General features: G+C 36.0%; 2 protein-coding genes across 2 annotated transcripts; both read left to right on the top strand.

The window, feature by feature from the left end:
• The first annotated feature begins 14,534 nt into the window (after positions 1-14,534).
• On the top strand, positions 14,535-89,177 carry Mob1b (MOB kinase activator 1B). The gene is made up of 6 exons (XM_026402580.2): positions 14,535-14,816; positions 55,514-55,680; positions 70,687-70,780; positions 77,152-77,285; positions 79,474-79,637; positions 83,446-89,177. Exons 1-6 carry the CDS (start codon positions 14,803-14,805, stop codon positions 83,521-83,523), a joined length of 651 nt encoding a protein of 216 aa, XP_026258365.1. The 5' UTR covers positions 14,535-14,802; the 3' UTR covers positions 83,524-89,177.
• Positions 89,178-93,148: 3,971 nt separating this feature from the next.
• Dck (deoxycytidine kinase) lies at positions 93,149-115,581 on the top strand. Its single transcript, XM_026402595.2, has 7 exons — positions 93,149-93,239; positions 98,463-98,578; positions 108,111-108,304; positions 109,309-109,456; positions 111,699-111,814; positions 113,797-113,887; positions 115,510-115,581. Exons 1-7 carry the CDS (start codon positions 93,149-93,151, stop codon positions 115,534-115,536), a joined length of 783 nt encoding a protein of 260 aa, XP_026258380.1. The 3' UTR covers positions 115,537-115,581.
• The last annotated feature ends 399 nt before the right edge of the window (positions 115,582-115,980 follow it).

Here is a 115,980-nt window from a genome sequence, read left to right as displayed (position 1 = left end):
GAATATCCTTGAAGAGCTTCATGGGACTCATAAGATCAGCAGGGGATCTGAGAGTAAGACTAGGAAAATAGAAAAAAAGAAACAAAAAGAACTTCTTCTAGTCAAAACCCACAAAGTATAATAAACATTGTTTAGTTAGAGCAGAATGGTCTCCCCATTTTAGGGATGCTTCTGTATGTTCCTATGAATAGATCTAAGTGCTCTCTGTTTTCAGGGGAACTGCCTCCAGAGTCAATGCCCTGGGCAGTAGGATCCAGTTTCTTCCCTCTTGAATTTCCACAGTAAAAAATGGATCATGCTGAATCCTACCAAAATCATACATAATATCAGATGTCCTTCCCCAAAATAGGAAAGGGGAGTTGGATAATTGATAGTTTAAAAAACTAAAACAAAACGAAATGATTTATACAGAATATTAAAGAGGCAGTGACAAGATTAGATTCAGACTTCAATAGATGAAACTGGTAATCTCAGTTACCCTATCTACAACATGGAGATAAATCAGGGGCTGGGGTTGTGGCTCGGTGGTAGAGCACTCATCTCACACGTGTGACACCCTGGGTTCAATCCTCAAGACCACATAAAAATAAATAAGTGAAATAAAGGTATTGTGTCCAACTACAACTAAAAAGTAAATATTTCAAAAAAATGGAGATGAATCATACTACTTAGCACAAACTGGAAAGGACAAAATTAGATACAGCTAACTATTTTAATGTATAGGAGATGGATATGAAATGACTTAAATGATACCAAAGGGGATACACTGGAAAATAATTATCCTGTGTACTTTTTCTTTAACTTAAAGAAGTTTTATTTTTCATAAATGACATCCTAAAATTCCAACAAAATCAATGAGGTATTAAAATGAAATGTACAGGGGCTGGGGGGTTGTGGCTCAGTGGTAGAATGCTTGCCTAGCATGTGTGAGGCATTGGGTTTGATTTTCAGCACCACACATAAGTAAATAAAAAAATAAAGGTCCATCAACAACTAAAAAAAAATTTTTTTTAAATGAAAATGAAATGCACAGTAACCTCTATCACCTGGTGGATGACTGAAAAATGGGATGCCAATACAGAGAGCCACAGGGCTTTCTTATGCCAATGTGAGGTACCCTGTGCACTTCTGATCTTCAGATTGCTATTTTGCCTTCCCCAAAATGTTTTCCTGTTTTCTTGCATAAGCAATAACAGTTTATTATTATTATTTATAGTAGTTTATCATTTTGGTTGCTTAATGATTAGTTTATTGCTTTTTTGTGTGCTCATTTTATACCCAGCAACTCTTAACAAATTATCCCATTGCTTTCAGTAGTTTTTAAGTTGATTCTGTTTGGTTCATCAGCTTGTCTGGTGTGACAGGTATAATAATGGTCCCCCAAAGGTGTTCATATCCTGCTCTTTGGAACCTGTCACTATTATTATTACTTTATATAGCAAAAGCAATTTTGTGAATGTTATCAAATTAAGGCTTTTAAGATGGTGAAATTATCCTGGATTGTCTGGGTAGGTCCAGTGTAATTACAAGAGTTCTTAAAACACAGAAGAAAGAGACAGAAGAGTTGGAGAAGGAGGTGTGATTACAGAAACAAAGTTATGATTGTTAGAATGATGTGGGACCATAAACCAAGGATTTCAGACAGCCTGTAGAAGCTACAAAAAGCCAGGAAATGAATTCTCCCCTAGAGCCTCCAAAATGCATCCCTAATAACACCTTGATTGTAGCCCAATGAAATCCATTTCAGATTTCTAGTCTCCAGAACCATAGGAAAATAAATTTGTGTTGTTTTAATCCAGTAAATTTGTGGTAATTTGTTGTTGCAGCAATAGGAAACTAATATACATGGTCTTTCAAATACTACCCCTTCCTTATTTTTTGACAAGTAATAGACTGCTATATTATTTTTCTATTTTGCTTTTTTCTTACTCATGTACCTGAAAGATAATTTATAATCAATTTACATAGATCTGTCTCATTTATTTTATAGCTACAGACTATTTTCTTTATTTACTTTTCCTTAAAATTGTGTTGCAATCTTTTGTCTTACTGAATTACAAGAGCTGTTTATATAGTAAAGAAATTAACACTACATATGCAACATATTGCAAATATTTTTTCCAATTTGTAGACAAAATTTTTGTTATTTTTTTTAATTATCAACCATATTGTTTTCATGTATAACACTTATTAGTATCTGGTGTACATATGTGCATGGATTTCAGATTTTGGAGTTAGTTTAAGCTTGGAAAGCCTTTCTAATAAGATTAAAAATTCTTCTAGCTGAGCCTGGTGGCAAATGCCTATAATCCCAGTGACTAGGAGGCTAAGGCAGGAAAATCTCAAGTTCCAGACAAGCCTGGGCAATTTAGCAAGATCCTGTTTCAAAATGAAAAGGGCTAGAGGTGTAGTTCAGTGGTAGAGCATCCCTAGGTTCAGTCTCCAGTAACACAAAACAACAACAAAAATTCTTCTGGGGCTGGGGATGTAGCTCAGTGGTATGATGCTTGCCTTGAATATAAAAGGCCCTAGGTTCAACCCCAGAACCAGCAAAAGAAAAAAGCAGAAAAACAAAACAAACAAACAAAAAACAACCTTTGCTTTTCCATAGTTCCATATAGAATTCTATTTTTTATGTTTAAATCTTTGATCATTTGAGGTTTCATGTTCTAGAAGAAATTAAAGAAGGACTAAAATTTTTCAGGTAGCTATCCAGTTGTCCTAGTACCATTTATTTAATAATCTATTTTCCTGCATTAACTATTTTTCTATTTCTCTCCTTTGTATGCTTTCCATTGATCTTGCTTTCTTTTCAACCTTTTAAACATTGTAACTAAGTAATGTTTTGTATCTGGTATCTTCTTTTCTCCCTTTATCCCCTTATTTTTTAGAATTTTCCTAGCTGAATTTGTATATTTCACCTTTTCTGGAAATTTGGTCAATTGTTTTTTGAAATTCCCATCCTGTGGGTTAGGGGATTGCATTAAATTTATAGTTTAACTAGGCAACACAGATATTTACATATAATAGTAATATATTTCCATTTATTTAAAATATCAACTTTGATTTCAAGAACACTGTATAGCATGAAATGATATTCATTTAGGCCATGAAAGACATTATTAATGAAGATCAGAAGCAGTCTCCTCACAAACTGACCACTAGCCTCTGATGTGGCCTGGGTAAAGGATTCATCCCTTTAGATGAGGATTCATTAGTTAGGTCACTGAGCTTATCCACCCAGGCAATTTAGATTACAAATGCAAAAATAATTTTGTGGTTGGGGGCAGAACAGAAGAAAGTAGGAACACCTCTTCTAACTAGATCAATGCAGAGTACAACTCTGTGTCTGAGTGTTCTAGAACAGCCTGGAGTCTAGAATCACCCACCAGACCTTTTAAAGACATTTTTGGGCCTATTAAGACACCAGATTTTGCTGGTCTGGAACTCATGATCCACCTGCTTCAGCCTCCCAACTCAGTGGGATTACAAGCATGCACCACTGTGCCTGGTCCTGGCTCCTTTTTAAGTTGTTAGAATACTTTTAGTTTTAATAGGAAACTTAGGGTGTATTCATAAACCAACAAGTACAAACAGTAAATTCTTACTTTTAGCATTAATTTTAGAATAGCATTGACTTAGAGCAGTGTTTTCCAAACTGCAGGTATTTCCCATAATACCTTTGGATGTTTGTCATCTTGAAATACAACATGTGCCTGCCCCCGCCTTACTGGGATTGAACCCAGAGGTACTTTCCATTGAGCTACATATCTTTTTTATTTTTTATTTTGAGACAGGGTCTTGCTAAATTGTGATCCTCCTGCCTTAGCCTCCTGTTTCTGTGGGATTATAGGTGCACACCACCACACCTGGCTCTAAGTACAATATAAACATAACATTTTCCTTTAAATCAGAAATTCTCAATCTCGGATGACATTGTTTCCTAGGAACATTTGGCAATATTAGGATCTGTGTTTGTTATAACTGGGAAAGGGAGCAAGATAACCATGTATTGGATAGAGATTAGAGATGTTAAACATAACTGATAAACAGCACAGCCTCTACAACAAGGAGTTATCTGGTTCATAATATCAGCAGTGCCAAGGCTAAGAAATCCTGATTGAAGACGATTCATTTTCTTTCTTTCTTTTTTTTTTTTTTTTTGGTGGGGATGTTCTGGGGATTGAATTCAGGGGCACTCAAACACCAAGCCACATCCTCCACTTATTTTGTATTTTATTTAGTGATAGGTTTTCACTGAGTTACTTAGTGCCTCACTTTTGTTGAGGCTGGCTTTGAACTTGTGATCTTCCTGCCTCAGCCTCCTGAGTCACTTCATTTTCTTGTAAACTTCATAATAACTAACACTGAACAAACACATATTTTAAATATTGTTCTAAGTGCTTGAAATAAAATGCAATATTTCTTGGAATCTACATATTTAATAGATAACTGCCATCAAATCTATCTTACAAGTGTGGAAAACAAGGGTTAATTAACTGTTCAATTTCAAGTAGCTAGTAAATAGCTGAACCTGGATAACAGGACGCTAGAAATTGGAGCTTGACTTCTCTGTTATACTTTATATCACTACTATAAGTGGAAACTATAATTATCACATGTGTTATGTAGCAGGAAAACATAGGAGTAAATTCAATAAGAGTAAATAGTAATATTTACTACAAGAGCTGAGTTGCTTAGGGCCTTGCTAAATTGCTGAGGCTGGCTTTGAACTAACGATCCTCTAGACTCAGCCTCTTAACTGCTGGGATTACAGTTGTGTGCCACTGCACCTGGCTTATCAGGATTTAAAGACATACTAGCATCAAACCAAGACCTTCTCCATCATGTTAAGGAAATTAAGCCAGAAAGACTCACTCTTATGTGAAAACTAAAAAATCAATCTCCTAAAAGAACAGAGTGGTGTAGTAGTCAGTAAAGACTGGAAGAAGAGAGCATGGGGGAACAGAAAGCAGTTAGATAAAAGGCACCAGACAGAGGAAGTTCAGGTTTTCTACAACTTGGTAGGATAACTATAAGTTATAATGATTCAAGACAATATATTTCAAAATAGCTACAAGAGTATGAAAATTCTCAACACAAACAAATGATCAATGTTGGAAGAGATGATATTATTTATTACCCTGATTTGTTTATTACACATTAAATACATGCACCAAATTATTGTACTGTACCCAGCAAAGATGGGTACAGTACAATAATAAAATATTATGTTTCAATGAAAAAAATCACCTTTCTTCTTGATATGATCAGAAGAAATGAAAATAAATTTTAAAGGAAAGAACTTACCTAACTTATGATTTAGTATTATACTGCTTTTTTAAAATATTTTTTTAGTTGTCAATGGACCTTTATTTTATTTTATTTGTTTTTAATATTTATTTTTTAGTTTTGGGTGGACACAATATCTTTATTTTATATTTATGTGGTGCTGAGGATCGAACCCAGTGCCTCATGCATGCTAGGTGAGCACTTTACCACTGAGCCACAACCCCAGCCCCCGGACCTTTATTTTATTTATTTATAAGTGATGCTGAGAATCAAACCCAGTGCCTTACACATGCTAGGCAAGCGCTCTTCCACAGCCCCAGCCCTACATCTGTTTTTGTACCACTTAAAAATCCAAATTCTTGGTTCCACTGTTTAGCAATTGTGAATTGTGCTGCTATAAACACTGATGTGGCTGTGTCCCTGTAGTATGCTGTTTTTTAAGTCCTTTGGGTATAGAACAAGGTGTGGAATAGCTGGGTCAAATGGTTTCCAGGTTTCCAAGGAATCTCCTCCACCCTGTTTTCCATATTGGCTGCACCAATTTGCAGTCCCACCAGCAATGTATGTATAGCAGCACAATTCACAATAGCTGAACTGTGGGACCAAACTAGATGACTGGATAAAGAAAATGTGGTATATATACACAATGAAATATTACTTAGCAATAAAAGAGAATAAAATCATGGCATTTGCAGGTAAATGGATGGAGTTGGAAAATATAATGCTAAGTAAAGTTAGCCAAACCCACAAAAACCAAATGCCAAATGTTTTCTCTGACATAAGGAGGCTGATTCATAGTGGGGTTGGGAGGGGGAACATGGGAGGATTAAAGGAACTCTAAATAGGGCAAAGGGGTAGGAGGGAATGGGAGGGGGCATGGGGTAGAAAAGATGGTGGAATGAGATGGACATCATTATCCTAATGATGGACATCATTATCCTAAAAATTGTGCTCTATGTGTGTAATATGAATTGTAATACATTCTGCTGTCATATATAACAAATTAGAATAAAAAATTAAAAACTCCAAATTCTTCAATAATAAAATACTCTAAGATAGTTTGATTCTACATTAATTAGATAGACCCAGATCTACTATTTACTATTGGTCTCAGTATTAGATGTAATTAAATTTCCTCATCCATAGAACTGGGACAATAATATGTGTGTCACAAGGTTGTGGTGAAAATTAAATGAGGCATAAAGAGTCTTGCAAGATTACTGGCAGAAAATTATATACACAGCAGAAAATAAATATTAGTTCCTTTCATTTCCTGAAGATTCTGTGGTCTCTTTCCAGAATTGGCTTAGCTTCTCATGTGCTTCCATGATTATGTAAGCTGTCCATGAGCCCTGGCAGGACAGGCAGCCACAATTGGCCCCAGGATATCACAGCAAACAAAGAGCTGCTTTCAGTCCTATCCAGAGTAACCACATAAGGTCTCCTGGGAGGAACTGGCCTTTTGAGCCATGTTGTGGTCCTGTGAGAGATGTTGATGATCCAGGGAAGATTTATGGAAATTACAAGCATGACAGCCCTGTGACAGTGACTCTGATAGATGATACCAGGTCCCTGGAAGTTGCCAGAGGGAGGCAGGAGGCAAGGGAGAAGGGGAAGAAGGCTTTTTTCTTAGAAACAGAGTTATGGGTCCATCTTTACCCCCACATACAAATACACATATACCTGCTTTAATTTTAGACCTGCTAATTTCCATGCAGTCTTCAGTTCACAGCTAAAGGTTGTATTTTAGCTGTATTTAGAGTACCTCCCATAGGATTGGATTTGTGATTTTTTGTTTTCAGCAAAAGCAAGTTCAAATGAACATTGAAATTATCATCTACATGGTGGTTAGAAGGTCTTTTATCTTTACTTCCTCCACTTTGTTTCTAATACTTACACACACACACACACACACACACACGTGTGTGTGTGTGTGTGTGTGTGTGTATGTGTGTGTATATTCCCCCTACACTGCTAGACAAGTAGGTAAGTGCTCTACCACTGAGCTATACCCTCTATCCTTTTTTTTTTTTTTTTGAGACAGGATCTCACTAAGTTGCTCAGGCCTTGAACTTGTGATCCTCCTGCTTCAACCTCAAGTGTAACTGATATTATAGGTGTGCACCACTGTACCCAGCTTCATATTTAAAAACATTCCTTTAATAAGGCTTGGCATTTTCATGCCATAATTACTGATAATTAAAATGTAAATACAACTAGTGAGTTTATACACTGACTTAAATTCAGAAAATCTTCTCCCCACTAGAATGTAAACTTCTTAGGGCTAGAGATGTTTCTATTAAATATCCCCAGTGGGGCTGGGGATGTGGCTCAAGCGGTAGCGCGCTCACCTAGCATGCGTGAGGCCCGGGTTTGATCCTTAGCACCACATACAAACAAAGACGTTGTATCTGCCGAGAACTAAAAAATAAATATTAAAATTCTCTCTCTCTCTCTCCCTCTCTCTCTCTTAAAAAAAAAATATCCCCAGTGTTTACCCAAGTAATTGGTATATAGTTAGCACTTAGAAATATTTGTTGAATGAATGAAGGTGTATGTGATTCTGGCAGTCAACATTTTTTTTTTTTTTTTTACTGTACTTGTTTTGTGGGGTGGGTGGGTACTGGGGATTGAACCTAGGGGCAATTGACCATCAAGTTTTTTTTCCCCAACCTTTTTAAGTTTTAATTTGGGTCAGTATCACTAATTTGCTGAGGCTGGTCTTGAACTTATGATTCTCCTGCTTCAGCCTCCTGGGTATGTGGTTACAGGAATGTACTACTAATCTTGGTTTATATATGTATTTTTATGCCCCTGAGCTTTACATTGTTACATTCTTTCTGCAGTGCCTTCTCTCTGCCTTTACTTTCCATCACCCCTTCTTTACTTGCCGAAGATCTAATAACCTCTTATGACAGCTTTATTGGTAAAACTCTCCTTGATCCTTATCTTTCTCAAAGTAACCTCTTTTCACTAGTTAGTGTCCTGTAGCCCTTTGCATATAATCCTATTATAAGAGGGATTATTTTTTCTGTAAGATTTCTATTCCAGTTTCTGCTGCTAGAAATGAATTCCTTGAGGTTATGATGTGTATTTCTTTTGAATTCTCACTCTTAGCATGGAAACTGATTTGTGGTAGGTGTTTATTAAATGTTACTGACTGATGGACTGACTGAATCTCTGGGAAGGTGTCAGAAATTTCTCTTATAAGAAGTGCACTACAAGAGCCAGGCATGGTAGTGCATGCTTGTAATCCCTGTGGTTTGTGAGGCAGAGGCAAGTGGATCATGAGTTCAAAGCAAGGTTCTAAGTAACTCAGTGAGACTCTGTCTCAAAATAAAATACAAAAAAAGGCTGGGGATGTGGTTCAATGGTTAAGTGCCCCTGGGTTCTATCCCCAGTATTGTGTGTGTGTGTGTGTGTGTGTGTGTGTGTGAAAGAGAGAGAGAGAGAGAGAGAGAGAGAGAGAGAGAGAGAGAGAGAGAGAGAGAGAGAGATGCACTACAAGATCCCTTCCTTTAAAAAAGTTCAATTTTGGATAAGAAATCTTCTTTTCTATTACAATTTTCATTTACATTTTATTCTGTATTCAAATAAATGATTTATGTGAAACCAGGGTTCAGTCTATAAATAAGGGATTTGGAAGTTGGTTAAATTTCAAGGTGGTACTAAGTACTTAGTTTTTTGCCCTGTGGGTGCTTCCTGGTTGCTTTGATGCCTTATCAAGGATAGTGATATTTAGGTAGGGTTAGACTATTTCTCCTGAGGCAAAACAAATGGTTTGACTATCTGGGACCAGATTCTTGTTGGTGCAGGACAGCGTAATTATGATGTATAAAGCAGTATTTTGTGTCTCCAGCTATAAGAGGATTGTGGCCTGCTCAGGTTGCTATGGTTATGACTATGACAACTATGGAAAACAAGAAAGAGATGCCAAGAAGTGGGTGTGGTAATGGCTACAGGCAAGAGAGAACAAATGGCTAAGACTAGAGATGGCTAAGGGACCTTGAATTCCAGCAGTCTTATAAGCAGGAATTCAAAACCATGTACAGAGATCTGACTTCCACATTTCATTATTTACATTGATGCCAACACTGCAGTGTTTTTGACTGATCTTTTTCATTCCTCCACTCTGCCTTTTGTTTCTGAGGAAGGCAATGGAGTAGGGGATGCAGCATAAGTACCTAGGGTAAAACTTAAAAGGGCTACAGCTCTTAAGAAATATTTAATTAAGCCAACTGAGAATCTGTGTGGGTGAAAATAACAGCTGCTGATTCCTAGGATATTTTTAAGTTGCACCCAGTTGGGATACTCTTTATGTCTATATATGGTCCTTCAAGTTAAAGGACCTTGTGGAGATGGGTGGACTCAAAAAAAAAAAAAAAAAGGCTCCCTAAAACAACATCATCATCATCTCTTGATCTTTGACAGCACATCAGCAGCCTGCTCTCTGGGAAACTTCAGCAAGGTTAAAAGTTAAGCTGCTCATCTGACAAACTCAGCAATGACTCCTTCATCCCCCTACATTGTTGCTAGACTTTTATGAGATTCAAGGACAGACTTATTTGTTTAGTTTCCATATACTTTCAAGCTGCTTAGTTACCGTGTCTTGTGCACAACAAGCACTCCAAGCAAACAAACTTTTTAAGAGCACAGAGGTTTGAAGCAGCAAGCAAGCCCAGCAGATTGAGCCCCCTGAGCCCATGAACTATATGAAGCAAACCAAAACACAGCTGGTAGAGTTAATTTTAGACTTTCTGACCTTGGCAATGTCCTATCAATTTGAGAAAAGCAGCTTTGAATAGGCTCAAAAAGGACCCTCTTTCCTTCTCCCATGCAACTTACTAGCTACTATACAAGTTGCTATGTGGTTTTAAATTAGCAGAGAAAACAATTCATTGTGGGCAATATAAAACTTGAAAGATCAAAAAATGTAATTCAATATTTAGTGAATAAGTGCAAGGTCCATGCAAGAACCCTTTTATAACTTTTGCCCTATGGACTAAGATCCTCACAATTATACAGAAAGTAGAACTTTCTAAAAAGTTCTTAAAGTGTGGCTCCCCCCACTAAAAGAAAAAAAATCAATGTCTATGCTATTCTTATCCCCAAAATAGGTGAAGTCCCTATAATATATACTAACATACAACGTGGACCTTTTCCTCAATGATACTTAGACAATTTCGAATTTTGCTTTTATTTATTTGATTACCTGTATTTCCCAATGATATACATAGGATTTATGAGACAAGGACTATGCCCCCCACATCCCAGCCCCCCCCTTTTTTCCACAGAGACCCATAGTAAACACTTAACAAATGCACATTGAGTGGATAAACAAATGGTCTGTGTCTTTATCATTCCCTAAAATCTAGCCTTTCTATTGCACAAAACCCATCTTCGAAGAACAAATAGCTAGAATGGAGAGGGTATTCATTTAGCTTTGTGGTCAATGGAAGATTCTTTCTTCCATTTTAAACAAAGAATTACTTTAAGAAGTTTTGTGTTTTGATGGTTTATGGGTTTTAGTGACAATGAAATGCACTGATAGACCAAGTTTCATGAACCAAACTTTTGTGATTTCATTATTTTCTGAGACAAATCAATCCATCCTTGAGAAGCATACTCCCCTTCTCCTGTCCTAAGAATTGAACCCAAGAATCCCTGCACAGAGCTACATTCCCAGCCATTTTTAAAATTTTATTTTGAGACAGAGTCTTGCTTAAGTTGCTCAGGTTGGCCTCAAACTTGTGATTCTCCTGCTTCATTCTCCCTAGTAGCTAGGATTACAGGTATGTACCACTGTGCCCAGTTTGAGAAGCATTTTTAATTGACATTGGTTTGTCTTTGATGAAACAAGATAAAGAAGTAAATCTAAACAGCATTGATAGGGATCAGGTTGAATTTCTTATTTATATGAAGTGAGATTAGGTAGCATTCCAAAAATCATTTCAAATATATTCATTATAATATATAATAGGGAGACAGAAGGGAAATGGTGTTCACTAAATTCAGATTGTACTTATTAGTAACTTTATTGATCTTGAACAAGTTATATAATCTCTCAGCACCACTTTCCTTATCTATAAAACAGGCAAAACAACACTTAATATCAACCTCATAGGATAATATAAGAAATAAAAAATTGAGACAAAATATACAAGTTCTAAAGGTTATTGGCCCATAGAAATAGTCCATAAATGGTAGCTGGAAAAAACAGTCTTATGTAATGAACTCAGATGAAATAATTACCACATCAATCTAAATTATGCAATCAAAACATTCCTGTATAGTATAATGCATTTCATCAGGTTACCCAGGATTTGCCACCCAGGTATAACTTTTCCAGTATTGTTGTTCAGGTGTCTGTTCTACCAGGGTCAGATCACATTTCCAAATCAGAAGAGAACAGCTTCTCAAGAACTTCTGAGGTAGATTTATTTGCAGGATTGGAATGAGAATTTCTTCCCTCTGACATTAATAGTATTTGCTTTTGGTTTATTTATTTATTTATTTGGTTATCCATGGGTACTCTGCCTCTGAGCTACATCCCTAGACTCCACCCTGCCCACATTTTTGCAGGGAAGGGAGGTACTGGGGATTGAACTTAGGGGCACTCAAATACTGAGCCACTTCTCCAGCCCGCTTTTGTATTTTATTTAGAGAAGAGTCTCACTGAGTTGCTTAGCACCTTACTTTTATTGAAGCTGGCTTTGAACCTCCTCCTGCCTCAGCCTTCTGAGCTGCTGGGATCTCATGCTGCGCCACCGTATCCAGCCCCTGCCCACTTTTAAAAATAATTTTTGAGACAGGGTTTTGCTAAGTTGTAGAGGCTAGCCTCAAACTTGCAATCCTCCTGCCTCAGGTTTGTGCCACCAGGCCTGGCTGCTTTTAGTTCTATGGGTGAATGACTATCTTTACCTATAAACAGAAAAAAAGCTGGGTAATGTGAGAGCAAAGAAAGTCTAGTGTATAAAAATTTTTCTTCATTTTCAACACATTTTAAATTTCCAATAATTAACAAACTTTTTTTTCCCCAGAAAAGGGCCTATTGTTTTTCTTTTTGAAAATTTAAAAACTAAACAAAAGTATACAACATCACATAATGATGCCAATTACTGATTATTTGCCTTCAACAGTTATCAACCCATCTTATTTCATCTATATTCTCATTTTCCCATTTCATATTATTCTGTAGTAAATTCTTGCCATTTTACTTCATCGGTAAATATTTCAGTACATATTTCTAAAAGACAAGGACTCAAAAATCATAACTACAGCATCATTACCACAAAAATATCCAGTCAGTGTCCACATTTCAAACGTCTCATAAATGACAAACAAACATTTGTTAATGCTGTTTTTCACATTGCTTATTTGAATCAGGATGCAAATGAGTCTACATGTATCAATTTGCTGATTTTTTTTCCTTACATTTGTTTTGATCTCTAAGGTTTCTGCTATAGTTTGGATCTGGAATATCTCCCAAAGGCCCACGTGTTAAAGGCTTGGCCCTCAGCTTCGTGCTACTGGGAGGTGGTGGAACCTTCAGGAGGCCCAGTGGGAGGGAGTTAGGTCTTCAGGAGCATGCTCTTGAAGGGTATGATAGGACTCCAGTTTCTTCCTGTTTCTCTCTTTGATTTCTGGCTGCCATGAGGTAAGCATGCTCTATCACATGCTTCCTATGATGTACTATTTGCCACAGACCCAAAGGCATTCCAGCCAAGTGACCTTGGACTGAAACCTCTGAAATCCTGAGTCAAAATAATCCTTACTTCTTTTTTAGTTGATTATCAGTTATTGTCAAAGTAATGGAAAGCTGAATAACAGTTATTCCTTCAGCTCCATTTTTCTTTTTGCAATTTATTTGTTGAAGGAATTAGGTTCTGTATAATATCCCTACAGTTTAGATTTTGCTGACTGCATCCGAGAGGCATAATTGCAATACGTTCTTTACTGTATTCTTTGTCCCCTGTATTTCCTGTAAATTGATAAATGGGATCTAGAGGCTTGATGGGATTTAAATTCTATTCTAGGAAAAGAAATAAATATGAAACAGACGTTTGCTTCATCTATTTTTTGAGAAGGGTGGGGGTGTACCGGGGTTTGAACTCAGGAGCACTTGACCACTGAGCCACATCCCCGAATCTATTTTGTATTTTATTTAAAAGCTGCTGGGCGTACAGGTGTGTGCCACCGTGCTCGACCTCCTGTTTTATTTTGAGCCTATAAATCTTCTCGAATTATCCCAGTGAATAGCAGGCTGTTCCAGAAATAGGAGTAGATTCCAACATTTTTTTGTTTAATAAAATAACATAACTTATCATACCAATAGCATATAAATCCTTGTTCTGGGCCCCTTAATTATGTGAGACTGAAAGTCCCTCTATAAGTAGGACTGAATCATTTCTACCTTCCAGGACGTTTTGTGTATCACTGCTTATAATGGGCTCCATTAATTAATCAGTGTGGCCACTGATGACTAGGCTACCGGGCTGGAGTTAAAGATGGACTGACCTCAGCTCTCCTTGGCTAAGTCAGTTTCCCCAGCTGCTCATGACAGCCTACCTTGCCTGGTAAGTGACTTACCCTAATTTCCTCCTGGTTCAGGGTTTTAAAATGTGCCTATAAAAATAACAGATACCGGGGCTGGGTTGTAGCTCAGTAGTAGAGCACTTGCCTAGCAAGTGTGAGGCACTGGGTTCAATTCTCAGCACTGCATATAAATAAATGAATAAAATAAAGGTCCATCAATATCTAAAGAACAAAACAAAACAGATACCTTGAAAATCCACTTAGTCCCTTTCTTCTATTTTGGCAGGACCACACCCAAACCATTCCAACCTGGCGAAACTTCCTCCTATTTTTAAACACCAGCTCAAGCAATTCCATTACTTTTTGTCTTTTGTTGGGCACTCACTTTGGAAAAAAAAATCTCTGGTGGTAATCTCATCACTCACTACAGGACCCTGACATCCTGGAGTTGAAGCCCACTTCCTCCCTGACTGCTGAAGGGCAGCTGAGAGGCTCCGAGCATTATGCCCCGACCCTTAACCCAGCTGACAGGAGAACCCAGGGGCCGCAAGTAGCCTGGGCTGTAAAGGTGACCAGAAGGTGAGCGACCGCGGGCAGCAGCTCCCGCGGGGAGGTGGGCGCTGCCGCTCTCGCGAGAGCTCGCGGGGTTGGGGCTGCGGGGGGCTGGGGAGGACTTGGGGCAGCTGCTCCGCTAGGGTTTTCCGAGGAGCCGGCTGGCGGCCCTTTCCCCGCCTCCCTTTTCTTCCCCTCCCATTAAGTGATTCAAGCCGTGCGCTTCCCACTTCCGCCCCCTCTGCCTGCCGTTGGAACTAGCAAAGCTGAGCAAGTTGCGACCGCCGAACTGCCGGCACTCCCCTTCTTTTTCTCGCCTCGTCTTCCTCTCGCCTTTTTCTTTTCTTTTTTTTCCCCTTTTTGTGGCCGCCACCGCCGCGAGGCCTCGCGACCGCCGAGCCCGAAGCTCACCCCGCCGCCAACATGAGCTTCTTGTTGTAAGTAGCCAGGCCCTGTGCGCTCGCTTTGTTCCGGCGCGACCTGGGCCGCGGGCCCCCAGCCGCCACCCGCGCTCGGCCCAGCCGGGTTGGGTCTGCCTGGCCCAGCGCCGGCCCGGCCCGGGCGTCCCCGCCGAGCCGGGCTCCGCGGACTGCCTGACTGCCGCCACTCCGCAGCCTCCGGCGTGCCGGGGCCCTCTTGCCCTAAGGAGCCTCTTTCTCCAGTGTCTGCGTCCGGATTTCCCTGTCATCCCAATCTCTGCCTTCGCTGTTATTCCTCGGTTGCTTTGCACTCTCTTCCTAGATGCCTCCTACTTTCCCGCATGACCGGTGTCCCACGCATGCTGGGTTGCCTCTCCCGGTTTCTGCTGCCCACGGCTCTTTTCTGGGTCTCAAGCATAGAAGATGGATCGTTCTTTTCCCCTTCACCAGGACCCTTTTAACTTTTCTCTTAGATCTTAGGGGTGGGAAGTCGGGATGACAAGTCCTGTGGTGGTAACACCGAAACAAGGCTGCTTGCTGACGGCTTGGGGACGTGGGGAAGGCCATCTGGAATAGCCCCTTGTTTCCCTGAGGCACCTCTCCTCCTTCCCTAACGAGTACAGGTTTTGTCGTTTAGGCCACCACCAAATAGGGCCTCGAGAGTGTGCCCTGGGTTGATTAGGTCCAATAGGGTGTTGTTTTGCACATCATTTGTTAATGCCAGTTTTAGCGTTACATTAGTGCTGGTCACTGTATCACTTATCTTTTATTCCAGACGAGTTTTGGGCGAGGATGGGGGATCCGGGGTGGGGAGGGAGAAGCAGAAAGATGAGATGGTCAGATATGGTTATGGAGGCAGCAGACAAACCTCAGGTCCTCGAAAATCAAGGGTTATACCCTGAAGAATAACTCCTTTGAAGACTATTGTGATTCACCCACGTGTTTAAAAAACTAATAAAAAACTTGGAAGCTGTAAACCCACCATATACGGTCCTTTACTGCTGTGGCAAAATAGCTTTTAAAGAATATTTTCTGTTCAGGTTACTCTTTTCTCCTCACTTCTCATAATTTTTAGTCATTGGTATCTGAATCCTAAGTACTTAATTCACCCTTATTTTCATATGATTACATTTAGAAAATTAATTCTGTTTTAGGGTGTTTAAGCAAAAATGAGCTACCATAGAAAGCTAAGTGCCCAGCAGACTTAGTCTTATTTCCAGTAGGCACAAGGGGCATGTTTTGCATTATTCTGCCTGATACATTTGAACTAGTGATCTGAGGTTCATCCTAGAAGTTGATTCTGATTTTGTCAGATTGAGGTAGTGCTAGATCAGAGTACTGGATGACTTTTATTCTTTGTTTTGTATTTTAATTCTAATCAGTATATCCAGACATCTCAGTTTGAAGATTCTCATCTTGAATGAAATTTTAAATTGCCTATATTCTATTCTCAAAAATTCAAAATAGCAATGTAGATAATGTTCATGTATGCTGCTTATGGGAACTTATAGACTAAATTTGTCCAAGCAGGCAAGAGCCATATTTGGCTGAAACTGGGGAATGGAGAAGGTTGTGGTGCTATTTTCTGAATATAAATACAATAATGTTGTACTTATATACATGACTTGGTATTGAATAGATTCAGAAACGTGTTGGGTTCATTAATTTCTCCTGAAAGATATTAGCTACTTAAGAAAATCTTGCGGGCTGGGGATGTGGCTCAAGCGGTGGCGCGCTCCCCTGGCATGCGTGCGGCCAGGGTTCGATCCTCAGCACCACACACAAACAAAGATGTTGTGTCCACCGAAAACTAAAAAATAGATATTAAAAATTCTCTCTCTTAAAAAAAAAGAAAATCTTGCTATAACTGATATATATATATATATAACACCATAGAGGGTTTGCTCTATTTGGGATACAAATTTTCAGACAGGTCACATGTAGCAGCTAATGTAATTTCAATGTATTTAACGCATGTGCTTGACAATAAAAAATAAAACAACATAATCTGTTATGCTTTTGACTACCAGTAGTTTTAAATCCAAAGTGAACTCATTGGAAGTGAAAGACCAAAGTTTTGTTTGTTTGTTTATTATTTGGTATAGTTTCCTGAACATTATTTCTGTACCAACAGATAGCAAAGAAAGTTAAGTACAAAATTTTTCCTTCAGGGGGGCTGGGGTTGGGGCTCAGCCATAGAGTACTTGCTTCCCACGGTGAGACCATGGGTTTGATCCTCAGCACCACATAAAAATAAATAAGTGAAATAAAGGTATTGTGTCCAACTACAACTAAAAAATAAATATTAAAAAAAATTTCCTTCAGTTCTTAGAAGCTTATTGGGAAGGCTACTATAAAAGGCTAGAGCAGAGGAAATAGGTCAGTGAGAGATAGGGTTATAGAGGAGATGAGTCATGACTCTTGAAGGCTGTAAGATAAGAGAATTATTGATTAAAAAAAAAGCTTTCACTGTGTCAGGTACTGATGCCAACACTGGTTATTGTGACAAGACAGACAAAAATTCCTGTTTTATTGGAGCTTGTATTCTGGTAAGTGACCAATAGTAATTATAGTTGGAAGAAAATTATAAAGATTATGAAATAGAGTTTAGCAGGGTGAAGAGGTTTTAAGGTAGGGAGTTACGGTAGCTTAAGATAATAATTTTTCTCAGGGGTGCCCATATATCTGCAAGACTAATACCTTTGTGTAGCTTTTGTACAAATGCTCAAGATAAGTTTACACTGCGTATGTGTATGTGCACTGCAAAGCTTTGGTTTTGCTGCACACTGGCCTCTGTATGTCTTCAAATTAAGCTAAAATACCAGATGGTGGATACAAAAACATCACAGGAATTTAACTTAACTTTGTATATTTAAATCTTTAAACACATCCTCAGCATTTGCTGTAAGCCAGACATTGTGCAAGATGAGGGGACTACAGAGACAGTAGATATCAAAGTCATCACCTATATTGATGTAATATAATCAGGGGGCCCAAAGTGTTGGGAGCAGTTTTGTTCTGTTTAGATTGTAGAAAGGTTTTATGGAAGAAATGGGTGGTATTTAGTGGAAGGTGAATAAGTTCTCTAAGAGAGCAAGGGGAAATGGGACGTTTCTGTCAAAGAAAACATAGTTGAGGTATGAAATTGCCTGTGAATTGTCCATTTTCCAGTTTGTACAAGAAGCTGTAGAATTTTGAAGTTAGATAGGGTCTACCAGTAGCATAGCCTATTTACCTTTTTTTCCTAAAGAGACAAAATGATCAATTTAAGATTGCTAACCTAATCATTGATTTGGAACCCAGTCTCTTAAAAAAAAGTTTTCCTCTCTTGACATGTTATGCATATACAATATAGGGAAATTTAAGATCAAAGTAATTTTTTAGCAATCAGAAAGTATTCTCTTTTTTTCTGGCATTGCCTTTTCTGAATGATGGGATTCCACAAAAACGGTTGACATGGAAGAGACCAAGGTGTGCTTTCCTAGTGAATACTACTTGGTTAGAATACAGTTAAAATTAATACTTGTAAGTGGAAGTTTTAAAAAAGGTGATCTAGGGGTGAGAATAAATGTAAACCAGGTCTATTTCTTCTTTTTTTCTTTTTAAAGAAATTTTTAAATATATATATTTTAGTTGTTGATAGACCTTTATTTAATTTATTTACATGTGGTGCTGAGAATTGAACCCAGTGCCTCACACATGCCAGGCAAGTACGCTACCACTGAGTGACAGCCTCACCCCTAAACCAGGCCTATTTCTCTACAGGAAGAAATACAAATGTGTTGGGGAAGGAAGGAAGGAAGGAAATATTTATTGAGCACTTCCATTTGTCTTTTATCACACTAGCAACTTAGGAAAAGAGACCCAGGATTTCATCCTAGTTTATATGTGTCTGTTTCCCTTTCTTCCCTCTACTCCCTTTTCTTTCTCCCCCAGCCCCACCTGCAGACAACAACAGCAAAAACCAAAGCAATATCTTATGAATGATTTAACTGATTTTAGTGCTTCAGGGTCCTCACTTGTAAAATAAGTTGATAATAAATAATAATACCTTGCTGAATGCCAGGCACTAAGTGCTTTACATAAATAATGAACTCAGTTCAATAACTAGCAGGAATCCCATTTTATAAATGGGGGAAACTGATACAGAGAAATTGCCTTATGATAATGCAAATAGGCCTTTTTCCCTTCATCTCTCCTAGGCCTTGTTTTTAAGAGCATTCTATGTTTCAGTGCTACCAGGTGTCATTGTCACACTACTGGGATCTTTTTTCTGAGATTCACCAATTCAGTAGTAGAAGAGAAAGTAGAAACTTATGTAATACTTTAAAATTATTTTAAAAATGTTTCCTTTATTCCTTTTTTTTAAAAATGTTTTTAGTGATGGGGACTGAACTTGGGCCTTATGTATGCTGAGAAAGCACTCTATCACTGAGTCTCAACCCAGCCCTTACCTTCTATTTTTAATGTAAAAAAGTAAACTGTTGAAGAAATCACAAAATACTGATAGAAAAGAAGGAAATACAAATAATTCATAATCGCACTTTCAGAGTAACTATAGTTCATATTTTAGGATATAACTTTTCTTAATCTTTTGTCACATTATACATATGGATAATTTGTCACAAATATACAAATGTGGGCTGGGGATGTGGCTCAAGTGGTAGCACGCTCGCCTGGCATGCATGCGGCCTGGGTTCGATCCTCAGCACCACATACAAACAAAGATGTTGTGTCCGCCGAAAACTAAAAAATAAATATTAAAAATTCTCTCTCTCTCTCTTTAAAAAAAAAACAAATATACAAATGCATCTCTACTATATCTAGAACATGTTTTTCACTTGTAAATTTCTTATAGCAGTACATATACTTTGACAACATCATTTTGAGTGTCTTGACCAAGTGTTATCCTTCTGTTTTCTTATCTGACAAAATTATTTAATATGTTTTTTTGGGGAGGGGGTAGTATAAGTAAGTATAGTCACCTTTTCAGATGGTAGTTTGGGGAATTGCAGATACCTGATTTACTTTTCTCATCTAACATAAAATTGTTTCTGCTTGATATTCCTGAGTATAAAGTCAACATGTAATTACTACTACCATTATTGACTTTTTCCCCTAACTGCAGTTGCAGGGTTTTTTGGGGGTGAGGGTGGGTACCGGGGATTGAGCTTAGGGACACTTGACCACTGAGCCACACCTCTAGCCCTATTTTGTATTTTATTTAGAGACAGGGTCTCAGTGAATTGCTTAGCGACTTGACTCACTTTTTGCTGACAATGATTTTGAACTCACGATCCTCCTGCCTCAGCCTCCTGAGCCACTGGGATTACAGGCATATGCCAGTGCACTCAGCAGTTGCAGAATTTTTGTATTTTATATTTTCCAATTTATAAAAGCACATGTAGTATTGCTCTTCAATTGTATATTTGATTAGGAGGTAGTGAGGCAAAATGGCTATATGTTACTTCTTTTTTATTTTTTTGGTACTGGCGATTGAACCCAGCGGTGTTCTACAACTGAGCTACGTTCGTAGCCCATTTTAATTTTTGAGACAGGATCTTGCTAGTTTACTTATGGCCTTGCTAAGTTGCTTAGGCTGGCTTTGAACTTAATTTTCCTGCCCCAGCCTCCCTAGTAGCTGAGATTGTAGGTGTATACCACCTGGCTTATATGTTACTTCTTGAAAAATATAAAATAATGGAACCAGTTAACATAATGCCAAATCAAATCCTGTAGAGAGCTTTTAAAAACTCCTTTTTGTCTCACATTTCCATTTTTGTGTTTACTAAATGTATTAGCTTTGTCTTACTATAAGGAAATACCTGAGGAAACTTACTTATAAAGAGAAGAGTTTATTAGTTTACAGTTTTGGAGGTTCGAAGGCATGGCACCTGCATAGGCTTAGTTTGGTGAGGGCAGCAGGTGGCAGTGGTGGGGCACACATGCAGGAGCAAAAATTCACATCTCAGGACAGGAAGCACAGAGAAGGAAGGAGCAGGTGGGGTCCACCTTTTAAAGGCACACCCCCAGTGATGTAAGGACTTCCCAATTGCTCCTTTTCCAAAGGTCCTACTGCCTCCCAATAGTGCCACTGAGAGGATCAGTCCTTTAGCATGTGTACGTTTGAGGGACACTACCCATGTTCAGACTATAGCACTCACCTAAGACTATTTCTTTACAGTACATATAATTAAATATAAAGTGTAGATATAAAATCTGTTTATTGCAGAAATGATTAAAATTTTACTTTGAAAGTTTTCCAAATTCAGAAGAGAATAACACAAAGAATTTCCATATATTCCTTTTTCAGAGACCCCATCTGTTGCACTAACAATGTTATCCTCAACAAAAGGATCCAATTTGAATCATTTTTTTTACTCATTTACATGTCTTTTGCAAATTCCTCTCCATCCCTTTCAGTTCTGGGAGTGAAATGAAGGTCCTTACACATACTAGGCTAGTGCCCTACCACTGAGCTACAGCCTTAGTCCTGTAGTATTCTTCAGCTGAAATATTTCCTCAGTCTTTCCTTGACTTTAATGACCTTTACTGCTTTGAAGAATACTGGTCAGTTGTTTTGTAGATTGTCAGCTCAATTTGAGTTTGTCTGATGTTTCCTTGTGCATTTAGGTATTTGGGGCAGGAATATTATGGAAGTGATGCATATTTTTCTTATTTCATCTTATCAGGTACACATAGTGCCTACTTGTCCGCTATTATTAACTTTGACAGTTTGATAAGGTATCAGGATTCTGCCCTTTAAAGTTATTTTAGCTTTTTTTCTCTCTGTAATTAATATTTTATGAGATATTTTGATACTATGTGTAATAATCCTTATTTCATTTTCACCACTGGTTTTTATTTCCAGTGAGACTTCTTGTTTGAAATTATTACTATGATGATCACTAATTTTGTAGTTGCTTCTGAATTTATTTAGCAAGTACTTTTATTGTAAGGAAGAACTTATTCTTCTTCCCATGAATTTATTTACAATATCATTTTGTTTTATGATCTTAATGTTTTTGTTCCTCTAAAATTGATTCATTAAATTTTTTTTTACCATTCATTTCTTAATTCTTTTTTCCCTTTTAAAATTATTTATTCTAATTTGTTATACACGATGGCAGAATGCAACTCATTTCATATTACACATATTGAGCACAATTTTTCAAGTCACTGATTATACACAAAGTATTTTAACACCATTTGTGTCTTCATATATGTAATGATGTCTGACTCATTCCACCATCATTTCTACTCCCTTACCCTCCGTCTTTGCCCTACCTAAAGTTTCTCCATTCGTCCCATGCTCCCCCTCCATCACCATTATGAGTCAGCATCCTCATATCAAAGAAAACATTTGGCCTTTGGTTTTTGGGGATTGGCTTACTTCACTTAGCATTATATTCTCCAACTCTATTCATTTACCTGCAAATGCCATGATTTTATTCTCTTTTAAGGCTGAGTAATGTTCCATTGTGAGTATACATACCAAAGTTTCCCTATCCATTCATCTACTGAAGGGCATCTGGGTTGGTTCCACAATTTAGCTATTGTGAATTGTGCTTCCATGATATTCCTGCCCCAAATACATTGATAGGCTGTGTCCATGTAGTATGCTGGTTTTAAGTCCTTTGGGTATAAGCTGAGGAGTTGGATAGCTGTGTCTGATTCATTAACATTTAATCACCAGTGTGTGTATAAAATTAGAAGGTAGGGCCTTTGGAGGTGATTAGTGCCCTTATAAAAGAGGTCTGGGAGCTTGTTAACCCCTTTGCCCTTCTGATACTTGAGTACACATAGAAATGTACCACATTTAAGAAATGGGCACTTACCAGACACTAAATCTGCTGATACCTTAATCTTGTATTGCTCCGCCTCCAGAACTGTGAGCAATAAGTTTTGGATTTGGTAAATTACCCAGCCCAAACTGAATAAGAAAATGTGGACACATAATTCCTGTTATTCAATGAATTAGACTCTTAACTACCTTTTATGTTATTTTGATGCTCAAAATTGTTAAAGTTCTGGCTAGTGGAAACTCTATTCATACTGAGTCTGTGTCCTTTTGACTTGTTTCCTTCCTTTTCTTTCCCTTTTTCAGTATTAGAAATCAAACTTTACTACTGAGCTACATCTCCAGTCCCCCTGCCTGTACCCTTTTTAAAATTCCACTTTAATTTTTTAAAAAATTTTTTAGTTGTTCATAGACCTTTATTGTATTTATTTATATGTGGTGCCGAGAATTCAACTCAGTGCCTTACATATGCTAGGCAAGCATTCTACCACTGAGCTATAATCCCAACCCTTCCCCTCTAATTTTTATTTTAAGACAGTGTCTCACTAAGTTACTGAGGCTGACCTCAAACTTGGAATCCTCCTACCTTAGCCTCCTGAGTAGCTAGGATTACAGGCATGCCCTACTGTGCCCACCTGGTTTCCCTTTTTCTAAGGGTACATTCTTACTTTGTGGCACAAGATATTCCATTTTAACTGATACTTTCTCTGCCTTATTCTAGGATATGACAGTTTTAAGAACCTGTTCAGTGGAGAATAGTATTTAGAAGCCAAAATCTAGGTGATAGATATGCTCATTACTATAGATACGTTGCTATTCCTACGCCTTCTTATTGGACACTGCTAGAGAATACATACCCATATGCATTTATTTCCACATTTTAAAAATCTTTATCAATATCTATTAAATGAGTTCAAACCACTCTTACCTATTTCAAACCAATAGCATAGGGTTCATTCTACCTTTGCCATTTCCATGTTTTTTTACTTCCTCCTTTATTATTTGGGAAATGTAATACTTAGGCACGTGTATATGCTATTGCTTGCACACTCTCTGTACACACACACACACACACACACTCTCTTGACCTTGCCTGGCCATACTCCTTATAACCTTACCTCCAGCTGTTGTCCAAACACTATTACTGCCCAGCTCCTCTCCTTGGGGCATGAGTGGGCCCCTGCTGCAGCAATTTTAGGATGAAAGCAGTTTGAGACTTAGTTATGTATGTACTTGTGTGACAGAGGTCAGTTTTTTATTTTCTTAATATAATCTTGTGTTTAGGGCCAATACTCTAGAAATTTTGGAAGCATTAGAGATACTAAATATAAAAGGCCTCAGTTCAATAAATTGTAGTTATATACAATAGTGATACCAAATTTAAACAGTGTGATGATTAATGACAACCTTTTTTAAACAGTCACCATTTCTGATTACTTAAATTATAGCCAATTTCTGTAGGCTTAGTATGGTACATACCAAGGGTACTCTGATTTTCTGAGGTTAGAACTTAGAAGCAAGACTTGAAAGGGAAGCAAATATTATGTGGGTACTATTCCTAATTATGTCACAGCCAAGTAGCCTTATTGCTGTTATTTGTAATGGAAAGGTTAAATGTTCTTTTATTACTACTCTTGTTTTACCTTTCTGCCTAAGTCCTTTTGTTGCTCTCAAATTAAAATTTGATGAGAATAGTTCAGTAGTTGTACTATTATAGTATCGCGTATTAGGAGTATTTTTTTTTTTGTATGTGTTCCTTTGTTGAACTAAGTAATGGTATAACATGAAGAATAAATAGAAATAGTAGGGGAGAAAGTATTTTAAAGCAATTTTTCTGGTATCTCTGTTGCAGCTCAAGTTCCAGACTGATAGGGCACTATGACTCTCTTGCTCTTTAGAGAACCCATTTGTGTTTGCTAGAGCCCTGTGACATTAAATTTAACTATTGAAATCGTTCTTTGTAAAAAATTCCCCTGGTTTTCACTCATATACATGTGGTTCCATTTCTACCATCACTTCCCCACACCCTACCAAATATTCAATTGGCTCTTATTTTAAACTCTTAGAAATGGAAATTTTGAGTTAATGAATATGAGGAGGCTTGCTGCTTGTATCATTAACTTATTCTTATGGACTCCCTTTTTGGGTTTTATCAGTCAAGACTTTTCAGCCCTTTAATCAGTCCTTTCAACCTTATTATGTGTGTGTGTGCGCGCAGACACACACACACACACACACACACACACACACACACACACACACCATACACACATGCATTTTTGAGCCTGAGTCTTGTTTTGTTGCCTTGGTTGGCCCTGATCTCCTGGGCCCAAGTGATCCTCTTGCCTCAAGTCTCCCAAGTAGCTGGAATTAACAGGTGTGTGCCACTGTGCCTAGCTAACCTTTTCAGTTTATTTAAAAAGTGGTAAGCCATCAAGAATGAAATTTAAAAAAAATTTCTAATTGTAGTTAAAACCAGTCTTTACCAAAATATATATTTCTAAATGGCTAGACATTTGGAACCAAAATGTGTCTTAATTGAGTTCTGTCAATTTTTAGCTTTCTCTCAAGTGGGAACATAATTATAAGGTGTTGAGACTAAATTGTCTAGTGATAACTATAATTAGAGATATCTTTACCTTTTTTTATGTCATTTGACATTTAGGAAAAAAAAAGTACTTTCATTTTATGTGGCAGAAAACTGTTCTTGGCCCCCTGATGACAGAAGGCACCCCCAGACTAAGGGTATCGACATTTCTATATAACTATAATCCTTGAGAAGTGTGCTTTAGACCCTTCAAATGTGGAGTTTCAGCACCACCTACAAGTATGTTAGAAATGTAAGATTTTAGGCCTCCAACCCTGGATTAGAATGTGTTTTAATGTGATCTTAGATGATTTGAAAGATCTTCCAATTACTCAGCAGTAAATGGTGGGTACCTGTATATTGATTTAAATGATTCATTAACATTTATGTAGAAATTATTTAAAAACTTTTTTTTGTAGTTATCTATGGACATAATACCTTTGTTTCACTTGTTTATTTTTATGCAGTACTGAGGATCGAACTCAGTGCCTTACACGTGCTAGGCAAATGCTCTGCCACTAAGCTATAGCCCCAGCCCCCTATGTAGAAATTCTTCTTCTTTTTTTTTTTTTCAAATATGCTTCTTATAGTTGTTGATGGAACTTTATTTTTATTTATTTATAGGCATTGCTGAGAATCGAATCCAGTGCCTCACACATGCCAGTCAAGCACTCTATCACTGAGCTACAACCCCAGCCCCTGTAGAAATTCTTTAAAAATGTTTTTTTGTTAACTATTATTGCTAATTTCTAATTCTGTTGATATATGTTCAGGGTATGTAGCCTTAATGTTTCCTGCTTTTCAGAATTTATTGACTATTTTGTAATTTCATGCACAATTATAGTCAAAGTCTAGACATCCTTTATGTTTGCTTGTTGGATACAATCATATACAAACCTATTGTATACAACTCACTGTGTTATCTAAGTTCTCTAACTTTTCCTCAAAATAAAGAAGAAAAATCCTTGGAATTGAAATTCTTTTTTTTTTTTTTTTTTTTCTTTTTTTGGTACTGGAAACTGAACTTAAGGGTGCTTAACCACTGAGCCACATCCTCCATCCTTTTAAATTTTTTTTTTATTTAAGGCAGGGTTCATTAAGTTGTGTAGGGCTTCCCTAAGTTGCTGAGGTTGGCTTTGAACTTGTGATCCTCCTGCCTCCATGTCCCTAGTCACTGAGCCACCATCCTTGGCAAATCTTTGGGATTCAATATAAACTTACCTTTGTCCTTGACAGGAGTCTTTTGAGGCCCCTTAGTGGGCCAGTCTAGGTCCCCTGTTGCCTTTGCATACTTGTAATTATAATTTCACCTTCTGGACTGTTTTGTGAGAGTTTTTTTCACCATTTTATTTTATAGCATGTGAGGATATTTCTTGGCAAATTTACTTATTTACTTTTTTTTTTTTTTAAAGAGAGAGAGAAAGAGAGATAATATCTTTTTTTGTAGATGGACACAACACAATGCCTTCATTTTTATGTGGTGCTGAGAATCGAACCCGGGTCCCGCCCATGCTAAGCTAGCGCTCTACCACTGAGCCACAATCTGAGCCCTATTTATTTACTTTTTGATTTAATATTAATTTTGGGGATTGAACTCAGGGGCACTTAACCATTGAGCTCCATCCCCAGGACCCCCCTCTCCTTTAAAAAAATTTTTTTTTGTTTTTAGTTGTAGATGGACACAATACCTTTATTTTTATTTCGTTTTTATTTTTATGTGGTGCCCGGGGATCAAATCCAGTGCCTCACGCATGCTAGGCAAACGCTCAACCACTGAGTCACAACCTAACTCCCCAGCCCTTTTTTAATTTTTTATTTTGACATGGGCCTTGCTAAGTTGGTAAAGCTGGCCTTGAACTTGGATTCTCCTGCCTTAGGCTCCTGAGTCCCTGGGTAACACACATGTGCCACTGTGCCCAGCTTATTTATGTACTTTTTAATTAACTGAAGATTGTCATAGAAGAGTGACCTATCTATGAGTGAGACCTGGATTTCAGAGTCGTTGGTTTGTCTCTGATATGGGACCTTGGGCATATGACATAATTCCTTAGTTTCAGTTTCCTCTGTATACTGGAGAAAGGAATGCTTACTCTGTTAGGTCAATGTGTGCATTGAATGACAATAATGTTTTATTAAATGAAAGCATTTAATAAAACAAAGAGTCCTGTGTAAACACTGTCATCATCCTTGCTTGTGAAATTCCCAAGCCTACTTCTGAACTTTTTCACACTTCAAATTTTGTTTAGCTATCTTATGAACACTTAGCATTATTGCATAATGCATGAAACATTTTTGGACACCTCCAATGTGTAAAGTCAAGGGCCAGGTACTAGTGGAGGTGGGGGTGGGGAGAAAGTAGGGCTTCAGAAATAAGTAAGATGTGATCTCTGTCTTTGAGAATCTTAAAATGAAGACCAGCATGTTATGTGGATGAACTTTTTTTTTTTAATTTTTAAAAACTTTTGTAGTTGTAGGTGGACAGCATGCCTTTGTTTTATTTGTTTATTTTTATGCAGTGCTAAGTATCGAACCAAGTAGCTCTGCTACTGAGCTATAGCCTCAACCCCTGAACAAACTGTTTTGAATAGTTGTTTTAAATCACTAGTTTCAAGCTCACCTTTGGTGGCTAAAGATCCTTGATGTTTCACACAAATGTACAAACTTCTGAATTAGATGTATATGTTCAGTAGTTGCAGCCAGTATTGATAATAGTCATAAAAATGTGTATAGTATATTAATTTATTCAAAACAGGAGGAATTTTGCAGATTTGTGCTTCTGTATTTTTAGGTAGAGACAGTTTTTATTGGGTGGATTCAAGGGCCTATTTTGCTTGTTCTTGGTGCTGCTGCCACTGCTGCTTATCTCTAGCACTGAGTTGTTTTTTTTTTTTTCCTCCTTAAATAAGGATAGGAGGTGGCTGAATCCTTTGAACCACCCCCTTCCTTCAGTTCATTTGGGCTTTTCAGGTAGAGACTGGAATGGGCTGAAAATGTTTGGCCAAACTCCAGGCAGAGGACTTCCATATTGTTTGCTTACCACTCACTCCAGCCTCATCTGTGCCTTTGTACAATGACTTACCTCTTTAACTGTACTCAGCTATTTTTTCAACTTGAATTTCTCCAAAGACAGCCTGCCTTTGTAATGCTATTCCTATTATTCTAGCTAGACTGCTTTTCTCCTCATACCCATTTTTTTAGTTTAGGATCCAACTCTTTTCCTGGCCTGTATCCCCTTCAGTTTTGTTAGTCACCATTTCCATGCTCTTCATAGTCCTTATTATATCCTTTTTTGAAAAGATAACTGTGATCCCTGTTCTGTGGTTCCCTTGAAGTTGCAAAAACTATTTGTTTTTTACTTAAAAAATTTTGTTGTTGTGCTGGGGATGGGACCTAGGGCCTCACACATGCTAGGCAGATGCTGTACCACTAAGCTACCTCCCCAACCCTTAATACTGTTTGTTTTTAATTGTTACCTTGTAGCATAGTGGCTAGTATAATTTATATAGCACCAAAAAAACAGTTTTTTAAACAAATCAATAATTTCATTTTTTTCATGGCAGAAGGTGGGGATGTGACTGATTTGTTGTTGTTGTTCTGATTAATTTTCCCTCATAAAGATTTTAGGGAAAATATAAAAAGGTGGCTACTGTGCAGAGAAAGATTTGGAACATCTGTTTATTGGGCCACTATCACACATTTTTCTTAATACCTTTATTTATTTATTTTTATGTGGTGCTGAGGATCCAACCCAATGCCTCACACACATTCTAGGCAAGCGCTCTGCCACTGAGCCACAATTCTAGCTCCTATTACACAGTTTTATAGAGACCTTATAGAGACTTTTGTTTCCTTCCTTATTTCCTATAGTATGTACTAGGGATGGAGTGCAGGAGTATGTTAGGTAGAGTTCAGGGACACCAGGATAGTGGAGGCAGGGTATAAGAAGGATGCCACTGGAGGATAGGACAGGGGAGACAGTCATATAGTCATGTTCCTGTTTAGGATAAGTCCCATTACCATGATGGCTCCCACCACTGAGAACTTATCACCATAACAACTCTTGCCTACAGCTTCAGTATTTTAAAATGACTAACAGAGGTAAATTGGACATTCTAATTAGGTTTTCTAAAGTAACCAATAGGAGAAAATTGCAAATAATCTAATCAGGTATCCTAAGGTAACCAATGGGGGCAAATGGAGTAAGGCTTTAATCAGGTCAGTATAAGGAAGAAACTGCTTCACAGCTCAACATATAAGACATTTTATTTCCAGACATCAGAGCCTTGAACCCCTCATCTCTTGCTCAGCCCACTCCACTCTACCTTACGGAGTGCTATTTCTACTTTTACCTTCAATAAATCTGTACTTTGCCTGTTACTTGTGTGTGCCTTGCCCAATTCTTTGGGCCACCAAGGACTTGGGATCCCAACTAGACACCCTGATGATAACAGGGTACTTTACCACTTAGCTATATCCATAGCCATTTTTATTTTTCATTTTGAGATAGTGTCATGCCTGGCATAGAGACCTTTTAAGAATTAGCATGTGTCAGGTGTATCATTACTCTCTATCCCATAAATTGTGTTCCCGATACTAGTGAAGTAGTGCTCATTTCCCTGCATCCCTACCAGCATTGTACCACTAAGAAAATAATCATAAAACTTCTTGGATTTTTTTTTTTTTAAAGAGAGAGTGAGAGAGGAGAGAGAGAGAGAGAGAATTTTTTTAATATTTATTTTTTTTAGTTCTCGGCGGACACAACATCTTTGTTGGTATGTGGTGCTGAGGATCGAACCCGGGCCGCACGCATGCCAGGCGAGCGTGCTACCGCTGAGCCACATCTCCAGCCCTTGGATTTTTTTTTTGTAATATTTTTTTAGTTGTAGATGGACACAATATCTTTATTTATTTATTTTTTTGTGGTGCTGAGGATTGAACCCAGTGCCTCACATGTGCAAGGCAGGTGCTCTATCATTAAGCTCCAGCCCATTGGACTTTTTTTTTCTTTTTCTTTTTTGTGGTGCTAATGATTAAACCCTGGATCTTGCACATACAAGGCAAGTGCCCTACCACTGAGCTATATCCTGAGCCCTGGACAATTTAATACAAGCTTTTCCAAGGATATCCCCCCGCCCCTGCGACTCCGTACCAGGGATGGAATACAGGGTGCTCTCCCACTGAGTTATACCCCCCAGCTCTTTTTATTTTTTATTTTGAGACAGGGTCTCCCTAGGTTGCTGAGGTGTTTGCTGAGTTACTGAGACTGGCCTTATACTTATGATCCTCCTGCCTCAGCCTCCCTGATTGATCATTGGGATTATAGGCCTGTGCCACCATTCCCAGCTTGTTCGCCTATATTTCTAATGGCATAGTAAGGGAAATTGCAGCCTTTGTCATTACTCCTTCCTTGATTCCTTCCCTCTCCCTTTTATGCATGCTAATCATTCTATCACTGAACTTCATTCCCAGTCCCTTCTTCTATTTTAAAAGGAGAAAAATATATGCTAACATTTGGAATGAAGCTCTTTAATAAATGAAATTAACAATTTCATTTAAAAATGAAGTCATGTGACAGGTAGAGGGTAGAATATAATTTGAAAATCCTTTGTCTATAAATGTATTTTACAGTTAAAAAAAGAAGTTTAAAATAACTTACTCGGAAAATGTTTCTCTCTTTTTTTTTTTTCTAAGATCGGCAAGTAATATAAGTTAGTAAAGCAGACTATTTTTTTACAAAGTGAGATATTTGATTCAAATTGTATTTCTTTTTTTTTTTTTTTTGCATGGGCATGGGGGGGCAGGATGCTGGGGGTTGAACCTAGGCCCTTGAGCATACTATGCATGTGATTCACCACTGAGCTATTTCCCCTGCAGCCTTATATTGGATTTCTTTTTTAAAAAAAATTTATTTATTCTAATTTGTTACATATGATAGCAGAATGTATTACAATTCATATTACACTTATAGAACACAATTTTTCCTGTCTCTGGTTGTACACAAAGTATAGTTACACCATTTGTGTCTTTATTCATGTACTTAAGATCATGATGTCCATCTCATTCCACTGTCTTTCCTACCCCCATGCCCTCTCCCTTCCCCTCCCACCCCTTTGCCCTATCTAGTGTTCCTCTGATCCTCCAGTGCTCTGCCTCCAAACCTCATCATGAATCAGTTATATTGGATTTCTTATTATCTTTCTGATATTTAATTCAGGAAATAAACTGATAATTTAATGCAAATAATAAACATGTTTGGGAGGCAGATGACATTTGTAGCTATAATAATTATGTATAGATTCTGTTTGTCTTTTTTTCCCCCTCTGTATTCTAGTGTGTGTGTGTGTATGTGTATGTGTGTGGGTGGGTGGGTGGGTGTGGTAGTGAGGGGATTGGGTGGGTCAGATTGAACCCAGAGCCTCACACATGCTAGGCAACCTGTCTATCACTGAGCTATACCCAGCCTTGGCGTAGGAGTTAAAGCTCTTTTTCACTTATTGTCTTGTATTTATTGCTTTTCTCATAGGGTCTGATTAGAAAGCTATGCCACGTTTTTTCTTTCTGGATTATTATTATTTTTTAAAATATTTATTTTTTAGTTGTAGTTGGACACAACACCTTTATTTCACTTGTTTATTTTTGTACATGGTGCTGAGGATTGAACCCAGGGTCTCGCATGTGGGATGCGAGCGCTCTACTGCTGAGCCACAACTCCAGCCCCTCTGGATTATTTTAAGGTGGAAAATTCTTTTCCCAGTCACTCCTAAAGTATGAGTAAACTGTGATGTTCAATTGCTTTTGCTTGTGAAGAGTATGTATGTATGGTATGTTCATTGTTTTTGAGCATTTATAAATGGAACTATTATAAGCATAAGTTTATGTTAGGGCAACCTAGAATATTCTTTATCAGTAAATATATGCAAACCCCTGCTAGCCTCATGAACTTATGCCTTTAAAATTAAAAAATATATATAAAGGTGTGTGTGTGTGTGTGTGTATATATATATATATATATATATATATATTTTGAACCCAGGACCTTGAGTATATAAGCACACTTTCACTGAGCTACACCTCCAGCCCCTGTTCCTTTACAGCATTAAAAAAAAAAAAAAGATTATTTATTTATTTTTTGCAGTACTGGGGGTTAAACCCTTGAGTGCTCTATAACTAAATGCTTTTTATTTTTTATTTTGAGACAGGATCTCCCTAAATTGTGATCGAACTTGTGATCCTCCTGACTTGGCCTCATGAGTTGCTGGAATTACAGGTGTGAGTCACCATGCCCAGCTCAAGTATTCTGATGATTTGCAGTTGTTCACATGTCTGGATTCTGGGTAGGCTCTTATAAGTCAGGCTTAAAAAAATAGAGCTTAGAATTTAGGTAGTTTCAGTATAGATTTTATTGCAAAGTCATTGTACTTTTTGTCCTTGTTTTTCTTATTCGTAAAATAAGGGTTATAATTTGGCAACCTAGAGTCTTTCTGATATTTAGGTGTTAAGATTTATGGTGACTTGTGGAATTGGTAAGAATATGATCAAACTTCTGGAAAAATTGTTTACTTTTAGTCATTTTTGGAGTTTCAAAAGATTGTATTCCAACCTTTTTGTTTTTAGGTCAATCATTTGAAGCTCTGGGGTCCTGTGATTTTTTTTTTTTTTAGGTATTTTCTATTATTTTGCAGTTGCTTATTTAAAATGTAAACTGCTTAGATGTAACTTAGCTTGCCTGTGGAACAAGTTGCTAGTTACCGAAAGATATGGTACAAATATATTTGCCTGATATTAGTTATTGAGAACTGTCAGTGTACCTTTGGTATTCTGTATATCTCTACATACTATTTAATTTCCAGAACCATCTGCATGGTAAATGATATTTCTTGGCAATTAGAACAACTAAATAGCTTACCTAAAGTCACATAACTTCTACCAGACAGATCTAACCCAGGTTATCAAACTACAAAAATCAACCTTTTTTGAGAAGGTGGGGGGATTCATATGAAATAAATAATGCTTGAATTAAATAATAACAATGCATGGAATCCCCCCCCCCCCCCCCCCGCCCACACACACCGTACTGGGATTAAACTCAGGGTGATGCATCCAGCCCTTTTTATTTTTATTTTGAGACAGGTTTTCTCTAAGTTGCCCAGGCTGGGTATTGAACTTTTGATTCTCTTGCTTCAGCCTACTGAATAGCTGGAAGTTTAGGTGTGTGCCACCATGCCTGGTACCATCTTTTGATTAAGCATTCAATTTTTTTTTTAAAGTTAAATTTTCAAATTTTAAAAATTATTCTTATTTTGTCAGAATTACACATTACATGGTTTTATTTAGGATCAAATAGTTCTGTAAGGCTTTTGATAAAAGCAACCTCCTTTTTCTATTTCCTAGATTCAGCCTCTTTGAATCCTTTTACTTGATTGTTTCGATATTTAATTTCATATGTTAAAAATAACATGTTTATATTGTTACTTCTTGATTTCCTCATTTTGGGGCATTAACTATTGAATTTTGTGAAAGAAAAGTATATTTTACCTCATCCTTACTACCAAATCTCATGTTCATAATATGTCCCATCCTACTACCTTCTCAATATACTTAGTACTAAATAAACACTGTGGATAGTTGAGCTTCGTACTATGTTGTAATTTTGTTTTTCTTTTTCAGAACAACTTTATGTTATTTTTGGAATGGTTTTATTTAATTTTTTATGTAGTCATTCCCCAAAACTTGCCCCAGTTAACCTTCAAATACATTGAGATTATTTTACTTTATCTTTTTTTTTTTTTTTTTTTTTTGGTACCAGGGATTGATCCCAGGACCACTTAACCAATGACCAACATACCCAGCACCATTTATTTTTTATTTAGAGATAGGGCCTCACTTGAGTTGCTTAAGGCCTTGCTAAATTGCTGAGACTGGTTTTGAAATTGCAGTCCTCCTGCCTTAGCCTCTAAGCTGCGCTGGGATTACACTGTGTGCCACCACACTGAGCTCACTTTATTTTCTGGAACATGTTTCTGTGGAGCTTTCTGGTTTTCTCTGGTCTATATTGGTTGATATTATCTAGTCCTGCTGCATTGCTGTCAGTTTTGAAATTTCCCTTTACCTTCATCCTAGAATTCTTCTTGCATAGTTCTTGAGTTAGATTTCTTATCTTTTGGATTCATGTCTTCTTTTTTGATTTACTCCTTTTTTTGTGGCAGATCAAGAAATGTTTTGAACCTTTATATATTTATAAGTTTATTCTGTGTCCATACTTGATTGGTATCAGCAAAGGCCATTAGAATTCTAGATTGGAACTAATTTTCCCATACAATTTAGTTTTCTTTTGTCTGAAGTTCAAGTTCTCTTTTTTGTTGAGAATTCTAAATGCCTTTCTGGTTCCTGATACTGTATGAAACTTTTTTAAAATTTAATTTTAAGATCTTTACATTCATTTCTTAAAATTTCATAATGGCATTTTCTGGTATGGATCTATTTTCATCCACTGTGTTTGGTGGGTTCTCCTTGAGGCTATAGGATATTTTTAGTTCTTGGAAAATTCCTGATTTGTTTCTTTGATTCAAAAATATTTTCTGTTTTCTCTGTTATATCTTTGTGAATTCCCTATAACCTACTTATTGATTGGATCTCTTGGATTGGTTCTTCATTTTCTTTTCTATCTTTTTGACCACCAGTATTCTGGTAGACTACTTCAGTTTTATTTCCTATTCCTTTTATTTTATTTCTGCTACCTTTTAAAAATTTTGAGAGTCCTATTTAAATTCTCTTTCACATAATATCATATTATTTCTTGAAGCAAAAATAATTTTTATTGCTGAGGATATTATTATTATTATTTAATATTTTTTAGTTGTAGTTGGACACAATGTCTTTATTTCATTTATTTATTTTTATGTGGTGCTGAGGATCGAACCCAGGGTCCTGCACATGCCAGACAAGTGCTCTACCGCTGAGCCATAACCCCAGCCCCTGCTGAGGATATTATTGATTTTTTTTTTTTTTTTTGTATAGTTTGTCCTCCAGTTGCTTTGTTCTGTCAATTTTGGTGTGATCTCATGTAGAAGCTTCCTTCATGTGTCTGGCAATCTTTTTGCGTTTCTGCTTTTATTTATAAGCAGGATAACTAAAAAACCAATTGGATCTCTGCATTGAAGTGTATGGAAGGCATAGGCATGTCAGTGTCAGCTTTGCTGAAGGGCAGTATGGCTAGGCTGTTTCCTTGCGGAACTCCTGGTATTTCTTTCCAGGATTTTAATTTTACATCTGGTATGGTTACATTTGCCAGAAAAAGCTTTTCTGCTCTTTGTTTGGAGGTTGTTATCCTGGCTGCAAAGTTTTTGGGGTCCTGATTGCGGGGAAAAGACAGGGGTCTCAACATTGATTATTCAAACTTGCTTTTCAGTATTATGTGTGATGTGTGTGCCTTGCCTGCAAGTTTACCTGTGTCTCCCAAGCCAGAGACACTATGTTTGACCTCTCCACAGAATAAATCTTGAGTTTCTAGTCTTAGGGTAAGGTTAGTATAGAACCCTTTTGTGTGGGTATCAAGTGTGTCTGGGGATGTAACTGTTTCTGCTGCTTTTTCTGGGCGGATGGGCAGTACTGGGGTTTGAATTCAGGATCTTTGCATATGCAAATGCTTTATCACTGAGCTACACGTGAGATAGAGTCTTGCTAAGTTGCCCAAAATGGCCCCAAACTTGTGATTCTCCTGCTTTAGCCTCCTATGTAGCTGGAATTACAGGCATGTACCACCTCACCTAGTTTTTACTGCATCTTAAACAGGCTGTTGAAAGTCTTATTTCATCTTGACTCTCATTTCTGGAGTATTCTACTTCTATAGGTACTACTAATTCCTGAACATTTTATGGGAGTTATGATATAAAGTAAGTTGTTTCTAACTTTAGCATTAGAATTAGGTTTTCTTAGATACATTATGCAATTATTCATCTTTATAATTTCCAAAACTTTATTATTGTCTCCTCTTTTATTCTTTATTTTTAGGGTAAAAAAAAATTTTTTTTTTAATGTACTGAGGATTGAACCCAGGGTGCTTAACCACTGAGCTATATCCCTATTCCTTTTTTCTTTTTAAAATTTTTTTCTTTTTAGTCATATAGGATAGTAGAATCTATTTTGATATGTTTATACAAACATTGAATATATCCTATTCTAATTTGTTTTCTAGTCTTGTGAATGTACATGATGGGGCGATTCACTGTGGTGTATTCATAAACATACATAGTAAAGTTATGTCAGATTCATTCCACTGTCTTTTATTTCTATGTTCCCTCCTTTCCCTTCATTCCCCTTTGTCTACTCCACCAAACTTCTGTTCTTCCCCTTCCTTCCTCCTTGTTGTGGGTTAGCATCCACTTACATCAGGAAGAATATTTGACCTTTGGTCTTTTGGGATTGACTTATTTTCACTTAGCATGATAGTCTCCAGATTCATACATTTAGTGGCAAATCCATAATTTCATTTTTCTATATGGCTGAGTAATATTCCATTTGTGACACGAACCATATTTTTTTTCTTCATCCATTCATCTGTTGAAGGGCATCTTGGTTGGTTCCATAGGTTAGCTATTGTGAATTAAGATGTTATAAACATTGATGTGGCTGCATTATTGTAGTATGCTCATTTTAACTCGTTTGGGTACATACAAAGGAGTGGGATAACTGGGTAAAATGGTGGTTCCATTCCAGGTTTTCTGAGGAATTTAGATACTGCTTTCCAGGGAGGTTACACCAATTTGCAGTCCCTCCAGAATGTATGAATGTATTCTTTTCTCCACATCCTTGCCAACATTTATTGATACTTGTATTCTTGGTAATTGCCCCTATTAGCTGTTGTAGTCGTCATCGTGTATAGTGTCATCCTTCGTGCCCCCCTGCCACCCCCACTTTTTTAAGTTGCTGAGGCTGGCTTTGAATTTGCAATCCTTCTGCCTCAGCCTCCCAAATTCTTGGGATTACAGGTGTGCACTACTGCACCAGGCAGATTATGATTTCTTTTTAAATTTTTCTTTTTTAGTTGTGGTTGGACACAATACCTTTATTTTATTTATTTATTTTTATGTGGTGCTGAGGATTGAACCCAGCGCCTTGCACGTGCTAGGCATGTACTCCACTGCTGAGCCACAACCCCGGCCCCAGATTATGGTTTTTTAAAAATTCACTTTATTGGCTACTTTTAGTAAGGAGTGAGAGGCTAATATATATTTCAGCTCACCATCTTTAACTTTTTAGCCGTTGTTCTCAAAAGTTTTCTTATAAGTACTAATCTATTTTTATTTTATTACCATGTTCTGTTAAGCATTCACAACTGTGTCATGTCTAAATGCAAAGAAATTATATCGTTGTGTTAACCTACTTTGTTTTTTGAATTGTCTTTGCTTTGAATTTGTCTGCTGTGTGTTAAGAGTGAGTCTAAAAATCTTTTTTTTTTCAACTAACATTTCCACAGTTCAAGAATTTTTTACAAGAAAACGGAATATCTTTTATGCATCTTCACAGTTTGCCAGTGTTTAACATGGCAATATTAGATAGCCTAGAGGATTAAAGATCTTTGTGTCATCATTGTTATCAGTTAAATGTCAGTTAAAAGTCTGATTTTAGGTAGGTGAATAATTTTCCTTTTGTTTTATTTCCAGATTAATAATAAAAAGTATTAGGCCTAAGGTTGGGGATGTGGCTCAAGCGGTAATGCGCTCGCCTGGCGTGTGCAGTGCGCTGGGTTCGATCCTCAGCACCACATAAAATAAAGATGTTGTGTCCATAGAAAACTAAAAAATAAATATTAAAAAAATTCTCTCAATCTCTCTCTCTCTCTCTCTCTCTCTCTCTCTCTCTCTTTCTCTCTCAAAAAAAAAAGTATTAGGCCATTAAAATGTTAACGAACCTTTAAAAGTATCTGAGCTTTGCATTTGGAATTTGGTTAACTAAATTGTATAGTATTTTGTTTGAAGTTTAACTGCAGTAGTAGATATTTATTGCTACATGTATGTTATCTAGTTTTCTCTTAATTTGTTCTTGGTTATCAGATCTCTCCCTGAGTATTTTGTTTCTTAACAGACTATTTTGATATTCCACATGCCCTTTTAGATATGAAATGTTTCAGTACTGTGGTTTAATAGATATGAAATGTCTCAGTACTATGGTTTAATTTCTAGTTACCTCTCATGGAATTTCTCCCTGTCCCCTTTTTATTCCCTTCTGTCCTTTTTAAGATTATAGCATTTCTCTTTAGTGTGTCTTTCTTTTGTTCAGAAGATAGTTTAGTTCCTTTCATGCAAAACTAACTGTTGAAATCACAGACTGCTTGGTATTTTCCATTTTATCATATGTTTAAGTTAGATTGATATACTTAATCTGTCAGAAGAATGGATAATTTTAAATTAGTCCTATAATAAGAATTTTGTTCCTGAATTTCTTAAAGCTCTTGATTAGAATATTTTAATAGTTGTATAAAGCATTGGTAAATTTTAGAACTTAATTATTACTTATCAGTATTCAATGATGTTTTATACTAATCTGATTTTACTTCAGAAGATTTGCTGTATAGCAAATTTAAGTCTTTAATGTCTTTGACTTTTATTAATCGGTTAAACTTTAACGCCAAATCAGGAATGACCCCTATTTTTTTTTAACTCTTAAAAAAAAAAAAAAGTCAGGCTGGAGATGTGGCTCAAGCGGTAGCGCGCTCACCTGGCATGCGTGCGGCCTGGGTTCGATCCTCAGCACCACATACCAACAAAGATGTTGTGTCCGCCGAGAACTAAAAAATAAATATTAAAATTCTCTCTCTCTCTCTCTCTCTCTCTCTCTTTTAAAAAAAAAAGTTTAAAAAAAAAGTCAGTTGCATTTGAAATCTAATCAGCTGCTTTTGAATTGGATTTGTAAGAGAATGGTTTTTAAAAAATGTTTAAATTCTAATTAATCATACATGATAGTAGAATGTATTTTGACACATCATACATATATGGAGTATAACTTCTCATTGTCTGGTTGTACATGATGTAGAGTTATATAGGTCATGTAATCATGTATGCATGAAAAGACCCCCGTTTCCCTGTCCAAGGAGAATCACACGAAACACTGGCTGCAAAAAGCAAGAGGGATTTATTGGGGGACACAGGCGCCTGCGGGTGCCCAGCAGAACCTCAGCCGGAGCTTTGGTGAGCTGGCACACCGGGCTTGGGGATACAGAGATTTTTATAGGGTAAAGGGGCAGTTTTCGCGCGGGGGAAACAATAGGTTTCTTATTGGTTAATTTTAAACCCAGCATATAGATTACCTAAAGGGCAAAGTTGTTTTTCACTGTATGTTACTAAAAAGAACCACATAAAAGCTACATATTTGCACTCTGGTCCTCCTGTTCCTGCTCATTCAGGCATGCCTAGGGACCCGGTCCTTTGTCCTTTCCCAACCGGTTACACCTAACTAATTATCTGAAAAATACCTCTGGTGCCTGTGTAGGTTTGTGACATGCCTCGGTGGTTTTGCAACTAGGCCTGACGTTGTTGGGCTGGGGTCTTTCATTCCCCCCTTTTTCTTGATCATGGATAGAATCTTATATCCATTGTCCTGTGTTTTTCCTGAGTCATTCCCAGCATGGCCTCCATTTTAGATTTCACTCGGTATTAGACCCAATTTACCTAACTACACTGACTGCCTAACTTTAAATCTGGCTTTGTTCCCCCCTCTAATTTGGGAACTCCTTACTGCTGTAAGGAAAGGGGGCGAAGATCTTTCTGACTTCTTCAGGCTGACAAAAGGGGCGATGTTGGGGCAAGCAGTTTGGAGTCCCCCCTTTTTTTTAAAAATCGGGTCAATCGAGTGGTCCATGATAGGCTGGAGGGCCATTTGAGTGATGGGTGGTCTATAAGAGAAACAAGAATTTATTAGTACTGGAACCATATTGATGCAGCAATAAATGCCATAGCACAGGAATATGCCAATGAGTATGATGGCAAAGACAAAGACTAACAATGTTTTCCGCCAGGAAGTACCAAGAACCAAAAGCTAAGATATTGTTTCCATGATAAAGTTGCTGAGGACATGGCTTCCATCTGAGCATGTAAATCTTTAAGGATATTTGTCACATTGCCAGAATTTTCAGGGATGTAAACACAACATTTAACTTTTAGGGTTACAGTTATCCTTCCCTTAAGATATAGTTTAATAATTTAATGTCATCTGATCTTGCAAAATCTTTTTACTAGTATGACCTGTGTCTAATAGAGAAATCTAATTCTGTTACTTAGGGCTGGATACTCACACTAGCAAACACCAAGCCTACCTGTGTAGGTTAGAAATAAAGGCCTTAGATTAACATTACTCTAGCAGTCCCTTTGACAGTTATCAGGCATTTTTACCTAAGAATTTCTTTTGCAGCCTCCAGTTTACTTATTTATGGAAGTTACATTTAACTATTATTATTATTTAAGATGTCCAGGAACAGCTGTGCTTTGGCTTTCACTGTCTTTGCTAAGTGTTTAAGATGAAGTAAGTCAAACTGACTTCTGTTTCTATAACAGTCATCTGAGTCTACTGGGAGTCCTCGGGAACTTCACAGCAGCTTCTTAGTTCTGCTAGTGTCATTTGCGCTAGGATGGGTCCAGGCCTTGCTTGACCACGTGGCTTCCCTCGGAAGCATCAGGGATGTCTCCCTCTTCTGATGACCCTCCTCTTCACAGCAAATGCACTGATTGGCTTCTGTCCTCCACTGGTCTCATTAATCTCCCTGATCAGGAGGTTATGTGGCCTAGAGTTGCAGAGCTCTTTGGAGAAGTCCCCTATCCCCTGATTCAGACTGACTCAGAGGGCAAGAGCCAAATATTGGTTTTCTTGGCCCTTTTTAATTTAACTTTAATTTTAAAACTTAATCTTAAACATCCAGCAAATAAGTTTCAACAGCCTTATACTAAGTACTGGGCTTTAGTACCTATCTCTCTATCCTGTAGGTGATAACTCCTTATCTTAGGTTAACCCAGGTTGTGAGTTCTCAAAGCAGTACCTCTTTAAAACATTAACAGGCAATCTTTAGACCATCTAAAAGCAAACTACAAAACAAAACTAACTAAGATAAAAACATATTTAGTTTATGTAATAGCTACCTTGAATTCTGGCAGAGTTATACATTATAATCCCCTGTTTGAGGTCCTGGCAATCGTGACAAAAACCGACTTTTGGACACAACCTTAAATGCACTGAAATCTGGCCTACTTCTTTCATAGTCACTTTCACATGAGATGGGACATAGAGCCTTATCTCAAGTAAGGTGGGGCTCTTTATAAATCTTAAATACTATAGTTCTGAAGCTGATCTTTGCTTTTTAGACATCATTTTACAAAGCCTACATAAATTGTTGCTCAAATTTACATGAACATTAGCTAACACAACATAGTATCACATCTAAAACATGAATTAAAGAAAGGCTGAAAGCTTTTAACTTTTTGTAGAGAAGTAGCAAAGTACTTTTGTGTTTTGCAATAAAACTTTTACATAGATTAAGCTCTCATTAACTTAAAAATACATTTAAACTGTATCTCAGTGTAAAAAGTAACATAGAACTTTACATATTTTACTGATATCAAGTCTAGTTATAGAACACAAATAATAAAGCTTTTACCTCACAAACTTGTGTACCTGGAAGACATGAACACATTAAAATTACCATAATTACGTTGATGATTTTATGTTAACCATGTTTGGCTTTTAAAGAAATGACTAAGGGGGATATGGCAGGGCTTAGATAAATGGCAGGCAACCTGTCTATTGGCAAGTTCTTTCAGATATCATCACCAGCACCTGAAGAAGATCAGAGCGAATAAAAAACAGAATAAAGATAAAAATTAGAGCAAAAATCAATTTCTGGCAGAAGTTCGTGCCTGGTAGTGAGCTTCAGCACTGAGTGAACTGTTCTCTTGAAGATGTTGGGGGTTCATCGGTCATCAGAGGCTGGTAGTGCCTAAGCAGAAGCTGGTTGGAAGTTTAATTTGAGACTTTCTGCAATCAGATTTGAAGGAACTTCATTATGCAGAGCAAAAGAGTACAAGAAAAGTATTGAAAAATAACAGTTGTTGTTTAACCATAGTTGTGTAACTTAAATTTACATAAACCTCCTTTTGTTCACATTTTGAAACAATACCTGTAAACCTTTGAATCTAAGCAGATTATTTCATAGACATCAACATTTTATTAGGGCCTTTTTGAACACCTAGGAAAACTTATAAGCTTAATTTTAAAGACATCTTTACTTTTATCTGTTTACCCAATTTAAATTGAACCATTTGAATCACGTGAATCAAAGATATTTGGATCCATTTTTAAATTTTTCATGAGCGCTCCTCATCTGTCAATTTGTCATATCACTGCAGGATATATGGACATACACACATACAGACATACCGACATACAACACATAACAAGAGTGTGCACACATAATAGTGAAGGCCTTGTAGCTTTTCGCAGATGAAATCTCCATTGCAATGTTTCAAAAAACTCCAGTTGATCAAAAATAGAACTTATCAGAAAAACATTAACTTGTCTGTAGGAACAAAATCATGAGCTCAAAAAAATATAGAATCTAAGAAAAGGCAAAAAAGTCCTAGAAAAATTGACCGGCCAGTAATTAGTAAATGTCATACAATTTACTTTTTGGTTTAATCTAGTTTGAGTTTGGGTAAAAGGACACTTTTACTCTTTTTTTTTCTTTGGGCCTGAGCTCCAAGCTGCTTCTGTTTGCATATCAGCTTAAGCCCTGGCTGAGGTCTGGAGGGAACTGGGAAAACCGGAATTCTTGAGCAGAAACTTTATGCCTAAGGCATTTTAACCATAAGTCACAATTTATCTTCCTACACTAGAAAAATTTGCTCCCACAAAACTGAAAATAGGATCTTTCTTGATAATATAGAGGCTACCACAGAAGAAATTTCTTCAGGATCATTAAGCCACTTTCTTTGTTCTGAAGTTTCTAAAGTAATATTAAGTTACATTAAATCGCCTGAAAAATTTTAAAAGAGAACCACACACCACCACATATATCAAAATTAAGCTTTGAAAAATTCCAAGACTGTTGCTAATTAATGTCATTTCAATAAGCCAGACCAACGTTTTAATTTAACACTTTTTAAAATTTTACATAGAGAGAAACAGATACCAAATCATAATTTACTATCTTTACCCAAATCAATGCACTGAATAACTGAATGATTGGGAGTCACTTGCCAGCTTGGAAGTAGAGTTTTTTTAATTTTCTATTCTAAGTATTTAAGTTCTCTGGCATGAATTATCTGAAATCACAAACTAAACAATTACCTAACCCTAACTTTTAACTGCAAGATAGTGCAATACTTTAGAAACCCATTCAGATACCAGATTGTTACAATAAAAAATTAATTTTTGTTAGACACACATTTAACTTAGATTATCCCCAAGAAACAATCTATAATAACTTTAAAACAGACCAGATAAGGAAAAAAATCTCTCCTAGGTTTTGAACTTCCATTTAATCATGACTTTTATCAGTGGCTAAAACAGACTATTGAAAGTTACCTATGTACCTTAGAGAACCTGGGCAGATTTTACTAATTATCTCATGTCTTTCTTAGTCCTACAACCTGAATTGCTAACATTTCTGACCTGCGAAGGAAGGGAAGCATCCAGGAGGAATGGATGCGGGGTTGGGAGTGTTGCATGGCCCATACGGAGGCAAATGTGATTGGGGCTTTCCCTCAGTGCCATTCATCTACCGATCACCCTAGATACCCCTGGGGGCTGTCGGAAGGGGGCTCAAGAGAAAGGAACCTTAAGAATTCGTCTGAGAGTAGCCCAGACCGGAATTCCTCAGTTGTTCCAAACTCTTTCCTCCACCTCCACGCATCCAAGGCAGATCAGGATTCCGGACACTGTGTACTCACGCCAATTGCTCTCCAGGCCCAGACAGAAAAGTTGGAAACGGCTTTGGCAGAACCCAACATGCCTGCTCTTTACTGAACAGGTGATTGAGAGCTGCTTAGGCCGAGAAACCTCTCACCCGAGTCTTGAAGAGTGGCGGCTGCACTAATTGCATTTAAGTAGCCGACGGGTGCCCACCTTATCCTCCAGAAAGAAAGAGAGAGAAAGATGCACTTTAAACAGACATGGGGTGCATGCACTTACCTCGGTGTAGAATCTCAGTCTGGGACAGAATTTATGACTGAAAGTTTGGCTCCCATCCCCGAAGCCAATTAATGCTAATTTAATAATGAGGACAGGGTTTTGAGAAAAGTTAAAGCGAGATATCAAAGTTCTTTGATCCCCAGCAGGCATTTCTTAATTGCGGCGGGTGCACTCAGGCCAACTACAGGAAGAAAAGAAAACACTGCTTCCCTAATCTTGCTCACAATTTAGGTTAAAATCTAGCTAAAGTTATCTCCACACCTCTAAGGCAGATTGGAATTTGGGACTCTGCATCGGTCAAACTAAAACAATGCCATCACACTTAACAGACACAGACAAAAAGACACACAGAGACACACACAAAGACATAGATTCCCTTTTCAGATTGTCAAAAAAATGAAAGTGGGTGCTGGCCCCAAGCCGACTGGGGCCTTCCCTTCAGACAAGCGAATTGGGGGAGCATCCCCCTCAGATTGGGTCTGACAATACCAGATTGGGAGATTCTCTTGCCAATGGTCGAGGGTGAGACCCAAAGGGATCCTAATTGATTGCCCCATGTTAGTTTCAGATGAAGGGATTGAATACAGAGACAGAAACAATAACACAATAACCACAATAACACTGAAATCAGACCAAAGAGAAAGAGCGCTGCGCAAATTCAAAACAAATGGCTTAGGCGGAGCAGAAGCCCCGCCGCTGCCTACAAAACCAAATGGCTTAGGCGAAGCACAAGCTTCGCCGCTGCCTACAAAGACCAAATGGCTTAGGTGAAGCACAAGCTTCGCCGCTGCCTACAAAGTGATCCCTGGGACGTCTCCCAGGGTGGCAGGGGAGAAGTCTGAGTTCGTCAACTCCTTCTCAAGCTGCCCAAAATACAAAGCGACTACGCGTAATCGTACAAATGCAGCGCATAGAAACAAAGTATCAGCCAAAAGTTGCAAACATTACAGACATAAAAGTGACACCAGACGACACAACAGACACGACATGAGCTGGCCAGCTTACCTCCCAGTGATGCCAGGTCCTTGGGCAGGGATCCGGACGGGATGGGGGAGGGGCTGGCTTATCTCGGTGGGACCTCCAAATGAAAAGACCCCCGTTTCCCTGTCCAAGGAGAATCACACGAAACACTGGCTGCAAAAAGCAAGAGGGATTTATTGGGGGACACAGGCGCCTGCGGGTGCCCAGCAGAACCTCAGCCGGAGCTTTGGTGAGCTGGCACACCGGGCTTGGGGATACAGAGATTTTTATAGGGTAAAGGGGCAGTTTTCGCGCGGGGGAAACAATAGGTTTCTTATTGGTTAATTTTAAACCCAGCATATAGATTACCTAAAGGGCAAAGTTGTTTTTCACTGTATGTTACTAAAAAGAACCACATAAAAGCTACATATTTGCACTCTGGTCCTCCTGTTCCTGCTCATTCAGGCATGCCTAGGGACCCGGTCCTTTGTCCTTTCCCAACCGGTTACACCTAACTAATTATCTGAAAAATACCTCTGGTGCCTGTGTAGGTTTGTGACATGCCTCGGTGGTTTTGCAACTAGGCCTGACGTTGTTGGGCTGGGGTCTTTTATGCATGTTAGGGTAATAATATCCGATTCATTCTGCTATCATTCCTATCCCCATGCCCCCTCCCCCCACTTTGCTCTGTCTAGTCCAAAACCCCACCCCCCATTGTGAATTAGCATGGAGTATCAGAGAAAACATTCTCTGCCTTTGGTTCTTTGGGATTGGCTTATTTTGCTTTAGCATAATATTGTAGAAGAAAATGATTTCAACTTTTATATTCACATTGCCAATATTTTTTATGTAACTGCCATTTAATAAAAGAAATAAGAATATCTTCTGGGGGGGCTGGGGTTGTGGTTCAGTGGTCGAGCGCTTACCTAACGTGGCACCACATAAAAATAAACAAAATAAAGGTATTGTGTACAATTAAAAAATAAATATTAACAAAATATATTATGGGATAGTATATTTTTATTGGCATCAGCATTATTTCTTTGTTTTTAAAAAAATATTAATCCAGTGAATTTATTATAAATAAAGATAGTACAGATTATTTATTGAATATGATCAAAACTTTCTGCTATCACTGTTTAATAGAAAAATTAATAGAAAATTTTTAAAAAAGAATAAACTATATAACCTACTGTGAGTGTTTTCATTGAATAAAAAAATCTGAGGGCTGGGGTTGTGGCTCAGTGGCAGAGCGCTTGCCTAGCGTTTGAGGTACTGGGTTTGATTCTCAGCACAATAAATAAATGAATGAATAAATGAGTGAATGTCCATCAACAACTAAAAAAAATATTAAAATAAAAGCAAAAATATCTGAACTTATTTGTCATGAATTTAAGAGTATGATTTTATCTGAAACATACGTCTATAGGATTAGAAAATAAATGTGGAGCTCAGAATATTTAGGGAGAAAATTAATGTTTTCATGATAGCTTTAGAGAGGGAAGATCTTCTTTGGCTACATTTATGAATTAGGTTTCAGCACCTGCCTGAATTCTTGTATGCAAAATATTGTTTTTTATGTCTCTAAAGAGCAAGTCCATACTGTCTTTCATATTATCAAAGGCTCAAATACACTAAGAATTTGAAACCAAGAGTTTAGTAATGAAAAAAAATATTGTATAAATGTTTGAGCATTGTGGGACTTCCATATTATGTAGCTTAGAGGTGTGTCTAAGGAGTTTACTGCTGTAAGTTATTTTTAATTTTAAAGTATTCAGATATGATCTACGTATAATGAAATGCTCAAGTCTTAAATATATAGTTTGATTGGTTGAAACAAACATACACTTGTGTAACCCACACATGTTTTAAGGTCTAGAATATTTCATTCACCTCAGAAAGTACTTTTAACTTAAAAATAAAACCAAGAGGAATTCCTTTTGGGTCTTTGTATAATATAAGCGTACATTTATACTTCACAAAATTCTAAACATTCCATTAACTAAATTAGTAGTTTAGCTTTTATGGAGGAGGAACAAGTAGTCCTAGCTCCTGCTGCTTGCACTTGTTGCTAGTTTTTTTCTTTTTTTCTTTTTGCTACTGGCAACAAAGCTGTTTTAATGATGATTTTTTATTTTATTTTATTATTTTGGTACTTCAGATTGAACCCAGGGCTTTCTACTTCTGAGTTATATCCCTAGCTTTTAAAATTTTTTATTTTGAGACAGTCTCTCACTAAGTTTCAGAGACTGACTTAGAACTTGTGGTCTTCTTCCCTTAGTCTCTCTGGTAGCTGGGATTATAGGCTTGCACCACTGTGACCAGCTACAGTGATCATTTAGATGAGCAAGGAGTTGGGATGGCACTTACTTACTCAACTCTTAGGTCCTTTAAGAGAATAGCTCACATCAGTTTCATGTCATTTCTTTCTTTTTCTTTTCTTTTTTTTTTTGGCCTTATTCAAGATTGAACACAGGGCTTTGTGCATGCCAGGGAAGCCTCTTACCACTGAGGTACATCCCCAGCTTTTTAATTTTTATTTTAAGACAAGATCTTGCTGATTTTCCCAGGCTGCCCTTAAACTTGTGATCTTCTTAGTCTCCTAAATGACTGGAATTACAGGAGTGTGCCTCTGTGCTTGGCTCCTATCCATTATTATATTATAGTTAACTCTGTTCTCCACTTAAAGAGGTTAATAAACATCTGCTATAAGATGGTGAAACAGCTTTAATAAACTTTCTTAAAGCTAGATTAGTTCAAGGTAACTTTTTAAAATCAACAATTATTGATCATTTATTACATTCCAAAGTAGCTTCTGAAAAAAATACACAAATAGATTGATAAGACCTGCCCCTAAATAATACATAGTGGTAGGAGAGACAGTTGAGGCTACCATACAATTTTCATTGCTAGATAAATATAGTAATAGAAGATTCTTTAGAATATAATAGTGCCTAATAGAGGAAGATTGTTATTTTTTTTAGGGGATCCAAAGGTATTTTTCTCTGAGAATGTATCAAAGCAGGTTTATGTGATGAAAATTGAGAGAATCAGTTATATCACGCTCTACATTCCAATTTTCCTTCTTGTAGTACCAGTAGTGAGCCTTCAAATTCATAGAGACTAATCCAGATTCTAGGGACCCTCTTTGAGAAAAATGAATAAAAATTAAAGTAGAAATTAGATAGAAAGTGAACATTTATAATGAGAAAAATCACAAGTTTCAAATTTAATAAAGCCAACGAAGTTACTACATTGCAGCTTGAATGATCTTTCCCCACTGTTGTTATCATTTTTTTTTTTTTTTTTTTTTTTGCGGACACAACATCTTTGTTTGTATATGGTGCTGAGGATCGAACTCGGGCCGCACGCCTGCCAGGCGAGCACACTACTGCTTGAGCCATATCCCCAGCCCCAATTATTGTTTATTTTAATTTTTAGTTTTGTTTTGCAGAATTGGGGATTGAACCCAAGGGTGCTGTACTACCAAGCTCATGCCCAGGCTTTTTTTTTTTTTTTTTTTTTTAATTTTGAGACAGGGTCTTGCTAAGTTGCTCAGCTGGCCTTGAACTGAGATCTTCCTGCTTCAGCCTCCCAAGTTGTTGGGGTTACAGGTTTGCGCCAACATGCCTGGCTATAAACCACTTTTTATTTACCCATTTATCAGTTGATGAACACTTGAGTTGTTTCTACATTTTGTTTATTCTGAATAAACAAAACATTGTTTTTTAGTTGCCATGAACATTAATGAATAAGTTTGTTTTTTTTAAATATTTATTTTTTTAGTTATAGGTGGGCAGAATATCTTTGTTTTATTTTTATGTGGTGCTGAGGATCGAACCCAGTGCCTCATGCATGCTAGGCGAGTTTTCTACCTCTGAGCCACAACACCAGCCCCAAGTAAATTTTTTTTAAATGTGAACATTTAAAAAATTTTTTTGGGGGGGGAATATACCCAGTAATTGCTCATCCTCCTGTCTGAACCCCTGTACATTTACTGTCTCTTATTTTTGCTAGAATATTTGGATTTCTAGTATGTCGACTTTTTAAACTAACTCATTCACTTAGCAATATTAAGTGAAGTATTCAGGTCTTTTCGTGACTTGCTCATTTCTTTTTATTACTGAACAGAACCATTGTATGGGCGTGCTGCAGTTTAACTCTTCTTGTATAAGGGTATTTGAGTTGCTTACAGTTTTGGTGATTATGATTAAAGCTGCTGTAAATATCCGTGTGCAAATTTTTGCATGGATTTAGGTTTTCAAATGAAATGCTTACTAGATTGAATGGAAAGATTATGTGTAATTTTGTAATATACTGCCAAAGTGTTTTCTAGCGTTGCATCCTTATTGAAAGGAAAGTGACCACAACCCTCAAGCAACTAAGAGATTTTTATTGCAGCAGTGTAAAAGAGGAGAAAAAGAAAGAGTGGGAGAGAGAGAAGAAGGAGGGAGAGCAAAGAGAGAGAGAAGAGGAGAGGAGAGAGTGAGAGGGAGAGCGAAAGCAAAAGGAAGACCAAGAGCAAGAGAGAGAGAGAGCAAGAGCAAGAAAGAGGGGCCTGGTAGGAGGGTGTTTTTTATAGTCCAAATTTAATGGGGTCTCTGGGTCTGCAAGCTGCCTTGTTGGTGTACAGTGATTGGATCATACAGTAGTGTGACAGGACTTCAGGCAGACAGGACAGGCAGGGGCTAGATGTGGGTTTCCGTTGCACCAGACAGGTGGGGGTCGAGTAGTCAGTCTTGAGTGGGGTTGAGTGTTCAGACTTGACACAAACAGGTTTTAAAGGACCAGACAGAGAGGGGTTTGAGTGCGTGGGTTAGCCTCATTCGTTCAGCCTGCCCTGCACCTAACACTTGTCAGCATTGGTATAGTCAGTTTTGGATTATAGCCATTTTAATAGGTGTGTTGTAATAAATATGTCATTGTTTTAATTTGTAATTCCCGATGACAAATGATGGGGTGAGCATTTTTTCATGTTCTTATTTACGATCTGTATATCTTTGAGGGAGTTTATCTTTTTTGCCCATTTTTTCATTGGGTTGTTTTCTTTTTCTTTTTTTTTATATAGGTTCTTTTTAATTATACATGACAATAGAACATTTTAACATAATTATAAAAGTATGGAATGTATCTTGTCTAATTCAGTCTCCAGTATCTCCCTCTTCCCTTCTCCCACTCCTTGCTCCCTTTCTTTTACTCTCTTGTTCTTTCTGCCATTTACTGGTAAGATTTTTTTTTTTTTAAATTAATTTCTGTGGATGTACACAAGATGAGATTCTTTGGGATGTATTCATATACATACATAGGAAAGTTATGTCAGATTCATTGTACTATCTTCTTTCTCTTTTCCCATCCCCCCTCCCTTCTCTTCATTCCCCTTTGTCTATTCCACTGAACAACTACTTTTTTTTTCTTGCCCCCTTCTGCCTTATAGTGGATTAGCTTCCACATATCAGAAAAAACATTTTATCTTTAGTTTTTTTTAATATTTGTATTTTAGTTGTATTGGATACAATACCTTTATTTTATTTATTTGTTTTTATGTGGTGCTGAGGATCGAATTCAGGGCCTCACACATGCTAAGCGAGTCGTCTACCGCTGAGCCACAATCCCAGCCCCTTGACATTTAGTTTTTTGAGATTGTGTTATTTCACTTAGCATGATAGTCTCCAGATCCATCTATTTAATGGCAAAAGTCATAAAGTCATTCTTCTTTATGGCTAATTAATACTCTATTGTGTGTATAAATACCACATTTTCTTTTCATATTTTTGGAGCAGGGATTGAACCCAGGGGCACTTGACCACTGAGCCACATTTTCAGACCTATTTTGTATTTTATTTAGAGATAGGGTCTCACTGAGTTGCTTAGCACCTCACAATTGCTGAGGCTGGCTTTGAACTTGCAATCCTGCTTTAGCCTCTAACCTGCTGGGATTACAGGTGTGCACTATTGTGCCTGGCAGGACCGAGATCTTTACTAGATAAACCACCCTGTCTTAATCCCCCCAATTTTTTTGCCTTCAAATAGGCGTAAGTGGATCAGGGAAAACAAACCTGAGTATATAGCATGTTTATTTAGAAAGTGATTGCTTCAGGATAATTCCAAAAACTATTAACCTGGCACTCCTTATATATATAGTGATTGCATTCTTCATATTTCATTCAGAAAGTTCTAAATTCTTTTGATTCTGTGTTGGGGGCTAAAAAGAGAAATTAGCAATCTAATTCCTGTCCCCCTAAATAAGCTGCTCTAGGACTTGTTATTGGAATTTTAAAAGGGTGTAATTTACTTGGGGGAAGAATAAGCATGATACAAAGTTTAAAAGTATACATGCCCTTTAGCACCCCAAGTCTAGGAATTTATCCTGCATCTGCAGAATTGTTTGCAGTAGCAAATGACTAGAAACAACATAGATGTTTATTATTAGAGGACTAATTAAACCATGATATATCCATGTAAGAAATAGTTATAAAATCTGAAGGAATTTAGAAGGAATATGGTAGATTTACTTATATCTTAGTATACAACAATCTTCTAGATATATTAAATAAAAAACACTATTTAGTATATATACTACAGTATGGCTACAATAGTGTAATAGCCAATGAACATTCTTGTGCTTGGATAGGCATGGACTCTACAGAGATACACAGGATACTGGAAACTGTGATTTCTTCTGAGAGTGGAGTGAAAGGGCAACTTTTTTGAAAATTTACTTGAAGGTTTGCATTTATATATCTTAAAATGCTATGTGAGATACATGTGTTTTGCCATACATTGTTACTATAAGAACTTGCATTTATTGATGGACTTTTGTGTCCATACTTTGCTGTTTGTGCTTTTGAATTTAAGGGCTTTTATCATTGGTCTTTAGAGGTGGGAATGAGGAGCAATATTGATCACCCCTTCCAGTGTAGGGTAGATTCTGGTAGGAGAAGCTGCCGATAAGAATTGAGTAAAATGTCTAATAATAGTTTTTAAAAAGAATATCTTAAAAATATTGAAGTTAGGATATTTTGCCTGAATTAATCATAAAAGTCAGATTTCCCCTCTAGATGGGAGGGAATTAGGTAGAGGACTTATTTTGGAGGTATGAATGTATGTAGAAACAGGACAGAAAAGAAAGAATTAGGAGGCTGCAAGGAACTAAAAACATTTTATAAAACATCTCTAAATTATACTATTTTGTACAAAGTCATTTTCCAGACTTTTAAAAAACAAAACAAAACAAAAATTGAAGAGCAGGTGATAATTTTTGGTTTCCTATGTAACAGAGGAAGAAAATAGCAAAATGAAGAAATAGACCTTCATTTTCTTGATTTCCAATATAGCCCTGAGCTTATTCTGAGGTCACTTGAATCTTGATGCAAGTGAGCGTAAGGAAGAGTACACACACATATACATAAAACAGAATTTTTTTTAAAAAAATCTGCTTGAACTTGATATATGAAAAGCTATTTGTTTTCATATTATGATTATATTTTTCCCCATCTATTCTTAGTGGATAGGGGTGGGATTGGGTGCTGAATCTAGCTTTGTATATTGCCTTATTATTTCTTTTCTTTCTTTTTTTTTGAGTTATTTTGATTTCAGAAAAGGGAAGGTAATGAAAATACTAATAGTTGCATAGTATTTTACAGTTTTAAAAGCTTTTCATGGGGCTGGATTTGTGGCTCAGTGGTAGAGTGCTTGCCTAGCACATGAGAGGCACTGGGTTCGATCCTCAGCACCACATAAAAATAAATAAATAAAATAAAGGTATTGTGACCAACTATAATTTTTTTTTTTAAAGAGAAAAAGAGAGAGAGAGAGAGAGAGAGAGAGAGAGAGAGAGAGAGAGAATTTATTTATTTATTTTTAGTTCTTGACGGACACAACATCTTTGTTGGTATGTGGTGCTGAGGATCGAACCCGGGCTGCACGCATGCCAGGTGAGCGAGCTACCGCTTGAGCCACATCCCCAGCCAATGACCAACTATAATTAAAAAAGAAAAAATATTTTTAAAGAAGCTTTTCACATGTTATTTTTTCACTTTTGCTACTTTTCTATTATATAGGTTTTGGCGATGTTTTGTTATTTTTATTAGGCTTTCACTGTTAAAGATAGGTAATTTGCCAGAGATAATATAGCCTTATATGTGTTAATGCTGGGCTTCATAAAATCAGTCTCAGATTATTTTCTTCCTTTCTTTCTACCAAAATATAAAATCTTATGAGGTAGACTGGTAAAAGATTTACTCCAAGAGAGGGGCATTGATCAAAAAAACATTCTGAAACCTAAAACTTGAGGACAGAGAGATTTGATTAGTAGAGGGTTTGGGGGGCAGATGAGCCTCTGACCTGCCTGAGTACTAGCATAGCTGATGTCTTTGAGGTTCTTGGGTACTATTTATAATAACCCTTTTCAGAGTTGCTTGTCACATCTTTAGTTGCTGGATCCAAGCCATCCAAGTGGTGAGTTAATTAAAGGGAGTACAGTTAAGGTTTATATCACATTAGTCATAGGAAAGATATTTTTTGTAATTGATCACACATAAATTAGTAAAGTATCTTTTATAAAATGGACTGGTGAAGTACATTTGTTTACATAAATTAACTAACTAAATTTAGGGTTTTTCATACTAGATTTGATGAAAGGAGAGAACGAGGAGGAAGATGAAATAAGCCTCAAGCTTGGAAGGCTTAATTATATTTATATATCCCTTGGTATCCATTAGGGATTGGGCCCAGGATCCCTCTCAGATACAAAATTGCAGATGGTTAAGTTTCTTTTATTAAAATGGTGTAATATTTGCATATAACCTGTCTACATCCACATATATACTTAAAAAAAATAATATTAGTTTTTATTTATTTTGTGTGTGTGGTGCTGAGGAGTGAACCCAGTGCCTCACACATGCACTCTACCAGGCAAGCACTCTACCAGGCAAGCACTCTACCACTGAGCCACAACCCCAGCCTAATATACTTTAATCTCTAGAGTATTTATAATATCTGATACAATGTAAGTGCTGTGTAAATAACTGTTATGCTGTGTTGTTTAGATAATAATGGCAAAAAAATGTGTCTTTACATGTTCAGTACAGATGGAATTTTTCTCACGTATTTTCTTTTTTCTTTTCTTTCTTTTAATACCTTTATTTCACTTATTTATTTTTATGTGGTGCTGAGGCTCGAACCCAGGGTCTCACACGTGAGAGACGAGCGCTCTACCACTGAGCCACAATCCCAGCCCCTCAAGTATTTTCAATTGTTTGGTTAAATTCACAGATGCAGAAACCATGGATATGATGTGCCGATTCTATGTATATGTATACATACATGCACTATGTGTGTGTCTAGATACACATTCAGAAATTCGAGCAAACAAGCCATACTGATATTTAGTTACTTAACCCTTTAGCCAGAGTTCTGCATTAATATGGTGGCTGATGCTTTCTATAGTTGGGTAGAAAAATATTTAGCTTTTTTCCTTGCTCTAGAATTTTTGTGTTTTATTGATATAAAATTGCATATTTATGCTTCTTATAAGAAGGAAACAAATTTGTATAAGAATGAGAGAATTGGAGATGAAAAAGGAATAAAACGAGTACAGATTATCATGGAAGTACTTTTTCTGTTTTTATAGATTGCAGTCTGTAATCCTGAGTCACTAATTTATGTGAGTAGCTGAGTTGTAGTTAAAAGGTCTTTTCCTCCTTGGGAGTTAGATTAGGGAATGTAGAGAAAATTTGTTGCTATTTTAAGTAGAGAACATATTATTTATAGCAGTTTTATTGCCATTATTTAATGTGGCTGATATAAGTTTAGGTCTAATGCTGAGTGGGGAGGGAAGCTAAGGGTATATTTGCTGTTAATTTATGGATGTGGATGTTTAAGATCACTTTCTTTTTGGTACCAGGGATTGAACTCAGGGGCACTCAGCCACTGAGCCATATCCCCAGCCCTGTATTATATTTTATTTAGAGACAGGGTCTCACTGAGTTGATTAGCTCCTTGCTTTTGCTGAGGCTAGTTTGAACTTTCGATCCTCCTATCTCAGCCTCCCAAGTTGGTGGGATTATAGATGTGCGCCACTGTGCCCGGCAACCTCTATTATTTTTGTCCAGTAATACAGGGTACTAGACTGTATTGAAGGTCTTGCCTTGAATATTGAAGTGTCTTTTTTTCTTTCTTTTTTTCTTTTCATAGTGGTAGTCGCTCTTCCAAAACTTTTAAACCAAAGAAGAACATCCCAGAGGGGTCTCACCAGTATGAGCTCTTAAAGCATGCAGAAGCCACACTTGGCAGTGGCAACCTCAGAATGGCTGTCATGCTTCCTGAGGGGGAAGATCTAAATGAATGGGTTGCAGTTAACAGTAAGTAGCTTCTCTATTTCTCAGTAGACTCTGAATTAGGTTTTAAGCCTCACTGCAGGTGAATATTGAAGTACTATCTATTCTAAGCTCTAGTTAGCAATCTGTTAAATGGTAGAGTTAAAATATGTATCTCTAGAATTTCATAGCCTACACTTTAATCATTATGGTAAATTTCTTCCCTCAGTAGCATACTGTTGTCTTGACTAAATTCTACTTATTTTTTTTCCTCCCCGACCTTTTTTTGGTATGTTTGTGTTATTGGGGATTAACCCAGGTTGCTCTACCCCCAGCCCTTTCCCTTTTTTTAAGATATGTTTATTTTAGTTGTAAATGTACCTTTATTTTATTTATTTATATGTGGTACTAAGATCTGAACCTAGGGCCTCATACATCTAGGCAAGCATTCTACCACTGAGCAACAACCCCAGCCCCATTTACCCCTAGTCTTTTAAAAATTATTTATTGATTTTTGGTATCAGGGATTAAACCCAGGGATGCTTAACTACTGAGCTACATCCCAGCCCTTTTTATTTTTTATTTTGAGACAAGGTCTTGCTAAGTCACTTAGGGCCTTGCTAAGTTACTGAGGATATCCTCAAACTTATGATCCTCCTGCTGCAGCCTCCTGAGCCACTGGGATTACAGGTGTGTGCAACTATGCCAGGCACCTTTTTTATTTTTTATTTTGAGACAGAATTGCTAAGTTGCTGAGACTAGTGTTGAATTTGCAATTTTTTCACCTCATCCTCTGGAGTTGTTGGAATTATAGGCATGTGGCCTGTACTTATTTTGATTATAGTCCAGTAGTGATATTGTAAAATTAGTATAAGATATTCTTAAGTTCTAGGAAGAAAAAAACTTGTAAATAAAAAGTAAATATACTCTTGGGAATTAAACCAGAGAGAATTGGGGATTAAAAGGTCCAGGGTTTTTCAGCATTAGTGAAATAGTTTTTATAATTGAAGAAAATTTATGTGAATTGAGTAAAAATAAAATGAGATTTAGTTAAAAGCATACACTGAATGTTTAGGCCTTATTTATTTTATTTATTTACTTTTTTTTGGGGGGGGGGTTTGGTGCTGGGGTATTAAATTCAGTACTAGTGCTGTACCCTGAGCCACTCCCCTAGCCAATGTCCAGGCTTTAATTAAGGAAAAGTAAAACACTATTTTTCTTATAATAATTAATGGTATCTTAATATAATTTAAAATGTCATGTTATTTATATATTATGCTGCCACTAATTAATAACATAGGAAACAGAGGTATTTTATTGGCATGTCTTAAAACCTTATTGCAACAACATTTGGATAAGAACTATATTATTATAATGTGATCACAGATGATATTCAGAATAAATTTCCAATATGTGTACATTCTTTTTTGTACATTGGGGCCTTTGTACCATTTATTTGAGAGTTCACTTACTAATTTTTAAAATGCAAGGATGGGTACGTAGAACTTCTGTATAAAAGATTCCCACTTTTAAGGATAAAAGCAAATAATCATTTTCTGTCTGTATTGTCTCTTTGTCTCAGTTGTCACAATTATCTATAGTATTGAAATGTCTAGAACTTTGATTCAAACTTTTAAAATTTCACAGATATTCCACACTTATGTTCTAGCTCGACAAAAATTACTTTGGACTAATACATTAGAACATCTGCTTAGAACACAATTCTGTTTTGTAAATACAGTATTTGATTGAAATATTGGACTCTAACATTTTCCTTATTAATACTAATCCTCTGAAATTATGCTTGATGGGATTACCAGGGTTTGAGACTGAAGAGGTATTTCCACTCATTGACAGTGATTAAGTAAACATTTTGAGTGCATAGTAAAGGGAATTGTTGATAAGATTGACATCTTAATGGCCTTTTGACTTCAGTACATTTGTCAAATGAAGATAAATGATAAGAGATGGGAAATTTTTACAAATTTAATGGCTAGTCTAAGAACCAGAAACCAGAGCCTGATTTGAAAATTCTGCTCCTAGAAAGAAAAGGGAATGATAATTTTTAAAGAAGATAGGAAGAAGGTTCAGTGTTCTGGGAAAAGCAGGGTGCATAAATTATAAATAAATTATTTGTCACAGAATTCTGAGGCCAAATCTTGGTTTGGGAGGAAACTAACACTATTTTTTAGTACTCTATGATTCATCCAATTTTGAAGGTAAGTAATTGAGGTTCAGGGAGATTAAGTAACTCAACTGTAAGTAAAGGAGTTGGACTCAAACCTGTCTATCTTATTTCAAAAGCCATGAATTCTTCTCTATTCACGTGGAGGACAATTTAAAAATTATTATTACAGAGTAATAATTTACTATTACTTAGTAGATATTGGCGTATGGAGGAATAGAGCAGGGGAAAAAAAAAACCTCTTAGAATTTTAGTGTAATAGTCCTGCTCTACTTTCTTTTTTATGTGGTGCTGAGGATCAAACCCAGTATTTCACATGTATGAGTTAATTGCTTTACCACTGAGCCACAACCCCATCCCTAAGTTTGATTTTTTTTTTTTTAAGGTCACCTTTTCCTTTGGCTGCTCTAGAAAGTCTGGGTTTAAAAAGCATGATGCTGTTCATGTAAAATTAATAATATGACAAAGATCTTAGAATTATATAATTAAGAGGGAACAGAGGCTGAGTTAAGTCACCATGTTCAGTGTTTGTCATTAAACATATGAGTAAATGCTTTTTTTCTGCCTGAGATATTTGAAAAGATATATTATCCTAGGAGTACAGGCAATAGATTATTAAAGTCTGGCTGGAAAAGATGTAGGTTATTGGAACATTCTTTATGCTTTCTTTGAGTTAATTTGCAGCAAGTCTTTACTGATTGCTTTGTATCAAAGAAGGGACACACTGAGGGGAAGCTGTTTGCTTCCATAATTTATACTCCTTTATGAAAAACTCAAGTGATCTCTTTACTATACACTGTAAACTCAATAGGACAAGGGATAGAGTCAGTTTTATTCCTCACTGTATTCTTAGAGGCCAACATATTTTTTAGGACTTGTAGGGCTGTACATTGATGGCAAGAGGTAAAAATTTTGACTTTTTTTTTGAGTTTTTATCAAACCAAGAATGCTTGCTCTAAGCTCTAGGGCCAGGGTTAACAATCTTAAGTAGTTAATATTTTAGCCTGCCTAGAAACTCTCTTGCAACTATTGAGCTCTGATGCTATAGGGAAAAAGTTATCATACACATATGTAACTGAATGGGTGTGACTGTATTCCAATAAAATTACTTACAAAATCAGAATGCTAGATTTGGCCAATGATCATACTCTGCTGTAGGGGTAGGATTAAAATAATAGTAAATGAATGGATAATTAACACAGCTAATAGAGGAAAAAAATTCTATAAAGAGCATAGGAAAGAAAATAATCATAAGTAAAAAAAATAGCAGATATTAAGGCAGTAGTTTGAAATTGAAATATTAGTAATTATATTAAATATAAAGAAAAAATTCCAATAAAAAGACAGTGGTATGGGCTGGTGTTGTGGCTCAGTGGTAGAATGCTCGCCTAGCATGCGTGAGGCCCTGGGTTCTATCCTCAGCACCACATAAAAATAAAGATACTGTGTCCACCTAATGCTAAAAAAAAAAAAAAAGACAGTGATAGAGTGTTTGTTTCTAATAACACCTCAGGGGCTGGGGTTGTGGCTCAGTGGTGGAGCACTCACCTATCACATGTGATGCACTGGTTTGATCCTCAGCACCACATAAAAATAAATAAATTAAATAAATGTATTGTGTCCATTTACAACTAAAAAAATTTAAAAATATTAAAATCAGTTGACTGAATTAAAAGGAGGAGTGGACAAATCCATATTCATAATGAGAAATTTTAGCATTCCTCTTTCAGTAACCGATGGAAATGTAGAAAATGTAAAAGCTGGGTGCAGTGGGGCAATTCCTGTAATTCCAGTGACTGGAAGATAGCATAAGTTCAAGGACAGCCTTGATAACATAGCAAGACCTTCAGCAACTTAGCAAGACCCTATTTCAAAACAAAAAAGGCTGGGGATATAGCTCAATGGTAAAGTGCCCCTGTGTTTAATCACAGCACCCTTCCCCCCCACAGGAAAAAAATCAGTAAGTAATTAGAAAAATTTGAGCAACAAGATTAGCAAACTTGACCTGAAAGATACATGAGCTAAACTTAAGATCATAATTCATGCACATTTTGAAAAATCAGTACATTTCTTTGATCACAGTGGAATTTCACTGGAAACTAATAACAAAAAACTGGCAAATCTGTATGTTTGGAAAGAGTAAATACCAATGAAGAATTAGAAAATTTTTGTACTGAAATATAATAATAGATATGTTTTATTAATTTATTTAGCTATTTCTTCTTTTTGGTACTAGGAAGTGAACTTAGAGCTGGGTTTTACCACTGAGCCATATTATCAACCCTTTTTAAAAAATTTTTTATTTTGAGTCAGGATCTCGCTAAGTTGCTTAGGGCCTTACTGAGGCTGGTTTTGAATTTCTAATCTCTTTCCTCAGTCTCCTTAGCTGTTAGGATTATAGGTGTGCACCACCACACCCAACTATAAATATATTTTAGATGGAACCTTATGGATAATAGCTAAAGCTATGTGAGAGAGAAATTTAGAGCCTTACATACACATATTAGGAAAAGAAAACATTTATATTTAATGAATTAAGCATCAGAGGTTAGAAAAACAACAGCAAATTAAATTCAAAGGTAGTAAATTAGTAGTAAAGATAAGAAATTAATAAAATAGAAACCATACAATGAAGAAAATGAACAAAGCAAAAAAACATGTATTGAGTCTTCCAAAAGTCTATTGAGGGGCTGGGGTTGTGGCTCAGTGGTAGAGCGTTCACCTAGCTCATGCGAGGCCCTGGGTTTGATCCTCAGCACCACATAAAAATAAATAAATAAATAAAATAAAGGTATTGTGTCCAACAACTAAAAAAACTAAACAACTAAAAAGTAGAGATCTCCATTAAACATTTAAGGAAAGAATAACAAGCCTTTGGCTGTCATAGAGAATGGAAACAATGTTAATTTTATAAGCTTTTACCAGGACAGTAAAAGAAAGGAAACTAGGTCATTTAATTTTGGGAATAACCTTAATTGTAAAAATTCTAATGAAATATTAGCAAATTCAGTATAATAATATTTAATAAGTATAACATATTGTGACAAAGTTAAGTTTATGTAGAATTACAGAGTTTGTTTTAACATTTGAAAACCAGTCATTCTAATTCATCACATTAACTAAAATCAAGGAGGAAGAAAACATGATCATGTCAATACATGTCTAAAAAGTATTTCATAAAATCCAGAATCAATTTATTATTTATCTTTAAAAAATAATTTAAATTGGTACATTATAATTATACATAATACTGGTATTCATTGTGACATATTTATATGTGAATGTATAATTTTAAAAAAATGTATCAAGGAAGTAATGGATGAAAGCTTACCTTTTCTTTTTGTTGGTCCTGGGAATTGAACCCAGGTTCTCTCCCATGCCAGACAAGTGCTCTAGCCTAGTACAAGAAAGGTAATTGCTAAGCTACATTCCCAACCCTATTTTTTCATTGTAGATGGACACACAATATCTTTATTTATTTTTATGTGTTGCTGAGGATCGAACTCAGTGCCTCACACATGCGAGGCAAGCACTTTACCACTGAGCTATAGCCCCATCCAGTTTCCCAACCTTTGTTAAAAAATTTTTAGTATGAACAGGGTCTCACTGAGTTGTGAGGGCTGGCCTTAACATTTTTATCCTCTTCCCTCTGCCTCCAGAGTAGCTGGGATTACAGGAATGTACCACTGTGCCCTGCTGAGAATTTACTTTTGATAAAGCCTATCTGTGCAAAAAGAGTTGCAAATAACATCATAATAGTGAAATGTTGAAATTTTTCCTCAGGTTAGAAAAGGGTCAAGGCTATCCAACATAACCACTTAACAGACTCAGCCAGAAAAAAGAATAAAATAGTAATAGTAATGACTGAAAAGGAAGAAAGACTTTTTTCATTAATAGCCATTGTGGATATATATATGTTGAAAATTTTAAAAAAACATGATTGTTAATACTATACCATGGTTATTCTTTTTTTTTTTATTGGTTGTTCAAAACATTACAAAGCTCATGACATATCATCTTTCATACATTTGATTCAAGTGGGTTATGAACTCCCATTTTTACCCCAAATACAAGTTGCAGAATCACATCGGTTACACATCCACATTTTTACATAATGCCATATTAGTGACTGTTGTATTCTGCTACCTTTCCTATCCCCTACTATCCCCCCTCCCCTCCCCTCCCATCTTCCCTCTCTACCCCATCTGCTGTTATTCAGTTCTCTCCCTTGTTGTTTTTTTTTTCCCCTTTCCCCTCACAAACTCTTATATGTAATTTTGTGTAACAATGAGGGTCTCCTTCCATTTCCATACAATTTCCCTTCTCTCTCCCTTTCCCTCCCACCACTCGTCTCTGTTTAATGTTAGTCTTTTTCTCATGCTCTTCCTCCCTGCTCTGTTCTTAGTTGCTCTCCTTATATCAAAGAAGACATTTGGCATTTGATTTTAAGGATTGGCTAGCTTCACTAAGCATATTCTGCTCTAATGCCATCCATTTCCCTGCAAATTCCATGATTTTGTCATTTTTTAGTGCTGCTTAATACTCCATTGTGTATAAATGCCACATTTTTTTTTATTGATTCATCTATTGAAGGGCATCTAGGTTGATTCCACAGTCTAGCTATTGTGAATTGTGCTGCTATGATCATTGATATGGCAGTATCCCTATAATATGCTTTTTTAAGGTCCTCAGGGAATAGTCCGAGAAGGGCGATAGCTGGGTCAAATGGTGGTTCCATTCCCAGCTTTCCTAGGAATCTCCATACGGCTTTCCATATTGGCCGCACCAATTTGCAGTCCCACCAGCAATGTACAAGTGTACCCTTTTCCCCACATCCTCGCCAACACTTATTGTTGTTTGACTTCATAATGGCTGCCAATCTTACTGGAGTGAGATGGTATCTTAGGGTGGTTTTGATTTGCATTTCTCTGACTGCTAGAGATGGTGAGCATTTTTTCATGTACTTATTGATTGATTGTATGTCTTCCTCTGAGAAGTGTCTGTTCAGGTCCTTGGCCCATTTGTTGACTGGGTTATTATCTTATTGTTTAATTTTTTGAGTTCTTTGTATATTCTGGATATTAGGGCTCTATCTGAAGTATGAGGAGTAAAAATTTGTTCCCAGGATGTAGGTTCCCTATTTACCTCTCTTATTGTTTCTTTTGCTGAGAAAAAACTTTTTAGTTTAAGTAAGTCCCATTTGTTTATTCTTGTATTTAACTCTTGGGCTATGGGCGTCCTATTAAGGAATTTGGAGCCCGACCCCACAATATGTAGATCGGAGCCAAGTTTTTCTTCTATCAGGCACAGAGTCTCTGATTTGATATCAAGCTCTTTGATCCATTTTGAGTTAACTTTTGTGCATGGCGAGAGAAAGGGGTTCAGCTTCATTTTGTTGCATATGGATTTCCAGTTTTCCCAGCACCATTTGTTGAAGATGCTATCCTTCCTCCATTGCATGCTTTTAGCCCCTTTATCAAATATAAGAAAGTTGTAATTTTGTGGATTGGTCTCTGTGTCCTCTATTCTGTACCATTGGTCCACCTGCCTGTTTTGGTACCAGTACCATGCTGTTTTTGTTACTATTGCTCTGTAGTACAGTTTGAAATCTGGTATTGCTCTACCTCCAGATTCACACTTTGTGCTTAGAATTGCTTTTGCTATTCTGGGTCTTTTATTTTTCCATATGAATTTCATGATTGCTTTATCTATTTCTACAAGAAATGCCGTTGGGATTTTGATTGGCATTGCATTGAACCTGTAGAGAACTTTGGGTAATATCGCCATTTTGATGATGTTGGTTCTGCCTATCCACGAACAGGGTACATTTTTCCATCTTCTAAGATCTTCTTCTATCTTTCTCTTTAGGGTTCTGTAGTTTTCATTGTATAAATCTTTCACCTCTTTTGTTAGGTTGATTCCCAAGTATTTTATTTTTTTTGAGGATATTGTGAATGGAGTGGTTTTCCTCATTTCCATTTCAGAAGTTTTGTTGCTGATATACAGGAATGCCTTTGATTTATGTGTGTTGATTTTATATCCTGCCACTTTGCTGAATTCATTTATTAGTTCTAGTAGTTTCTTTGTAGACCCTTTTGGGTCTTCTAGGTATAGGATCATGTCGTCCACAAATAGTGATATTTTAAGTTCTTCTTTTCCTATTTTTATGCCTTTAATTTCTTTTGTCTGTCTAATTGCTCTGGCTAGTATTTCAAGAACTAAATTGAATAGAAGTGGTGAGAGAGGGCATCCCTGTCTTGTTCCAGATTTTAGAGGGAATGCCTTCAGTTTTTCTCCATTTAGAATGATGCTAGCCTGAGGCTTAGCATATATAGCTTTTACATTGTTGAGGTAAGTTCCTGTTATCCCTAGTTTTTCTAGTGTTTTGAACATAAAGGGATGCTGTACTTTGTTGAATGCTTTTTCTGCATCTATCGAGACCATCATATGGTTCTTATCTTTAAGTCTATTGATGTGGTGAATAACATTTATTGATTTCTGTATATTGAACCAGCCTTGCATCCAAGGGATGAATCCTACTTGATCATGGTGCACAATTTTTTTGATATGCTTTTGTATTCGATTTGCCAGGATTTTATTGAGAATTTTTGCATCTGTGTTCATTAGAGATATTGGTCTGTAGTTTTCTTTCTTTGAAGTGTCTTTGTCTGGTTTCGGGATCAGGGTGATGTTGGCTTCATAGAATGAATTTGGAAGAGCTCCTTCTTTTTCTATTTCTTGAAATAGCTTGAAAAGTATTGGTATTAATTCTTCTTTGAAGGTTTTGTAAAACTCCGCTGTATACCTATCCGGTCCAGGGCTTTTCTTGGTTGGTAGTCTTTTGATGGCTTCTTCTATTTCTTCCTTTGTTATTGGTCTGTTTAAATTGTGTGTGTCTTCTTGACTCAATCTGGGCAGATCATATGACTTAAGAAATTTATCGATAACTTCACTATCTTCTATTTTATTAGAATATAGGGTTTCAAAATACTTTCTAATTATCTTCTGTATTTCTGTAGTGTCTGTTGTGATATTGCCTTTTTCATCCCATATGTTAGTAATTTGAATTTTCTCTCTTCTTCTCTTCGTTAGCATGGCTAAGGGTCTGTCGATCTTATTTATTTTTGCAAAGAACCAACTTTTAGTTTTATCAATTTTTTCAGTGGTTTTTTTTTTGTTTCAATTTCGTTGATTTCTGCTCTGATTTTAATTATTTCTTGTCTTCTGCTGTATTTGCTGTTGTTTTGCTCTTCCTTTTCTAGGGTTTTGAGATGTAGTGTGAGTTCATTTATTTGTTGGTTTTTTCTTTTTTTGAGGAATGAACTCCAGGAAATGAATTTCCCTCTTAAAACTGCTTTCATTGTGTCCCATAGATTCCGGTATGTTGTGTCGGTATTGTCGTTTATCTCTAAGAGTTTTTTGATTTCCTCCTTCATGTCTTCTGTAACCCATTGATCATTCAGTAACGTATTGTTCATTTTCCATGTGATGTAGGATTTTTCCTTCCTTCTTTTATCATTGATTTCCAGTTTCATTCCATTATGATCAGATATGGTACATGGTATTATCTCCACACCTTTATATTTACTAAGAGTTGCCCTATGGCATAATATATGGTCTATCTTTGAGTAAGATCCATGTACTGCTGAGAAGAACGTGTATGCACTTGATGATGGTTGATATATTCTATATATGTCGGTTAAGTCTAGGTTATTGATTGTGCTATTGAGTTCAATAGTTTCTTTATTCAGCTTTTGTCTAGATGATCTGTCTAATGGTGAGCGGTGTGTTGAAGTCACCCATAATTATTGTTTTGTAGTCTATTTGACTCTTGAACTTGAGGAGAGTTTGTTTTATGAACGTTGCAGCTCCATTGTTTGGTGCGTACAAATTGATAATTGTTATGTCTTGTTGGTGGATGGTTTCTTTTAACAGTATATAGTGTCCTTCTTTATCCCTTTTGATTAACTTAGGTTTGAAGTTGATTTTATTTGATATGAGTATGGCCACTCCTGCTTGCTTCTGAGGGCCATGTGAGTGGTATGATTTTTCCCAACCTTTCACCTTCAGGCTGTGTATATCTTTTCCTATCATATGAGTCTCCTGAAGGCAGCATATTGTTGGATTTGTTTTTTTAATCCAGGTTACTAGCCTATGTCTCTTGATTGGTGAATTTAAGCCATTAACATTTAAGGTTACAATTGAAATGTGGTTTGTACTTCCAGTCATGTTTATTTATTTATTTATTTTAGTTTGGCTAGTTTTTCCTCTTTGGTTATTTTTCTTCCCCTTTACTGAGATACCTCCCACTGTTAATTTTGGGTGCTATTTTTCAATTCCTCTTCTTGTAGTGTTTTGCTCAAAATGCTTTGCAGTGTTGGTTTTCTGGCTGCGAATTCTTTTAGCTTTTGTTTATCATGAAATATTTTAATTTCATTGTCAAATCTGAAGCTTAATTTTGCTGGATACAGTATTCTTGGTTGGAATCCATTATTTTTCAGCGTTTGAAACACGTTGTTCCAGGATCTTCTCGCTTTCAAAGTCTGTGATGAAAAATCAGCCGTTAACCTAATTGGTTTACCCCTGAATGTAATCTGCCTCCTTTTTCTCGTAGCTTTTAATATTCTCTCCTTGTTCTGTATGTTGGATATCTTCATAATTATGTGTCTTGGAGTTGGTCTATTACGGTTTTGAATGTTTGGGGTCCTTTAAGCTTCCAGGATTTGGCAATCCATTCCATCTTTCATCTCTGGGAAGTTTTCTAGGATTATTTCATTTGATAGGTTGTCCATTCCTTTGATTTGGACCTCTATACCTTCTTTTATCCCAATGACTCTCAAATTTGTTTTTTTATGACATTCCATATCTCTTGGATAGATTGCTTGTAAAGCATCCTTTCTGTGTTGACTATATTCTCAAGTTGATAAACTTTGTCTTCATTATCTGATGTTCTGACTTCTACTTGATCTAGTCTAGTTATGATATTCTCGTTTGAGTTTTTAATTTGGTTTATGGTTTCCTGCATTTCTAGGATTACTGTTTGATTTTTTAAAAAAATCTCTATCTCCTGGTAGAGCTCGTTCTTTGCCATTTGGATTTGTTTATTTATTTAGTTTTCAAAATATACTTTCAATGCTTGGACTTGCTGTCTCATGTCTTCTCTAATATTCCGTTCCATCTGAGTTAGGTATGCCTTGAGTTTTTTCTCTGTCCATTTTTCTGATGCCTCTAGGGCCTCCTGTAGATTTGAGTTGTCCTGCATTGTTTGTAATCCTTTTTTCCCTTGTTTTTTTCATGTTGTTCCCGTTACTTTCCAGCTCTGTTTGACTGCTGTGTTTTTGCTTTCTCCTATAAATTTGTTTTGGCTTTGTATATCTCTGTTGTCTCTCCTTTGTGGTGGGAGATTATGCCTAGAGATGTTGGGCTTTATTGAACTTTAAAGCTGATTCATTCAATTTATAAAAGGCTTCCGGATTCTGTATGCATATAGTGATTTGTTGTTTGTTCTTAGGACTTTATGTTTAGGTTAGGTGCTCTGAAGGTATAAGGGTTAGTATGTCTTGGCTACTTTAGAAGGTTGCTCTACTGAAGGGGGATACTAACCGTCGATTGGATCAGTGTGTTGGTAGTAGCTAGGTATTTAAGAGCCCTATAGACAGTCTTGAAACATTCACCTATTTGCATTTAGACAATTACACGTAATGGAGGACGTTATGCTTGGGATGAAAGTTGGGGGGTAGGGGACAGAAGGTGCTCTTAAAAAGAAAGAAGGAGAGGGAGATAGATAGAATAGAGGAGAATGGAAAGAACAATAAAACTCGAAAGGGGAAAGAAAGAAGGAAAAGGGGAGAGAAAAAATAAAATAAAATAAGAAATAAAATTAGGTCTTAGAGATCCATTTTCTTCTCTTCTGGTAGGCAGAGCTGTGCCCTCCGAGCTGAGCTTCTGCCCTCTATGTGTCGACAGCAATCCCTGTAAGGCGGCTCCTGGGAGTCTCTCAATCCTGTTAGTCCAGAGCCGTTTCACTTCTCCGGCCCCTCCTCCCCTTCCTCCTGCCAGCCAGCCTGGTCCTGCTCACCAGAGGCGGTTCCCCAAGGATCTGGTTACACTTTCAGCCCTGCTGCGTGCCCTATTTCCCGAACAACGGAGCACTCTCTCTGTCATTCATCTAAGCCCCAGTGCTGTGGAGCTGTTGTCTGGGAGTCAATAGTTTAATTTTTCCGGACCCCTTTCGCGGGCACGCCCTCGGAAGCTGGTGGCTAAGACCTTGGGTATCGCCACTGGTGGTAATGGGAGTTGGGGGTCAAGAATCCCCTCTGCTTCCCTCAGCCCCTACAATCACAACCACTCCACTGGCGGTAGGAGGAGTTGGGGTTCAGGAGTGCCCTCTGTTTCCCTCCGCCCCTACCGTCACCCCCTACCGTCACGCCCTCTCCGTTGGCGGTTGGGGGAGTTGGGAGTCTTCTCTGCTTCCCTCCGCCCCTACAGACACGCCCACGCCACTGGTGGTAGGGGGAGTTGGGGGTTGGGAGTCCCTTGGCCCTTAGGGTCACGCCCACGGAGAGATTTTTGAAGTTTCCTGGTTGTTTGTATCTGGTGTGGGTGGGAGTTACACACCTGCTAAAGTAGATTCCACTGGGAAGGAATCTCATTGGCCGAACTCTGGTGACTTCCCCTCTCTGTTGGTGACTTCCCCTCTCTGTTATGGTGGGCCCCTGGCTCCTTGCCGGAGTGTCCGAAGGGAGGGGTGGGACTGGCTTGTCTCTGGTCTGACTCAATCTCTGGTTTTAGTTCCCGGTTCGCTATTTCATAAAGGCTTGGTTAGAGTCCCTTCACGTTGCCTCATGAGCCGGGTGGGCGGGGGCCGTTCGCTGAGCCGGGCCGGCGGCGGCCGTTGGAAAGTTTGCCTCAATGGGCGGGCGGCCGGCGTTCGGTGGCGGCCAGCGGGACTGGACCTCTGCGCGCCACGTGGCCGAGATTCACTCGTCTGGGGCAAATTGTCACCTCCAATAAACTTACTAATTCCTGGCAGGTCTCCTTTCATCGGAATTTTGCTAGAAGTTTCTCAGCAGGTAGAATCTAGGCGTATTAATGCGTCTCTCTGATCCCGGTAATGTGGAGGTACTGAAAGTGCTGCCTCCTCACCGGCCGCCATGATGGGTCATGGTTATTCTTACTAACAGGTGAATTTAATAAGGTGTTTGTGGTGAATATAAAAATTATCAATAGCATCAAAAATGTGAAAAACCTAGGATTCAGTCTGCTTAAGTTATGAAAACTATGAATATAAAAACTATTCCTTTGTGATTAGCTTGTTGCTCTTCCATATATCCGTGTCATAGCTAGGTGTGGTTGTACACATCTAGGCCCAGCAACTTATGTTGCTGAGATGGGACAGTTGAAAGTTTAAGGTCAGCCTCAGCAACTTAGCAGAGATCCTAATAAATAAAAAAGGCTGAGGATGTAGCTTAGCAGAAGAACACACCTGGCTTCAGTTGCCTGTATTACAAAAGATAAAAAAGTACACACCAAAGATCATGGACATATGTTTCAATCCTCTTTTCTTTTTCTTTTTTTGTAGTTGTAGATGGACAGTATGTCTTTATTTATTTTTATGTGGTGCTAAGGATCAAACCTGGCGCCTTACACGTGGTAGGCAAGTACTCTACCACTGAGCTATAGCCCCAGCCCCCTCTTTTTACTCTTTTAAATTTCATTGTCTCATCTTTCACATTGAGAAATATAGTCCACTTCAAACTACTTTTGGGGTATGTTGTGAATGAAGAATGAAGTTTTAATTTAAATTTTTTTCCATAGCAATAAATAATTGACTCAAATATTTATGAAAAGATTGTCTTTGCCTACTGTTCTACTGTGATGGCTTTGTTGTAAATCAAGCGTTTCATCTGTGCTTGTATTTGTTTCTGATTTTTCTATTCTGTTTCCTCATTTTAATAAGGTCACACTATTCATTGTGTTTTGTAAGTCTTGATATACACCTTCTGATTCTTTAGGAATGTGTGAATGGTCTTGGTTCTTTGCTTTTTTAAATACATTTTAACATTTTGAGGATCTGTTGAATAACATTCCACTATCATTTAAATTTGCAGTTTTCATGTTTTTTTTGCCAACATATTTTCATAAGGTATTTGACTTACAAGAAATTTCTTTTGGGGGCTGGGGATGTGGCTCAAGTGGGTAGCATGCTCGCCTGGCATGTGTGTGGCCCGGGTTCGATCCTCAGCACCACATACAAAGAAAGATGATGTGTCTGCCGAAAACTAAAATAAATAAATAAATAATATTTTTTAAAGAATAAAATAAAATCAATTAGCATAAAGGGATTAGGTTTAAAAAAAAGAAATTTCTTTTATGAAGTGACAGTTTAGGCTGTTTCACATTTTCTAGTGCATCTGTTCTCCCTCCTTCCCTCCCTCTCTTCCCTCTCCTTCCTCCTTCCTTCCTACCTTCCTTCCTTCCTTATTTTCTGTGCTTGGGATTGAACCCAAAGCCTCACACATGCCAGACAAGTGCTCTATCACTAAAGTCACACCTCTAGCCCTGTTTTCTTTATCTTACTCATCTATAGGAGTTCTTTGTGTATTCTAGATAAAAGATTTTTGCTGTTTGTATGTGTTGCAAAGAATTTTCCCCACTCTGTTGACACTTTTGCTCTATTAAATGGAATCACTTGATGAACACAGGCTCCTGATTTCAGCATAGCCAGATATTGGAGCTTCTGGGTGTGCTTTGTGTTAGTTCTTTGTGGGGAAAAGAGCACAGATAAAGTTAAGATTATGCTTAAATAAAATAAAAATTTAATTGTAACCATTATATTTTACTTATAATTGCTATATACTTTTCAGCTGTGGATTTCTTCAATCAGATCAACATGCTTTACGGAACCATCACAGACTTCTGTACAGAGGAGAGTTGTCCGGTGATGTCAGCTGGACCAAAGTAAGACATGGTTAATGATTAGTTCTCATTTTATTTATAGTTTTTAGATAAGAACAAAGCTTCTGATTATATATTTTCTCCTCTTAGCAATTCCTTCAGTGGTTTGCTAATGACTATTTTATCAAGCCAGATTCCATAGCTTGAGCTTTATGATCCTCCCTGTATTGTATTTATTTAGGGACTTGCTGCTTAAATTAAAAAAAAAAAAAAGAAGAAGAAGAAGAAGAAGAAGAATTTATTCAGGGTCTTGCTGAGTTTTTTAGGGCCTCACTAAGTTGCTGTGATTTGCTTTGAACTCTTAATCCTCTTGCCTCATCCTCCAAGGCTGCTGGAATTACAGGAGTACACCACAGCTCCCAGCTTAGCCTTGTTCTTTTTTAAAAATATTTTTAGTTGTAGATGGACCTAATGCCTTTATTTTGTTTATTTAGTTTTTTTTTTTTTAATGTGGTGCTGGAGAATGAAACAGTGCTAATAACAACAATGGCAGCTACTATTTAGTGATACCTATATGTAAGGCCCTTCATATATTATATGTTTTACTTCATACCACAATATTCATCGCAAGAATATTGCCCCATACATTGTCATGAATGTAAAGAATATAGTCAGATAACTGAAGAGCTCAGAACAGAGATATTAGAGCTCAGGAAGGGAATTGTGCTAACATATAAGGAGGTTAAATATAAGCTAAATTCTTAGTAAAAAAGGAAGACGACACTGGAAAGGGCACAAAGCTGAACTTTTACTTCTTTCTAGCCCACAGAGATAAGTAGCTGCGGTTATTAAAAATTCAGTGCCTTTCAATTCCCTGCTTCCTATAGACCTCTTCCTATAGAGTTTTGTTCTGTGGTTTTCAACCCTCAGGACTGTTGACTTTGGAGAATCGTGGTCTGTGGACTTTGTTGTTGCAGGTGTCTCTCTTGGTCTTCCTTCACCATATTTGAATTTATGTGAATTATGTAGTTCTTTGTTTTTAAATACTGTGGTTCAGAGATACAGGTGTTTCCTAGTTTCATCAAAGACAAAATGAATTTCTGTTACTTGTTATTTTGGGAGGTTTTCTTAAAGGAAAAAAGTCGTTTAAAAATGAAATCCCTTGGGGCTGGGATTGTGGCTCAGCAGTAGAGTGCTTGCCTAGCATGGGTGGGGCCTGGATTTGATCCTCAGCATTAAATAAAGTATTGTGTTGTGCCCATCTACACCTAAAAAAATAAAAAAGGTATTAAAAAAATGAAATCCCTTTTAGTACATCTTAATTCTGGTTAATATTATTGGTGTTTACTTAGGATGTTTTAAGTTTTACTTGTGAAAACAGATATTTTTAATTGTGTTCTTATGTAGTCAGCTATGCATTGAAAACACCATGTTCCTTTATTTGAGAGCTGTGTTTGTTTCTGCTTGTGTGTGTGTGTGTGTGTGTGTGTGTGTTACTGCCTGCCTTCCTTCAAGCCTGTCTGCCTCCCTCTCTCTCTCCTTTCTCTTTCTTTTTCCTTTTTTTTTTTTTTTTTTTTTTTTGGAGACTGGACTTTTGGCTAGTGATAATGCTCAGAAGACCTAGTTGTTGTCAAGGTTCTTTATTATCAGAGGCAAGACTTTACCAAGAAGAGGTAGTTATTAATATAGGTTAAGTATCCCTTACCTGAAACACTTGAAACCAGAGGACTTTAGGATTGTTTTTGATTTTGGAATATTTGCATACACATAGAAATATTTCAGGGATAGAACTCAAGTTTAGACATGGAATTTATTTATGTTTTACATACTCCTTATATACATAACCTGAAGGTAATTTTAGGCAATATTTTTAGCACATCTACATATTAATGCAGCTTATCATGAGGTCAAGTGTGGAACTTTTCTCTTTTGGCATCTTATCTTCACTCAAAAGATTTCTAATTTTGTAGCTTTATAGATTTTGGATTAGGTATGCTCAATCTGTACTTGGCACTGGTCTCTTCCAAAGTAGTATTAAACAATGCCTCATAGGACTTGGTTCTCAGTTTCTGTTTATTATTATTATTTAAAAAGAAATGGTATAGTTTACAGGTTTGTATAGTCATAACAAAAATTTAAAAGAAGATTGTCAAAGATGGAATAAAAACAATAGATGGGGTAAGATAGCTACAAAATGAAGGAAGTCATCTTAAATATAAACATAACAAAAGAAAAAGAGAAGATAAAGGAATCAGTTGTAAACGATAGGTGTGAGCAACATAGAGTTGTCTATTTTTCAGAAAGCCTTGATATTTAAAGTTTTAATTGTTTTTTTAAATTTAAAATATTTAGTATGATTTTTTTGATTAACTATGTGTTCTTTTGATTTTTATATTTAAAAGTGAACACAAAAGTGAACACAAAATACCTGAAAACTTTTTAAAAGATAAAAAAGAAAAACATGTTGTAAAGGAACAATAAAGATGTTATGCTATCTTAAAGGAGAAAACATGGACGAAGTCCCCTTCTCTAAGTGAAGAATAAGGATGGCTTAAAGTTCTACCATTTATCATCTGTCTCCTAAGAGGATCAAAGAAGAAGAAATAAGCTTAAATCACACTAAGCACTTTAATTTTATAATAGCAAGATTCCCTTAACTGTGAAAGTGATTAATCATTGCAACAAGGTCCCAAGAACAGTTGGGAACTCTCTCCTTGGAGACCTTCCAAATGGACTTGATAGTCAGTTTTTTTTTTTTAGACCTTTGTTCTGTTTATTTGATTTTTTGCTTGCTTGCTTGTTTGTTTGTTTATTTATTTATTTATTTATGGTATTGAAGATCAAACCCATGCCTCACACATGCTAGGCAAGTGCTCTACCATTGAGCCACAACCCCAGCCCTTGACAGTCATTCTTGTCGTCTAATTGTTGGCAATAGATCCTCCCAAAAAATGAGTATTCAGACACATCTTGTTTTGGATTATTGTTCAGTAACAAGTAGTTGTGATTAGATGGAAAGTATTCTAATTTATTCCATCTCAACATAATTTTTATCATTTAAAGTACTCTGTAGTATTCTGCCTTTTTTCTTTTTCTTTTTTGCTAGACTCTCAGACATATCAGTCAGTCCAAACTCTGGGAACAAGGTTAGAAAGCACAGTGTTGCTTTGAAGATTGAAGCAACAGAGGTAACTTTTGGAAGCTAAAAATCTAAATGCTAGGTTCAGTTTAGAGAGATTTATATTTGTAGTGTTGACTGTATGATTATTTCTTATGTTAAAATTCAGGTTGTGTGTGTGTGTCTGTAAAAGAAACACACACACACACACATGCACAGTGTTAGGGTTCATACCATATTGTTTTTACTTGTTCATTTGCAGGTCTGTCTTTCTAGTAAACTGTTCTCCTTCGAAGTAGGAAAAGAATCTTTTTAGTGACTCTTGTTCTTAATTTTGTGTCTTTTCACATAATAGGTGCACATTAACTGTTAAATCGGAATATAAGTTTCTGATAATACCCAAAACCTGTGAACGTCTTTCTTTGAGTTGCCAGTTTTCTTTAAAGCCATATTTAACTTTTTAGCCAAATGTACTCAGATATCAAGTCATTTTCTTTATTCTTAATCTTACTTTGGAGTTCTGTGTTTATCTTTAACTCAAAATTTAAAGTGTCAAGGTAAAAAGAATTATACTGCACACACAGGAGAAATGTTTTTTAAGGAAGAAAACCATAAAATTCAAAGATGATCAACATAACACTGAGTTATGATACAGTTTTTTTAAAACAGTATAGAAATTTATTTATTTTTTCTAATTATACATGACAGTAGAATGCATTTTGAAACATTGTATACAAATGGAGCACAACTTCTCATTCCTCTTGCTGTATGTGGTGCAGTCACACCAGTAGTGTAATCATATCATGTATATAGGGTTATAATGCCTGTCTTATTTCACTGTCTTTCCAATCCCCACAGCTCTTCCCCTACCCACTCCTCTTACTCCCCTCTGCACAATCCAAAGTTCCTTCATTCTTCCCTTTGCCACCTACCAACTATGTATCAGCATCCACTGGTCAGATAAAATATTTGGCCATTGGTTTTTTAGGGATTGGCTTATTTCACTTAGCATGATATTCACTAGTTCCATCCCTTTACCTGCAAATACTATAATTTCATTCTTATTTAAGGCTAATATTTCATTGTGTATATGTACCATATTTTCTTTATACATTTACCTGTTGAGGGGCATCTAGGTTGGTTCCATGGTTTAGCTATTGTGAATTGAGCTGCTATAAACATTGATGTGGCTGTGTCACTGTGGTATGCTGATTTTAATTCCTTTGGGTGTAAATCAAGGAGTGGGCAGCTGGGTTAAATGGTGGTTCCATTTCAAATTTTCTGAGGAATCTCCATACTGCTTTCCAGAGTGGTTGTACCAGTTTGATCCACTTTGAATTGATTTTTGTGCAGAGTGAGAGAGAGGTTTAATTTCATTTTGCTACCTATGGATTTCTAGTTTTCCCAGCACCATTTGTTGAATAGGCTATCTGTTCTCCAATGTATGTTTTTGGTGCCTTTGTCTAGTATGAGATAACCGTATTTATGTGGGTTTGTCTCTGTTTTCTATTTTGTACCATTAGTCTACATATCTATTTCGGTGCAATATCATACTGTTTTTGTTACTATTACTCTGTAGTATAGTTTAAGATCTAATACTGTTTTACTCTTCTTGCTAAGGATTGCTTTGGCTATTCTGAGACTCTTAATTTTTTTTTTTTTTGTACCAGGGATTGAACTCAGGGGCACTCAACCATTGAGCCACATACCAGCTCTATTTTGTATTTTATTTAGAGACAGGGTCTCACTGAGTTGCTAAGCACCTTGATTTTGCGGAGTCTGGCTTTGAACTCGAGATTCTCCTGTCTCAGCCTCCTGAGCCACTGGGATTACAGGCGTGTGCCGCCATGCGCAGCTCTGGGTCTCTTAATTTTCCAAATAAATTTCATGATTGCTTGTTCGAGTTCTGAGAAGAATGTCATTGGGATTTTAATAGGAATTACATTAAATCAGTTTTGGTAGAATGGCCATTTTGACAATAGTAATTCTGTTTATCTAAGAGCATGGGAGATCTTTCCATCTCTAAGATCTTCCTGAATTCTTTCTTTAGTATTCGATAGCTTTCATTGTAGAGGTCTTTTACCTCTTTTGTTAGGCTGGTTCCCAAGTGTTTTTTTTTTTTTTTTTTTTTTTTAAGGCTAATTTCCTAATTTTTCTTGCAGTGGATTTATCATTTATGTATAGAAATGCATTTGATTTATGGGTATTGATTTTATATCCTGCTACTAGCAGAATTCATTTGTTAGTTCTAGACATTTTCTGGTGGAATTTTTTGGATTTTCTAAATATAGAATCATATCATCAGCAAATGGTGATGATTGAATTCTTTTCCTATTGTATCCCTTTAATTTCTTTCATCTGTCTGATTGCTCTGGCTAGAGTTTCCAGGACTATGTTGAAAAGAAGTGGTGAAAGAGGGCATCCCGGTCTTGTTCCAGTTTTTAGTGGCAATGCTTTCAGTTTTTCTCCATTTAGAATGATGTTGGCCTTGGGCTTAGCATAGATAGCTTTTATAATGTTGAGGTATGTTCCTACTTCCCTAGTTTTTCTAGTGTTTTGAACATGAAGGGGTACTGTATTTTGTCAAATGCTTTTACTGCATCTATTGAGATAATCATATTATTCTTTAAGTCTATTGATTGATGTATTACGTTTATTGATTTCTGTATGTTGAACCAACCTTGCATCCCTGGCATGAACCCCACTTGATCATGGTGCACTATCTTTTTAATATATTTTTGTATGCGATTTGCCAGAATTTAATTGAGAATATTGACATCTATGTTCATTAGGGATATTGGTCTGGAATTTTCTTTCTGTGATGTGTCTTTGTCTAGATTTGGTATCTGGGTGATACTAGCCTCACAGAATGAGTTTGGAAGGGTTCTCTCCTTTCCTGTTTCATGGACTAATTTGGTGTTAATTCTTCTTTGAAGGTCTTGTAGAACTTGCTGAGAACCCGTCTAGTCCTGAGCTTTTCTTAGTTGGTAGGCTTTTGATGGCTTCTTCTATTTCATTACTTGAAATTAATATGATACAGTTTTTCTACTGTAATGTAGAATTCTACTTTGTGTGAAGGAAACCTGTGTAAGAAAATTCATACATGTTTCAAAAAGTGTGTAAACAAAGAGTGAGTTTTATGTGCTCTGCTTAGTTTGAACTATGGTAAATACAGAATAGTCCACAGGCAATTGAAAAATGCACTTTATTTGGAGAAACACTGCTTAATACATGCTTATGCATAAATTAATAATATACACAGATATAAATATGAAAATATGTGCTTTATGTATGTGTTTTTATCTTTCCATTGCAGATATGAGTATCATTGGGCAGATGGAACAAATATAAAGAAACCTATCAAATGCTCTGCACCAAAGTATATTGATTACCTGATGACTTGGGTCCAGGACCAGTTGGATGATGAGACATTATTTCCATCAAAAATTGGTATAATTATTTTATGCAGTCGGGATCCATCATAATTTATCTAATCTTATGTTTCTGGTATTGTCCTGACTCTTCCTACACTATCCAGTTGGACAGTTCTAAAGGGCTGTGTTATTGAGTTCCCAAGAGGAGGCACAAAAGTTTGTTAACCCAGCCATAACATAAGGAAGATATCCTATGTAAATTGATTTTCTTCACCCTTTAACTTAGTGTCTTCAAATACATATTAGTTGAAAGAGGTTATGTATATCGGTTCATTTTATTTGCTAAATTTTAGTGGCACTCCAGATTAAAATATGATTGAACTTACTTATAATCAGTGAGGGCTTTGGGGAATTGTGGTATGTGTTATTTTCTTGAGAATTATGAAGATCAAATATCCTTTCAGTAGAAAATACTAGATAAAGGCTTAATCATATTCTAGGAACCACATTAGTTTTATGTCTACCAAAATAGTTCTAATCTTGTGCATTTAAGAACACCCTTTTCACACCATGGTTGTTATGAACATTGAGGTAATATAAGCCTTCCTATAATTTTCAATGATGAGAAGATGAGTAATTGAGGATAGTAACAAAATCTGATTTAAATTATAGGAAAAAAAGAAAATGGAGCTAATAATATCTATAGTAGTTATGTTTATTTGGGAGAAGAGTTTATGTTTCTGTCCAGTTTAACATTGTATTTGTGGCAAAGAGGGAGTTTCACTTTATGATGTACAAAATCTTAACAGATGTTGAAATCAAGCTGTGTGAGAAGAAAATAAGTTTTGAGGGGTTGGCTTATTATTAATTTGAGTGACTTTTGCTTTTTTATATTTGTCTTAAAGGGCAGACTTTTTAAATGGAAATAGTTCACATCTAGATAGCTCATATATATTTACCTTTTCAAATGTTTTAGAACTGTTTTTCTAAAAAAGTTAAGAGTTTGCTATTCTAATATTGTTAGAACAACTTTTAGACTACATGTAAGTAGTTACTGTTCCAGAGTGTTGTAAACATTTTTTGAATATGAGAATCATTTTGGAGCTTTTACAATGAAACGATTTTTTAAGGCTGCATTATTTTAATACATATTGTCACGATGATTTTGAATGATTGCCTCCATCTTATCTCTTACCTCCCATATTTTGAAAACTTTATTTAATTTTAGATATTTAGGAAAATTGCAAAAATCCTACCAAGAATGGAATAAAGAATTCCTTAGTCTAGATTTTTAGTTTTTAACATTTTACCACTTTTTATTTTTATTTTACCTCCCTACCCTACTCTGAATATATGTAAGGTCATGAAATATTTTTATTTTTGTGTGGTTTACATTTAGCATAATGTCCTCCAAGTCCATCCATGTTGTGGATGTAAGAGGCAGGATCTCCTCCTTTGTTTAGGCTGAATAATGTTCTTGGGTTATGTGTATCTCACAGTTGCTTTATCCATTCATCCATTGACAGACATTTAGGTTGTTTCCATATCTTGGCTTTTATGAATAATGATGCAGTGAACATAGGGGTGCAGATATCTTTATAATACAGTTATTTTATTTCCTTTGGGTGTGTACTCAAAAGTGAGATTACTGAGACATATGATAATTTTATTTTTAATTTCTTTAGGAATCTTCTGTTTTCCACAATGGCTGTACCAATTTACATTTCTACTAATAGTATAAAAGGAGTGGTTCCCTTTCCTTTCCAGGGATTTTGTATTTTTCTTGTTTTGTATCTGTTTAATGCTGTAAAGTACTTTTTAACTCACAAAACAAGAAGCCTAATTAAACAGAATTTAGTTAATTTTAGAACAAATTATGGACTTGGAGTAGTAATGAAGTAATTTCTATAGAAAAAAGTATAAAATGTAAGCACTTTAAATAGAACTGAATTTGGCAAATACATTACTTGTTTTCAGCACAAAATGTATTGAGGCTTGATGTTAAGAAAATAAAAAATCTGACTACCATCTTAGGAGTTTGCTTTGTTTTGATGAAGTGGTGGTATACTAGAGGCATAACAGGCTATAATGAAGATTAGTTCTTTTTCCATAGATGCTGTGGAATTAATTTTTATTTATGATATGATGAGAACTTCTGAAAAATATAATGGATATGTAAAGTATTAATTCATAAATGCTAATTCTTTTTACCCTTGTTTTGGTCATTTATGTTGCCATTTACTTTGTTCTCTTACCTTTACTAGGTGTTCCATTCCCAAAGAATTTTATGTCTGTGGCAAAGACTATACTTAAACGTCTTTTTAGGGTTTATGCTCATATTTATCACCAACATTTTGATCCTGTGATCCAGCTGCAGGAGGAAGCACATCTTAATACATCTTTCAAGCACTTTATTTTTTTTGTCCAGGTGAGTTGGATTAGGAGGCCTTTACTGCTTAGTGAATCACTTATTTTCAGAGTTCTGTGATAAATACTGCATACACACTGTCAGAATAGAATTTTCTCTATCTCACTAATCTGCATCTTTATATTTTTCATGACAATAAGGCTGGCCTTTTGTTTCTGAATTTCATTAGTATCCAAGTTCATGGCAAGTAATTCCAAAATGAATATTACATTGGATATTACATTCAATTGCCATGCCATATGGAGGAGCTGAATAAGAAACTTGACTAGTTGGGCAGAATTTATAGATGAATTTGGTCTTTTGAGCATATTGGCACTCCTTTGATTCCCTTAATCCTCCACTTTTGTTTGCCCTGGATCTTTATTAGTAGACTCTGTCTTGGAAATATATTGAATATAATATTCTTCCTTACTCCCCTTCTTTTATGGCCATATTCTAATAATTTTTGAGTTAAGGACTGCCATGTATGGGGAACAATATGCCACAGAGAGTGTCTTTGATCTGACCTGCTAGTTGAACCCCCTTTTTGTTTAGTCCTCAAAGAACTAGACTTAGAATTATAAGTCTAAAAGCATTGAAAAAAATTTTTGTTTTTGGTTTGGGTGCTATATCCAAAGCCCTTTCTATTTTTTAGTTTGAGACAGTGTCTTGCTAAGTTGCTGAGAGTCTTGCAGAGTTCCTGAGTCTGTCCTAAAACTTGTGATCCTTCTCCTCCCAAGTTGCTAGGATTATAGGTGTATGTCACTGTGCTCCACTAAGAATATCCTTACCTAATTCTCTAATTAGATCAATAACAAGCAAAAGTGAAAAAGAGTTGGAAATGGAAGAGCTAACCAGCTTTATTATTTATTTTTACAGAGGTTGAGAGAAGGAGGGTGGTGGTCAAAAGAAACCCAAGTTTTGTGGAAGTTTTTGATTCTGTTTTTTGAACAGTGATGGTGATTGAACGAACCCAGGGCCTTGTGCTTTCTCTGCAAGTGCTGTACCACTGAGCCACACCCCACACCCCAGCCCCCAACATTTGAATTTACGATGTTTTTATATATCTGTGGCATGTTTATAAATGCCCTTTCTACGTCCCATTTCTCTTAAAGAAAAATGTGCCCATTTCCCTCTGTATATGCTCCTCACACTGAAGACTCCATTTTATATTTCAATTTCACCTGTAAAAACACATTAAAAGGTTGTAGTTTCCCAAAACTCTTGTCATGGTATACCATCTGTGGACCCAAAGAAAATGTAATTCTAAATCTATATTTTTGATTTACACAGAATATGATTGCTAAAGTTGTGGTTTAGGAGAATGTTTCTCTCTCCAGAAGGTTTAGTTTTACTTTACTCTGTAATCTTAAAGTATAGTTTCTGTTAGAGTCTGTAAACAAGTCAAGATGGCACCTGGCATTTTGCCAGAGGGAGTGGTTTGTAAAGTAACACCATTGAACCATTGAGTGTGGAGATTCCTTATTGGTTGACTGCTGTATCTAGTTTATGTTAATTAAGATAAGCTGTGTGGTATGTATATATACCCCTCCTGTCCTACAATAAACAGCTCCCACTCCTGCTGTATCAATCTACACAAGTTGCTCATCCCCCCCCCCCCACCATTATTTTGCTGCAGCCGGACTGTGGCAAGTTTCTTAAATTCTAGCAAATAGTAGGGGTTCAATATATTACATTTCTGCATCTGATCTTGCTTAACATCTTAGGACACTCTGAGTTTCTTATTAGTTACACAGTACAAGGGGAATGTCTGTCTTTGGGCCCCACAATTTAGAGAATCTTGTTTTGAGCTTTCCCCAGCTGTGGCTTTCCCCACAAAATGAGAAATCCACAAGGCCAAGAACATACCTACCTATATCCCTCTGGTATGTTCTTGGGTACCCTAGACTGTAGAATTCCCTGCCCATATGGTCCCAAATGCATTGCCAGATGACAGCTGTTTGTAAGGGTATATGAACATTAGACATATGTGCCAGCCAAGGTGTCCACTTTCATGAGTGAGGCACCTTGTAGTGCAGGTTGGAGCTGGGTATAGGAAGAGCATAGAGGTTTGTCGAGGACCAGGGACCTGGGGATGACTCTGCTCATGATTTCTAGTGTAAAATCCTAAGAAGTCTGAATTTGCTATCCTGGTTACTGTGGAGGTACATTTGTCAAGATAGCAGGATAGAACATTTTAATTTAAGAATTTAAATTGTGTATGTGTATGCATTTGTGTTCCTAAACCTCAAAAATCTCACGGATGATTCTGATATTGAATGCCCCAAATGCTTCTCCAAAGTTCTAACTGTAGTGTTTTGCATTTGATGGATGCTAATGAATTGGGAATTGAGAATGCCTTGCCCTGGAAAAAGATTTAGAGTATAGACAGCTTTTATTTATTACCCTGTTTGTAGAACTGTTCAGGGGAAATCTATATAGGAGTGACTTTCAGAATGACAAGGGTGGAACTATACTATGCACATGCTTGAGCATGTGCTACACCACTGAGCAACATCCCCAGCCTAGAGGAGAAAAGCACAAATTAGGAGCTAGGAGTATAACTCAGTGGTAGATTTAGGAAGCCCTGAATTCAATCCCCAGCACTTTTAAGGGGGGAAAAAAAATCCCACAGCAGTAGCACTGATTAAATCCAGGTGTTCTCATTTGTCTTTTGCAGGATTTTAATCTATCATTGTGTACACCACCTTATGTTGTTCACATACCATTTAATTTTAATTTGTTTTTTGGTGGTGCTGGTGATTGAACCCAGGGCATTGTGCATGGGAGGCAAGCAACTGAGCTATATCCCCAGCCCCTCACATACATTTTTTGATAGCCTACAGATTCAAGTTTTCCTAATATGCTAAATATTTTTGACTATATATTTTAAATGGTGCCCAGGTTATTCCTTTCGATAGGAAGGAATGTCACTTTATGCCAGATATTACATAAAATGGTTAACATCCTTTATTACATTTATTTAGTTCCCCACAATAATATCATGAGATAGGGTAATTTATCCTAATATTATTGATGTAAAAACATAACATCAATACTAATAGTATTGATAAAAATATTATTAATGTAAAAACAACATCAGGGGCTAGAGTTGTAGCTCAGCGGTGGAGCACTTGCCTCGTATGTGTGAGGCACTGCGTTCAATTCCAAGCACCACATATAAATAAACAAATAAAATAAAGGTCCATCAACAACTAAAAAAATATTTAAAAAACAAAACAAAACATAACATCAGGCCTCTTCAACAGATGAATGGATAAAGAAACTGTGGGATATATACACAATGGAATATTACTCAAAGAAGAATGAAAGTGTAGCATTTGCTGGTAAATGGATGGAATTGGAACACATTATGCTAGGTGAAATAAGCCAGTCGCAAAGAACCAAAGGCTGAATGTTTTCTCTGATATGCGGATGCTAATTCACAATAAGGTGGGGGGAGAATAGAAATATTTTGGACTAGACAGAGGGGGAGTGAAGGGAGTAGAGGGGATATGGGAGTCAGAGTGATAGAATGAATTGTACATTATTGCCCTATGTTCATATATGATTACATGATATGTATAACTCTACATCATGTACAACCAGACAAATGAGAAGGCAGTACATTTATGTATGATGTATCAAAATGCATTCTACTGTCATGTATAATTAGAATAAAGAAAAATAAAATATTAAAAAAACCATAACATCAGGTCTAAGACACAGATAATGAATAGGGAAAAAAAATCAAATCTATATTTCATGATAATCTGCTTTGGAATGGGATTCAAATAATATGTTTTTGCTGTTCTTTCTTTCTTCATAGGAGTTCAACCTTATTGATAGAAGAGAACTTGCTCCACTCCAAGAACTGATTGAAAAACTCACTTCAAAGGACAGATAAAAAGGATGCAGAGCTGTGGAAATTGTTCTTCAATTGAAGCTGTGTGGAGTGTATTTGGGTTTTGCTATATTTTGTTTTTTTCTGGATTGTTTTTATCTTAGGTTTGGGGGGCTTGTCTGGGTTCCCTTTTCTTTATTATGAATATATGAAACCATATTCTACTGCTAGAGGAAACCAAGAACCATTCTCTACATTTGAAAAGGGGTGAATTTTGTCTTAGCAGCATACAGTATTATTTTTAACCTTGTTTTGGTTACTTGAAGAGTTTTTAATAATATTGTGTGCTAGAAAAAAATGCTTTTTGACTGAACTGCTAATGGTTGGGTTCTGTGTTGTGTAAATTGTGGCCATTTTGAAGTCCCCAAAAGACATGTTTTTAAAGTGCCTTGGCAGGCCCACTTCTGAGGTGCAAAGCACAGACATAGGACTGAGCAGGGCTCAAAATAATATTAGGATTATTACCCAGGGCACTTACTGGTGCAAGTTGTAAAATAATCTATGATAAAAGCCATAGTTGACCTAAGTTGGTGATCTCCAGCTTTTACTACATTGAAGAAACATAATTTGTAAAGGTGTGCATGTAGAACATAAAAATTAGTATTTCTTAATTATTTTTGATATTGATGGTAATATATTTCTGTTCAACAAATGCTTAAAGTTCTATGAGCAGATATTTTCCATCTCTTGATATCTGTGATATTGAAACTTGAGGATTTTGAAATGTAATACCTATTGCATTTTGACTTCTTTCTACATGTTATAACTGCACTGTAGGTGTAAAACTTCAGGTTATATTAGGATTGCCATCTTCAGAGGTGATGTTAAACTGTGAGGTTTCTTACCAATTGCCAAATGAGCCATAAGTCTACAGAATCCCCTTCTGTTTCAAAGAGGAGGGGATTGAAGAGTGTGTTTGGTTGGGAAGGGGGTTAATTTCTGTGAGGAGTTAGGGATAGAATTAAGTGGGGAGTCAAGTTCTAGAAAGTCCCGTTTTAAAAATCTTTGAATAGAACGGTGTGAAGATTTTAATCAATTATTTTTAAACAGAGTCTTGGAGATTTTTTTTTTTTTTTTTAGGAATCAGCTTCCATGAGAAGTTAAAAATAAATTATTAATTTTAGGTACAGACATTAAACATTGAATTTAAGGACTTTAGGGAAATTAATCACTTTGTAGCATTTCCATTCAGTGAATGGAGCTAGTATTTGCCTATCATTTTAAAATGATATAGTACTTTTGCTTATTATAGGCCCAGATTGAAGCATTCTGACTTCTGGTTTTTCCACTGTGAAAAAAATCATTTCTTTACAGTGATATCAAACAACAAAAATGCTCATCATTCAATAGTTATTTTTAAATTTTATTTGCCATGACTTTCTAGTGAATTATTACCACCAGTAAGTTTAAAAACATAGTTTTTAGAATAAATATTAATTTGCTTCACTTCAGATTTGTTCTTGAGATTAAGAAATACCTTTTCATACTTTGTTTTAATTTGACATATTTTGGTAAATCTGCTTCCTTCAATTAGAACTATATACCCTTCTCTTGGTAGAAACATACCTTTTTCCTAAAATAGAAAATAGAAATGCTGCTCTGGAATTGTGTAGATTACAAAGGCTTTGTGGACAAAAATCTAAAATGAAATAAATTTATTTGTTTTATTAACAAGAAGAACAGTGATACAATTTAATGCCCTTACAATTATGATCACAAGGGAACTGCCTTTTTCTCCATTTCATTTCTAGCAGTTATTCACCAAGTACCAACAGTAGAAGTAATGGAAGATCTTGGCAGGGGTAAATATATTGGACATTTATTGGTGATACTTATTAATAAACTGCACTGAGAGCTAGCTGACTTCCTTAAAACAAATATTTCAGTGTACAAATAGACAATATCAATCATTATGGGTTGATTCAGAAATAAAATTGGGTGTCATGAGTTTTGAGTCCCATCTATGTGGGAAATGAAAGACACAATTACTCAAAACTTTTCCATATTGCATTTGACTTTTTATCATCCTATAACAAATGGGTTTGCAATAGTCATGTGTGGAGAGAATAATAGAAAGTTGTTCTAGATCTTTTAAACCTTACATAGTTGTACACTGTAAAAATGGAAAAATATTACTCTAATATTTGATAGTAGTATTTACCTTTCCACAGTATGTAGATAGAAGTTTGTTTTCACTGTGCCAGAATCTCAGGTACCTGTGTCTGAGTGTTCACTTAACAAGTTATTGGGAAACAAGGAGATATGTATGTGTGAATATATGATAATGAAGTATAAAGTTCTCCCAGAGAGAAGCCTGGCATTGTACATGGTGTTAGATGGTTACAAGTAAGGAAACACCAAAGCCAGTGAGAAAGAACTGATTCTATTAAAAAGTTACTTTGACTTGTTGATTCCTATGAGAGTTAGACACCCTTTATAAAATAAGGATCAAAGCTTGATTTTTGAAGCAGACTTGCTTACAAAAGTCTATTATATTCTTTTCAGATTTCTTTATTTAAAAATAGCCAAGACAATTATTTCCCCTTGCTGTTTATACATAGCTACAAAGAAGTTGTTTTTCTCATCCTTTGATAAAAGCATCCTGTAAAATGTAAAGTAGTAAGTTAATAGTATTGTTGTCACTCGTGATGTTTTGGTTAAAATGTTGATATGAAGCACATTTTGGGAATTATTTTAAATGATGGAGTAATGGTGGTGGACAGATGATAACAAAAAGAGTAAACAGTTTTTAGTTAGCAGTAGATGGTGCTACTGGCTTTCATTATTCCATTTTCCATAAAAACCATGGTATTGAACTATACTAAAATAGTAAGCATGTATTAGTTAGCTGGTGACTTTGGATGTCAGTATACCTTAAAATGAAAGATTTAGATTTCTGTCTCTTTCTACCTTTCCTGTGTTAGTTATTTGTAAATTCTAAATGGTCAGCATAAAATGTATTAAATAATTGAAGATATGTATAATATATTTCAGACTGAATTATTTCCTCCACTATCAGGATGGATAAAGCACTGTAATCTCTTTATCAGGAAATAGAGATGATGTGTTATTTTACATATGTAATCTCCAGACTCCATTTTATGTATTGGTATTTTCCTTGCTTGTAGGAAAATAGAAAAATGACAGATTTCTTTTACAGCTTTGTCTACACCCTCTCTGAGAGAGGTTTTGATAACCACTGAAATAGTAGAATATGTGCCATACAATATTATGGTGTAGAACTTTCTTTTAAAATGATTGTCATACCTTAACATCCAGTGAGAGTTGATCTTCAGAATAGTTCCCTTGGGAGCACTACTTATTCCAGCTATGCTACGAAAGTGTAATGTTTTTGGAATTTCTTTAGAGATGCCAGGAGAACTGGCTTGTAACTATGCAAGAAAATCAATTTCATCATCTTTTTTGGCAGCTTAATATTTATCTGTCCTAATCACCAAACCAAGTCTAACAACTTGGCTGTTCTATGAGAACTAAGCCAACAGGGAAATTCAAAAGAATGTGTCATAGGATCTGAATCTGCAGAAGAGAATGTTTTAACCATTAACTGCATCATTGAATAAAGGAATTATTTTCCTGATGTTACTATTTTGAAGTGGACAGTATCATTTGGATGTATAGATTTAATTTTCTAAATTTAGTTGAATTACTTTATATTTAAATATAATACTATTTTTAAAAAATCCCAGAGCTTCCTTTAGAACTTACTTTTTATTTTTTATTTCTTTTCCTGAAAACTTTTGAATTCCATCTTGACTATTATAGGATAGTTTTGATCAAATGGATAGTATGGAAAAATGAATCCAGTGTTTAAAATAGCAGTAGTTTAAGGAAACAGACTCTTTACCTCCATTCTTTTTTTTTTTTTTAAAAAAAAACATGTTTTCATTTAAGTTAACAGTCTGACTTTAAAGACTAGGGGTTGTGTGCAAAGAAATTGGAACGTTTTATGTATTAATTATGCTAGATTTTAAGTCTGTCAGAAATAATATATTTAGAATTTTATAACTATTTCACATATAATTTTTAACCTTAAAGTTTGACTTGTTTTGAAAAGATGGGGGCCAAAAATATATTTGTAATTTTGAAATGTGACTGCATACAATCATATTTTGAAACTTACTTAGAATATTAAAGAATATGCCAATTCTTAGAAACACAGATCTACACTTTAAGGACCATTTCTAAAATAATTAAAATGACAAAGAGTTTTATCATTATGTTAAGATTTACCATAGGAATCACTGTTGTTCAGCTATCAGCTTAATTGTGTATGAGATGATACATGGCTAGAGGTAAAGCTATGTCAAGATTTAATGAACAAGTATAATTAGAACATGTAACAAAATTCTGACTGCAGATTATTTGAATTTTAAAACTTTCCTAATAAGTTAATAAAAGCAAATTTATTTTGAAAACATAACAGTGCATTCCATGTCTGCCACTCATGGCTGAACTTTATTTAGACAAAAGAGAAAAAATAGATTAAAATAGGGGTACTCAATTTTATAAGCATAATGCGAGTCTATTTGCAAATAGTGTTATATAATAGAAAACTCTGGACTATAATTCTCAAAGACAGATAGTGAAATCACTGGCCTTTTCTAGCTGTATGTTTTCCTATTCTCCATCTTCTGTTTGAGATATACATACACACATAACAAGAAAACAAAGCAGTTAGGTTGACTTTGTAGGTCTTCATTGTTAGTGATTCTTTAGTGCTCACTGTCAGAATATAGGTTTCTATTTGTTTTGGTTGACAGCTTTCTTTAAATTATGTCACTGAAAAGGATATTAGTTGTATAAAATCAAACAATATTTAATTTTATTATTATTAAATTTTACAGGTGGTGTTTCTTATAGGTTTTTGCTTTTATTTTTTTCTGAAATACTTAATCGTGCAGATTGTAAAACAGGTTTGTGTATTTTCATTTAGGAACACTTTTCTCCTTAAATTGTTCTGCAGAAATGACTATTTTTAGGGAAAATAGTTTTTTATAGCCACTAAATTGTATTTGTTATTTTTGTACATGCATAACCAGGGTGATGAGGAAGTAATATTTTATGGAATACTTTTGTTCTATTTGAATTTTTCCTATACATTTATTACTTAAAATTATCACTAAGAACAGTGTCATGAAATCTAGGTTGAGAGTGAATACAGTAAATATGAGAACATGTAGTTCTAATAGATACCATTTCTGAAGACAAAGGGAGAAAAATATTGCCACTGCAAAGTAATGGAAGTATAAGGGCAGTGTTCACATTGTGCAAGTATTTAAGAGAATGTATAAAGACAAAAATCTTACTTTCATGGATATAAATAGTTTCTTAAAGTAGCTGGAAGGGGAAAAATAATCTAAAAGACGAAATGCAGCATGGACGCCATATTGTAAACTGTGCCAAGATTATACAAATTGTAGTTGTTATTGATCAGAGTTTAATTATTTCATCATTTTTACTTTAATAGGGGATAATGAATGTCAGAAAATCTGTAATGTTTTATTTGAAAGATGTAAATAATGTATACAGACTTATATGTGATGGGATGGGGGAAGTATTTAAATTCTAGGTTTTTTTAAAAGGAAGAAACTGACTGTTTATAAGAAAATTAATAAATAGTTACTATGTTTGGCCATGACCTGACTTTGCTTTGGTGTTTATTTTTACTATAGGTATTCCTACACTGAACACATTCCAAGGGAAATTGAATATACATGGAGGATGTTTAACATTTCAAATTTATTAGGTATTATTTTCTGTAATGTTCACAACCCTAGAAGTTAGTAAATCTCAAATGTTTTATATCCTAGAAAACTAGAGCACAGAAATTGTAAAATTTATTGATGCTATTTTACTATTGGTCTAGGGTTCAAAAACCCTTATATGCCTGAATTTGAAACTAATGTTTGTTTTTTTTTCTTTAATTGATAACAATTACAGTGAGAACAATTTGCAAAATAGTGACTTGTGGACTTTTCCATTAATCTAAGATATTATCTAATATTTTGTCTTCATTTTAGATAATTAAGGAATATCAGAGAATCATTTACTCTGATACTCATATTTCAAAAGGAAATGTGTATTTTAGAGTAATATGCATATTATTATAGAGAGGTATTTATGTTAGAGGCATTTGTGCTTGGATCTTCAAGTTGAGGTAGCAGCCACAATTTTTTAAAATCACTAGTAGTATTTGTGGAGAAGACAAGGAGTCAAAATGCTAGTCATTGCTGATGGGGACTGTGCATGCTTTAAAAATACCTTATTAGGGCTGAGGTTGTGGCTCAGTGGTAGAGCACTTGCCTAGCACCGGCGAGGCCCTGGGTTTGATCCTCAGCACCACATAAAAATAAATAAATAAAATAAAGGTATTGTGTCCAGTTATAACTAAAAAAATTTTTTTTAAACCCACCTTATTATTCTGCAATGCAGTATTTATAAAGCATCTACTGTGTATAAAGAAATAAACATATATACAGTAAAAATTAACTACATTTTGATAATTATGTTAATTGACCTCCACTGTACTAAATGCATGTTATTAATTCCCCATATAACATTGTCAGGAATAATGCTTTTGGCAATGTAAATTTCTACATAATTATTCCTTTAAGGCTTAAGTACCTGTGTTTAATAGAAATTTACCAAAAGATTGTACATGCTTTTGTTTTTAAACAGTATCAGTTCAGGGTCACATTTTCCTGATGACCTCATTCATCTTTATAAGCATGCATCAAATAGCTTCTTTTCCATAAAACTATATATATCTGGTGGCTCCTATATTCTTAAATGCTACTATACTTTCACATGTCAGATTATTTAGAAAACCCTGACTTCCCTGCTCCTTGTTTAAAGATGGCTTCTGTATCTCTCTGTTTCTAGGCAATTGAGAAGATTACAAGTGAAATTTATAATGAAGCTTAGTTGATAAATATTCTTTTATAGAAGTAGTTGGGCTGGTATGGGCAGTTCCATGGGTTTTATGGCTACTACTTAAGATCAGTATTCAGGACCTTTTATTTTTTCTGCCTTTGCTCTCATTTTCTAAGTCCTCAGTTAAATCCTGCTTCCTGTCTTTCCCTCCCTTCCTCCCTCCCTTCTTCCTTCCTGTCAAGGTCTTACTGTTAACCATACCAGCCATGAATGTCTGAGCTTAAGTGATCCTCCTGCTTATATATCATGAGTAGCTGGGACTACAGGCACACAGGTCTTCTCTCTTTTAGTTACACTAAAATTCCCATAGGAGAAACAAATTCCCAAATTGAAGGAGTAGTAAAATTTCTGGTAAGTTCAGGGATACATTCCTAAGTGGCTTCATGCTCCGTGTCCTATTTCAACTCTTTGAAGTTCCAAAACTCTGAAAATGGAAAAGTATTTTCTTGAATTAGGAAAACAAAAACCATTTACTCAAAGAGTGCATCTATCACAAAGTTAAGTCTTCATCCTTCTTAAAAATATATATCACTGTGAAAACTATATATCACTGCAAATAATTATTAGTGCTTTTGACTTAACACCCCTATAGTGGGGTGGGAGTAGTTATTTATATACAAAGTATGCACTATTTCTTTTGTAAAATTTTGAACTTGGAAATTTTGAATTCTAAAACATCTGGCTGCAATGGTTTCACATAAGGTATTATGAACCAATATCAAGAAGGTGTCTTGAAAAGTGCTTTTCTCAGGTCTCTTCTTGGCTATTCAAGAAAATGGGAAATTATGCTGAACTAATTGCTAAGAGAGATTCCCTATTTCCTCCATTTACTTCGTTTATATTTTTGAAGTATACTTTTAAACTTACAGGAACTCAAATTCTCACTGCCGGAAATGTGAAAACAGTTTTTAATTTTTTTCCAGTGCTTAAACTCAAATACTGCACCATACTGCGTTTGTGTGGAAACCATACTTGGAGACTTCTACTCCTCATCTCTCCATCTGATCCACACGGAACTTAAGTTTTCTCCTATTGAAGATTTTGGAGGCTCACCTTGCTTTATTTTCTCAGTAGCTGTGAATACTCATCATTTCATATGTTCCCCCTAAGTTTGGGTGTAGCTTCCCCATTACCTTTTCCCCAACTTCATTGCCATACTTTGATGACAGCTACTTTTCAGCTTCAAGGCTCTAGTAGCTAACCACTGTGAAAAGATAAATGAAAATAAAATAAAGGCATAGCAAGATTATACAGGGAAGTGAGGCTGGAGTTGTGGCTCAGAGGTAGAGTGCTAGCCCAGCATGCGTGAGGCACTGGGTTCAATCCTTGGCACCACATAAAAATAAAATAAAAATATTAAAAGGAAACAGCTTTAAAAAAATTACATAAGGGAGTTACAAAGGAGAATTTTTGCTGTTTTCCAGAGTTCCTCCATGGACTTGTTTTAATTTCTGCTCTTTAGTTTTGAGAATGGAGTTACCATCCACTCTCCCCTTCTTCTAACTCTGCTTTCAGATGCATTTCAGGTCTGACCATAGCTGCAAGGTAAAAACTAACCTTTTGATTACTTGTAGACAATTTGAATTTGATTACTTCCAGGAAGCATAATAACCTGGTATAACCCATCCTAAAAATGAACAACTGTAGTTGTCCTCAGCTAGATTAGCTTCCGCAGAGCACATGGCACACAAATAGACATCCTAAAATCAACATACGTGTTTTAACTGTGCCAGGTGATGGAGTCAAAAGTTAATTATGCCATTGTCATGCTTAAGAGAAACCTACCTAGTCTTGCGGTTCCCTACACAGCACTGAAGGGCATCCAATTCAGATGGAGAAGGGTATGGAATCTCAGGAAAGGCTTTCTGAGAATAGTGTCTGACCACCCATTCTAATCCCAGTTCCATAAGCCCATTTCAGGACACGAAACAGCTTCTGGGTGCCTGCTTCCTCAATGGCAAATGGGGATAATAACAGGATCTAGCACTGGATCACTAGTTAACTCGAAAAGAGCTTAGACTTAACCAATGTGTTTCTATAATAACCTATGTATATATGCCTATAGGTATATATTGTATATAAGTATACAATAAACATTCAAGTTGTAGGGAAAAAAAGAAAAGCGCTTATAAAAAACTGCCTTGTAAGGGCAATGCATTTCCTAAAAGCCTTTGCTGATGGGTCTTACAGGATAACAGAGGGTAAACATTTGACTTTACACCACAGATTTTTCTCCCCTAACAAGTACAAAATTTCAAGTCTAGTTTTGTCCTGACGCTTCGGTTTATTCCCAGAAGCCACTCGGAGAAGCAAGTGAATTCTCCAGCTACCAACCCCCTCTTACCCCTCCTTGGCCTGATGTCCCCTACCCCTTCTCCCCTCCCCCCAGGTTTCGGAATCGACGCCGCACGCGCGGCACCGCGTGACCCGTCGTGACGTACGCAGCGAATCGCACCGGAGGTGGGAGAGGGCCGAGGGGACGGTAGAGGGCTTGGGGGCGGAGCCACCCTACTGGCCCGCCCCCGTCGTCAGCTGCCTCCGCGCGCGAAAGTCAAACCTGGGGACCCGCCGGCGGGGGAAACCTAACTGGGTCAGATCTGGGCGAGTTCCGGATCGTGCGCGCGTCTGTGCTCTCCTCCTTGCCCGAAGCATTTGGGGCAGCCAAAGACCAAGAATGGCCACCCCGCCCAAGAGAAACTGCCCATCTCCCTCCACTAGCTCCGAGGGTACCCGCATCAAGAAAATCTCCATCGAAGGGAACATCGGTAAGAACCCCTGGTGAATGTTGGGCTCAACGCAGGGGGAATCACGGTGGCGTCTGAAGGTCCCCTTCGCTGCCTCTAGCTGCTATTAGGTGAGGGCTTTGCCAGTCTGGAGGTGCGGACGCGGCCCCGGCTTTCTTTCCCGCCCAAAGCATCTTTCCCAGCCCTCCCCCGCTACCCTCCTGCGCCCGAGGCTGGCAGACGCTGGTCCCGCTGAGCGCCGGGTGGGCCGGCTTTGTGGGGCGCGCTTTGGACCGCTGCACGGGTCTTTTTTGGGCACTCGAAGAGGAAAGGGTTTCTTTTGATGGTGGGTCAGATACAGCGGATTTCTTGAGGTGTGATTTAGGTTAAGTTACATTCACCGTTTTTAAGGTGTACTGTTCTATGAGGTCTCAAACATAATGCCTTTTCACATCAATATAAAAAACATTTCCATCGCCCCCAAAAGTTCCTCTGTGCTCCTTTGTAGCCAACATCCTCTCCCTCTCTTTCTGGGAATTGCTGACCTGATTTTTTTTTTTTTAATTCCTGCGAGTTATGCCATTTCCAGAATGTCATATAAATAGAATCAGAGAGTCTAGCCTTTCGTGTCTTGTTATTTTAGCATAGCGCTTTTGAGATTCATTCATGTTTTTTTTCTGTAGTTTCTTTTTATTGCCGAGTAATGTGTTATTGCAAGGATATACCATGATTTATGTAGTCCCCACTTGTGGATGTTTGGTTTGTTTCTAGGTTTTAGCAATTACTGATGAAACTGCTATACACCTTCAAGTTCAAGGAAAGAGGCTTTTAATGTTCTAAATAGCATGGAGTTCCTCAACTCTACCTAACATCCAAGTAGTAACTAGAGTACGATTCAAAGACCACTAACGTTTCACTTTCTGGTTTTGGGTGGTTTTGTGTGTATGTGTGTGTTTGCCATACCAGGAATTGAACCCAGAAGCCCTCTACAGACTCTTCCTAGGTTGCACTGGATGTGGGTGGCTGGCTCTAAGTTGTGATCCTCTTGCCTCAGCTTCCTAAGTTGCTGAGATTATAGGTATCTGCCATTGCCCTGGACAGGTTTTTGTTCCAACTCTGTTGGAGGCAAACCACATCATGCATATCATTGTGCAAGGTGAACATGAATTTCCTACTATAGGAAACCTACTCCTGACACTTCCTGTTTTTTTTTTCTTTCTTTTTTTTTTTGTTGGAGAGGAGAGAGAGAGAGAGAGAATTTTTTAATATTTATTTTTTAGTTCTCGGTGTACACAACATCTTTGTTGGTATGTGGTGCTGAGGATCGAACCCGGGCCGCAGCATGTCATGCAAGCGCGCTACCGCTTGAGCCACATCCCCAGCCCGACACTTCCTGTTTTGATAGAATTTTTTTGGTTGTAGGTTGGGTACTGGTCATCCATGCATACAGTATAGGTTTTCTTAACACATTCAAAGCAGTGTTCCTATAAAAAAGCAAGGCTAGTAGATGCTTCACCCATTCAGAATAAAACTGAATACACCCTCAAGAAGATCTTATTTTATTGCTGCAGGTTTAAGGCACCAGTGGGAAAGACTCTTATTTCATCTAAGCAGTGTAAGTTCTATGATGATGCATGTTTGCTGGTATGATGCATGTTTACTGGTATGAGTTCTCTTTGTGGAGAAAGATCATCTGTAAAGACAGGAAAAAGCAGTTAACAATGCCATCATAAAATGTATTTGAACAGACAACACCTCAGATCAATATCACAATGTATTAATCTTCTTCTCTCTTCTTAAATCCAGTTAGGTAACATATCATATCTAGAAATCTACTTTCCCTGCAAGCATCTGTAATCTTCTCAGCACCTGAAATAATTTCCTAGTGTGTTACTCCATTTCCAATTTCTCTTAATTACTTGCAGAGCATTCATTCTATATACAGATGGAATCATGTTATAACCTGCTTAAAATTCCTGACTTCTCTATACTGAAAGGATCTGCAAACTGATGGCCTGCATTTGTACCATATTTTCCTGCTGTGATTTGGGTGGAGGCAGGGTGTTAGTTACTAGAATTTTAAAAATTTGAGATTCCCATAAACATCTAGGTTCTTGGCTTATGAAAAATCTAAAGATCTCCTAACACTGGGCCTATGTTTCTATGTAACAACAATTTGTGTTTAGATGGAGTGTGTTCCTCACCATTTACTGTCTCCTTTACACTAGGCTTTGTCAGTTGATGTTTATTACTGCTTTTGCACTGTTGTTCATGTTCCCATCCACCTTATTTGACAGATTCAAACAAGCTATCACTGTATAAATTTGTGGCTGGATGCTATGGCACATTCTTTTAATCCTAATGACCTGGGAGGTTGAGGCAGGAGAATCTCAAGTTTGAGGCCAGCCAGCCACAGCAACTTAGCAAAACTGTGTCTCCAAAAACAAACAAACAAACAAACAAATAAAAATAAAGGACCAGGTTTGATCCTCAGTACTGAAAAAAAATACTATTTTTTCTTTATGATTCTGTTTCTAGAATTTGAACTTTTTATTTTTATTTTTCAGTGCTGAGAATCAGATTCAAGGTTTGCATACTATGCAAATGTTTTACTAACAGAGAACTATACCCCATCCCTGCAATGTAAATTTTACCTGGTTATTTTAGTTTTGTACTAAAGTAGCTCATTATCTCATGTTCTATGTTATTAAAATACACCCTAATGTTAAATTTATGGAGCCCTTGGCCAGACATGGTGGCACACACTTATGACCAGCAGTTCAGGAGGCTGAGGCAGGAGGATTGTGAGTTCAAAGCCAGCCTTGGTAATTTAGCAAGGCCTTAAGCAATTTAGCTAGACCCTGTCTCAAAATTAAAAGTAAAAAGGGCTGATGATGTGGCTCACTAGTTAAGGCCCTCTGGGTTCAATCTGTGGTACCAAAAAAAAAAAAAAAGATTTATGGAAGGCTTACCTGCTTCTTAATACTTTGTTCAGAATGACTTTTATCATCTTAATGCTTGTTTGACATTAAGAATTCAGTTAGTTCCTGGGATTTTTATAGAAGTATTAATGTGAATATCTATGGTTCTTGTTCTCTTTTGCCTTTGTCCTTGGTAGAATATTTACTTATTGATTAACTTATTTTCTAGTTCCCACTTCCCCCACAAAATTTAAGGAACTAAACTAGGACTAAGTATTGTTACTCTGTGTGAACTAAATGTAGCTATTATTACATTTAAACTTTAAAAATAGACTGCATGATTCTGCTTGTAGGCAGTATCAGAGGGAAGCTGAGGGCTGGTGTTGTGGTTCAATGGTAGAATGCTCATCTAGCACATATGAGGCACTGGGTTCAATCCTCAGCACCACATAAAAATAAAAATATTGTGTCCACCTACAACTAAAAAAATTTATATAAAGGAAGTAGAAAGTGGTAGCCTTCAGTGCATTCAGACTCTGAGCTGATGCCTTGGTTCTCTTTTCCTTTGTTCAGTGAATATTCAGTGATCATATAAAACCATTCTTCTAGATGCCTTATAGTCCCTAACTTGATCACCGTGTTTTTCTCATGACTAGTCACTTTGTTTATCCTTAGAAAGTTTTTCTTCTCTTCTGGAGATAATATGACTTTTGTATTTTATTTGTCTCACTGTTCTCTCTGTGTCAATTTTTTATTTAACTCCCTCCCTTTGCTTTGTGTGATCCTTTAAAGTTCTTATATATATTTTTTCCTATTTATTTATTTATTTATTTATTTATGTGATACTGGGAATTCAACCTAGGGCCTTGTGCATGCCACGCAAGTGCTTTGCCACTGAGCTACATCCTCATTCCTTTCATTCTTTTCTGTTGCTCTCCATAATGTCATAGGTTTTGAATATAGTTCTGCAAGTCAAAGGTAAGTTCATCCTTGCCTGCCTGTTTATAAGGAAGAAGAAGCTTTGCTTGCAAAGATGTTAAAGTTATATATGGGTTTGTATGTGTAGAGAGAGAGAGAGAACATTATGCTGATCAGCAATGTCTAATATAACCACATTTGGTGACATTAGATAGAAAGGATGTGGTAGAGCTGGGCATGGTGGCGCATTCCTATGATCCCGGCAATCCTGGAGGCTGAAACAGCAGGATCGAGAGTTCAAAGCCAGCCTCAGCAAAAAGCAAGGCACTAAGCAATTTAGTGAGACCCTGTCTCCAAATAAAATACAAAATAGGGTTGGGAATGTAGCTCAGTGGTCAAATACCCACTGAGTTCAATCCCCAGTACCCCACCACCACCAAAAAAAAGAAAGGGTGTAGTGGTCATTAGGTGTGTAGTTCTACACTGTACCCTGTGAGGTTCTACATCAAGACTGTCCCTACTATTAAATATAATATATTCCTAGGTAACTTTAACATAGTAAACATTGTATACCCTAATTATACATGAGTTGTCCCTATGTCCCCTGCCAACCCCATATCTCAGAAACTAATGAGTGGTCAGAGAAAACTAAAGTACATATTTTTTATTTATTTTTTTTAAGGTTTGATAGAAAACACAGAACCATGACAATTACTGCTTTTAGGAAGTATTTTGCAGAAAGGTTTTATAATATTTACTAGTCATTGTGCTTATTAGTGTTAGTAATAATCATATTATTCTTTATTCTAAAACCCTAGTCATTGGATGTATCTTCATATTGATATTATGGTTACTTGTGTGTTCCTTAATTAGTTTTAGATAGGAGAAAACTGAGCTTCTTTGTAGACTTGAGAGAGTGGAGCTGGTAGACAGGAAGGTTCTAAAAATCTGAGCCTGGAATGAATAATAATATAGTGATAGTTTATTTGTTATTACAACAGTTTCCATGAAGAAAGTACTATTATCTTTCTTGAGGAAACAGGCTCAGAGAGGTTCAGGGACTTGCCCAAATTCACACAACTAGTTTTAAGTGGGAGACTAGCCTTACTGTTTCCCAGAATTGCTTGGCTAAGGAAAATATGTCTTGGAGTTGAACCTTTTTCTCCCAGATATAACATCTTGCCTAAAACTTCACTAGATTCTTATTTCCTCTGTTCTCTGGCTTTGCTAAGCTAAAAACAGTAACAAGTGTGCTCTGCACAATTGAATAGGTACCCTTTTAATTTCTGGTTTTTTTTTTTAAAAGAAAGTTTAAGAAATTGCATTTGTTGCCTGTTATAAATCCTGTAAAAGCTGATGATTATTTATCTTTATTTTTTTTCCTGACAAGTTTTCTTACTGAATTTTACCTTTCCTTTCATAACAGCTTCAGGGAAGTCAACATTTGTGAATATCCTTAAACAAGTCTGTGAGGATTGGGAAGTGGTTCCTGAACCTGTTGCCAGATGGTGCAATGTTCATAGTACTCAAGATGAATTTGAGGTATGAAAATAGAGTTTTAAATGAATAAAATAAAAATCTTTTGGATTAGAGGACCAACATCTTTTTCTTTTCCAATAAAAATTTCAAGTCTATATCTTCATTGTGGTGGTGTTACATGAATATTTATATAAATATATACATAAAGCTTTGTTGACCTATGCTTTTAAGATTTACTATTGTATCTAAATAAAGTTAAGTGTTTTAAGAGTTTAAAAATTAATGAAGCCTTAAAAAATTGAATTTCAATTTAAATTTCTCCAAGGGCTTTGTTTTTGGAGAGGGAGAGTACTGAACTCAGGGGCACTTGACCACAGAGCTACATCCCCATCCCTATTTTTGTATTTTATTTAGAGACAGGATTTCACTGAGTTGCTTAATGCTTCTAGTTGCTGAGGTTGGTTTTGAACTTGCTATCCTCCTGTCTCAGTCTCTGGGATTATGGTCGAGCTGATGGGATTATAGGCATGTGCCTTCACTCCCTATTCAAAGGGTTTTACATTTTGATTAAAAACAAGCAAACAAACAAAAAAAATTTTTAAATCTTAGTTTACCTTTTAAGACCTTTGTCATAGAGAAAATAGTTTATTTCAGATTTCTTTTTATCATTACTATCATTCTTAAGACTTCTATTATAGGGCACAAGTGTCATTTTCATTGCCTTGCAAATGAGAAAGGAAGGAAATAACAGTTACATTTCCTTTTTTTAGTAGAAGAATTTTTGGTTGTGTGTATAGGAGAGAGTGATTGCTAATATTTTCATTTTTGGAGAATTGGGAATTGAAATTGAAAGAAGAAATCTTCAAAAATGGAAATGCATGCTAGAAACTTACTTTAAAAAGAGCAGGACAGAAGAGTGAAAAAAATATTTTTAAAAGTTTAACTGTTGGTAGGATTTCTGTGAATAATTGAATATTTAAAATATAAATCACATACACAAATAGGAATTACTAGCAGGATACTCTGTAGACTTTGAATATATATGATTTTAAATTAGTAAAAAATATTTTACTAACACTACCTTCTATTTGTTAAGCATAGTTACTTTAGGTCTGGGGCCAATTAGGTATACCCATCTTTATAATGTCTAGGACTAAATTTAAAGGGACTTCCTCCCCAGATGGACCCTATTTTCTAAAGAAATTGATGTCTCCTATCTTTGAGGAAAGGTAGGATTAGTCTTAAAAAGAACTTTAAAGTGGGTGAATATATTTGTTTCTTTAACCATTTTTAATTGACATGTAACTGTAAAAGTGTATGAAGTCTATGTATAGTCTAAAGAACACTTCAAAAAGCTAACAGCTTTGTAATCATCATCCAGGTCAAAAAAATAGAACATTAATTATCATTTTAGAAATCCTGTTTGTCCAATCATATCTCTAAACAAGGGTACAAATATGTGAGGTGCTTCTAGTTGAAAGTTATTGCCCTGTTAATATTGAGAGTATATTGCACCCTTTAGTAATGTTGCAGAGAAGAGGTTGAAAATTGTATTAATATACTTGGGAAGATAATTTATAATAAGAAGATTGTCTCTTGAACTTGGAATCAGTTCAGAGAGATTGGTTAGATTTAGTGACTGACATCATTAGACTATGACACATTGATGTATCTGTCACCATTTTAAAACTATATGTCTTCATGAATATGGCACTTATATTTATGGGCTAGGACATTTTCTTTCCACGTACTGGAGTCAAAATGCCAAGCTGGCATTTTTAAAGTAAGTAGTATACATATGATCCTGTTATCATGGGGCTGGGAGGAGTACTAGAGATGGAATCCAGCGGCTCTCTACCCCTCTGCATCCCCAGCCCTTTTTTGTTTTTTTATTTGAGGGTTTTGCTGAGTTTCTGAGGCTGACCTTGAATTTATAATCCTGCCTCATTCTCCTGAGTTGCGGGATTATAGGCATGTGCCACTACATCAAGCTTGATTATCTTTGTTGAAATTTGATGCATATTCTTGGACGGTAGCTTTAATTTTGTGTCTATTAAAAGCTGTTATATTATTAGTCTTCTGTACTTCCAGGCAGAGATTCAAACAATGTGGGAATAGTATTTTGGGGTAGATTGTAGAATGTCAGGGAATGGGTAGCAGAGTGGCATCCTTCTTTTTTTTTTTTTTTTTGCCCTGGCCCTCCACTATACTCAAGAATTGGGGTTTTCTTCATCTTAGATCAGTACTTCCCCAAACCCATCCCTGATCTATTCCTTGGAGTTATGTGACTCACCAACTGTATAAATCTTAGCTTTCTTGGAGTATTGTCAACAATGGGAAATGGACTGTTTTCATTCCAGTCCTGGCCAGCCCAGCCCTACTTTGGATGTTATCCATTTGATTATACTGCTTGGAAGTTGTAGAACTGGAAGAGTGGCTATTAGTAAATGTTGTCTTTCCCTGATATTTAAATATGCACTTGCTTATTTAGCTTGTTTGGGGTTTTTTTTAAAGCTGTTTTTATTTTAAACCTGCCACCTAGTGGCTGAAATGTTGCTGTACTGTTAATAGGCTACCACTAATTTTTTTAAAATTTATTTTTTATTTATATATGACAGCGGAATGCATTACAATTCTTATTACACATAGGGAGCACAATTTTTCATATCTCTGGTTTGTATACACAGTGTATTCATACCAATTTATGTCTTCATACTTGTACTTTGGATAATAATGATCATCATATTCCACCATCACTAATTTTGATACAATGAAGCGGTGAAATAGTTTAAATGATTACATAGTCTCCTTCCCTCATGTGATAAAATGATCTTTAAAACTTATCACCTAGATGATTTATCAAATTTTGTATTAAAGGCTTATTTCCAAATAATAATATATTTGCTGATTTGATTTAATTGCCTCCTATTAGGCTTTTTGTTTTTTGGGTTTTTTTTTTTTTTTGTAGATAGACTTAAGGAGATCTCTCCTTTTTGTTCTTTTTAATCTTTTTCATGAATTTTTTACATTTATAAATCATTTAATATACAAAGTTAAAAACTATTTAGAAGCTGAGTGTAGTGGTGCACACCTGTCTTCCCAGTAATTTAAGAGACTGATGAGGAGGATTGGAAGTTCAAAGCCCACCTCAGCAAGGCCCCAAGCAACTTAGTGAGACCCTATCTCAAAATAAAAAAAAAAAGAACTGAGGATATGGCTCAGTGTTAAAACACCTGGGTTCAATCTTCAGTACCAAAACAAACAAAACCAAAAAACAAAACAAACAAACAAAAACACTATCTAGAATTTTACATTTTTAAAAGAATATCTTCTAAATTATTCAACAAAAGATAGAGATCATATTCCTTTGTCTGAAATCCTGGAGCCAGATGTTTCAGAATAAGAAATTTGCAAGGGCTGGGATTGTGGCTCAGTGGTAGAGCGCAAGACTTTCGCGTGTGAGGCACTGGGTTCCATCCTCAGTACCACATAAAAATAAAGGTATTGTGTTCATCTACAACTAAAAAAAAAGAAAAAAAGGAAATTTTTAGAATTCAGAATGGTAAATCAGTGTACATACCATACTACAATAATCCCCGCGTGCGTGTGCGTGCGTGCGTGTGTGTGTGTGTGTGTGTGTGTGTGTGTGTGTGTATTTTTTGCCATTGGGGATTGAACCAGGGATGCTTAACCACTGAGCCACATCACCAGCCCTGTTTTTTATATTTCATTTACAGACAGGGTCACACTGAGTTGCTTGGGACCTTGATAAGTTGCTGAGGCTGGCTTGAACTTGCAATCAATCCTCCTGCCTCGGTTTCCAGAGCTGCTGGGATTACAGGCATATTCCACAGTGCCCTGCTGAAACCCTCAATTTTTTAACTCTCAATGTATATACCATTCTACATTAACCTTCAATCAATCATGTATGATTATAGGGAGGGACAGCAGCCCTTCTTGCATAATCAAACATGTTAGTACTTTTGTAGTAATATAAATGCCTATTCACACCAAATGGGTTAAATAGATGTCACTGTCAGTTCATATTGGATTTGTAAGCAAATGAATTTTGTCATCAAGCTTATGAAAATTTTGTTTTCAGAATTTCTTCAATTTTGAAATTACAAATTCAGATGAGGGAATGCAGACCTTTATAAACTTGTGTGACAGGACATGAAAGATTTTTAAAAAGCATAAGCTTTCAAATACATTATAAATTAACAGGCATCTTCTCTTTGATTTTATTAAATGTACATCTTAAATATAGGTACACATAGCATACAATATGATTTATGACAGTTGGTATTCAAAGGCACAGGTTCACTATTCTGTAAGAAGGGGATATTGTTGAATGTGCAGTAAAATTAAAAATGAGATTAGACCTATCATCTTATAGCATCACGTATACACTTTGGATCCCTAACCTTCTTATGGCAGATAAATGGCTGCAGATGATGCAGAAAAGGCTTATGTCTGGTGATACATTCAAATGCGAAGGTCCTAAAGCTCCAGTAATTAACAATGGCTGTATAAAGCTTATTCTCAAAGATCTCTGGGGTCAGATACTATAGTATTCCCACAAAAGTTGTAGTAAGACTTCTTTGATCAGTGCCTTTGGCGTATCCCAGATTAATTATTTTATTCATTATCTTTCCACCAACATACAGAAGAACTACATATTTAGGTTTTAAAACTGAGGTATAATTTTAGTTTTTGTGCAAATATCAAATCCCAGACCTTCTATCACTCAGTAAAGAACTAATCTGGCTTTCTTTAAGTCTACTTCAATTTTCTGGTTTGTTGAGTAGCTTCTGAAGACCTCCAAAACAGTATTTCATTGCTAAAAAAGGCATATCATTAATCAGAAAATTCAATTCCTCAGGAACGTCATAGGCCTTTACAACATTGGCATGATTCAGCTTCATGCTGATTTCATGTCACCACTGTTCTGTTTTTGGTACTTAGCTCTAGGTGATGAGATTTATTTGCTATTTTGGGGTCAAGTTCCCAGTGCTGGTACAGATAGACATTTCCAGAGCTGTCAGTGTCAAGTTGCTCCTAGATCTCTCAGGGCCCACCTATACCTGGCCACATTTTAGGAGTCAGCTTTATTGGGTGGAAGGGCAAGCAGTGTTAGGCTCTGACAGTGTTCCTGAACTGAATTTTTTTTTTCGGCGGTGGTGTGGGGGTGTTATTGCTATTAATTGTGAAGCATTATGTCACTTAAATTTATTTTTTTAAATTTAAGTTGACCAATGAAACATTTATAGTGTACAACATGATGTTTTGAAATGTATATATGTTGTAGAATGGCTGTCAAGATAAGTAGCATATGTATTACCAGTGCTATTTTACTTTGTATTATTAATACTAAGAAACCAGTGAGAAATTAGTAACTGTGAGAAAGGAGGTATATATTTGTCTTTGAAACAACTTATTTTTTTCTTTTTTTAGACCTTGATATTTTTTTCTCACTTACCAATAATCTATACTTCCTATAAAATAGTGAAATATTCTCTCATGAAGCAATAGTGGATATGAATCAGAGAGAACAGAATAAAAACCACTATAATCCCATCATTCTGTATGTTTCATTTATATAGTTGTGATAATAAATTACTAAATCCAGTTTGGGTAAAGGTAAATACAATTTTTTATTTTATAAAATAATACCACTTCACAGTTAAGAAAATGTCGGATTATCCAAAGAGGGAAATGAAGCTGGGAGCGGTAGTCCACGCCTGTAATCTCATGGGCTTGGGGATTACAGGTTTACACAGGAGGATTGTGAATTCAAAGCTAGCCTCAGCAATGGCAAGGCACTAAACAACTCAGTAACTGTATCTAAATAAAAAAAAAAAAAATACAAAATAAGGCTAGGGATGTGGCTCAGTGGTCAAGAGCCCATGAGTTCAATCCCAAGCACCAAAAAAAAAAAAAAAAAAAAGAAGGAAATGAAACTTACCTATAACCTTATTACCCAGAGATAAGTGCAGATCCTATTTGATACAACAGTATACAATTTTGTACTGTTTTTCTCAGCTATAATAACCATTATGACTTAACAATTTAAAATATCATTAAAATTTTTCTGTAAATGAAAGGCAGCTTAATTAATTGTATGTATATACCATTATATACTTAATATAATATAAATACCTAATAATTCAGTGATAGCCTCCTATTTACCTAGCACTGTGATAGACAACTTTTCAGTTAAATCTATATTCTAGATTATTTCTTTAAAATAAAATTCCAAAAGTGGACTTAATGGGGCCAAAAATTACAGATTTTTTTTAAAGTAGCTAAATTGCTGTCTAAGTGTTATACCTATAAAATTCTATTACAAAGTTTTGCTTCAGTTTTAATTTATGCATTTGTATTTTTAGAACTAGCTGATTATCATTTTTATAACTAATGAGTCAGGATTGATCCTCTGAGTTCTTTTAATATAGTAGACTTTGGAATTACTTTGGGCAAGAGAGATTACATTTATTGGGAAATTCAAATAAAAGGTATATGATTTTGTTATTAATTTTTAATTTTTATTAAAACATGAAATTTTACCATCTTAAATGCCTTTTTAGGTGTACTGCTTTGATAGTTTTAAGTACATTTACAGTGCAAATGTACTGTGCAAATCTTTTGCATCTTTCACAACTAAAACTATGTCTATTAACCACTCCCTTTGCCTGCTCTTCCCAGCCCCTGGTAAATGGCATTCTACTGGGTATAACTTAAGAATCTGACAGCTTTTTCACTTCGCATAATGTCTTATGTTGTGGTCTTTTTTTTTAATCTTTAATATTATTATTGCTTATTGTTATGTGGTACAGAGGATCGAACCCAGAGCCTCACGTGTGCAAGGCAAGCGCTGTAGCTACCACTGAGCTACCACCTTAGCCCCTTATGCTGTGGTCTTTTAAAAAATATAAATACTTATTTAGAAATGAAAAAAGTACCTATTTTAGTGGATATAAAGAGATGGGGAACTCAGATTTTTAAAACAAATAGCATTGTAAAAGAAAATGTATATGTATAGTTACAATAAAAGAACTAATAAAAGGGCTGGGATTGTGGCTCAGCGGTAGAGCACTCGTCTAGCACGTGCAAGGCCCTGGGTTCGATCCTCAGCACCATATAAAAGAATAAATAAATAAAATAAAGGTATTATGTCCAACTACTTCTAAAAAATAAAATTTAAAAAAAAAAGAACTAATAAAAAAGATACATTTTAAAAATAGAGCTAATGTGATGCTGGATGTAGTATACTTGTAATCCTTGCTGAGCCAAGAGGATCAAAAGTTTGAAACTATCCTGGGCAGTTTAGCAAGACCCTGTCTCAAAGTAAAATTTCAAGAAAGAGGCTGGAGGTGTAGCTCAGTGGTAGAGCACCCCCCATGTGTTCAGTTTCCAGAACCAAAAAAAGCCCTGAGCAAACAAACCAGCTAGTATGAGATGTGTAGTGTTCATTATCATCAGATGAATTGTTTTCATCTTCCTGTTCACTGTTGACTTACTCTAGCTCAAAAAGTTTCAAATTTCTTATCATCATCTATTTATATGGTCATATTTATCTCTTTGGAGTTCTAAATGTCACCAGTACCTGAATGTCCATTTTATTCAGAAGATTTGGGAAATTTTCTTCTATTATTGCACTGAATGTTTTTTTTTTCTTTTAAAGAATTTTACCTTCGTTTTATTTGTTTTTATGTGGTGCTAAGGATTGAACCCAGTGCCTCACATGTGCTAGGCAAGTGCTATACCACTGAGCTGTGTGGGTTTTCTGTGCCACTGGCTTGTATCTCTACTTTTTCCTCAAGACCTGTGGGTCTTAAATTTGATTTTCTATTGTCCCAGAGACTGTATATTTTGTTCAACAAAGCCCTGGTGGGGAGAAGTTGGGAAATCTTTTCTGTAGATTTCAGATTTTTAGCATTCTGGTTTTGGGTTTGGTGGATGCTTAGAGGTATATACTAAACTTGTGGTTATATTCTGAGAGTTTTTTCTTTTTCTTTTGCAGTTTTTGGGAATCAAACCCAGGGCCTTGTGCATGCTAGGCGAGCATTCTCCCACTGAGTTATACCTCTAGTTAAATTGTGAGAGTTTTACTTAATAGTCATGAGGATGTTAGGTTGGATACAAAGGTTGAAAGTGAATGGCTATTAAAGGGACTAAGATAATTTTGGCTTTTGACCCCCAACAGTCCATCTCTTCACAATCATGATATCCTCAGCCAAGGTCAAGCAGTCTGCAGAATTTTTACTCTAGGTGCTACTCTTCAGAGAACTTCAGTTCCACATCGTCATAAACAATCTGTGTTGGGGGTGTTGCCCCACTGTCTCATAATTTTTTTTTTTATAATTTTGAAATCAGAAGCCAAACAAGCTTCACATTGCATTTGGTTGATATGTCTTTTCAATTTTAATATCTTAGTTGCCTCTTTTTATTTTTTCCTTTGCAATTTATTTGTTGTAAGAAATTGAGTCATTTGTTCTATGCAGTTTGCCTCCTTCTGGTTTTGGCTGAATATATCATTGTGATAAAATTTACCATGTTTTTTAGTTCTCTGTATTTTCTACAAATCTGTAGGTAGACCTCCATAGACTTGATTGGATTTAGTTCTAATTTTGGGGGGGGGCATGATTCCTAAGTGATGATGTGTATTTCTGTTTACCATTACATTAGGAGGATGTCATTTGTTAAAATTGGTCAGTTACTTTAGGTGGTATCAGTCTAATTTGTCATGGGACACTTGAGACAGAAGTTTCATTGAGTCCTAGAGTTTGAGGTCAGCCTGGGCAATACGGCAAAACCACATTTCAAAGCAACAACAAAAATAAGTGAATTTTTTTAAAAAGAAAAAAATCCCTGTTTGTCCAATCATATCTCTGAACAAGGGTACAAATATGTGAGGTGCTTCTAGTTGAAAGTTATTGCCCTGTTAATATTGAAAGTATATTGAATTATTTAGTAATGTTGGAGAGGAGAGGTTGAAAATTGTATTGGGAAGATAATTTATAATAAGAAGATTATCTCTTGAACTTGGAATCAATCTTATGTTTGGTAGGTTAGGTTTATTCAATACACTTTCAGTTTACAATATTTTGAACTTATAATTGGTTTATCAGAATGTAATCCTATCTGAATCGAGGGGCATCTATGAATTAGGTCTGTTTGAAAATCATCTGGGAATAGTGGGGACTGATGAACTGGAGAGTATGTATCCCAGTTTATTTTTCCAAGAAGAAATAAAAGGATAATGTTTCTTGGCTTTCCATTTTAAAAAGAAAATGTAAATCCAGATAATTTCATTTAGTTTTTAAATATTGACAATTAATTAAAAAAATTTTAAAGTCCTACTTTAGCCAAATAATTTCTTTCATAGCTTGTTAGTTTGTGACCTCTTGTGAAGATTTGAAGATTTTTCAGACTTCAGATAACTTAAAATACTGGGGGAAAAAGTGTAAGGAAGGGGACTTGACTTGGTTTTATTAATCATCATGCATTTATTTGTATAGCTTTTTTTGGAGCCTTAAAAAGTTCAGATAGCTCATAACGTTGCTTTTTTTTTTCTTTTGCAAATTCAAAACAGGAACTGACAACATCTCAGAAAAGTGGTGGGAATGTTCTTCAGATGATGTATGAGAAGCCTGAACGATGGTCTTTTACCTTTCAATCATATGCCTGTCTCAGTCGGATACGAGCTCAGCTTGCCTCTCTCAATGGCAAGCTCAAAGATGCAGAGAAACCTGTATTGTTTTTTGAACGATCTGTGTACAGTGACAGGTATATATAAATGGTTTATACTTGGTTATCTGAAAACTTGGCTTAGAGTTGGACATTTTTTTTCCTCCTGTTTCCTGTGAATTAAAGTAATAATAGAGGCTGAGTTGAGGAATTGAGATACATAATGGCATTGAATCTCCTCAGCATTCTGGTATTAATATCATTGAGAAGTTTTAGCATTTATAATTTCTGGCTTCTGTGGAATTGGTAGGGAATAGTAGCTATTTAATCCAGATTTGTAGAGAAGTTTTAAAATTCTCATCTGTTCTGGTTAAATCTGGTTCTATATCCTTGTGTCTCACCTGAACCAGTGAGATAAAAATTTCCAAGGGAGCTTTAGAATTTTCCTGCTTATGTCAGATTCTTTGAATCTCCAAATTAATTCAGAATAGTTTCCAAAATTTTTTGGTTTCAGGACCCCTTTCTATCCTTAATGATTGTCCTTGTATCCAAAGTGCTTTGTATCTTACTGATGTGTATATCTTGTTATAAATTTAGATTGAGAAATATTTTAAAATTATTTACTCATTTAAAATTAGCAATAAACCCATTTCATATTAACATAGATAACATTTTTAATTAAACATTATATTTTTCTAAACAAAAAGTAGTGAAAAAAATAGCAGTTCTTTACACTTTTGCATGTTTTTGTCTGACTTAATAGAAAAATTTGAATCTTCATTTGTGCTTCTGTATTCAGTATGTTATATCTTCTTTTGGTTGAGATGTAGTAGTATGTGAAGTAATCTGGCCTCTCATAGAACTTCTTGAAGAATCTTTGAGACTTCCAGTGGTCCTCACATGACATTGGGAGAACTGCTGACCAAGAACATGTAGCCCATAGTTGAAGAAACTCATGGTTGTTTTTTTTTTTCCTGTTATCTGAGGCACTATCTGCCACAGGATTTAGGTGAATATTTCATATTCATTTAATAGATTTATTTTCTATTTCTTTGTGGGTTTTTAAAAAAATGACATGTGTATTGATGAAGCCTCTCTTTCAGGTATATTTTTGCATCTAATTTGTATGAATCTGACTGCATGAATGAAACAGAGTGGGCAATATATCAAGACTGGCATGACTGGATGAATAACCAGTTTGGCCAAAGCCTTGAATTGGATGGAATCATTTATCTTCGAGCTACTCCAGAGGTGAGAACCAATAAAAATTCACTTGCTCCATTGAAAACTTAAAGTAGTATTTAGAAATCTTTTCAGTTGTGTGTGTTGAAGGCAATTTAATTCAACTCCAGCCCTCCATGTCTTCATCTCCAAACTCACAACTTTATTGATAGAATTGTTCTGTTTTCTTGGCAGAGTAGAAGCAAGACTTGTCAAGTAGCACTTTTAGAACCCGCTCAGTTCTCTTTTATTTTTCATCTTTATTTCTTCCTAACTTGCAGACTTTCTCATCCCATTTTACTCAAGCAACTTCTACAATATAGGCTGCATATGAGGTAGGACTTAGGATATTTTAATTTTCCAATGCCTAGGATAGGGTCTGGGTATACAGTAGGAGATATGTAAATATTTGCTGAATGGATGGCAAAGTTGGAGGTTCATTTCAAGGAAAATCTTTTATAATTGTAACTTGAATGAGTAGATAGTAACCATTAAGTTGAAAAGAGACTTAGTTAAAGGAGCTCCCTTGAAAATATGCCTTTTATGATAAATTATAACTGCAATAGCTGTTCTGTTTACATCATAATATATTATTATTGATCCAGGAAGATCAAGTAGATGCTTTTCATGAAATCAACCTAAATAATAGGATCTTACATTTAACAGGAAGCTTTCTGGGTTTGACACTTGCATTCTCATTGTTTCTCTGTTTTTTAAATTTCTACTTCTTGGGTAAGTCAAAAGATCTAGGTTTCTGATTATAGTAGATTATTTTGTTCCTTTTTTTAATGTCAAATAAGCCAGGATTCAGCAGTTATAATAATATTGAAATTCACTTTGGGGCTGGGGATGTGGCTTGGGAGGTGGCGCGCTTGCCTGGCATGCGTGCAGCCCGGGTTTGATCCTCAGCACCACATGCAGGGAAGATGTTGTGTCTGCCGAAAACTAAAAAATGAATATTAAAAATTCTCTTTCTCTCTCCCTCTCTCACTCTCTCTTGAAAAAAATTAAAAAACCAAGAAATTCACTTTTATTTTTGAGAAGAATCTTTTTGAATATGAATGTTAAAAAAGAGCATGAAGAATACTAATGATTTTATTCTGCTGGAAACAGTTTCTTAAAGACTAACACAAAACTACTGTTTTATCTCATCAGTATTTTTTAAAAATATTTTTTAGTTGTAGATGGACACAATACCTTTATTTTTATGTGGTGCTGAGGATCAAACCCAGTGCCTCATACATGCAAGGCACACGCTCTACCACAGAGCCACAACTCCAACCTCTCATCAGTATTGTTTATGATATAGTTTGACTAAATGTTTAATTATTGAAAAAGAGAATTTATAAAAGACTTTGAAAGACAGTTTTTATGCTGCTATAGGCTTATGCATGTTATTTAGGTTGAAGGTTTCCCCTCCCCCCTCTGTCCATCCATCTATTCCTTCTTTCGTTTCTTCCTTCCTTCCTTTTTGTGGTGGTAGGGATCAAACCCAGAACCTTCTGCATGCTGCAAAGATGATTTACCACTGGGCTAGGGAGTTTGGAGGTTCTTATGTCTTTGGATACATGATAAATTTCTGAGGATTTATGAATCCCCACAAATTATGTGAATTTTTGTATGTATGTATGTTTTCAGGGGAATGATCTAGAGCCATACTTATAATGTGACTATTTAAATTATGGCTATTAAAATTAAATAAAATTTTAAAATTCAGTTTTTTTTATCACTACACTAGCCATGTTTCAAGTGCTTAAAAGCCATAAGTGGCTAGTAGCTACTTTATTCAATAATGCAGATATAGAACAGGCACAAAACATCCCATGTTCTTTTCAGTTGTGGTGCTCTAGAGTTATCATCATGTTAAGAACCACTGCCTTTAGTGATTTTATATTAACTGAACACAGATGTTCAAGTTTGATTAACAAAAATGTAGGATTGAAAGATTGCTGTACCTTTTAGCTGTCCTATAAAAATTTTAAGTAGATGTTTAATGAATTTTTCTCCCTCTTTTTACCAAACTTACATTGGTTAGTATATTTCATATGTGGAGAGTGAAAACTAAAGAATTATTTTGACTTATTTTTGAAAGTACTATTTAGTATAGCGCTATCAAATGGCTGAAAAGCCATATGGAAGGAAAAGTGAACTACTTCAACTTTCTAGAAGAAAGAGAATTTGGCTAGCATAACTTAAGAGGCACAGAAAAGAAATTTTGATGGCAACAGAAAAAATAATTTCCTTGTCTTTTTTTCTTATTGCTTGCTTTTAGAAATGCTTAAGTAGAATATATTTACGAGGAAGAACTGAAGAGCAAGACATTCCTCTTGAATATTTAGAGAAGCTTCATTATAAACATGAAAATTGGCTCCTGCATAGAACACTGAAGTAAGACTTCCTTATTCTTATTTATTATTCATTTTGAATAAATACCTAAATCAAATTTTAATCTAAAATTTGGAAGGTATGAATAGCAACTTGTAAAGTTTTTCATTTTTAATCATTTGTTTACTGATATCTTCTAGAATTAGTTTGGATTTTGATTCTCTTGATTGTAATGAGATCTCATTTCCTTGAAGTTTTTTGTCTTTTTTTTTTTCTTTTTGTGGTGCTAGGGATTGAACCCAGAGCCTTGTACATTTGAGGCAAGCACTCTACCAACTGAGCTATAAAGGCAAGCATTCTACCAACTGAGCTATATCCCCAGCCCTCTTTGAGGTTTTTATAACTAGTGTCACCTAGTTACAAAATTGCATTTCATTCAATTGATTAAGAATTTATCTCTTTGTGCCTTACATAGGTACTCTCTTTTAGAAATAATTTTTAAGATGCAGCAAGCAGTCCCCCCCCTTATTTGATATTTTGCTTTCTACAGTTTCAGTTATCTAGCATATTAAATGGGAAATTTCAGAAATAAACAATTCAGAAGTTTAAAATTGCTCGCCAAGCCAGGTGTGCAAGTAAGTTCCAGCTATTCAGAGGCTGAGGCAGGAGAATTGTTTAAGCCCAGAAGTTTGACACCAATCTGAGCAACATAGTGAAACTCAGTATCAAAAATTAAAATATTGTTTACCATCCTGAGTAGTGTTATGAAATCTTGTGCTGTCTTGCCCTGTCCCATCTCATCTGGTACAGCACAGACCTGAGTCATCCCTTACGACCTGCCTGATAGTCATTTAATTGCCATCTCTGTTATTAAATCAACTGTCATAGTATCATGGTACTTGTGATCAAGTTACCCTTGTTTTACTTACTAATGGCCCTAGACTCCATGAGTTATGAATGATACTTGAATTTGAGATATGCCAAAGAAAAGCCATTAAGAGCTTCCTTTAAGTGGAAAAATGAAAATTTTCAATTTAATAAGGAAAGAGGGTTTAAAAAAATCCACTTTTAAGATAGAAAAAGCAGGGGCTGTGGTTATAGGTCAGTGGTAGCATGTGTGAGGTACTGGGTCCTCACATCATATAAAAATAAATAAATAAAATAAAGGTATTTTTTTAAAGAGAGAAAAATCATTAAATTTGTATATGCGAGTATAAGAAAAAACATAGTATGTAGGATTTGTATATCTGTATTTTTAGGAATTTAGTGGAAGACTTGGAATGTGTCCTTAATCGAATGGGAGGACTAATGTAATATTTTTCAAGTTTGTTTCATGAAACATGACTTAAGAGGTAATAAAGCATAGTTGTTAAGTTAAATACATAGACTTTGTCCTTACTCAGCTTTTGGCTCAAGTCCAGTCTCACTTATTGGTATATAACCTTAGACAGTCTTTGAGTCTCAGAAAGACTTCTATGAGTTTTCCTTTTTTTTTGGCAGTTCTAGGGATCAAACCACGGATGTTACATATGCTATGCAAGTGCTCTACCTCTAAAAGCCACATCCACAGCCCTTTTTAAATGTTGAGACAGGGTCTCACTAAGTTGCTTAGGTCTTTGCTAAATTGCTGAGGTTGGCTTTGAACTTGTGATCCTCCTGCCTCCGCCTCCTGAGCCACTGGGATTACTGGCATGTGCCACTACACCCAGCTTAAGATGAAAAAATTTCTAATTTATCCTATTTTCTGTTTGAGAATCATATGTCACAGTGCCTGTATGTTCTTATATCTTAATTCTTTCTTTACCTACAGTAAGTCTACATGAGAAGAAAGAGGCTACTGGTTTTATTACTTGCATGATAATTTTAGTGTAAAATGCTGATAGCATTTTGATTTTTCATTGATAAAGGGCTGCAGATATAGCTCAATGGTAGAGCACTTGCTTACCATATGCAAAGCCCTGGTTTGGTACTACCAAAAAAATGCATTTAAAAATTTTCTCTTTCATTCCTTTTTTAACTTTGTTCATCTCTCTCCTTTTAAACAGAACAAATTTTGATTATCTACAAGAGGTGCCTATCTTAACACTGGATGTTAATGAAGACTTTAAGGACAAACATGAAAGTCTGGTTGAAAAGGTAGATTTAGACAAAAACTATAAACTAATATTTGTTTGCCTTACTTAAAACAGTAGTAAAAACTTGAGAAACTTTTTGAACAGGAAGCTTATATAAAGTTGCCTTAAGAGTCAGCTTTAGAGGGCTGTAGACTATTTAGATTTAAATCCTGACTAAATTCTAGTTTTGTAGCCTGAAGAATCTTGTTTGTCTTTTTCTTTCTTTATAAGACAGGGATAATTGCAGTGATATGTTCTTTCTCACCTCCTTCCCTGCTTCTTTCCCTTTTGTTCCCCTTTATTCACACCACCAATAGTTTATTAATAATAAACTGCTTATAAAATTAAACTTTTTTCAACTAAATTCAATATGGAGGATATTTACAGTGGAAGAATATGGATTTCATTTTTAGCTGAAGTTTTGAGATTAAGAGATTATTTTGAATTTTGATAGAACCAATGTTAAGGGTGAACTGACATTGCCTAAGGTAATAACAATAATAATTGTTATTATTATTATCTTATTAAAAATTATTTTTTTTCTCTGATAATTGGAAATTGATCATATTAAGTGAGTGGTGCCATATTGATAAAGGAATGGGGAGAGAATTGTCAATAAACATTTGAGCCAATAGTAGGGGTAATTATATAGGAAATGTTCCTATACCCACATGAATAATCTTGGTGATCTGAGGTCTAAAGAGAAACCACAATTTTTTTGTTGTTTAGTTTTGGGAGTATCTTTGACTTTTTTCTTTCTCCTGTCACAGAATGTCAGCTGTTTATTATAAATAGGGTTTTGATATTTTTAAGGGAGTATATAGTTGTTATATGTTTTCCCCATCATATGATGTAAAACATATCTGTAAAATTTAAGTCACTTTTTCTTACTATTAGTGATGTCAAAAATATAGGATAAAATTCATTTCTGATAATATTAAAATTGTTATTGTACTAACTGCTAATCATCAATATTAGTGAGTCTGTAAATCTACTTGTTAATTTTATCTAACTCTTTGTTTTGACTAGAATCATTTTATATTATTATTTATATTTATTTTTATTAATATTATTAACAGTTGTATTTCTTTTTTTAGGTATGTTTACAAGGCAATAACCTCTGTCTTTTCAGGAGAATTTTTGTGTAGTCTAGAATACGTAGAGATTGAGAGTCCTGCATTATGGTGTTGTTCAATTAGCTAGGTTCAACTCAGAACTTATATAGCTTTCTCAGTACACTAACATTGCATAGTATGACAGAAATTTGTGCTTAAGAAATATTACATATCTACTCCCTGTCTGATTTTCAAAGCTTATTTAAACTATTGTGATTATTATTAAAGCTACACACATTGCTGTTCTTTGGTATTTGAATAAAGGGATAAAACTAGTGTTATGGCTGTTTTAGAACTGCATCAATCTTAGATATAAATTAAGTAGTTCCTATAATGATCTTTTAGGTCATTGATCTTTTACTACAGAAGTATTTAACAATATTTCTTTGGGAAATAAATGGCATGGTATTGTAATAAAGTTACTAATATATTTGGGGTCTTCAGCTTTTACATACACTTTCATGAAGACAAATATTAGATATTTCAAATTAGTTAAAAAATTATGTTAATATTTTTTTTCTTCCCTCAGGTCAAAGAATTTTTGAGTAGTCTGTGATCTTGCCGAAGACTCGAGATAGCCCATTGTTTCCAAATACTTCAGCTTTATGTGTCTTAATAGCTCAATATTCATAAGACTCAAGTTTTTAACCTTTTTTTCTTCAAGAAAAAGTGTTTTTGTATGTTTTATGAATCCTATGTAAAACTTTCTCTCCCTTCCTCCCTTCCTTTCTTCAATAGTTCAAAAATCAAAGATGTTTAATTATCTCTTATAACAGGAAGTCTGGAGGTAGATGGTTCCAAAATCTGAATAGTGGTTCAACTATATTATAAAAGACCTAGCCTCCTCCTGTCTTGTCCCTCTGTCATCTTCTACAGGTTAACATTTTTCCATAGTGTTTTTCACCTCAGGGTTGACCAGTTTCTTAACTGGAAGCATTAATGTTACAGAGTAAATCATGTGTAAATTAGTGTACCTATTAAAAGTTGAAAAATAGAATTT

This window comes from Urocitellus parryii, chromosome 10 (assembly GCF_045843805.1).
Source record: "Urocitellus parryii isolate mUroPar1 chromosome 10, mUroPar1.hap1, whole genome shotgun sequence".
NCBI lineage: Eukaryota > Metazoa > Chordata > Mammalia > Rodentia > Sciuridae > Urocitellus > Urocitellus parryii.
The sequence above is the reverse complement of the archived record's forward strand: the minus strand, read 5'-3'. Positions and strand labels throughout refer to the sequence as shown.

What these genes read in the sequence shown, in the direction of transcription:
- Dck (XM_026402595.2), top strand. Translation starts at nt 93,149, where the DNA reads ATGGCCACCCCGCCCAAGAGAAACTGCCCATCTCCCTCCACTAGCTCC. An exon ending in GTACTCAAGATGAATTTGAG is followed by an intron (nt 98,579 to 108,110) that starts GTATGAAAATAG and finishes AATTCAAAACAG; the next exon opens with GAACTGACAACATCTCAGAA. An exon ending in ATCTTCGAGCTACTCCAGAG is followed by an intron (nt 109,457 to 111,698) that starts GTGAGAACCAAT and finishes GCTTGCTTTTAG; the next exon opens with AAATGCTTAAGTAGAATATA.
- Mob1b (XM_026402580.2), top strand. An exon ending in ATTATTTCCATCAAAAATTG is followed by an intron (nt 77,286 to 79,473) that starts GTATAATTATTT and finishes TACCTTTACTAG; the next exon opens with GTGTTCCATTCCCAAAGAAT. An exon ending in ACTTTATTTTTTTTGTCCAG is followed by an intron (nt 79,638 to 83,445) that starts GTGAGTTGGATT and finishes CTTTCTTCATAG; the next exon opens with GAGTTCAACCTTATTGATAG.